Source organism: Nyctibius grandis, chromosome 1, assembly GCF_013368605.1.
Source record: "Nyctibius grandis isolate bNycGra1 chromosome 1, bNycGra1.pri, whole genome shotgun sequence".
In the NCBI taxonomy this organism is placed as follows: Eukaryota; Metazoa; Chordata; class Aves; order Nyctibiiformes; family Nyctibiidae; genus Nyctibius; species Nyctibius grandis.
The window spans coordinates 86,016,603-86,160,781 of NC_090658.1; the positions used below are offsets into that span (position 1 = coordinate 86,016,603).

At 38.8% G+C, this 144,179-nt stretch overlaps 1 protein-coding gene and 1 pseudogene across 7 annotated transcripts; one reads left to right on the forward strand and one right to left on the reverse strand.

Moving 5' to 3' along the window:
• Positions 1–1,913: 1,913 nt before the first annotated feature.
• Positions 1,914–99,448, reverse strand: KLHL32 (kelch like family member 32). Of its 7 annotated transcripts, XM_068406286.1 has the most exons (10): positions 99,426–99,448; positions 96,524–96,704; positions 75,288–75,395; positions 64,435–64,533; positions 40,576–40,791; positions 18,014–18,740; positions 9,153–9,211; positions 6,539–6,731; positions 3,715–3,809; positions 1,914–2,075 (listed from the first exon to the last, which is right to left on the reverse strand). In XM_068406286.1, exons 1-10 carry the CDS (start codon positions 99,446–99,448, stop codon positions 1,914–1,916), a joined length of 1,863 nt encoding a protein of 620 aa, XP_068262387.1. The 7 variants fall into 7 exon arrangements, with proteins under 7 accessions (XP_068262387.1, XP_068262401.1, XP_068262397.1 ...); XM_068406300.1 differs by lacking the exon at positions 75,288–75,395; XM_068406296.1 differs by lacking the exon at positions 64,435–64,533.
• Positions 99,449–134,186: 34,738 nt separating this feature from the next.
• LOC137661040 (kinesin-like protein KIF11) lies at positions 134,187–136,658 on the forward strand (annotated as a pseudogene).
• The last annotated feature ends 7,521 nt before the right edge of the window (positions 136,659–144,179 follow it).

Genomic DNA, 144,179 nt, shown 5'->3' on the forward strand with positions numbered 1-144,179 from the left:
TTTTGATTATTTAGTCACCCTCCTCTTGAAAACAAGACATGTAAGGTTTGTGTCCCTGCCAGTCACTCGTAAGTACAACTTCGAATAACTACCATGGTTGGGCCCTGCAGCCCACGCAGGGCAGCAGTCAGATTTTTAAAGTGTAAATGGCCTGTTAGGAGAGCTGGCCCTTGCATGCTGGTTTCCAGGAAACCAAAGGAATTAAAACAACAAAAAAAAAATTCCTGATGCACAGCCTATACAGTCCACATGCAGTTAGAGAAAAGTACTGCCTGGATGTGGGCTTGCTTTGTGTGCAGAGAGAGACTTTGTTAGCACACAAGTTAGCCTGCCAGGCGAAGGCTGTACAGCTGCAGCTCTGCTCTGTGCAACGAGACTGAGAAAGCTCAGTGAAAAAACCCACAAAACTTTCTAACCTGAAAATTACTGGAAAAGGAAAGGTGATGTTCTGTGAGTACACTGCCCAGCTGGAGAGGGAAATGGTGATGAAGTTCACCTGCCTGTATCACTAACCAGACCCTTAAAAGTTAAAAGATGATGCATTTGATTTGGAAACCCTGCTCACTGGACAAAGTCAAACCTGTTCCTGTCCAGCAAGTGCAGGCTATTGCTGCGGCATATTCTGCACATTGCATTTGCATGAGCATCAGTAAGAATTTCATAGGTCTGCTCAGATAGCACGGTGGCAGGGAACAGATCAGTAGGTAAAGCAGAGAAGGGCAGAGTACCCGTAAATCATAGAGAAAGATTTAATTACATGCTTGGTTAATATTTACAAACATCAAAGTTGTTGTTAGATATGTAAATAAAAGACAGAAATGAGAGACAGTGGCTGCAGTAGCCAAGCAAAGCCAAAATATAACAGGTTAGAGTATTTATTGTGAACTGGCCTATGCCGGGAGTAGGGAATGGAGACACACTATATAAACTGAAAGAATAAATAAATAAATATTGACATTGTTCTACACCTGTTTAGCCTCTGGAGACCAGTGATTTGTGGGACCATATGTTGGACAAAATGAGACTGTTCGTTGATAATTGTAAATGTGGTGACCCCTTGCAAACTGGATACTAAAAATATTAAGTAAATGGCACATTTTAATTATACAGTAAAGAGGCTGTTCTCCACCATTAAAAGACTGCAGCTGGCAGAAGGAATTGATCATATGACAGAAGGTAACATTTATTTGATAGTAGACCTTGGTAAAAGACATCCTGAATGATCTTTAGGTTCTCAGACAAACACATTCAGTTTAACCATGGGGCTTCAATGTCTTTAGTCTTTCAGCTAAGACAATTTTTATCTGTTCCTCATATACTATAGGGCTTGTTTGTTTTTTATTTTTGTTTTAATCTGCTTTGCAGTATTTAAATTTCAAATGAAGTACTATTAAATGAGAAACTGCAAACGATGGAGTTTGGAATTGGAAGTCAACACACTTGTTATTCTTTTTGCTAAAGGTATGAAGTAAGTTGCATAATTACCCTAGTATTATATCATCTTAGTCAACATAAACACAGCTTTCTGTCAGCTTTGAAAGTGCCATTGGTGAACAACTGAACGTGCAGGCTCCAAAGAGCAGCAGCCCCGAAGGAGCTGAGAGCATTCACAATGCATTACGAAGTTGCATAAGGAAATGAAGTAGAGACAGGTAGCAAGTAGTCACCAGCAGAAATGCCAAATGTTCTCATGTATATGCTTCTACATCTGAGGCAGAGGAGAGAAACTGCAGACAGTTTTTGTAGCTTCCTTCCTGCCTACTGTGATCCGACTTTAAGACAAATGTGTGAAGGTAAAGCAGCAGCCTGTGTGTATTGATTCTTTTCACTGATCCAGAGAAACCCTTCCATACACAGGGTTTGATTTTTTTTCTCCCTCCACTTCTGATTTTATGAAGTGCACGTTCCTTGTCTCACATCGTGCCGATCCTGTGGTGAGGCACTTGCAGAGTCTGAAGGTTGGGGCACGTGAAATAAGGAGCTGGAAGAAAACACGCTGCTATTCCGTTGGAAGCGAAGGGGAGCGTAGGCCCATAGAACACTTCTTCCTTCCCTTCTTTGCTAACATCCAGCACCTGCAGGTCAAAGCGTACAAATATTTCAGGGATCACAGAAGAAAGCTGAAACAAATTTGCTGGCACACACTGCATATATGTACTATTCATCCCAACAGAAAGGTAATTTCTGATCACTTTCAGATTGTACTTATGGATCTGGTGATTTATTGCTATCGTCATCACCCAAATCTTACACTCGCTCAGGCACTCCGTGGCAGCAGTGACACTGGATCCTGCTTGCTGGCAGCAGAACATGCAACCACACAAGTAGGGTACTCTGCACAGAAATGCTACTGTTACCACAAAGTGTGAATCATTTGTCAGCTTGGTATATAGGGAGCAAGGGAGCTCTATCGAAGTTGGAAAGGGCAAATAAAGGAACGACTTAAAGAAGATATATGGAAATAGTGGATTTTTTTCTTCCAAAGGAGAGAGAAGCCTCAAATTTGCCGAATTTGAAGATAAAAGGGCCAGTTTTACTAGCTAAAGCCAGGCACAATGCCAACAACTGAGAAGGGGCAGTATGCACAGCTCTTCCAAAGCACTCATACTACGTTTCCCTTTAACGCGGGGACTGTTGCGGGCAGGCTGCCAGCTCATGACCAGTTTGGGAATGTGGACAAATGCCCATTAGAGAAAGCAAGATCCCAGGACCACTTTCACTTGTCACTAAGCAGTATTTAAACCCAGCTGCAATACAGCAAGGTACCTGCTGGTTATAAACGAGTGTGTTGGTAGAGTACAGCCATCCCCTTGATGTTGTGCTATTACTCCATCTGAAGCGCTGTATTTCAGCTAGTGTTATCTAAGCCAGTCTGAATGAATTTTTCCAATAACAATTGTTAGGTACAGCATCCAACAATTTAGTAAACCACAATTATACTATGACCAGAATGTGGTTTTAACCGCTTATCTTACAGGATCTATTCTTTACAAACTCATGCTAGTAAGTGTTCATTATAAGATCAGCAGCTCAACATCTATTACATTCCCTTCTTATGATAAATCTAACTTCTAGTCTTATGGGACAGTTTGGAAGTTAAATCCTAAAAATCCCAAAGGTTGGAGGCTAATGAAAATGTTGTTTATCAGCAAAAGTGCAGAAACCGAGATGTGAACAGGAGTTTCTGTCCCTAACTGCCCAGCTGGTCACAAAGCGATGGCTGTGATGCAGATTTGCTTCACTCGGAGAAATGCAGAAAGATAAGAATTCCTGATTTTTATATGGGAATATCTGAAAGCCGTGGAACTGCAGGCAAGCTGCTCTTATATGAGATGAGAGAGCAGAAGAGTTTGTTGGACAACCTGTTGCCTACAGCAAGGATCAAAAAACTTCCATTCAAGCTTTGAAGCAGTAAGCTCTAGGGCAGGTTTCAGGCTGACTGAACTCTGTCAAAGAACAACTCGTTAACTCTGGCTGCTCTTCAGAAAGACAACTTGGAGGGAAAAAAAAAAATGAATCACAAGACGGGCTGATATTAATATTTTTAATATCCACAGTATTTCTTCTCTGTGTTTATGCAGGTTCAGTGGCTGCATAAGAAACATCCTTAATCTCTCCGCTTCACATGCATTTTCCTTTTTGTATAACCTCTGTGCAAAACGTATCCGTGCAAAATTATTGGAAAAGACTTTAAAAGAAACCTAAATCACTCACCTGGATACATGCCAAAGGCTCATTTGTCCAAATCGAATAGCCACCAACTAAATATATTCTACCATTGTGGACGGCGACTCCAGACTCATTTTGACCTAAAGCAAAAAAGGAAATAGAAACCACTTCCAGTGTTTAATTAACCCTTTTAACAGCAAATGTTGGAGTTCTGTAATGCAATGGAAATGTGCCTGGCAGTAACTTGACTGTTTCAGAATTCACAATGTGCGACAGTGAAGGTAAAGTGCGAGGGCTGTTCTTTGCTCTCCGCAGGAGCCCTGTATGGTGCTGTCCAGAGAGACACCCCGGATGAGCAATGAACTGAGGCTGTGCAGGGGACCATCTGCTACCTCCTCAATGGCACCGGTTTTTGTACGTGTATTTTTCACAGGTGATAGGCAAGCTCCCCATCTACCTCTTGTCTACTGTCACACATGCACATCCAGATAGACATGTAGGCCGAAAGCACCAAACGCCCCTCAAGCTCTGCCCACACCTGTTCACCCCCCCGTTCCTCCGGTTATGAGTATGGTGAACATTGCAGAAGTTGCTGTGTGAGCTCATTCCCATAGCAACGGTCTCCTGAACAAGTTTGGATGTTCTGAAGGATAAATACAGCCTTAAAGTCTGCACCACACAGAATCACAGAATCACAGAATGTTAGGGATTGGAAGGGACCTCGAAAGATCATCTAGTCCAATCCCCCTGCCGGGGCAGGATTGCCTAGACCATATCACACAGGAACGCGTCCAGGCGGGTTTTGAATGTCTCCAGAGAAGGAGACTCCACAACCTCTCTGGGCAGCCTGTTCCAGTGTTCGGTCACCCTCACCGTAAAGAAGTTTTTCCTCATATTTAAGTGGAACCTCCTGTGTTCCAGCTTGCACCCATTGCCCCTTGTCCTGTCAAGGGATGTCACTGAGAAGAGCCTGGCTCCATCCTCATGACACTGCCCTTTACATAGTTATAAACATTAATGAGGTCACCCCTCAGTCTCCTCTTCTCCAAGCTAAAGAGACCCAGCTCCCTCAGCCTCTCCTCATAAGGGAGATGTTCCACTCCCTTAATCATCTTCGTGGCTCTGCACTGGACTCTCTCTAGCAGTTCCCTGTCCTTCTTGAACTGAGGGGCCCAGAACTGGACACAATACTCCAGATGCGGCCTCACCAGGGCAGAGTAGAGGGGGAGGAGAACCTCTCTCGACCTGCTGACCACACCCCTTCTAATACACCCCAGGATGCCATTGGCCTTCTTGGCCACAAGGGCACACTGCTGGCTCATGGTCATCCTGCTGTCCACTAGGACCCCCAGGTCCCTTTCCCCTACGCTGGTCTCCAACAGGTCTGCCCCCAGTGCAATGGACACATTTACCGCCAGTTGCAGAGATGCAAAGAAAGGCTTAGACGGCTTCTCAAGGTGCAGGTTGTGGAAACAACCCACCAGGTAACATCTGAGGAGAGGCTACTATCTCACAGCATTTAGTGGTATGGGGTCAGCTCCAGAATGAGGGTGCCTGCAGTGCCAACACTTTTGCAGCTGCAAATCAGATGGTGTCCTTCTCAAAGGCTGTCAGTTCCTCCAGATTAGATAAAATAAATGGAGAGGAAAAGTGATACGAAAAATTAGTTCTGTTTGTCAATGTGTAACTCTTCCTTTTTAATCCGTGCCTCTCTCCTCTATGTCCATGAAGTACTCTGATGACCTGACTCAGAAACCAAGCAACCTTTCTCCAGATCCCAGAGATTAAGAAACCCAATGCAATGTCTTAAAGAACAAAGTTGCCACTAGAGCAGCTTTTAAACCTACCAGGAGGAAAATGACATAAGGTGACTGTCTTATTTATCAGACGTTCATTTCTCTGACATGGTGTTTCTAGCTATCCTGACCTTCTAGTTAAGCTCCTACATCCTTCGTGTCCTTTTCAGTGGTATCTTGGGGATACCCAAGACTTGGAAATTCGCTATACTAGGACTCCTGTAGCATTCTGCGCTGAAACTTTTTGGTAGCCAGTATGGTTACTAATTGAGCTCCCAGTCTGCTGCACAAGAGAATAGCCCCAACATTAATGCTGTCCTGGAAATGCATCCTCTTCTGCAAAGCTGCTGTTGGTGCTACTCTGAGAACGTGTCATGTGCCTGTCTCTCACAGGGATTCAAGGAGGTTGTACATCTGGGAATTGTGTTAAGTGGCAGTGAAATTTGGTGGACTGGGTGGCAGGGACAGTGAGCTGCAGTGGCTTTGCAAGTTGCTACTGTAACAGTTCCTCCTAAGCATGGTCAAGAGGAACTTTACAGATCCATAGCTACCGAGATACTCAAGTCATCCCCAACTTGACAGAATTCCAACAAAGACAACTCCTTTCAGGTAATTTATTAAGATGATACTGCTTAGAAATAAGTGCTGGTTAACGGAATTCAATGCTCTATAATGCCAGCAGGAAGCACTACAAAACAATACCGTGGTAGAGATGGACCTGCCTGTTAAACGCTCAAACAGGGAGCTAAATCTATCAGTGCAGGCAAGCTTTTGGAGAATCAAAAATAAATACTGGTAATACTATGACAAAGAATTTTTGATTGCTTAATTAAATTACATTTATGTGCACCTTCTTAAAAATTTATCCTACAGTGTCCTAAGACAAATGTTTTGTAGAACACTGAATGCCAGAACAGAAATCAAAAGCGTCTTGTTGGCCAACAATGGCCCCTAAATCAGAGGCAATTTAGGCGAAGTCGTAGAGTTCCACGTACTAAAGGCATCTAAAGGGAAAGGAATTGATGTTTTATTCTAATAGTAGCAGGTTCCCTCTTTTGGTGTACAATACTCGCCTGTCAACATGTTGAAGCTGCAACGTGTCCATTGGTCAGCATCTATGCTGTAGGAGTCTATGTGCCGAACCAGGATCCGATCGTTGTTGTAGTCCAGATCATTCCCACCTAACACGTACAGTTTCCTTTGGACAGCAGCCATGGAGTGATACACTCTCCTCTGCAACATTGGGCTACGGCTTAACCACTTATTCTGGAAAGGAAAAGAGAACTTGTCTCAGCACTGCTCAAAGATGTGCCTATATAAGTAGTACAATAATAGTAGCATGTTTGTGGTGTTCTCCTTACCCTTGGCCAGAAATCACAAGTGTATATACTTGTGTTGTTCATACATTAAACATGCCTGTCGGTTATAACACTGACAAGACATACTGGACTTTCAACACGTGGTTTACAGTTCTCACTTTTAAATTCATTAATTTAATAGTATTTCTTGCTCTGTATTTTTTCTGTTTAGCTTATGAGGTCTCAAAGCTTTTTTCTTCTTCAGAATTCAGAAGCAAATCCTCCTTAAGCAATTAGATTATTAGATGTTTCCTTTGTATACAGCGTTAAAATTATTTATTAGCTCTGTTATAAGAGAAGAGAGATTCTTCTACCTTTCGTTATTCAGAAGCTTACTTGATCTTATCCTTGGGGAATGAAGCAACAGGGAAAAATAATTTCCTAAAGAATCTTCTCAGATGATTCACATATTTGGTTTAATGCTAATCCTTTATTTGTGGGCACTTACAAAGTTATGTCCCTTTGCATATTTTTCTTCCTGGTTAACAACATTCAATAATTTTACCTTTTGAGGGGAGGGGGGAAAAGGACATGGAGGAAGAGGGATTAAGCACAGTATTTTAAACCTAAGAAAACAATTGCTCCTGCTACACTTACCAAAACAATGGCAATGGATGAGATTAATTTATTTAAGTGGAGGAAGTCAAAAATCTGTGAGGAAATTCTTTGCGTTACATGTGCTACAGCTTGTGGTAACTCCAGAGCCTCTAATGCTACTGCCTTTTAACCTCCGCAATATATAGCTATACATTTCAATGTGTAATAGTTGAATATTAGGCATTAATGTTTGCATTAGTAGTCCAGTCTCTTAACACCAGACTATAGACACCATCTGCTTTGCAAAGCCTGCCTGCATCCCCTGATTATATCTTTAGCTTCCTCCACTGCAATGCCTGCCAGGTGAGCTGCAAAGCACGGCAAAGGCAAAGAAACAGAGGGGCCTGGTGGGGTCATTTCTAATAAGGCGGCGTGTGAATACTAATCAGTGGTGGGGAAGCAGAGGTCACCCCAGCCGCCTTGTTGGCAGGTAGCTGTGTGCTCTGTGGCAGATGGCAGGCATTATCGCCTCGCCACAAAGGCCTCGCGCAGAAGCAAGCGCTGGTGCTGAATGATAGAGTTATTGAGATTCTGTGCGAGATGCGAGCAGATGTGATGGTTTCCAGTACCCACCGTAAACAATATGCCAGCAGAATTTTTAAAAAGAGCTTGTGTGTACAAACATGAAGCGGACCTCATTTGAAGAATGCGAGCGCACACGTCCTCTGTAACTCTTTACACACCGGGCTGGGTTTCTCGCCATCAGGCCGGCACGCTGAGGTAGCCCTGCCACTGGTATTTTGGGGTGCAACTTTCACGTCAGCAAGTAAAGAATCGAAGTGAAAGATACACAATAGAGACACGGTATCTAAATAAGAGTGTTCCCCTCACCAGCAAAATAAGGTTGCTGCCTGTAATCACTACTTGGATTTAGGACAGAATCAGCATTTGTAGAGTCGATACATAAAACTGCACCTCAAAAAGGATAAGGCAGGTGTGTCATTGCCTGCATTCTGCTTCAGGACCTGTATGTACTATGCTTTAAAAAGTCAGTGGGAACCACACAGAAATATCTCCTGGCACAATTTGGTTCCAAATACAGCAATCAAAGCCCCTATCCTACAATCAGAAAAGTCAATACTCTTCCACACGGGTGTAAATCAGGCTATGCAACTCTGATTGCAAGCTTAGGACTTTTAATTCCTAATACAAGCAAGAGGGCATAACCGTGCCCTAGCCCTCTGAAATGGTTACTGAGCCATGCTAACCTAATCAAAACACATACATAATGTATGAAATAATCCCTAAAAGATATTTTAGGTGCTTGGGTAATGAAATGATAGGCACCCTTGCAGCCAGCAGAATAAGTCACGGCCAGGTAGTATAGTTCTGAAAGTATGCAGAAAATAAAAAGCCTGTATATGCAATTCAAAGCAGAAATGCCAATGACAAGAAGCAGTTTTGTGACATTGACTTTGAGTATACGTTGCCCTGGGTTGCTGGATTACAAAAAAATGAACAAGCAAAATAAATAGGATAAATACAGGGGATTTAAAGCACATTTTTATATTTAATCTAGATGTTTCTAACACCTACAGGCTTAAAAAATATAAGGAGTAATCAGGGTCTCCATTACTCTGTTAAAACTCACACATCAGTACAAAGTGGATTTAAAACACTGCTAATTCAAATGGTTGGCATTTTTAGCCTTACAGAATTATTGTATGTATTTGCTAAGAGACCTGTCTGAAGCAAAGCATATGAGAAAAACACATACAACATAGATACTCACCTGCTTAGGATCATAGACCATGAGCCTGTTTTGATACTGTGCAGTATTTGTTACTCCTCCTATGAAAGAGTTTACACAAGTTACATCTTTTCACACAAGCAAAACCAGGACCAAGATCAGGTCTTGATATAATATAATATGGCAAAATAACCACTTCTAGGGTTCATTCGCTGACATAATTACATTGCATACCACCACTTACGCTTACATTCCACTGCAATTTTTAATCTGGTTACGAGGTAATAAGCAGCACATTTGTCAAACATCTAGAAACACAAAATAGCAACAAGAAACACACACACACACTTCCTTTGTAAAGCTAATTCTATAGGCTAAAAATTAGAGAAAAATTGATCCGTTTATAAATGACTGTGCCTTCAGCCGTTGTCAAAACATGAAGATAAAACCCGTCCCTGTTCCAAGGAGCGTGCAGTGTCTGACATGGTTTAAATGAAGCAGAGGTGGGTTTGCATCAGAGAGAAAGAAGATGTTGGAGAGGAGCTCTGCCTAACCACGAGTGGGACGTGGGACACCACTGCCAGCTGCAAAGCAGAGCACAACCCCGTGCAACTGCTCTCACCTATATATTTGAAGAAAATTCTGCATTTAGTCTGTATGATAGACAGAACATCTCCTGGGTTAGTTGTAGACTTATGCTGGGAGGTTCCACCATAGTGACCAGAAACAACGCTACCATTTAACATACGTACTTTTCAATAACGTTTAGAAAGCAAGGTATAAAGCACCTCAGAAAAGCCCGGAATAGAGTCTGACCCACGTAGATGCCACAAACCAACTATTTACCTCAACAGAGTATAGGTTTAATACTCGATCATCCTGTACTCTATTGGTTTTAAATGGCAAATATCACTGAGTAAACTAGTGGAAAAATTCTTCAGTCTCAAGTCTGTAATCTTACCTGCATAGACATGTTCTCGAGTGTGCTCAAGCCTCCCAGGGACATGGTGTCCCTGCAGCACTGCCACAGGTCCCAGTCCCCTCTCTGTCACCACCTTGGGCCATGGGAAGCTGGGTTCAGAAATAACACCTGCAAGCTGCACCTCACCTTTCATCCTACCAGAAGGTCTAGACATAACTAGGGCTCACCAGCGGCCACACACCAATGAAACTCATAGCAACAAACTTTTTACATTACAGTTTTAAGAGCATGTGCCAATGACGGACAAAATCCGCAGCAGTGAGAAGAGGGAATTTCATCTGTCATTACATTTGTTTATGCTTTGCTTTTTGCAGGACATCACCTGTTTTAGACAGAGCAGTGGCAGAGCTGCTTTCATTCCTGCTGGCTAAACTATGGCCCAGGCCTACTAAGGCCATAGGGTTTTTTCTTTTATCCCTAACCTGTCTTAAAATGGCTCCGTGCTGGGGAATCATCATTTTGCCAGCCTCCAACTGCACCTAGCGCAGCACTTTGGTTCAGAGCCATACTGTGATTTTGAAGTGACTCCCCCAACTCTCACACATCATTTCAGGTTGCAAGGTGGTACTGGTGTGCATTCAAGTTAAACCAGAATCCCCACTCCAGATGTGCTCCAGTTCCTAACAGAGGCATAAGGGTGTGAAATAATAACTGGTCTTTTGATGGTTTTGTACCAGCTGAGTGCTGGGAATGTTTGGTCCAGAGGCCCCGAATAAATTTAGACCAAAGCTAAAAATGTGAACTGTACATGGAGTAGATGCAGAGAACTGGGCACCAAGGTTTTGTCTGCAAACCTGCTCCTAGTTGGACTGAGCTACTTGCTAACACAGATGTACCCTCTGATCACTTCAAATAACTTGACTGAGGCCAGGAATCTGACCAATGGATAGCAGAAACTACAGACAAATCTATTCAAGAATCTTGTCTTCAACTGCAGTAGCAGGGAGGAATAACGCTGGTTATTTGTGCACATCCCTGCAAACACCAGCCTGTACTGAGGCCCCTACACATGGACGGTAACACAAGCTCCCAGCTCAGGGACGCTTACAGGCTATGAGACAGCCGAGATGAAATGTAGTCTTTCCAAACTGTTTCCATCACCCTACGCCATGCACTGCCCATCACAGCACCTGTGAAGTACACCTGCAGGAACACTCCTTGGAAAGCAACGACTGTTCCCATGTCTAATCTCACAATCTGTTATTTGTCTTTACACTGTTGTGCAGCCTTCGCAGTGTTAGTGCCAGTCAGCCACATGCACAAAACAATCTTTTCTAATATCTGTTTTGTAATTTGATTTTCTTTTACATAGTTATTTTCACTCCTAACGTAATGTTTAAAAATGAGATGTCAGATTAGTATTTTGAAAAATAAAAATCGTAGTTATTTGGATGATTACCTACAGAACGTTAAACTACGGGAGATGCATGGGAAACACAATGCTGGGTCACATATTCCCATTCAGAAAGGACCTTAATTTGGGGGGAAAAAATGTGGAGGAAGAAGAGAAAGAAGGGGGTTCCTTCCTCGTAAAATAATGAAATAATCAAATAAGCAAAATTATTTGCCTGTCTTCACAAAGAGCCCCTTATATCAAGTACACAGCTTACATTTTTTCCCCTGCAATATTGCTCATCTGTGGTGTTTTATCATTACATTCCCTTCACATACCGCTCTTCACTTTTAGATTAATCTGCCAAAATGAGATGCTAAGGATTTGCATACAGATTTGACTACACAAAAATAGATCTGGAATTAATAACAGTCTCTATATGTTTTAATTTCTTCTAGACTGGAGTACCCTTGCCTCCAGCAGTATTCTTGGCTTTGAAAGTCATCAAGCTGATTTGTCTGCTCTTAGGTTATGATGCCACATGCTGCTACACTGTCCCTTGCAATCAAAGTGCTCACAGAGATAGATTCCATGCCTTCCCCTAACAAGTATATTTTATAGATTGGCAGTTTTGATCTCCCCTCCCCAGGGGGATAATCTGCATCTTAACAGGTTTCTATAGATACATCTGTCATTAAATATGCCATCTTATATCTGCATCAATTTTCAAACTCAAGTTCCTCCTAACTTTGAAGTGCTATAGCAAAAGTTTAAATTTTTCTGCCAAAATTCAAATTTAACAAGTCTGTAATGTCCTCTTGAACTATTTTTAAAAAAATACTACAGGCAGCTGGGAAAGGGCAAAAGAAGAGCAATATGTCTCTTAAAAAAATAGGACAAGGAAAAAACAGATGAAATAGTTCTAAAAATAATACATACTTTCTCTCAGAAAAAAAAAAAAGAGGTAATTATGAGATGATTTCTTAAACTTCTTTGCAGTGCTTTCTATGAGGAAAGGAGGGGAAACGCATGGTAACGACACTTGAAAGAAGTATTTAAGAATACAATCCATGCTATTAAATTTTATGTCAAGCAACGGCAGCTAATGTGGTAGTAACCCACCAGTTAAGGAAAGAGAAAAAAATATCTGGCTGGGAAAATGATAGAAGATTTACAGTTTGGTCAGCACTCGCTGGGTTTTATAAATCAAGAGTGATGATTGCACCACTTTGACATGAGGAGCTTGCTTTGAGGACTAGAGTTTCTGAGAGGCAAGGAGCATCCTCAGGACAAACCTGTATCTTGCTCTTACAGATGTGAGAACACACTCACAGAAAGCCCAGCATCCAACCCATGGGTTTACAATGTTTTTACATTGCCACAGCCACTGTTGCTCCCTTGCAGGCCATAAACCCTGCTTTCTTTTTAAGCCCTCCAAGACCTGTAAGTTCCCAACTTACGCAACAGTGCCCCTTCACATGGAGAAGCTCCTGGAAGGAGTCAGAGATCCGCCTTGTCCAGCCCTTCCCCACACATGGGAAATATTTTGGGCTATTACAGCCCCCCAAACAGTCCACAAACTGCACTGAAAAGCACCTTCAATAAAGTCCCTCCAAAAGAGAAGGGTGGAAGGCAGTAGATACAACACCATTTCCCCAATAGAAAATTCGTAATCCATATTTATAATGTGTCCTAGTAAGACCTCCATCTGACTTGAGAAATCTGATCCAATCCAAATCCCCCAGAAAATCTCACAACTCTCTCCGAAGTCCCCAAGTGCTAGGCTGCACGCACGAATCTGAGCTTGCTGGGAGACGTGTAAAACTACATGTTGGCAAAGAGCTCCCACGTGTATTCCTTCCAGCAAATCCAGGGAATATATAGAAACTCATGACATGTGCCCCAAGGTGCTCTGCTATTTTAAAATAGAAATCTCTCCTCTCTTAACATGTCTGTGTGTTAAACACAAGACAATTCTCCCTCAGCATGCTAGCCTGCTGCCTTTTACTTCAGCCAGCCCAGGTGCAGTGAGGACAGCTGAGCTGGAGCATATTCTCCTACCCTAACAAGTGCCCTGGAAGACACCAACAACAGCTCTGATTAACTGTTCCAACCCTGGATGCAATCCAGCTGCAAACAAGAGGGGCACAAGCCCTAGTTTGTTTGTGGTTGGTTGGTTTGTTTTTTTTAAAATTATTAAAACCTGATGTTTACATTCAATCTAAGAAGAATCAACGTCATGAAACCTATAATGTCCACACTTGATAGGTGCAAGATCCATTACCTTTCAGAGATGTTGTTGATGATAATAATAATAATAGAAACACTGTTCCATATACAGACTAAGACTGTGTCACTGAGGCAATTTTTATGTACTTGTTAAGCTCCCACTACCGGTAATTTCTGTGCCAGCCACACCGCAAAACTTGATTTGGTTAGATACTGTAGATGCCTATTTATTCCAGATCTATTTTTCATAAAACAATGTTACAGGTATTTACAGAGAAAAAATTTTCTTCTCTTCAAAACAAACAGCATACTGACAGTAAGGTAACACTTGTTGCCCCAAACCACTTGCAAACTCAGAATAACTCTCCAAGATATGGGACCTCCATCATTTCCTTGGTCAAAATCTCCACCATTAGGGAAAAAAAAAAAAATAATAATAAAAAATGTTGAACTTTGAAGAAAAAGCTGTTAAGTACAAAGCAACTCTATGGGGTTGGCTTGTTTACTGCCCCCAAGCTGAGTTTCCATGTGTATGTCAAGATGTGATTTTAGCTGACACACTTAGGTCAGGCAACTCAGACGTCTGAGAAACAACAGCATAATACTTTCCTTTGGAGGCTTTTCACATGCTGATCTCTCGAGCACTTGAGGTGGAGGGGAAGCCTCCTTTTCCCCAGCTGCAGGTGCAGGAATGGCCCAGAGCTGAACCACCTGGCAGAGGTTCCCTGCCCCTCTCTGTCCCCACAGGCACTACACCTATACAGAAGGAGGAAGGTTAACGTGTATAGAAACGTAGGGTCTCCAGATTTGCATGTCTACTCCACAGGGGATGCAGGGAAACGGGCATAGTTCAAGTTCTCACTCTTACGGAAAATATTTTTCTGCTTTTATAGGGAATGATTGTTAGCAACGTTGAACTTCAAAGGGTTTGGTGTGTTTTGTCTCTCTTTCTCTCAAATACTTCACTTTTCGAGCATGTGGCATGCAATTCATTTGTGAAATGGGTCACGGTGTCAGATGTTAACTGGGGCCTGTAAGATTCATCTTTCTATAAAATTTCCAAACCATCTGCCCAATGCCATACTGTCAATACAGAGAACTTATTTTAATGAATTCTCATCTATTTTCGAAAATCAGAAAATAAAATAAAATGAGGGCTGTGAAAAAAAAAAAAAAAAAGATGAGAAAAAATAATGACACAAACATAAAAATATGTTCCACAATATACGGTGCTCAGAAAACTCGAGAGCTGAACCCACTTGTGCTGACCAGAGGGTCTGACTAGTTCCAGAGTGCAGAAGGCTCCCTCTGAGCCTTCTGGCAGGTTAAAAACCCCAAAGGGTTGATGGCAGCTTAGGAGTCCCTCTGTCACCTGAAACACCGGCCACCAATCTCCTACTGCCAATGTGTGCTTACACTTGTACAGCGTTTTGTTTAGCACACTTCTTCCCTGCTGCCTTTACCATGATTTTGTGCTCTGTTATTTTTGATTCCTTCTCATATTTGTCCCAAAGGAGCAGCAAAACAAAGCTGACAATGAATCCCCATAATAATAATAGAAATCCCTTAAGTCTAGTCAGCTTTTGATTAGCAAAGCCTTTAGAAGGCAAGGGGCGGTAGCAGAGGCACTGATGCTTTGGCTATCAAGTAAGTAAACGGTCTGTGTGCAGGTCATGTTTTGATGACTCTCTCCACAAATACAAGCGCTAGAAACTTATATTATCACTATTTAATTTATTCACTTACTAAGAAACCGGGCATATTTTCATGGTTACCTTGCCAGCTGGTAGTAGCAGACTGATTTTGAGAGCTCTTGCTGATGACCTGTATTTCCCAGAAAAAGCAGGAGGGATACAGCTCAGAAACATCCCTAACTCAAACTAATTTTTTAATTACTTAATTTTAGGCCACATACTTCAAAATAAGGTTCCCTCCTGCATCACTGATTACTCTTACGCTAACATGCTATATTTGATGACGAACAGTGGATTTTTTCAGCAGTGACTACTGATATTTTTTGAACAATAAAACATCGTGCTGTACTATTCCCCTGCCCCTGAATATACACATACAGTGAGCTACATTCTGGCCCTAAGCAATCAATAATTAATAGAAAGCTAGCTACAGTTATTGCATCTCCATCTACTTTTATTTATAAAATAACTCTATAAAATACACGGAATCCAGTTTTCAATCTGTGAGTACATAATTCAGATCAATACCCGACTGAAGTATGGCAGAGTATGCCCCCGTAATTCATAATAACCTGTCAGAATCTAGCAACTCAAAACTGCTAAGCATTTTCTCAAAAACTATACTTACTGTGACTTTACAACAGAAGCTGTGTTGGTAGCATTTTCAAATCTAAATGGAACAATACTGATAAAATATTTTGTTGGTTTTGCCAGTTTTAAAGACTTCATCTAACAGGCTTCCACTTACTTCTCCCCCTGATTCTACAGCTGTATTAGAGGCACATCCTTGAACACAATATCACACTGCTTCATTATATAAATGTAGATAGTATTTAAACGCACAGGCAGGCATACATTTCACTTACGTAATTAAGCATTAATTAATCCTCAGCATAATTTTGCCTTTACTAGCATATCTGGAGAGATTAAAAGCAATCTTCAACCACATTTGACTTAAAAATCTCTATCAAATACTTCCTTGGGTTGTTTTTTTTTTGTACAGAAAAAAAGAAATTAAGAAAGAAGTATTACTTTTTTCATGTACTGGAGCAAGGACCACTCTGATGGATGCTTCTAGTGCTCGTTCAATTATTTTATATTAATATGTTTAACACAATCTCCTAAAAAGTCCTGTTTTTCATAAACAGAGACTGACAAATGTAAACCACAAGAGGAGAGGGAAAAAAAAAATCAAGACACAGCAGTTGTAGCATCTGTGTATTTGAATTGCTCATCACAGGCACACATCTCTCTGCACTGATAAAACAGGAAAGGTAGCCAATAAACAGCGTAATGCTCTGAACACGCCCAGCTGATATCCTAAAGCAAAAACCCTGTTTCTGTACTGCGCCTGGGCCTCAAAGCCCACCGCACGCACACTTCAGGAGCAACATACAGCATGAGCTTTACAAGACTCCTTCAATGCCAGTTGTTGAAGAAAGCGACCCAAAGCACCTGCCAGGGATCTTGGTGATTTTCTGTGTTCTGTCATGCTTTTAATTCCAAAGTCATTATTCGTTATTTTAGCATATATGTATAAAAATAGACACCTGCTACCTCCCCCGCCAGTGCTTGGGAATCCATTCCCATAAGGCACTTAATCCACATGGGCAGAAAGATACATCTGCAAGGAGCTCCGCTAACCTAAATGACATACTTTGAGAAGCACAATGAAGGCCTAAGTAGCTAACTTAATCTTTCATTCATATACCATCTTTTCACCAGTGGGATCCCAGACCATATTAAAATCCCCAGAGGGTATCCACAATGAAGGTGGCAATCACTGAACATTTTCCTCAAGGGCTGGCCCCATGTTATTTACTCATTAACTTCCTTGATAAATATTACAACTTCATAAACTTCTGTGACACACTTCTTACTAAAAGATGGATATTTTTCTGTCAAATCTTCTGTGGACAGCATCGACCTTATTCCCAAGTAACTAATACCAGAAAAGTCACTACAAAGACTGATGACACAATGTTCTCAACTCCCATCAACGTGCACATGTGAAATAAAAAGTACATCAGACTGACTTGCAAATGATATGTACGAGGCCTATACTTTCATCTATCTGCCATGAAGCTATGATTACATCCAGGCAGTCCTGTGCACTTGTTATGGACAGTCAGAGCCATGCGTGATTTCTAATGAAGGTCATCATGGCCTGTTACGATATCCTGAAGAGCAAGTGGGAGCAGTTCATACACCTGCCTTCAAGCCCTGGATCTACACGAGCCAACAAGCACTAAATTCTCCATTTCATTATCAGGAATAAATGCTGTGGTACCAGATTGTACTACAGAAACTGGGTCTTGTTTTTAAGAAGCACACAGAATTTGTCATCTGAAATTTGTCCAAAAATGCATTATCATTTCAATTCACTGTGATTTATGAATGGCGACTGGAGGTAGCACATATGATACATGCATCTTTGAAACCCAGAGAGATATTTAGCAGACAAAAAATATTGTATAAGGTATGTTTTGCTCATATACTTCCAGTCAGGCTTGATTGTATGCTTGAAGGCTTAAATTCTTTGAAATACCCATCCCGTAAGACAAAAGTTATCCTGACATATAAACCAAAGAAGATTTATTAGTTTCATTCAAGTCAGTATTTTGGTATTTTGTTAGTAGCTCAAACTGTGTGAAACGTTTTCTACCTGATATCCAAAGAAGACCATCCACCACATATCCTGCATGGCATGAGAGCGATCGATCAAAGGACTGTACAAAGGTCCACTTGTTCTTCTTGGGGCAATAGCATTCCACTGTAGGTAACACTTGACGCAATTCATTTCTGCCCCCGACTGCATAGAGGTACTCGTCCACCGCTCCCAGCACAAAGTGTTCCCGACAGTTCTTCATTGGAGCTATCTCAGCCCAAGAGTCAGTGCGGGGGTCATATCGACAGGCAGTTCTCACTGCACAAGTGCGCCCTGTGGAGTGCTCTGCCTCTCCACCAGCTACAAAAAGAAAGTCTCCCATGACAGCGACACAGTGGTGGCTTCTCCCTACAGGCATAGGCGCTAGCTCACTCCAGTTTGCAATCCCTGCGATATGAACGTTCTCTTGATCTACAGGATTGAAGTATCGCAATTCCTTCACTTTACAGATTTCACGTTTTTTCCCACCGATAATGTAAAGAGTGTCTGACTGGAAGCGAGGTTTTGTCCTTCTGGTTTGCCAAACTGGCTGTGCATAGACGCTCTGGTGGTAAGCCAAGGCCTCATTAATAAGTGCTGTCGCAGTTTCACTAGCTTGGACAAGAGGATGAGAAAGAGCTACGGTATGCAGTGTATCCACATCCATAAGGCCAAAGCGGACATACTGGAGAAGTTCATCCATGTACTGGTAGTGGCAGTTGTGTTCCAACCACCTCACAGCCAGCTAAAAGTAGGGGGAAGGAAGGGAAGAACAAGACACCAATTATTTGTGTACAGTTCCGTCAAAATTTGGTCTTTTGAAAACTGCTTGTGTTCCAAGAGCATCTATATACTTGCCTCAGTAGCGCTATCAATCAATATAAAAAGCAGTTATGAATGCATGTGAGTACACATAAAAGATACCTACTAAAACTCCACCTATAATATACACAAAAGCATTGTATTGCACCAGTCCCCCTAAAGAATTTCCACAGCATTATCAGATTGCAATACTGCTATGCAATACTCTCACTGTGCAAACTGTTAGCGATGCTGTAGGAGACCACAATATGCCAGAATCAAGCTGCTGGAGCAATAATATAAACATAGGGACTATGGGATCACCGGAAATCACAGGTACACTAGAAAGAAAAGTAAGATTACAGCTAGACGGTTAGAAAGAAAAGCCCTTTTTCTCCTCCATCTTTTATTCTATTTATGATAAAATATTGAAGGAATATAACAAAATACATACTGAATCCTTCAATATTTTTTTTCCTTCTTCATTTATTTTATTCATAAAGTAGGGAGAGGTATAAAAGGACCAGAAATTAAGCCAGAGAAAAGCAGAGAAGAGGCTCTGCTGGTTTGGGACTGACAGAAAGCAACAAGGAAGACTCTAAAGCTGTTCAGCAATTGCAGGTAGTATAACATCCAAAATTAAACATAGCCTTTAAATTACATAAAGCATATTGAATCCAACCAGGCCTATAAAGAGGCTAGGAAAGGCCTAAACCATTTCAGGAACTGTTGCATAAGTTATTCTTGAAAACCTCCAGTGATGATGATACCTAAACTTCCTCAGGAAAACCATTCCCATGCTCAGCTATCCTCTCAGAGAGATTTTCCTTTTACTTGTGCAGGAGCTCTAAACCCTTCAACTCATTGCCCCATTTTCCACCTTTGGGTTTATATGCCAGAGCTCAGGAACCCCCAGACCAACCCTTGAAATTGATCCATCCATACAGGATGAAAAGCAGTTTGCTACCTTCCTTTTCTCCTCCAACTCCAATGCATTTTACTGTGTATGTTGCAGTTTCCTCTTCTCTAAATGAAAAAGTCTCTCAATCTATCTTGTGTTACATTTTCTAAACCTCTGTTGGTTGGCTCACAGTTCTCTGTTATTGAAAGCAAATGCCCCTCTTTCTTAATGTTTGCTGCTGAAAACTGGATATAATCTTCCTCTTAAGACTGTAGTAGTAGTGAATAGATTTGGAAGGATCTCTTCAATTGCAACAAACTATGCCGTTCTTGTTTGTACATCACTATGCAAGACCATCAGTGCACTATGATACTGCTGATTCATGTTTAAGCTTACGACTGACTACTATTCCCACCTCTTTTTTCTGCAGAACTTCCACAAAGTGTCATGCTTTCTCTGTCATAACTGAACTCTCGACTATTTACTTCAGGCCACTGCTCCAATCTGCCAAGACCATTTTCAATCCTAATTATATTTTCAAAAGTGCTTGAAGACCTTTCCACCTTCTGATTGTCTGAAAACCTAAAGCCCATGTTATTTCTTCATCCAAGTAATTAACAAAGACATTGACTATTTCTGTATGAGAGCAGACTCCTCTACTTGATACTAGATTTCATCCTGACAAAGAACTCATGGAGTTGGGAGTTTCTAACTAACCATGCGATAACAACAGTTTCAGTTAAAACTTACTGCCCTGTACTGCTCATGGGAATGTCACATGAAGGAGCTGAAAAGAAAGGCTTCTGTTACTCATGGATTTAATATACGCATGGTACATCAAATTTATTGCTGCTTCTGTGTTGTGTCAGAGAGGGAAGATGACAAACCAACCCCACCTTATTAAGATTAATTTGAAACACTTTTGCTCCACTGTGCTACTCAACCCCCGTGAAACAAAGAATCAATGAAGGGCATAAAAAATTGCAACAGTAGTTGTCAGTTAAATGCTTTATTGAGTTTCAAAATGTGCATTAGCTATATGTATTTAGACTTGTTAGTAAAAAGGGTGTTAATTAAGTACATTTGAAAGTGTTTATGGGCTTGAAATCACTGAGCACTATATTCACATGTTCTAAAACCACCAAATCCATGTGTCAAATGGCTCCTACCAAGTGGTTTTAGGCAACTCGCTACTCTATGTCTTAGACCATGTGAATCATTCCTCAAAGTCTTCAGAGGCACTTAGTTCTCATCATTGACTAGACACTTGAAGTTTTAAATAGGCTATCTTTATCATGATGAAGACACCAACTGAATTCATACCAACTGAATGATGTATGGGTTGCTATATTAAAAGAGAATATATTTACATATATATTTACAAAAACTGAGTTCTTTACTGTCATCAGTTGCATTCAACAGAGAGGTTTCTTTTGCTTATAGTTCATGCCTTCACTCACATCTAAAATGGCATCATGGAGGTATCGCCTGTGCTATAATGACAGACATTAGAGACTCTTAAAAAACATGCACTAATGTAAACTAGGTCTTGGCAACCACAAGGGTTTTAAAGAAAGTTTAATATTAATGCCTGTTAGTATCTTAGAATTTTACCCTTCCTCTTTCCTTCACCCCCCAATAAATACCATATAAATACACAAGCAACACTACATACATTCATACTTTTCAAAGACACAATACCTGCATTCATCATATGGGATGTGTGACGATCTGCAGCAGAAGGGATGGACATCTCCATTAAAATACATTTTCTCTGCTGCATGAAGTTTGGCAAAAGCAACTTGGTTCATACTGAGTTTGGTCTGTACTGAGAATATTCCTGGAGTTGCAAAAAATGTTTCACTGAAACCAGTAATGCTTAACATTTCTCTAAAATCACAGAATTTCTAAACCACCACAGCGATGGTGCAAAGTGATACAAAGATTCTGTTGGCACTCATAAGAGATATACAATCTATTCCCAATCTTGAACCAAAACTTTCTCCATCCTTTCCTACACTCTTTCATCCCCAATCATCTGTCCTGCATCTTTATTTATGAAAACTTTTGAATATTTCCAAATTAAATCTATTGCAGCCTCCTTGGGATCCTCTACACGCTGCACCTAAAGATATCTTTGGTCTACACTACTTCCACCTTTCCCCTCTGACAAGAAACTGCACAGCAACGGGGAGGGTGAGATGAATCCCAGGCTGTCTTTTCTGTAGATTGCTACTGGCTCTTACCAGACTCCATGTCTGAGGTCAGTTTTGCAGTGGAGTACTGCATTTTACTGCATCAATTTAGAAAGCAGGGCTGAGAACCCTGCACATCGCTTTATCACCTGGATGGCCTGTAGGCATTTGATAACCAGCAGACAAGCTCTACGGGGTCTTAGGGAGGCAACTGAGGTCTGGGCATCACAATGTGTTTAGAAGCTCCTGTCCAAATCAACTCATGCTACTGCTGGAACACAATTTGACTACAGTATCCTGTGTGACCTACACCTAACCTGTGGCACTCCAAGGCAGAGAAAAGGCCCTAAGAGCTAAAAGCTATCATGTGTTTATCTCTTTGTCTTGCTATTGATAACAATGACTTTTACTTGATTTTAAATGCTATAAATTCATTTTGGGACACTCCTTAAAAATAACTGCTAGGAATTTAAGCTACAAATGTAGGTATTTATATGTATATTCATAGAATACAGGACTAACTCCTAAACTGTGACACGAGACTATGGAACAGGTCATATGGTTTTAGGGACACTCAAAAACTGAGCCTTAGATTTCTACATTTGTTATGCAGCACACATTATTACAGTGCTCTCTAGCAGAACATGGTGTCTTACACTATGGAAGCATGGAAGAAAATCAACTTATCTGTGTGGGTGAACAGATATTCTAGTCACTGGATGGTTTGGCAGCTATTGGAAGCCTGGAGAAGTTCAACAGAAAGAAAATTAAGTTCCCAAATGACTCTTTTGCTTGTAGTAGAAATAGTCACTGATGGACTGTAACACAGTTCTAAATTTCCTTCAATGTAAAGGAGGCAAATATAACAGTCATGAACATACGGCTGAAGTGCAAAATTCCATGTAGCATTTCAGCAAACATCTGTATATTTATCAACGCAAGTTCCACCACCTTTACTCAGTTTTTGTTTAATCCAGACTTAGAAACCTGGTGCCTACATATCAACTCCAAAATTCACCCTGTCCATACTCTAATTATAGTGCATATTTTTTAGCCTCTCTGGCAGTAGTGATTAGCAACTATAATCAGTATTGGCAAAATAAACTCTAAGCCATTATACATGTCATGACACTGCAAAGAAAGACATTCAGACTTCTCTAAGGAGATACTAATAGCACTTGAAATTACAACTGTGTTTAAAACGTAAACAAGTAAGCAAGCTAAAACAAAAAGACCATCCACAATTTTGACTTTTAAAATATTTGTATCACTGCTAAATAATTTACAAAAGTAAGGAAAGAATCCTAACTTCGTGCCATATAGGCAAATTCTGTTTAAACTGCTAGAAGCTTCTTTTCTATTAATTTTAATGTATGAGTGTGTGAGAAAAGGAAGCTACAGCCTAGTGTCTATATCAACTTTAATAAATAATATATTTTGCCATATTCATCTTCTAAACTAAGTAAATCACAAAAGTAGACCCTCAGAAGGACAGGATTTTCAATCCAGATTAATTCTCTTATTCTAAAGCCTTAACCCAAAGCATTTTTCTTCTCCAAGGTTACATTACTCGATTTAGCAATGGAGTACATTCTCAAAACAGCAGAAAACAGATGGAAAAATATATTGTGCCACAGTTGGAGCATACATCTAAACACACCTGCATGTTGGATTGTGATTTCATTGCATTTCCAACGGCTGCTTCTGCTTCCCAGCACAGTGCTTCAACAGTCCCATTGACACAGCCTTGGAGTGCAGTCCTTCCCTCCCTGCTGTTAATGGGGTATGTATGACATACATACTACAGCCAGAGAGGGCCCAGAGGCAGTGGAGGTTAAAGCTGAATTAAGAGTTTCACTCCTGTGGAAGATAACCCTGCAATAAGTAGCTACCTTGGTCTTTTGGGCTGCCAGCTATCCCAGGAACCAAGAGAGCCCAGCACGCCCATTCAGCATCCCCCTGTAACCCTTCTCATGCTACTCTGCTAGGAAACATGCTAGAGCTTCACCTGACATCACAGCAGGTTTTGTAACCAGAAAAGCCAAGCTACTTCATGACTGCAAAAGCCTGACATGCTCATTAGACCCAGGTTCACTTGGAAACTACTTTAAGTCACAAAGTCAGTGTCAGGAAAAGTTTATGTCCACAGTGCTGCGAGAGAGAAAACGCTCCCCTAAGCCTGGGCTCTGTGAGAGGCAGGGGCCATGAGAACTCCATTAAAGTCATCTTGGTCTGATCTTTAGTTGACATATTCATGTTGCAGCTACACAGACTGCAAAGGAATTATGCTAGTTTATACCATCTAAGGTCTCTAATAACTGAGATGAAGCCAAAAGTGACAGTGGTGGAAAAAATGAGGTTTTTTGGAGGTTTTTTTAGCAACAAAAAATAAAAGGAAACATTAAATTTCATAAGGTTTCAAAACAATGAATTCACAGTGTATCATTAAAACAAATGAAAATGTTAAATACAATAAATGAACATTGAAAATGAGAAATGAACATTCTCATTTTAGGAGAAAGGACAATTTTAAATACGGAAAAGTGGAGGGCAGTATTTTCTGGACTGATATCAGGTATATTCAACACAAATTATCAGATTTCCGCATGACAATCTGATAATGATCTATACCAGGGAAAGAGAGAGAACCACAAATCTCTTCTTTTAACACAAATCTCACCTGACCAGTCCTTCTGTTGCTTAATTTAAGCAAAAATGTTAGGCCAGAAAAAAAAAATCAAATTAATATCTTTGTATCATTAGCATATTGGACAGTGCTATACATCTGCTCCTATTGAATGATAATCCAAGAAGAGTCATGAAAGCAACACAGTTACTACAGCAATCAATTTAAGGCACTGAGGGAACTTCAAAAATCAAAACTTGGATTTCACTAGTTCACTGTTTGAAAACACCAGAAATATCTATTTTGGCTATAAACTTGCACATGATTTGGCCTCTCCTTGGAGTTTACCTAACTCAGCAAGCCTTAGGTGTTCCAGACTGGAACCCCTTGCCTCAAAACCAGCCTGTCTTGGCTGGTTATCATCAGCACCACCTTGGCTCCTCAAATCTTAAGTCTAGGGGCAGAATCCATGGATAAACCAGGACATTTACTAAAGCTCTGAAACTGAAGTCCACTGAAGTCTATGAAGGAACTTCCACCTTTTAAAAATGAATGGGGACTTCCAAAGGGCCTGAATTTGGCTCTCTGAAGGGTCTTAGTCCTCCTCTCTCTCTCCAGAGACTACAAAGGACAAAATGCAGAGGGTTTAGGATATTCATTTAAGCATTTTATTTAAGTAAGGTGAACTAAATTGGTCATTATCACCCATTTAAGAATAAAACACATGGGTGAAGAATTGTTGCTGGGAAAAAAAAAAACAAACCACAATTTTTCAAACCCACAAGTTACATGTAAATATTTTTAGAAGTTAGTAAGGAACCACGCAGCACAGCCTCCAGACTCTCTTTGCAATTGAATCAAGCAGGTACTCCCTTACAGTTGTGGGCAGCATGGAAAATGAGTGGCTTAAGCCTAGATGCCGGAGAGCCTTAAAGATAGAAGTCTTTTTCTTCTTTTTATTTTGAATTAAAAATGTGCATAAAAATAAGACTGTAATGAGCTGCATGTAGAACAATCAAAATTATGAGGTATTTGCATTTCTTTTGCACCTTGAGCCAAACAACTACAAATTTATGCATAGGATTCTCTCAATCCGAACACAGTAAATATTAATAATCTCTGAATCAGCAATGAAATGCCTTTTGCCCTGAACCTTGAAGAGACACTTTCCAACTCAAAAAGTTGTAGTACAGTGACTGAGACTGTATTTACAAGGCACCAGGCTAAGTCATATCCATGTAGCCTGTGAAAATAAAGCTGTGCCATCCCCCACCCTCTTTACACAGAGACATTTTAAAATTACCTGTTTGTCAGTTTTACAAATGTGTGTCTCTGTAAGCAGCCCCGTGTGTGGCACTGCGTTAGCAAGCAGGCATGCTTTCATTTGCACATTCTGATTTTACAATCAGAATTAAAACATTTGCTGTTTGGGGTGAGTTGATAAACAGGGATTTTAAAATTTCCTCTTTTATTTTTTAATGTGAAAAATGAAAGAAAAATGTTCCTCTAAATGTATTATGCCTTTGGGCTCCATTTGAGGGAAGGGAAAAAAGACAGAGAAAGCTACTGTGAAGGTCACAGAGTGAAAGAACTTCCTCAGGGCACAGAATAAATTAAATCCCAAGGAAAAAATAAAATGTGATTTCCAGAGTGTGAGGCACAAACTCAAAATGACAATGATTGACAGCCAAACTATATCCGTGCAATATCGAAGACTGCACGTTCTCATTTACCTCAGTGTAGCCAGCAAGCGCCCATTAAACATCCGTCTGATGCCCAAATTAACCTTCTTGGCAAACTGAAAGAGGCACAAACTATCATAATCAACCTTTCATTATCACAGCAGCCTCTAGTTAAAGGGTCAGAATAATTGTGCCATCAGAGCCCTGATTGTTTTCAATCAACAGACGACTGGAGTGACAGCTCAGTGATGGAGTAGTTTGATGAAACCGCACCAGGCCTAATCAGAGCAGATGAAAGGAAGGCATGATTGGTGCAAATGAACAGTCGTGCCTCTCTTTTTCATTTACAATCTGAAATTACTCTTAAATTTACAGGGTTTTTTCTCCCTTATGAGTACCTCTGAAAGAATGTTTGACTTATTATGAGTTCTGACAGTGCAGAGTTATAAAACACAGGTACGGTTTTCAGCCCAGGCTTTAAGTGGGTATTCAGCATAATTTTAACAAATTCACTCTTGAAAAGCACAAAATGACTAAAGACTTCCAATGACCTAACCTTTCAGTGCTGTTTGATTAGCAGAACAATTTATCACTGCTCACATTCTTCACGATAAGAGAAGATTAAAAAAAAATGGGCAAGGATCTCTTGCAAATGTTTTCTCTTAGCCAATATATTTATTGCATTATTGCTCTCCTGTTCTCTCTCTCTCTCTCACACACATGAAAAAAATTAAACAACACTGCATTAATAACCCTTTTCCTCTTAGAATGAACAATGGACTCCAAGCAAAGGATTGTTTGGAGATGAAAGCAGAGACCAATTATCATGCCACTGACAGCATCAATATTTAGTTTTCTGGTGGGTTGTTCATTCCCACATTGTAAGGGACGGAAAATGAATCAATCACACTAGGTGTCTCCTTCCTTACTCACTGGCACAGAATCAGAGTGCCTTACCAATGAAAAGAAAAAAAAAAAGAAAAGAAAAATTGGGGGCTGCTTTGGCAAAATTTGGAGAGAATGGAAAATTCAAGTTTCCTGCACCTCCCTAGCTACAGTTCGCTTCCCCTCCCAGCCTCACTCAGCTCCAGCCACGTGGCTTCCCATCCTCACAACTGCGCTGTAAGGAGGTGCGGTAAATCAAAAGAACCTCTTTGTACCTCTGAAGGAAGCAAGTATTTCAAGTGACAACTGGTAAATCTTTTGTTCTGTGATCTTGGTCATCATCAGATGTTCTCTAGTCTGTCAAGCATCACAAAATGTGTACCAACATTCAGGTCAGCATGCCAAAACAAAAAAGCAGCTTAGAAGCAAAGATTAATATTTGCCTGAAGGGGGAGTGGATAGAGGAGACTGAACCAAACACCAAAGGCTTTTAAGAAATTTTGTTTCCTGTACCTTTTCGTCACACTACAGCATGGCAGTTTTAATTCCTTAAAAGTTTGGGGCTGTAAGCAGAACATTCATCTAAATGAAAAACACACAAGTGCCCTCAGCTGAAGAAGCTGTGAGCAGGCTTGCACATCCTTGCTGACACAGAGGATGCCATTTTCACTTGTTCCTGTTTCACTTTCATTTATTGAAGTCTACTGTTGATGTAAGTACGTTGAAAGGACAAGGCTCTCTGGTGCTTTTTCTTTGTATAGGGAGGAAAGTCTTGCTATCCTCAGATAGCATGAAGGCTCCAAGCCAGCGCAAATAAGAAAGACCTATTAGCTCCAAGTGCTAGATAAAAGCAGCATGACAAAAGTTGCCCAGTCTGCCAGTGATTTGGCAAGTACTTTCCCACAGTGCTTCCACTTGGCTGACAGCTGAATTTCACATTTCCTCCTGTTTTAATATACATGTGGGAATGACCCCAAAACAATCCTAACATGCTGATGAAGAAGGAAGTAACAGTTTGGGAAGCTGCCACCATGTGCTTTTTCTGTTGGATGGAGCAGAGAAAAGGCTCAGAAGCAAACATGCTTCTCTCTACACAAATAGTAAACAAATAAGAAAGTCTTACATTCACAGTGTCCCTACCACAAGGATCAAACCACATATTCAAAGATGTTGTCATTCTGCTATCTGTCCCCAGCTCCTACCCAGCCACCCCCACACTAGTGCCAGACCCCTGCTTCAGCAGTGACACTGGCTTTGTGTACAAGGGGGGCAGCTGAAGCACATTCCCAAACTGAAGTCAGGAAAGACAAAACGTGCATCCTACCAGACCCAACTGTAATCATTGCCATCCAGTCACAGACCCACAGCTTCACAGACTGACAGGGTTTGGAGGACTGAGGGACCGGACAGTAGGCTCAGGCAACAGAGAGGGAAGCCAAATATAAATGAGTTATGACTTCAGGAAACATGTGGTTAAAAAGGAAGATTAGAGAACCTCAAGGTTCATTAGATCTGGAGAGTGAAAGCACTTGTTAGTGTATGTCCGCCTGGCCTCTTACCAAGTCTGCAAAAGCTGTGGTGGATTTGTCGAGAGTACTACTTTAGGAAGCTCTTGATCTGCTAAATAAGAAATGCTATACTTCTTGGTTGGAGTTTTGCTGGTTTGGGATCTACGTGATGTCAAGATGAGAACCTGCAGCTTTCAGAACACCGGCCTGCAGTTTCTGAGCCACTTTCCAAGAGGCAGAAATTTGATTTTGATCTTTCAGCACTGAATAACATGCAGCAAGCAGAGTTTTTGGCCAAAGTATGTCTAGCAGCATGAATGATGCATTTCATGATATGATATCGTGATTAAGGTAGAGGTACACAATGCAGCTGCGTTAATAGCAAACATTTATCAAAATTAATAGCATTAAAGTGAATCACAATGTATTAAAAATATTTCTCAATTTTTCTGAAGTGCTGATAAGATCTATCTTCTTAAAGCATTTAAGCTGTAAAGCATCAATCACCAGTTGTCTGATTTCCTCATAGGGTTGTGAGACAAAAATACTGTCCTACACAGCCTTCAACAGGTACAAGGGCGATACATAACCTGCATGTCTTTGGCAGATTTCTTAGTCATAATTAAACAGCTCCATTAGTAACCATTTTAACAGCTGTATTTCTGTCTCAGAAATCTTTAATAAATATTTCCTCACAACATCCTGTGAGGAAGGGAAGAATTCTTCATTCCAAAGACAAACTCTCCACCAATCAAGCACAGTCCCCTGCATTCTCAGTCCAGTGCTTTACCATGAGCGTCCTTCCTCCCTGGTGCTACGTAATGATACTGGCCTTCCCAAAAGGGCAATTCTTTTATTAAAAAGGTTGTGAGAGAGACAGTGTTAGTTTCATTTTTTATGTATGTGTTTCCTATGAAACACATGGAAAAAAATGTCAGTTTTATAATAACAGTTAAGAATAGAATGTACACTTTTCAAAATTGTATTCACTTCTTTTACACACTTTATTCAATGCATTTATATTACTGTTTCTTATATTTACTGGAAATGAGACAAGACAGAAGCCTACCTAGAAGACACTGATTAATCTCAATAAAAATATTTCAGCTTTTTAGACTTGCAATAAAAAAAAAAAACAGCTTTACAAAAGGCTAGCTGAACTACATAAATTCATTCATTGTCATTATATATGGTAATGAATCATATTATAGTAAAGCAAAGAGTTGCTATAATGGAAAAACTAAACTTTTCATCTACTCGAGCTCGAAGTGAAGTAAGGTAGGAACAGAAGGTAAACTCTTAGCTGTTGTAAATTATCACAGCTCATGGAATTTTGCCATTTTACACCTTCTGGGGAATCTGAACTTCAAAATTATATAGCACTTTCCTTCCAAGTATCTCAAAGCAATTTATAAGCAGTAAAACTTGAGCTTCTCTGAGAGAAGTGTACATTTCAACCATATTCCCAACATGGGAACTAAGAGAGAGAAAAATTAAGTGATATGACAGAAGACAGCTCACACACAATCAAAATCTTCTGTCCCCTCAAGCTGTCCACAACTGAATCTCTTTACCCCACTACCAAAATCCTGTGGAGGTTTTTGTGCTCCACGTCCCAGAATGAAGCCTAGTGAGATGCGGGCATGTGAAATTGAGGACAAAACAGATCCCTAAATATCATCTGACAAAAGTATTTGAGATATTTTTGCAGCTGAAAAGTACATCTCCACACAGGCAATAAAACACTGCATTCTTAACCTTCTCAGAGGAGCAAAGACAAAACTATCCCATAGAGTGCTTCAAGAGAAGTGTGTTCTTGTGCAATCAAGTCCTCAAACTAAGCAATAGTTTCCTTTACAGTCATTTACAGCTTCTCCACAAAGGCAGATTACAAATGTACTTCTTGCACCTAACTCATTCTTCTGCTATGATGAAAGAACAAGCAAGGCCCAGTGCAAACCCAGCAATGACACAATTGTGCGTTTAAAACCTGTATGAGTTAGTGTGTAGTCCCTATTGCAACAAACTTTACAGCTACCCCACTACTGACCACTGTATTTTCCTGTGCACTGCAATGACTATCACACCTTGAAGTATACACAAATAAAATGAACTGGGATTGATCACACTGGAAAGGCTCTACTTACTCCTGCAATCAAAGTAAATTTTGTTTTAACAAGATCATCAGAAAGGAGTGTGGAGGGTGACAACTTATCCAGAGCAGAGCAAAGCAAAGCAATAAAATCAAACCCCAAAGATGGCATCTGGAGACAGAACCTCACTTTTTCCTTTCAAACAAGTCCAGCCATAAAAATTAGAAATGACAAGGAAGCCCCCCCGACCCCCAACCCCCGTCATAAACATTCCTAAAATGTAGCTTCATAGGTTCCTAAAACCTACGGACCCTAAGAAATCTATCTGCCTCTCTTTAATAACTGGATCAAATGGAAAGAAGCTCTGAGGTAACAACTTCTTGCCATCCATTTTCTAATGCATCACAAAATGCTCAAGTTTGGACCCTCCATAATTTGTCGTGATGGTAAAACCAACATTGCTAGGTGCTTTATCTCTGATAAGTTTTTTCTGAAGTTGCAATGAACAGAAGCTTATCTCTTCATAAACACAGCTGTCTAACTAGGACTCTTAACTGTAATTTGATTTCAGTTTAAGGAGATCAAAGTTTATGATAGCATTTCTCTCTTCTCGAAGAAGGTGAGGACAGAGTGCATGGGAGGCAGAAGAAGAGGACCTCCCCTGCCCCCCCCCCAGCAGCCATCATTTCAAAATCATCATTTAAAAATCTAGAACTGCTCATTTTTGTTTTTAGAGGAAACATTCAGGCTGACATCAAATGCACTGAAAGTTTACATAGCCACATTTAGCATTAAAATAAGTTGCTGGTACATAATTATAAGTGGAAATCACAATCTCTCACTATCCGATACACATTGTATTTATTGTTATTCCTCTCTTGTTATTTTTCCCCTGAAATATATTTCAGAAGTACAGTGGCTGTCTATGGAGACAGGAATCTACAAGCTTTCATCAGTAAAAATTGGTAGAGAATGAAATAGGCACAAAATCGACAAAATTCTATAAAAATGCAATTCAGCTCTGTGAAAATTAGTCTAAATGGTTCTTGAATGTAGAAAGATTCCTATTCTTTTCTTCCTTATTGTTAGGGTATAATTTTCTATGGATTTAATAGGCAAATCCAACAAATCACATAAAAATGTATCATTTTCTATAATAATCTTGACAACAGCTTTACGGGACTTGTATGTCATTAATATCTTAGGTCACACACAAAAATGTACATCAAAGTACATACTCGCCTTAGTTGGTTTATATATATGTATGCTCCCAACATGCCATGCTACTACAAAACCACCAAGGTCAATTTTTCCAAGTGAAATCACCAGGTGGTTTTTGGTTTTGGTTTTGGTTTTGTTTTTTTTAAACAAGTGATATCACCAGCACCTTCACTACAAGAACTTCATTTCTGTTTTGTTCTGCTTTACTATTTTAACAAACCAACTAAGCCCTCTGACAAGGACAGTGTCAGCTTACCCTTCTAGGTCTCAGACAAAAGCTGTCTGAGTGTCCCCTACTTTCTCCCAGCCACTTCACCCCCGCAGTTATCAAACATTAACCACTGAAGTCCATGTTACACATTAGTGAGCCTGATTCTTCCAGCGCTGCTGGAACCTCATTTTAACATGGATAGGCCCACTAATACTAACCGTGGGAACATTTAGGCCTTTTCCTCTCAGCAGACAATTTACTGCTGTCTTCCCAAATCCCATGAAGAATGTATCTCAGCACAACAACAACACACACAGACACACACACACACACACGTATTTTGGGAGTTGGTTTTTCTTTTGGCTGATTTTTCACACAGGGATTTTTTTTCCCCATTCTCTTTTTAAATACAAAAAGAAAAAGCAAGTACACTAACAGAAGCTCACTCAGCTTTTTTAAGACCAGAATAGTTTCTCTTTTAATCAAATCACATCTTCTTAATGATGTCAATTTTATTGACTCTGATTTAGTCTTTAATCCCCACGTGATGGGTTTCAGATTAACGCAGGACTCATATTATTTTTAAGCAATGAGTTAATTTTTCAAAATCAACTAATAGTCCTAAGAACGTTATTTCTTTTTAGAAGGGACTTAAACACTTAGAGCCACATTTGTAAATCCATTTAAGATCCCAAACGTATCTCATAAATTGGGAATGTCAGAGCTTCCCTGCTACAAGATTAAAACAAATGTAAATTTATTATTTAAACCGACTAAATCACATCTGAATCAAACAGACACCTGCAACTGCTAAAAGGTGAACCTCATAAAATTCAGACCTATACGGTTTCATACGAACATTAAAATAGGCTCCACCCCAAAGGAGCAGTTTGAAAGCTTTTCAGCACAGATTCTCACTTCAGAGACTGTGATCTTTCCATCTGTCATTACCACCCCACATAGACCTCTAGCTTGGAAGCCACTTCACAGTGAGGCTTCTTAAGAACTTTTTGACAAATGTATTTGTCATAATTCCTTCCATTTCTCCCCGGCACAACAGAGTCCAAGGTGATCAAAGGAGTATAAGGACCCCTTTGTTGTAAGGCAATGAAACCCCCAGCTCCGCAGCTCACTCACACATCTAGAAACTGCCAAGGCTCTCCCTGCTGGAGTAAGCACGGACGTGCAGGAGTGCCACTGCTTTTCCATCCCCTTGCCTCCTCACCCCTCCTGGAGCCACTAGTGTCCTGGTCCTGGGGCAGGAGTGATAGCAAGGGACAACAGCTGGTCAGATCTCAGGAGTCATGCTGAACTAACCCACTTAACAGCAGGTCTAGTCATATGGGTGCAAATTTACATCATCTAACTATACACACTTATTTTAGGTACTTAACCCCAAAACTAGCTATCTTAATATATTGATGACAATTTGATTGGTTTTGGACAACCTGGGATTCAGTTTTCTTTCTCCGTCTTCTTTTTAGTTACAAGTAGAGGTAATTCTTCTACAAGCTCCCAAAGGAAAACTTGTTGAAATGCAAAGCTGGGAATTCTCAAAAGAGCTTCTCATTTTCTAGCATTTTCCACAAGCTTAAATCCATCAGAAACAGTGTTAAACAGCTTTACTGGGATTTTGAAAGAGTAGAGATGACTAGCATTTGTATGTCTGAATGGAAGATATTAACTAAGATAGTAATAACAGACTGCCTCATTTGATCATCCATGCTATCTGTGGGTTTTAGACTATTTATGTTATTCTTTAACTTAAAAATGAAAGTAATGTATATTTCCAACCATGCCTGGCTTTCACAACAGCCTGAGCAACTTTTTTTTATGTAACCATATACCTGTGTATTAATACAATTATACTTCAGTTAATCTCCAATAGATCAGTGCCACAAAGAGCATAACTGTCAACACAAACCCCACCATAACAGACTAATTCGAATGCAGAAACCAATATCACAGAAATGGTCTTGCTGTGTGCACACCTTGGTGTCCTTTTTTTCCTTTCTAAATCAAAACACACACCCATCGCTTAGATGAAGAAGTGACTTAAATTCAAGAGCTGTGGGCACAGCAGCCTTCCTAAATACTGGTGTGATCCTCTGTGCAGTTCTGAAGTTAATCTGGGATAAATAAGGTGAGGCAATGCTACTGTAGGACACTGAGGCAAAAGTAATGTCCTCCAGCAATTTCTCTATTGCTCACAGCAATAGCAGCAAAATAATCAAGTTTTCTGATTGGAACTGACATGTATCAAAAAGAAAATTAGAAGAGCACACAGTTGCTCCTAACCTAAATCTAGTTTTAATATAGAAAATCCCTTTCTATACTGCTATACTTGATAAATAACAGGAAAAAGATTAGCTAACATTCAAGAAATAACCAGCAGAAACTTTCAAAAGTTCAGAACAAAAACATATATAAAGTTCACAATAGTAATGCCATCACTATTAGAAATGATGCAGAAATTTTATCAGGAAAAATGTGCGTGACCTGAGCACATCAGCAGAGCAGAGTGTGAGATTCAGCTGCCTACATCCACTGCCTCGATCCATGGTAGCCTGCATCTACCCTGCCTAGGCTCCAGCTCCAGAGGACACCAACTGCCTTGCAGATTCTGTGCCATAGCTGCCAGCTCAGCCTATGTATCATGGATATCCTACAAAAAATGCTGCACATGCTTATGTTTATAAAAATGAATCCCACACAAATAATCTGGAGAGACCGTAAGGAATATTACCATTGCACACAGTCAATTCAGGTAAGATACCTCTGATTATGAGGATTAGCCTTAAGAAAAGGAAACCTACATCCTATTATAGGTTATGTTTTCACTCTAGTTTTACTTGAGGATAACTACATATTCTGGCTTGCAGATAATCATGATACACAGTGCAACCATCACAGATATAGCACAGTGGATACTGGGATTCAAGGGTGGTTCTTTGGCACTTTTACACAGACTACTCAGGAAAAGGATACTAAAAAGGGGGTGAAAACACAGCAAGATACAATGTGCAATAAGCTAATTTTCCCATATAGCCTCACCAATTCACGTTGGCCTTGATATGCATCAAACTCCTTTTTTGTCTCCTATGCCTCTCTTGATAAGAGGCTGACAGCCACATTTTAGTGTGGTGGTTTTCTACTTAGGCTAAATACTCACTAGGAATGAGCATTAGACCACCAGACATGATTTCACTTATTGCCCAAGAGAGCAGTTAAGCTTATTTCTTGAAGAGTGAAAGGCTAATATACTGTTTAAACACAACGTTGATTATCGGGATTCTTTCCTTCACCTACTATTTTATGTTGTTACTTGTTTTGCAGTAAAACTTAAGTTCACATTTAGCAAGGCACTTAGTCCACATTTCATCAAAACATATGTATACCCCCGAGAAACATGAATTTTGCTCTCTCCATATTAAAAATTGCTCTGTAGAATCAAAAGACTGACAAGGGAAAAAAAAAAAAAATCAAGTACTGCACCGCAGGAATGGCAAGCTTGTATCGGAACATTGCAACCCACTTTAGAAACTGCTGTTCTGCATAGGAAAATGTGGGCATCACTGGAGATGTATGGAAGATGTCTGCGGGCCTGTCTTCAGCAGAGAACCATTCCATCGTAACAGCCTGCTATAATGTGTATACTGCAAAACTTCCTGTACTGAACGCAGTGGGATTTCTGCTGGAGTATACTTTTGGCCCTCCACAAATGCTACCAGGAGATTCAAAATGGAGGTCAAGTATAAGAAAAGGCAGTTGAAAACAGGCACTTTACTCTCCCTTAGAAAAGGATAAACAGGACTGTAATGAGAAAATTGTATTTATACATTTATTATTTTTATAAATAGACACTTAACACCTCATAATGACGTGTAACACTGTAGTCTTCCTGTCTTTTATTTTTCTATTTATTCAAGCAAAGACATTTCTCTAGTACAGAGACCAAAGACTGATTTTGCACATCACACCCACAGTAACAAAAGGAATAACTATTGCTACACTTCCATATGTGGAACATGGGCTTTAGGAACAGAAGTTCACAAGTTGCACATCAGGAAGTTAACGGGGCTGGAATATCTTGGGAGCCTAGCCCTCGAAAATGCTTTCTAGCTGAATAAACCACTTGCGCAGTTTTATCTATCAATTGTTCCTAAACTGCTTGCTTATCAGTTGATTACCAAGAAACTGAGTGGCATGGCAAAGTAAAAAACCAAGAAAAAACTCCTAACCTTAACTTCAGAACAAGTATTGGCAAATACTAAAATTGATCTATTTTTAATGTTAGCTGTTTAAAAAAAATATATATCCTTTAACAACCTATTTAACCAGTGGCAGAAAAGGAAGAAACTAATCTATACTGATCTCATGTTAAGATTTTTTGCCAAACATGATTCAAGAATTCACCTTGGATCAAGTGCAGTATTTAATACAGTATCATTTGATCAATGTACTGCTGGGAGACAGAATGATGCAGTAGCTATTTCTATCTGAAACTATTGGTATGATCCTTGAAATATGCACATTTAAGCCTCATGACATTGACATTTTTAATAATGAACATGATAACGCATAACTGTACTACAACTAAGGCTAATGTCAGTTTATTACTTAAATCTTTGGCTTGCTTTCTACTTACTTGCTAAGGTTCCAACATGAAGCCCTCTACTGCTAGATTTCTCTGAGAACATCTTCTGTCGCACAGGGTTGGTTAACTTTTCAATTATGAAGGGAAAGAATTCATCTGCTTCCTTAAAGTAGAGCCAATGAGCCTTTCTAGTAATGGCCAATTATGAAAAGATTCACTGTTCACTTCATGATAAACTAGACATTTATGTCCTCATCATGACTGTTTCCTGTGAAAAAAGTGTGCTGCACAGCTCATGACGAAGTGGTAAAATACCAAAGAATTTGCTTGCTTTCCTCCAGCTTCTTCAGGATTCTTCCTTGGTTTTATTCATTTTTGAATTTAATCCCTTCCTCATGTCACTGCTTTACGTTTATTCACATTCTAATGCAGCTGACAAATCATACATTTCATTTACACAAAATAATATTTCATAGTCTTGCATGCTGGTAAAATGTAAAAAATCAATATGAAAACAAATCCTATGTCACCTAATAATCATTGTTACTGGCTTAGCCTAGCTAAAAGAAACCCTAATGATGGAGGCTAGTAACTTGCTCAATTTTCACAGCCTACAGAGGTTTTCTGGTGGGTTTCTTTTTGTTGTTTATTTGTTTTAAGAAATACATCACTATATTCCTTGTCTATTATCTCCGCTAAAAATAGGACACCTACATTAGGCCAAAGAGTTTGAACAGAAAGAGGTAGAAAGAGGAATGAACTACTTAGTTTGTCTACTTCACCCTGTTTCGGAAGTCACATTTTTCTTTCTGAAAGAGTCAACAGGAATTACTACTATAGTACTCTATGCTAATCCATCCCCTAGTATACTGACATTAATATTACTGTTTAACTTTCTCAAACTTGATTTGTTCAAGGTTGTATTTCACCATATTCACTAAAATTGGCCAACCGCGAATTGGTAGTCTAACAAAAATCCAAAATGTGCCAGATATGAACTGCAGTCACTTCAGTTTATATCATATTCAAGCGTCACTCTGTGTATACATTTTGATCCATTAAAATAACTGCCTTAATCTTTATGTGCATTAGGATCGAATCACCCAGTGGACATTGGGAATTTAAACTAGTGAAAATAACTGTGCTCTGCAGACAGTGGCATCCTTTCCAGAGGTTCTCTTAGGGAAGCTTTAATTTGTGCTTAGGGCTTCGTGGGACCCCTACCAGTAAAGGTGCCTTAGGGACATGCTGAATTCGTATCACCATGACACGCATGCATGTGTGTGCGCAGGCCACACTAGTCACAGGTAAGACAGACAAATCAAAAGGTAGCATCGCCCATCAGCTTTTCTATTATCTGCCCACTTTGTGCCAATTTTCTCCAGCTTCTCCAACACCTCTTGCTTTGCTGTTCTTCCTTAAGACATGGGATGGGGATTTGTCAAAGTCAATGAGCACTTTATTACAGTGAGAGTGCTCAGTAATGAACAATTCAGCAATTTAATGAGATTCTGTAGATCTGTCTCGAGCCTGTCCATCAAGTTTCACTTCTATAAAGCACCCTGACACTAATCCTCTGGCATACCCAATCTTCACCCTGGGCTGAATATTAGATTCTTCCATGGTATATTGCATTACCACTATAACCTTAGCAAAAATGATGAACTTAACTACACTTGAGGCAATATAGCTGGTTTGATTTGATTTTCTTCTATTGGGTTGACTATGAGGGAATTACTTATTTACTAAGATAAAGCAAAAAAACAGTTTCTTATTGCCTTCTGAATGCCTAAATTGGTAAATATTTGTGTGTGTCTTTTAATTCATTTTGGGGACCTGGAATATTTATAAATATATATATTTATTCCTGGTTGTACAGCCTGAATTAAAAAGACACAGGCACGTTTTGCCTGTGGCAGAAAACTAATTTAAAAAAATTCTTTGGAACAGCATTAGTAACCTTTAGAGAGGCAATTATGATAATACTTAAATGGACAGCGTGGAGTTTGTTGTCACTCAAAAAGCAGCATATTACCTATAAGTATCTCTCCCCAGTATGACCCTGCAACAGAAACAGAAGCTTTGTCATATTTGCCTCATGAAGTGTTCATTGACTTGAGTGAACATAATGAAGAAAATTATTTCTGAGTTCTTCCTGCAGGACAGGACAATGACACAAGATTTAAAAGCTCCCACTTCCCAAACTTTGTTTCAGCAGGTTGTATAGGGCATATTACTCTGTATATGCTTGTTCATTACTGAGCTGGCATTAAATAATACTCGTGTGGCTTTCTGTAGCAACTTTTCTAGCAAAAGTATACCCAAGCATGTAGCTAGGAGATTTCACTAACCCTGTAGAGAAATTATGATAAAACCCAGTTGGCCTATCAGCCATGCCCCATATATGAACTTGTACATCAAAACGTTTTCTGATAAAGGGAATATGGGCTAGTACTCCAGAGTATCATGCCTAAAAAACCAAACCAAACCCAACCCACCATCACAGGTAGTGTGCTGCAGGTTATGTTGTACAAACATCCTCCAGAGACTAGGACAGGCAAGATTCTAACTTTATACTAATATTTGCAGGAAATATCATCTTTGTAAAATAATCCACAATCTAAATCCTCAAAGTTTTGGAAACAAATACGCCAGTTATCAGACTGAAGTGTTAAGTTACATCTGCATACTGCCTTTGTGGTTTGAAGAGCTTAACTAGACATTTTTATATTTTCAGAATAAATATTTTGTTCCTGGATGATGTTATTCATCTACAGAACATGAAGTGCCCCACAGATGAACACACATTTTACACTTTGAGAAAACAACAGCATATAGATGAAATGATTTGCTTAGAATAATCCAAAATATAAGGAGATAAATAACACGGACTGAAATATAAATCAATCTTCTGACTCTCAGGCTTCTCTGTTGGACCAAGATAACCCACCTGTTTGAAAGAAACCTGTGCTTTCTTTTTAGGAAGTTACGTTCTACCTTGAAATACCCTGAAATAATTTCCTTCTATAAAATATGACAGCAAAAAGGAAACAGAAAGAAGTGTTTGGGTAACCAGCGTTACAGAGATTTCCTTCTACTATATCATGAATTGAATTTTTACAGACATACGATAGGACTGTCTCCAAGGAGAGATTTTGTTTCAGTTTTTGTGTTTCTCTTTACAGGCTACGTGTTTTTATCATATTATGTTTCCCACCCCACCCCCTTCCACACTAAAGGTCATAACATGATGCTTTTTTCTTGTTAATATTCTCTGGCTAGCAACCTGGTCCTTTTCTACAGCCAGCTTTTTTAAAAGAAGTGATCACCACCTCCAGCTTCTCGACACAAACCTTCCACTGATGCTGCCACTCATCTCTGAGCAGAGCAGCCTGTGTGATGATTCGCTAATTTGCTTCAGGCAAAGTCAGTTGTGGTGGCCTAAACAATTTAAATAACTACTGAAGTCACACAGCTAAGTTTGTCTGAAGTGAATGAGAGAGACTGCAGAAGCAGGTCTGCTGCCAGATTTGCGGCACTAGCCTCACCAGAGGCAATGATAATTGAGTCGTGTGTATTGTCCATCTCTTCCCAACAAACTGGATCTGGAAGAAAATCTCTGGCCACATCTGAGTAACACAAATTAAGCAATAAGATAAATTTCTCTTTCAAACAAACTAATTTCATTAGCACAACACAACATTTTTTGAACTTCATTTAAAAGTTTCTCTCAGTTGTTATTCACAGTTTTTGCTCAAGTGCCTATTCTCCCTCGAGATTGCTCCAGGGTTTCAAAACAACAGATTACTGCTATGGTTTACAGAGTATCACACATTCTGCTTGTTCACCAATCTCCTTACCTGCCAGATTTGTTCTTCACTGAGTGAAGTGAGTCTATCACTTTTAAAAACCTCTCGAAGGAGACAGTACGGGAGTGCCAGAACTTCTTCAGGATGATTCTTCAATAGCTCAGAGAGATGTTTTACTAAGAAGTCAACCACTGCATTCTCCAACAAAGTGAGGTTGAAGAGGTCCGCAAGCTTATACAGGTCCAAGTAATTAAAACTATTTAATTCCTAAATGGGTGAAGCAAACAAAATACATCTCAGAAAAAACAAAAAACCCCACAGGTCTCAGATAATGAAAAAAGGTTGTTCTTTTGGAGCTGTGGAGAAGGAAGGTAATATAACTTGAAATTAATTAACACAGCCTCATTCAAAATGTATGTGTAAATGTTACCAGTGCATATGCAAATAAACATGATAGTACTAATTTATATTGCAACTGCTAAGGTTATATATGCATACAGCATCTGTAAGAAGTATGGATTAGTACATAAAATAATAAACCAGCATGATTTACACTGCATGACAAGAGCTTGCAGGAGTTAACAAGTGGATTAAAAAAATGTATTTGTTAACTACAGTGGTTCATTACAAAGCAATTGTTTGTTCATTATTTACTGTTTTGATTGAGCTAGAGCACCTGTGTAGTACGACTTTTAGTTCCATGAAACCTCACAAAATATGAGATGCTGAGCTACATTTTATTATGTACAAATTTATCTTCAATGAACAAATAGACCCTTTTTTTTCAACTACTGACATCAGCCTATAGAGGATGTTATCCTTATACTCTTTCTCCCCCTCCTTTTAGCAGAAGAAAAACTGCAGAGACAAAAGCTACAGTAACTCAGTGCAGGAAGCTTTTTCCATCCTGGTAACAGATAACCTATATTTGCAGGCTAACGTTTTCAGCTTGGCATCCCTTGTAAATTAGCATCTGGACAGCTAACTACTGCTGCTCTAGACCATACGCTCTTCAGGGGAGAGGCCAAGAATTCATCCGTATTAGAGAAGAGCACCCAGGACGTCTGGGAAATAAGCACGTCTACCCCGCTTTCTCTGTTTGTGCTGTAGGCTCACACTTCTCTTCCTCTCCTCTCTGAAATCCAGGTTTTCATCTTCCAATTTACCGCCTTGCTCCCTATCAGCCGCCTTCTCCTTGACCAAGCTCCGTGCCGAGGAAGCGCCAAGACGACCTGTCAGATTCACTTTGCCGGTTAGTTACTGCAGGGGCTGGGGCATGCAAGAGAAACACATGAAATTAAGTCAATTTCCCTCGTGCTGCTCGGCTGGATGGCGGGCAGCACCTAGCGAAACTGACAAGAAATCTTGTAAATGTCAAACGAGCTGCACGGCTGGCAGAGAGAGCAGAGCAACAGGGAAGATGGGAAAGTGCGAAGAGAGGGTTTATTTTTTTTTTTTTTGGAATGTTTTATGGACTACATCTTGAACGTGTGAATTGGGTGGCTGTCCCAATGACTGTGGAGCTGTTTATGCATATGCAACGGAGGGTGGAGAAAGAATTTTTTTCCCCTGCTTAGAGGAGTCGTACTGGAGGAAACTGAATCAAATTCCTGTGGAGGCTTCTGCTTGTTACACCATCTCCCAGTCTGAACAGTGCACCTTCCTTGGCAGGCTTGTACATTACAGATAAACCCGATTCATTATCTACTTAAACTGCTGCATAGGAGTTTCACATTACTTTCTTGGAAGAACAAAGAAAACTTCTTTACATTGTCAGAACAAGCACTAACAGGCATCATCCCAAAAGCCACAGATACACTAGTGTCAGTTCCTCTTCCCACTAACATAGAGGAGGTAAGGATAAATCTTCCCCAATTACAGAAAGAAAGAGAAAGGAATGAATTTTACATGAGAAGTATCTGGTCTGTGCGCTTGCTCGGTGATTTAATATCTGCAGATCACAGATGGTACCTCACACCACCACTTCTGGGATGGCCATGCAATGGTGGCAACAATGTGTAGGAGCATAATCATAGTAAACATCACAGCATTTGACATGCAACAACCATGGTTTATCGTCCCTGGTTTGGAAGACTATCTTTTCAAAGAACTCCCTGACTGAATGAATGCCAAACATCCAGAAAGAAATTTAGAAGATCGCAGTGTATATTTATTGAGTTCTTTTGTAGTAAACAGCTATATCTGGGAAGGATTAAAATGCACAAATAAATAATTGTGATCTGAGGATCAACAGCCCAACTAAAATACAGGCCTGATCAAGCCCCACTAAGTGCCAATGGAGAAGGACAGATGGCTTTTGGTGGACTTCAGAAGAGGACAATACTGGAGATACCGTAACAAAATCTTTCCTCATTAGAGAGAAACAGTACTATGACACAAAAACGCAGTCTTCCCCTGAAAAATCTTCACATTTTCAGTGAAAACTGAAAGACACTGGCAAGCCTTCATTTTTGGTTTGGGTATTTTTGATGATCCCCCAAACTCCCCTATCCCCTCAAATCAAGAGCAACTGAAGTTTTTTATGAAAGCTGTCATGCAGTTGAAGAGGCCAAACATACTTACAGATGGATAAATAAACTCTCACCAGTTGTTTATTTACAATATTATTTATTTTTATTTGTATGTGTTCACTTATTTCAGATGCTTATTTATTTATGTGTCTATTTTCTCTGGTAAGCTTCAGGGGATTTTTGATGCTTTGCTTAACATAATGTGTTAGTGACCTTCTGGACTTATGGTTTACTGCTTGATTAATACTGCAAGTATATTTTGTTAAAACTGGTCTTGGTCTGTAATCTGAAACATTCGTTTCTGTTTTTGTAAGGTTGGAGTCGATCTACAGGTTTGTATTTCAGAGCCAGAGAAGCAAGTAAGTGCATTAGCTTTTACAAATGAAAATTATCAGACTCTCACACCAATATTCAAATCAAACTTATACAGTACTATACATTACTATACATTAGAGTCTCTGTGATGATACTAGAGGGCAAAAATGTCACACTGATATTGCAAGATGTATACCACAGATCGGATAACCTACCTCTTCATATGTGCTAAGACTTTCAGAAATATCAGACGAAAAAGCAGTATGTAAGTGAGTTGGAAAAAAAAATAAAATAAAAAGCACCTTCTAGCTTTAAAAAAATCCAACAGGAAGTATCACTGTCAACTCAGGCTGATTTGAATAGATTTTCAAACTAAACTCTTAACTGAATTAAAAACTTTGTTAAAAAATGAAATAGGTTACTACGAAATTAAATTGAGGCATGGCCATGAATAAGAGTTCTGTCAGTGTCTTGTTTACCACAAATTCTATTATATTGTGTTAAAAGAGCAGCTACAAAATTTAGTCTTGTGCAACTTTCTTCCAGTACTGTATCGCAGTATATGTTATTTAAAAACATGCAATACAAAACAGGCTTATGTAAATTATTGAAACTTTTAATCTTGTTTTTATAAACTTTTAAATATATGTCGCTTATCTTTTTTGAACTGAAGGATGAAATATGAACACAAGCAGAACCGTCACCTAGAGCTGAAGAGAATTAGGGAAAGGTAGTGATCCTATCTCTTCTAACATGATGTATGTTACACTGCTGAAACACATTCAGACTAAGAAAATATATGTAAGATTATATATATAGATCTTACAACCAACAGTTGAAATAGTTCTAAAACCTCACAGTAAACTCTAACCGATTTAATAAACTGGCCAAATTATTTATCAGTGTCTACTTCTAAAACAAGAAACTATCTTTGATCCTATGCATTCTACTTACTATGCATCACTCTGCTTCCCCCCTCTCTGAAGTAAGAGAATCCATTGTTTTACACTCCTGGTCTTCTGATTCAGTAGTATCAACCTTCAGATGCCAAACCAATTTAACAATGAGCTGACATTTAAAACCCTCATAAAATAAAATCAGTTTTCTGAACAAACATAATCTGAAAGACGACAATACTAAATATTCAAAATAAATGATGTGACTTTGTCCATGTTTTAATACGGAGGTGTATCTTAATAGAGAGATATGATAAATTGTCAAACAGGAATAATAGATATAAACATTGTATTTAAATTACTTCCAAATCCATCTTCATTTGTTTGTACTTTAAGGAATAATTACCTTGCAAAAGCCACAGAAAAGGATGTAAGTAACAGATTGATAAATTAGAGTTAATCATAACCAAGTACACAGCACACTACAATATACTACTATTCCTCTGCTCCGAGTTATAAATAGCAGAAAAAGCACAAGGAGAACTAAGGGGAAAGAATGCATTTCTTTATGACCTTATTTGAAAGATAAACTCCTTGGGGAAATACAATTTATTCAGATTATCAAGACCCCGCTGTGCAAATCTACAGTCTGGGAGCACACTACAGAGATCAAACAATATTTACTTTATTCTGTTGGGTATAAAAGCTTTTAATGAATGCATAATTAAGACAGAAAAAGTATATACAGCTTTAGAATTCCACTGCCAAGCCAAGCCATTAATATCCAAAGTATCATACCCAGTTGTAACTTCACCTGCTTCCTATTTAGATTACAACACTGTCATAAATCAAAGTATTAAATGACTAGCCCTGCTGCTGTAACAGAGAAGAGTTGCATGGTGACACTATTTCCTCTTTTCCTAAAAGTTCAGCCTCTTTAAAGCAAAAAAGGAAGTGTGAGGTCTCTGGACCAGGGACATGGTTATTCAAAATCCTTAAGCAGCACCTAGCACAACAGGGTCTTGACCCCAAGACCTCCAGGTTCTCTGCTATGTTAAATACTATGAACCAGCTGCACCATTCAGAAGAGAACCTTGACATAAATCATAGCAAAGACAGACTCTAAATGAATAAGGGATAGTAAAAAAATAAGAAATACACTTATCTGACAACAAAGGGAATCAACACAACTTTAAGAGAAAAGAAATCTGGTTCTGGTGGTTCTAGCTCTTCCTTTCTATATCAAAGGTTCTAGTTCTGCAAAACCTCACACATTTATCAAAGAACTAACAGGTCATGCACTTACTCAACAGCACAGCAGCCGACACACCTATTTCATACTAAGCATAAGCACAAATCCTTCAAGAACTACATTTTAGATCTTATTTGAAATTTTCCTCCACTAAACACCAAAGCCATCCAGTTGAACCATGAAAGACATTTTGCTGAAGCCTGGTCACAGTGGATCAGCTGGGTCAGAATTTTGCAATATATAAAACTGTGTTTACATTTACAAGATCAGTGCAGACTGGAGATGTATTTATAGGCACAGTAAAGGATGAGTTTTTAAATGACTCATTTTATAAAACTATTTTTTCTGGTAGATCACTGTCTTCTAAACACTTTCTGTAATTCTTACTTTTGTTTTCTCTTTTAAGCATGAAAAGTTATTTTGCATCCTTGCTGTTATTTCAAAGTAGGTCTGGGGCTAAGTACAAGAGCAACGATATCAAAACACTTCAGCCCTATTGTTTTCCCTCTTCCCTATGAGAACTCCTTTCCCTTCTCACTTAAGTGTTTCCCTGTATCTGCTTAGTTTTCAGTTTCAGTCCTGCTGGCTGGTGCTAGTGAGCACCCTCTTCGAAGGCATGGAGGAGGCTTGTGACCTTCACAAGCACCATGGAAAGACATTACATTCTCAGATTGCTCATGTGATGAGAAAAAGAAAGTGAAACATGCCACATGCAGATGGCTCAAAAGGAAAACCAAAAAAGCAAACATTTTCTAGAATCTCACATCATCTAAGTTATTAAATAGTACAAATATTTTCAAATGGCAATCCAATTAAATATTTTAAGTGACCCTGATTATACATACTTTGCATATATTGCATACATAATTATGTGTATCATGGGAAGAATCACAGAATCACAGAAGAAATATAATAACGAAATATTTAAGACTACACAGTTAGAGTTTCATGGTACCATTGGAACAACCACAGGTAAAGTTCTGCGGAGATTTCAATAGTTGCTTTTCCTTGCTAAACAGATGCTGCTGTGCGAATTTTTTTGTTTGGTTTTGTTTTGGTTTTTTTTTTTTCAGTTGCAGCTGGCAGAGAAACTTCCCAAATGAAAAGCTTCACATTTTACCTGGCTTCACATCTTGACAGGTATTCCTGGCAAGATAACTGTAGCAATCACTATTATTTAATAAGTGAAAATACAGGGATGAAATGAAACATGGAGATAATCTATATCCTTCACCTGGCCCTTTTATACCATTTGAGACAGCAGAAACCCAAAGGGAGGATTTCATCAGATTTATCAAAGTTCACAGTTTTTGCCAACTATGGGAGCCTGTCTTTTCTTCAAATATGTTACAAGTAATGACATAATCCTGCATTCTTTACTCCAGCAGAAATCACAGAATATTGGTACTTAGTCTTTACAGTTGTTTCATTTCTTTATATTTTTGCTAACTCTTCAGAGTTACTACAGTGCTCGAGGAAAGCTGAAAACTACTTGGCTAATCCATCAACCATAAGCAGTCTTTTACAGTTAAAGTTCACTTTTTTTTTTTGTTGCTAATATTGTCAAATCCAGAAAGAGCAAGTTTTGTCCTTTAGAAACCCAAAATCCACAGGAGTAGCAGTTACAAAAATAATTACCATCAACAAGAAGAATAAAAAAAAATAGGATTGTACAACACTATTGCTTCCAATTCTTTTGCAGACTGTAATAACAGTTTAAGGCCATGAGAATACATGAGAGGAAGCCTATTCCCCTACTATACTGGACAAGCTCATCAAATCATCTTTGTCATAAATTAAGAAAGATCCATCTTGAAACTCACTCTGTTCCTGCTCCCAACTACTATTACAAGAAGGCTCAGCTGATTCTGAGACTTTGCCTCCTAATTTCCAGCTTAATTTACTCAGATAGTTTATATGCATTTGTTCCTGTGCCAACATTACCTTTTCGTTTCAACAGCACTATCTCTCTCCCTGCTCTCCCCTCCCCCAATATTTATTCCCTTGATATATTTACAGAAAGCAATCATATTCCTCCTCAGCCCTCATTTTGCTAGACTAAACAAGCCAAGCTCTTTTAATCTCCTCACGTAAAACAGGCCTTCCTGATCATCTTAGCTGCCCTTTTCTACACCTCTCCCAGTTTGACTTCATTTATTCTTCCGCATGGGCAAACTCTTCACAGTACTCATGATTTTTCAGCAGTACCTTGTACACCAGCATTAATATTTCCTTAGCTTTACAAATTACCTTGCATGAAACATCCTAGACACAAGCTGCCTTTTTCTTGATGGTATCACATTAGTAGCTCAAAGCCGTTCTATGATTTAATACACAAAAATTCTCTGTAAACTTGGTCCCCAAGCGAGACACAGTAACAGCCCTTCTATCTGCCAGGCAGGAGAGAAATAATATGACATGTTACAAATGAGAACTGAGTACAACCCACTGAGATGCAGCAGATTCTACTGAGGATGCTCAGAAATTATTTTCCAATTGCTTATTTAATTTCTTTCTATATTTGAGTAACGAATCTTGTAATCGTCCTCGTACATACCAGTTACTTATTGCAGGAAAAATTATTTAAATAATTTTCTTAAGATTGATTTCAAAAATAGGCAAGGAAATCCCTTTCATATTCTGAAAAACAAAGTCAGTCTCAAATTAGTATATATAAAGTAAAAAAAACTTTCAAACAGTTAAAATACAAGTAGAAAATATGTTTCTAATACACGGTAAGTTAAAGTGTGATTTTTGTTCTTAATTCCCATCTCCATTACCAACATGAAGGGGAGGGGGGAGTTAAAAAAAAAATTATCAAATTACCAATAGATCTGTTAGTAGAGGTATTAAGGAGGTACCTGGCAGTTCCCCTTTCCAATGCCTTTTTTCAATAACTTACTATTTTTCCAACATTTAATACTTCAAAGCTGAAGTTTTCTAGCCCCAAGATGAATCTTTTTAAAATCTCTTGAAAACATCTCAGTAATGTGTAATACGCTTTTTAAGAACGAGACTGAAAGGAAAAGACCATTGTTCTTACACATTAAAAATATTCAGAATGGAAATAGCTCATAGGAGTTGCCGCCACTGTAAAAACTTCCGTTGACCCCCCTCATCAGCCTCTAGAAAAAGAAATAGTTTGGATATGCTCAGTAATGACTTCTTTGAACTTTGTAGCTAAAATTTCATCCCATTCTAGCTACACTGCCCATAATCTATTCCACAGCTAAGCAAGATCCTGTCTGCATCATTGTCCACTGTGGGCCAAATCACAATGACAAAACCTGAAGGCTGAAAGTCCGTTTCTATTGTGCTGCTTAGGATTCACTTTGGAGCCCCGGCAGGTCAGAGAAAGACAGTATCACTTTCAAATGCAGAAGCACAAAAAAACAAACAAACAAACAAACAGACCAAAGAACAGGAGAACAGATCCAGATAAGAAGCCCAGAGATAACAAGTGGCAAACAGTACTGGAATCTAGCAGGAGAGTTCAAATCATAATCCAGAGAAGATATGGCTTCTCAAGGAGGCTGGGTAATAGATCCTCCAACTGCTCTGCATAAATGTAAATGAATAATGATGAAGATGGATAATAGCTTGATAGTCACTAACTAAAAAAGGAAGTCAATGCTCATGATGTTGCACTAAAGAACAAACATGGAACACATTCCAAAACTATCAATATACTAATGTTAACACTCTAGGTATAAATAAGAACAGGGGAAGTGTTCATGTGCAAAGAATACATAATTGATTCAAACAATTCTGTTTCAGAATCTTTTTATGACATTTTATTTCTGGAACATTTCAATGATGTATACATCTGCTCTGTAATAAACCTAGTGAGGCACCACTTTTCCTAAAAACCTCTCTCTGCTTCAGAATCCCAGGCAACAGCCTGTCATCAAATGCTTAAGGATTACAAAGCTAATGAACACATCTGAAAATAGAGAACTGGAAAAGGGTAACTGTAGTGAGCTGGACATCTACTATCACCAGAGAATGAAACAAACTGTACAAATGTGTGGAATGATGGGTTAATTAACACAGACAAATTCAAATCTCAGAAATATTTGCTAAACAACCCAAAGCAACAAAACTTTCACAGAATTTCAAGGCAGTATGGGATGGTCTGTCTACAGAAAGGCTGAATCCAGTGTAGGATAACTCAATACCAAGTATAATTTTGATAGACAAAGCAGAATCAGTCATCAATTTGAAATCAGTAGTTCCTAATGCATTGTAAGAATCACATCACTCCAGCTATCTACTAATATTTGACTTGTATGAAAGGAATCAGGAAGGGAACTTATTTTTTGGAAACCTCAAAAGAGCTCATCTTCCCAAGTTTACAAAAAATATTCACAGAATCACAGAATGTTAGGGATTGGAAGGGACCTCGAAAGATCATCTAGTCCAATCCCCCTGACGGAGCAGGATTGCCTAGACCATGTCACACAGGAACGCGTCCAGGCGGGTTTTGAATGTCTCCAGAGAAGGAGACTCCACAACCTCTCTGGGCAGCCTGTTCCAGTGTTCGGTCACCCTCACCGTAAAGAAGTTTTTCCTCATATTTAAGTGGAACCTCCTCTGTTCCAGCTTGCACCTGTTGCCCCTGGTCCTGTCAAGGGATGTCACTGAGAAGAGCCCGGCTCCATCCTCATGACACTTGCCCTTTACATATTTATAAACATTAATGAGGTCACCCCTCAGTCTCCTCTTCTCCAAGCTAAAGAGACCCAGCTCCCTCAGCCTCTCCTCATAAGGGAGATGTTCCACTCCCTTAATCATCTTCGTGGCTCTGCGCTGGACTCTCTCTAGCAGTTCCCTGTCCTTCTTGAACTGAGGGGCCCAGAACTGGACACAATATTCCAGAGGCGGACAAATTTAACACAAGGAGTATTAGAGAAACTTGAGTGTTACAATATTTCATAAATTTCATTTATTACACACTTTGTATAATAATAATGCATAAGGATGCATCTTAGATGGATCAAAGTTTTGTTCAATGACAATCTCAAAATAAAGTTATTAATGGTATGTTATAAAGCAGTGTAACTTTTTACAGGAAAATCCTCAAGGAATTGATTCTTGGTCCAATACTGTCAACAGTTTAATTGAACTACAGAATGGTAAATTTTGTCCGCAGAGTTTGCAGAAGACTCTGCAAAAGTAGTGGGGTAACAAATCATGAGAATGACAGAATATGAGTATTGTCTGGCTTTCCTGGCAAAGTGATCACATTAAAAAAAAAAAAAAAAAAAAAAAAGAGAAGCAGTAACATAGCTGATACAGAAAATATACCAGGCTCTATCTGGAACAACATTTACAGGACATGAGGAGGCACTAAGAGGCAGTCATAAATAGCAACATCAGTTCTCTGAACAGTGCTAGGGCAAAAAAAAAAGGCTCATGTCATAAAATACACACCGAGTACTGCCCAATAAAAGAAAAACTCTCTTGCTGCTTCAACATTGCATTTTTAAGGCTACTGCTGAAATATTGGTCCCAGTTCTGAAGTCCACACTTTAAGGGTATGAAAATACTACAAGGTTTGAAAAGCAGCCTTGCAAGATTTAAGGTGCTCAACTTAGTTTTTAAAGAAAGACTCCTGGAGGATTTGATCTTGAACACAGATATTTATAAAATGGAGAGAACATATGAAAACAAAAAGTTCTGACCAAATTTTCAGAAAATAGTTTCTGGCTCCTGAATGTAGGATCAAAGTTACCCTGGATACCCTGAATGTAGGATCAAAGTTACCACAGGATTAGGAAGTACAGGACTGTTTGCGTTTCCTTCGTGTGATTACGAACATTTTGCAACTCTGCATTAAAAAAATGAATGCAATAAACCAAGTTTTTTGCCAATTGTCTGTACAGGTAAAGAAGGAAACACTTGCACAATTTGATCTCTGAAGGTATATAGTTTCACATTCCTCTGAAGAGCAAGAAATTTGTTGCAGCTGCAGGAAGATACAAGGGTACTCAGCAGTTAAAAGAACCTGATTATAAATATGTGAATGATAAAAAGACATCATTTCAGTTTGATTTGAAAAACTGTTATTTGTTCAGGTATCTCTATGCTCCTGCAGTATCTGACCTCACCTCAAAAATCACTAAGAAATTTTCTTCTCACAGCACTGAACCAAGGCAAATTCTCATTTTACAGAGAAAAAAGGAGGAGCAGAAGAAGAATTTAAAAGATTTCCCATGATGCAGAAGATACAAAAACCAGAATCTCAAAAGCCTGGAACCCACTCCAGTGCTCTAGTAGTTAGATAATTCTTTTCTTTCCCACTCCACCCCCAACTTTAACACAATTTAAAGTTATTTATACAGCTCAATATATCAGCAAAATGTCTGTAACATGTTTTATGTAAGCATTACATCTCAGTAAAATAAAACCCTCTACAACACTCTGTCCCTAAATTTATGCAGTGAAAAGAACGTCTCTCTTTCCCATGACTAGGAGCTGTGCTGATTAGCAGGTTTACTACATAATAATCAGAACAGATTTCAGGAGGTAAACAGGATAAAAAGGGATAGTAGTAGTCCACATATGGGAAGAAAAGTAAAAGAATTAAAAAAATTCTGGAAGCACCACTGAATTAAAAAAAAGAATTCAGTATGTGTGAGGATCAAGGGGGATTTGCTTGTATTTTAAGCATTATTGACTAGGGATTCAGCTATCACTCGGTCAGAAATTATTAGAAATCTGACTCTCAAAACCAGAAAAGCTTAGATGGGGGAAAACCCAAATGTAAAAAATGGACCTTGACTCAATGTCCAGTTTGACATTTCCTACACGTGACCTTCAGTAGTGCCAAACAAGTCACAAGTCCTCCCAAAACTAATACATGTTCACACTGCTGAAGGCGCTAAGCATCAAGAAGGCATGAACCTTCGAAGATCACGATGACTTTTGTTCATTTCATTTCTAGCAGTTCTTACGAAGAATAAAAAAAAAAAATTCTTTCCTCCCCGTCAAATCTCAAACAGCTAATGGTCAGAATTCCATGCTTTACCACCAAGGCTTTTTTTCTACGGAAATATAGAAGAGAAAAATATTTAATCAATGCATCATATAGGTAATACACGTAACCAAACGACGACATTCTCACTGGCTTAAGATTTCACCTTGAAGACACCACCTTTAAAAGCAGAATAGATCACTGTGGGCCTAATTTCTAAGTGTTCACAACTACAGATGCTTGCCAGTATCTTAAAATCCTGAAGTATATGAAGGGCCCCTCTTCTGTATCCTGCTTTAAACACAATCAGAATGAAGTGAAGCCAGACACCCTTTAACAGAAAATTGGAAGGGTCTTTAGAGGAGGGACATGGATTAGCTGCAGAAATACATTCTTTTTTGAAGCAACTGAGCTAACAAGAACAGTCACTGTTTTTAAAAATGAACTAGAGCTTACTGAAGAAGTTTTTAGTCAATGATTCTTCCATGCAATGTTATAAAAATTAGTCCTTTTCAAATACAAATTTTAATAAGAAATGTTGCTAAAACATCCAAATTTCAAAGATTTCAACCCCACCTAAAAGCAAAACACTAAGAACAGCTTATCAAAGGTCACATATACCTAATGTTGTTTGTTTTCCCCCACCCTGAAATATTCACCACACGCATTGATCATTATTCTCTACTTGTTTCAAGAAGTTCCATTACTCTGTTCAACTTTTGGTTCAGGGCTGAATGGTGCTATATGAGTCTAGAACTTGATTAGGACTTTTTACCCATGATGTATAATACATATGCAAGTTAAGACTCACAACAGTATATAGGTAGTCAAATATTTTCAAGTATTTAGTTACAGTAAACATTCAATATCAGTCTCTGGTAATCCTTGACATCACCATTGCATACATATACTCCCTGCACACTTCAGTTCCCTGTGAAGATAGTAATGCTGCAAATACGAGTAAAACTATTGTGAGGCAGGCAAAAACAAAATACAAGCACATATAAACACTGATTTTGGGCCTGGCAGAGAACATTGGGCCTGTCCTCCTAGCTTTCTCCATGTTCTCAACATGTCATTTCAAGTCAGTGGGAATTCCAATCCCAATGTGTTTCGGGGGCTGAATCTACCTGAGGTTACTACAATACTTTCCAGATGATAAACAGGTGTGCTTAGATGCTACAGAAAGTCAAGGCCTTTTGCATATATCATTAGAACAGGTGTGGCTTATGGTAAACAAGCACGAAACACTGAAATGGAATTTAGAAAAAAACTCCTTTGAGTAGCTTTGGAAACTTTCACAACAAAAGTCAAAGTGTTTATGAGGCAAGTACAGCCAATATGTTAATACCCCTCTCATCCAGAGGACATAACAGCTCCTATAAAAATTACTGTAGAGACAACTCCGCGCATTACCAGCTCAATTCCCGCTGAACCGCAAATAAAAGTCCCAGTTTAAGTCATTCAAGATCCAATGCTACCTATGCAGTTAGACACACTCTGTGGCAGAAATCACAAATTCTCTAAGAGTCTGTTGAAACAGATGGGAAATTTAGCAGTAAATTCCTCCAAATTATTAAACAGATGTTTAGAATAGATTACACAGGAAAACAAATGAATAAAGTTACAAACATTTTTCAGTTTGGAGTAGCACACTTGCAGGACATTTTTGATGGTTAATAAAGTTGTTGATACCACTAATCTTTAGGCTTGTATCTTTAATTTTTAGAATTAGTGAGAAGAGTGAGGACAATTTATAACTTTCAAAGCTCTGATTACATATTGGGTGAAGATTCAGTAGGACAGCATGTATACATTTATATTCAGTTCAAGGCCTATTCAATACTCTGTACAGAAATGGAGTTTTTGTTTCAAATAGAATTAGACCACATCACAATTCTGTCACAAGACACTGGTTCCCTGGCAAATTCTACTCCTATGCATTTGTGCAAAGAAAACACTATAAATGATGGAACTTGCTAAAATGCTGATAAGAGATCTACTGGAAAATATTAACAGCCTTACATGGAACTGTTTCCTTCTTTGTGCTCCCCTACAAACTGAAATGGTTCAGCAAAATATGTTTCTCTGTTAAGTACTGAAATAGTATTTAACAGTAGTTAAAACTAGATGATAATTTGGGGTACTTCCATTTCTGATACTGCTTCTGTATACTTTGGGCTTAGGTTATTTTCATTACAAATCTTTCTTCTTAACTAGCACAACACACTAGTTGAGTGTGGTGTGAGCAGTTCAGATAGATGGATCAAATAGTAATGATTAAGCCATCAGAAAAACATAACATATAACAGGGAGGGGGGATAGGGGCGGGAATCAACTACATGGATTCGTATGAAGTTCAGACTTTTTGCCTTTAACAAGAGATGGTCCAAAGAAAATCTAAAATGCAAATACCGCAAACTGGAGGATGTATCGACTTGGATCCTTATTACTTCAGTCCACACCCACCATTAAGTAAACAAGGTTTTGAAAAGATAGTGTTTTCTATTAAACTGACTGCAAAATGAAAATAAAATTTACAAGGTCTTTTTAATATCTTTTAAAGACAGAGCAGATTGAGTCATTCACTATTTTCATCAGTTTAATACTTCAAGTGCCAAGCTGCCTCTCAAATTCCATCAAATAATATAATTCCTCATTCATTTTCTTAAGAAAGATTCAGATCCTGCTTAACATTTCAAACTTGAAATTGATCCCTGTGAAAATAATAATAGTGTGTTCAAAAATACAAAGTGTAGAGGAGGTAAAAAATACTTACTTCATAATTAAGAAGGAAAAAAATCCGTTCTATTTTAGCTAAGCCAGTACAGAAGAAAGAAAAGATGGACAATTAACTCTCTGCCACAGTGATACTTCTGAGATAAAATCAGAATGTAACTCACTTCAGGCCCAATGTTCTCTTCAGGTTCATAGGTTACAAGTGATTTATAGTCATCATTTTGTACTTAGCATTCTGGCTTTTCCCATATCAGTAAATACTTTATAACCAAAGCGTTTTCATGTTTCAGAAATACCTTTGCTAAAATGGCTTAACAGAACTCAAATTGCTTTAGATCAAAGGAAATTTAAATAAAATGTCCCTCTGCTTCTTTACAGGAGGTAAAAAAAAAAAAGCTCTGTATATCTGCTGCCTGTATTCCTGTTCTTTCACATTAGAGCTGTAAGTCTCCTCTTTCAGGTCACGTCTTCCACATAAAAGTGCTAAACTAATGCCGCTTAATGACAAATTAATGTCCATGAATAAAAAATACACCTCTAATAGCATAGAGTAATTTGCCATTACAATATCATCATTGGACATGCCCCTGGTTTAATACGATGTATTTAATTCATAACTTAATGAGTGATATATAAAAAGAGAGAGATGAACCCTGCAATTACATTTATGTGAGTCTGTCACCTTATTTGTAAAACCTTAGAGTCATTTACATTCAAATTAGAACAAATGAGAGATTTCACAAAGTGCAGTGATAAATGACCATTGCTGCACAAGACAGAACTGTATTTCCTGTGAAAACATTAACAGTTTCCTATTATTTGTTAAAAATTACAATGCATATTGCCCAGTGTTGTGTGAATAATGACTTTTTTACTGATTAGGTCAGAAGACTAATACGGAGTAAAAATAAATAATTTTTCTTTTCATTTTTTCTGATTTTTAGCTTGAATTTATCTGCTCAAGCCGTTACGGACTCACAGTGCCACCTGCTGCCCACGCCCGGGGACAAAGGGCCCGGCTGCGTCAGCTCAACTCCAGCTCGGCCATTCGGCCTTTCGGGTTTCATCTCTTGCAATCAAAGAAATTTTCCTGCGAGACTGCTAACCGGGCATGTCACCGAGGACACCAGCAGATAAGGATAGCTGCGTTACCCAATGACAAATACTGCCATTTTTGGGGTTCATGCATCTAAACTGCCTCAATTGGTAAGGACAATGAAAAGCTTAAGACATTGGGGAGTGGGAGAGACAGAGGGGACATAAAACATTAGTATTGACCAGATGGTAATAAAACCAAAGAAAAATTTTGTACACTAAGCATTCTGGGATTCATCAGCCTCTGTTTACAGCTTTATAAAAATCCTAGAAAGATTCTAGAAGCTTCAGGGGCGAAAGGAGAGAAAGTTCAGGTAAGGAGGCCACTTTGGCTAGAAAGACAACATGAGAAGGGCAGGGAAGGAAGCAGTGAAGCAATACAGTTTCTTTGTGCATATTTAAAACACGCACCAAAGCTGCTCTCCCTTCCTGACAGAAATTGCAAAGAGAAGGAAGACACAGCATTATCTGCCTCTTCCCAACTTGCGACCTCTCCTGCGACTCTGATGCAGAAGACCAGCAATGTGTATCCATACAACTAGCTAGACACCTCAGGAGCTTTAATCTTGCCAGCAATAGCAAACCTAGACACTCCAGCATCATTTTTTACACATCCATCAGCAGTTCCAATTCAGCTTTGCCTACTATTACTTCATTAGGAAAAGCAGAACACATGCACACAAAGCCATCAAGTTCCTGACCATAGCTACACCACTTTCCCTAACAGTTAACACTCCAGGAGCAGAATATCCACTATCACATGGCACCTAAATAGCAGCAAGTGGATTACAGTAAGAATGGGATTCAAAGTGACTGGGTATACCATTTTTACTTTCCTCACTGACACTAACTGAAAAATGGAGAAAACCACCACCATTTTTTTTTCCTGAGACCCATTCTAAGTTGGAATCCTCAGTAGTGCATTCACGTTTCATATATATAAATCTGTATCTCTGAAATGTGTCTATATGTTAAAGGGAGAGAGGAGAAAAATTCCACAAGTTGTTTTTGAGCTTTGTACAAGAACTTTCCTAATGACTGTCAATAGCTCAGTGACTCAACAGCTGACAAAATACACACCTTCAAAAAACAGCAGACTAGCACAGCAACCACTGGTCGCATAACACTGAAAACCAGCGAAATGCAAGACATTATTTCTGTCTACTTTATATTCTTAATATGGGAAGGTCACTCATTCCAACATGGGATGAAGTTGGTGGACTCAAGTTTGATGGTGGTGGCCTTATAAAACACCACTCTCATTCTGGGCGGGGGTGGAGGTACAAAGTGGAGAGTGTGCGTGTGTGTACTTAAATTAAAAACTCAGTTTAAAAAAGGTGAGCCTTGGTTGCTAGATGACCTTTAGATTTTTTCCAGCAGTTTAATTTGCTCTATGTGAAAAACCCAGCAGCTAAAATCCCAACTGAGCTGGGGCTTCTAGCAATACAAAGGTGATGCTCTCAATCTCTGGCGTAAGATTTAATTAATCTCTGAAAGAGTGTATCTTAGTGAAAGCTGGGATTGTGTTGTTGGCACAGTACCAAATGGACAAGTTGGGTTTAAGAAAAATAAATAGCTTTGAAGCTCTGTCCCCACCACATATGTAACCATGCACACTCCATTTCACTTTTTCATTTGTAGCTTCTTCCTTTTAAAAACAGTAACATATTTCGATCTATAAACACATTCAAATACTTTAAAATTAGTAGAAGATCCAGATCATTAGGTGCTCATACACTATGAAAAAATTTTGGTTTATAAGCCTAGGTTGTCCATTAGGGTAGAAGGTTAAAAATCAAATGCCCCACCCAAGACAATTTGCCTACTTCAATTATTACCAAGAATTATTCCAGGAGGTCTTATTTCATCATTTGCGAGTTGATCAAATTAATCTAATTTTTTCATTCCAGGCCTGATCCTGCTCACTGTCTGCTTTTGTATACAAGAATCCAGAGCATACAGTACAGAGGAGGCTCCAAGAAAATCACAATTGACTGCTGCTGTACAGTGCTGTGTTTTTTCAGGCTCGTTTTAATCACTCACCTAAAATGTTCTTTTCAGCTTAAATTAGCCCTCTTTAAAGATATTATGATTGACATCAGTACCAAGAGAGCAGATATACCTGTGGCAAAATTCTATCCACTGTAATGAAGTTTCTAAAAGGTAACCTAGTACATTTATCATTTAGCAGTGAACTTAATGCAGTTAAAACTAATGGGAAAATTGGCATCAAACTTTTAACATTCCTTGACACACAGAATCACAGAATCAACCAGGTTGGAAGAGACCTCAGGGATCATCGAGTCCAACCGTTGCCCTTGCACCACCCTGTCAACTAGACCATGGCACTAAGTGCCATGTCCAGTCTTTTCTTAAACACATCCAGAGATGGTGACTCCACCACCTCCCTGGGCAGCCCATTCCAATGTCTAATGACCCTTTCTGTAAAGAAATTCTTCCTAATGTCCAACCTGAACCTCCCCTGGCGAAGCTTGAGGCTGTGTCCTCTTGTCCTATCGCTAGTTGTCCGGGAGAAGAGGCCAACTCCCACTTCACTACAACCTCCCTTAAGGTAGTTGTAGACTGCAATAAGGTCACCTCGGAGTCTCCTCTTCTCCAGGCTAAACAACCCCAGCTCCCTCAGCCGTTCCTCATAGGTCAGACCCTCCAGACCCTTCACCAGCTTGGTCGCCCTCCTCTGGACTCGCTCCAACACCCCAACATCTTTCTTGAAGCGCGGGGCCCAGAACTGAACACAGTACTCAAGATGTGGCCTCACCAGTGCCGAGTACAGAGGGACGATCACTTCCCTAGACCGGCTGGCTACACTATTCCTAATAGAGGCCAGGATGCCATTGGCCTTCTTGGCCACCTGGGCACACTGCTGGCTCATGTTTAGCCGGCTGTCGATCAGCACCCCCAGGTCTCTTTCCACCGGGCCGCTTTCTAACCACTCTTCCCCAGCCTGTAGAGCTGCATGGGGTTGTTGTGGCCGAAGTGTAAGACACAAAAACATTTATGATCCCAAGAACAATTTTTAACAGTGAGGGCAACTTTAATGGCAATCAGGATCAACTGCTCATATCTACTATACTTGCTGCTCCTAGCTATTGAGAGAATAGGAAATTATTTCCAGCAGCACTGAATACAGGGACAGTCAGCAAACACTACTTCTAAAACGGCTGTATTGAAAATATGCAACTGTCCAAACAATAAACATGGCATAAATGATATCCCAGACTCTGTCCAATATGTAAACTTAACTTGTTCTTCAAAATATGTGTCTGACCTGGTAGCAGAAAGTTAAAGGAGTAAATGCTAACAATCATGCCATGTCCTGCCTCTCAGAAACAAGTGGGTTGCTTTGGACAGTTCTGCAACTTCTAAACCCCCTACTCCACCTATCACCCTATTTTCTTAAATGTAATTCAGAAGGTATATAGAACTCCACTGAAAACAATAATACTGGACTAGAGAAAATATGGAAAAATCACTTAGCTTTAACATGCGGACAATCTTATGTCCCAGGTCTCCAAATGCCAGCGGAAATCAACCTCTGGTTTAAAAAATTATTACTAAAGCTATACCCACACAATATTGAGTTGATGTTGATCAGCAGAAGGAAATTCCATTAAAAACTCTTATTCTCCATAGCATTCCCTCCTTATTAAGACTCTTTGATTGTTGAAATAATTTGCAGTTTGTGGCTCTCTTTGGTACTGAATACACAAATTTCTGAGGAAAAAGGCAAAACTTCTTACATCTACAATCAGTTATATAACTCAGACTGATTTATGAAACAAACATTTCTACGTTCTGAATAAGTCTTTTAACTCATTTATTCTCTTGCATAAGAATAAAGTCATCATGTACCCTTCAGAAAAAACATTTACAAGCTTTAAAATGCAAAACAGGTCATCACAAACACACTACTTAATACCATGCTCTGTATGCTCCATTTAAGAAGTCCATTCTCAGATCTCCATCATATTCAAAGCCTTTTGCTAGCTTTCTCTTGCCTTCTCCGATGTCATAGTAGGACAGTTACAGTCCACTGGAACTCTAAAGGCCAAAACTTTTAAATGGGAAACAAGACACCCAGATAACTCATTCTCATTACATTTCAACAAAGTCTACCTGTTGGTTGCAGCTCTCTGCCTTAGCCTCCTTCGAAAAACCTCAGCCAAAACTGACAATCAATCTGAGCTGGAAGAGGAGCTCAGAAAACAAGTCTCTTAGAGAATTGGATGAGCACTCTGCAAGCAAACGCTGTGTGCGTGGTCATGGACCTTAGCACAATTCAAGGTACACAAAGCTCAAGTCTTCAACTTAGCTTTCCCACACCTATGTAGAAGCGATACAGCTAAGAACAATCACATTGCCTTACCGTTTATTTAGGCTGAGATGGATGTGTGAGATTTCAAGCCTTGTGTCAATGTTTAAAGTACCCGAGAATTACGCAGACATTACGATCAAAGAGATTCATTAATATGTATATATCTCCAACAAAATACATCAGTATGCTTCAAAAAAGTCCCCCTCTACAAATGAAGCTAAAAACAAAACCCCCAAACAGCAAAGGCTGGGGAGTAATCATAATACAAGACATGACACTGCTGAGGCAGGGGGAGAAGTCTGCACAACACAAAGCTGGAATTAAGACCTACAGTAAGGAATGCTTGGGCATTTCTCTTGTTTGCAAGTAGAGAAAATACGATCCACAATTCTTTTAAAATAAAAATTAGTAAATTGTCAATCCAAAATGAGAATGAGTTTTCCAACATTAGATGCTACAGAACATTTGATAATGTGAAGTTTATAGATGATAAAATGCATTTAGTAAACTAGCAGTGTTGTCAGAAACCTCCACTGTGTCATGCTATCATAAATGTCATAGAGATGGATATTACCTAATTGGGGGTGGGAGGAAAGAATGCTCCTCTCCTTTCTTCTGTCTTTCCTTTGATCAAAAACTCTTCATAAAAATGCCATAATCATGATTCAAATGATTTGTTACTGAAATCTTTGAGATTTATCAACAAATTATAGTGCTCTAAGATGGCTGGTCTATAAGAAAGAGGATCTGTCTTATAGTCAAAATAATATCTTGTTTATTCTGAGACAACTGAGAAGAAATTCCCTAAAGATCAGTGAATATAAAAGTCAGCATTGGCTGGAAACAAATCTGCCCCAGTGCACTGCAAATCATCTTTGACAACATAAATTAGGTAAATTACATCAGTACAGTCTTCTTTGGAACCTCACAGACTACAAATATGTTTATGGGCCATGCCCACTGCATTTGTAGCAAAAAAAAAAAAAATCCCTATTAAAATCCATGGAATAATTACAGGCCCCAGATAAAAGTATAAAGAAAAGATGAAACTGTCTTGAGCTCCAAAAAAACTGACAAGTTGGAACTTGTCTAGCTAGACAGCTAGATCCCACATACTATATTTCCCGAATTTGTGCTAAACTAAGATAAGTTCATGATATCTGAACAACTCAAAACAGCAAGAAAGAAATTCACTAGTACAGTAAATGAAGAACTCTGCAGTACCCAGACTCATCAGAAAGAAGAGAAAGGGCAAGCATTATTCTCTTCCCATCATCTGTTTCATAGCATGTGGTGTGACAAGACACCCCAGTTACCAACTGCATCAAGGATAAGTGGCTTTAAGGAAGCCTTCTTTAACTACTTTGATTTTATTTTTAGATAGTACTAAACTAAAGCAATAGATATTTTAAAAATCACCCAAGAGTATGTAGAACATAAACAGATATTTGATATAATTAATTCGGACCCTGAAAGATACCACAGTCTTTATGCACAGCATCTTGTTGACCTCTGCTAAAAAGGCTTACACAACTACTCAAGGTCGATTCCTTGCATGGACTGCAACTCTGCAGAACAAAACGAGACAAGTTCTTACTGTGATCTATTCAGACTGCAAATCTGTCAATAGATATGCCCTGGTGGGGTGAACCTAGTAAAAAAATTACTGTGAAAAGAGCAAAATACAATCTAGAGCCTGATATGATGTAAGCTACAGTCATCCCACAGATGTTCATGCAGATTCAAGACCTTACAATAAGATCCTGGCTCAAAAATACTTTACAGAACTACCACTGCTCTCCGTCTTCCAACACATTTTCTCCTCGTTATTCCCTACCCTTCATCTCCTGCCTTATTCCCTACCTCCATCATTGTAAATCTGGACACTGTCTCCCACTTCCTCTTCATTTTTACACCAGTGTAGCTCCAGTTACCCTACCTTGGCACGCTACTCAGAGTACAACAGAGCCCTTTCACATCATTTGAGTAACTGCATATTGACCATCACCTCCCACAGAATTTTTACTGGTCTGTTAATTACAGAGTAATTTGGCAGCAATGTTTGCTCACTCCAGGGTTTTTTAGGGGTGGTGTGGTTGGTTTTGTTTGGTTGGTTTTTTTTTAATTCATTAGCAGCGTGTTCCTAAATATTTGACTGTGGCTTGCACATCAAGGACCAGATCCAAAGCAACGTTAATTCTACAGTTGTCTTTCCACTGTAGTGACCTCAGGATCAAAAAGTATTAAGATGGTGCCGAGGGAAGAGCTACAAATATCAGAAGCTACTCAACACAGGTCATGGAAGAAGTTAGTACAAGGAGTTACATTGGGCATGTACGTGGTCCTTTCCTACAGTCCTCTCATGTCCCTACCTCACTAGTACTACAATACTCAGCATCTTCCCTACTCTTTAAAATTTCCCCTAGCTTCTTTGCTGCCATGGTCTCTTTGGTTCAATTTCTGACAAAGAGCACGTAAGCAGCAGAGACATGCTCACACTGACTGATTTGTTAGGGGGGCATTAAACACACTGTATACCTATCAATGTTAGACTTCTATGTTCTTTCTCATTACAGTAACTCCTTCCCATGCCTGCCTGACAACTGGTAGGCCAAATGCCTTTGTGGCTTATTTGGCATCTCACATTTCTCAAACCGACCATCTTTCCCATTACATTCCACATCTATTTTCTCAGAAAAATTAAATCCCTCCTTACATTCCTGAAAACAAAATTGATACAAATTGCAGTACTCTACCAGCTCCTTTAACTTTCTAATCAATTTATAATGCACAAATTAATACCACCTTATTGTCTGAACATACATTTTGAAGGCTTCCCTAAGGCTAATACTCAAAGAACAGACTCTTTCTCCGTAAGACACAGAGCCTTCAAGTACATCCTGAGGCTCTTAACACAAGATCCTGCCTGCCTACAGTACTCAGTAGCTCAATGTACTGCCAAGCACACTCAGACTGTTCAAAGGCAGCTATGCTGTTGGAAGGCAAGTGCACAGGGAGAGGACTGTGCTGACATGCATTTCCATGCCCAACTGTTGCACAGATACAGCCAATGCACCCTATTTCAGAAACAATACTGAAAAATTACAAAGAAAAGGAAACAGTTCTGTAGAACTGCTATGGCCAATTTTTTTTTCATAAGGCTTTTCATAGATATACAAAGCTATGTTCTTGCTACAATCATGAGCCATCTCCTACACAACCAAAGCACAAAAAAATATTTTACTGGGTTCAGATTTTTTGCTTCATAATGACAGTCCTAATGTTGATACTATTGTTGGCATTATGAGCATGAGGCCAGTTGATAATAAGGTGCCATTGTAATAAGCCCTACTCCTTCAGTGAGAGGTAGTAGTGCCCTGGAATATGCATCAATATTCTGTTGTGAACACTTATGTATCTGAATGCTTCACAATACTTATGACTGCAACAGGGAAATATTTAACATTTGGTAAACTGAGGCAGAAGCAAGCAAATTCCCTGGTAAAGGAGGGAATGAAACTCCTATGTGCTGATACTAATAAATGGACCATCCTTGTTTTCAGGACTGAAATGGACAAGATGGATGGGAGGAGAAAGCATCTACCACAAATGGATATTCAAATTACACTCAAAATTCAGGACTCCTGAGATCCAGTTTATTGCCATTTAGGTTACACCAGCTATTATACTAGTACTCTCCTACCGAAATTAGGCTTGAAACAAAACTCTACCAAACAGAAACGTCTGATAATCAGGCAGAGAAACCTCACCTGAATGAGATAGTGAGAACATAAACTGAGAAGCTCCAGCAGCTGCAAATGACTCCCAGCTGCTAGGACATCCTGTATCACCCCTGGTTCCAAGAGGATCTGTAAAGAAGAAAATGGAAGGTTTGTCATGTAGAACTTGGAGTACTTGTAGAAAATACTACAGGCCTTCATTTTTTCAGACATTTAAGTCAACATAAAGAATACAAAGAGTAAAATTAAGCATATAGAGAAGTCTTTTCAGGGTGGGGACAGAGTTTTTAAAGTTCACCTGAATTACCCAAAGGATTTTAAAGCAGATTTTCCTGTGAGAGTCCATAAGCCACATTATTCCCTAGATCCTTTAAAACAAAATGCATGTTATTTATTTAAAAAGGAGACTTTTCAAAATAACAGAACCTCCTTTTGTTATCCGTATACCTAGATGTTTCCATATACACTGATGAATCAGGCCAACAGAACTGATTCAGAAGTCTCGAGAATTAATACTATCTGTGCTTGTAAAAAATACACAGGAACACCCTTCGCATTCTGCGTGGTACCACTTCATAATTTTCCTAACCACTGTCTTCATTTTACAGAGCAAGGCTGTGAAGGCACAGAGTGTGTATGCTGCTGGGGAAGTGCCAGAAAGGGCTTAGAAACCAAGACTGATTATCCTGTCACTTGCTCACATTAAACTCATACTCATTTCAATTAAAATCGCACACAGGCAGCAGCCAGGAAATTGGGCCTCAGCTCCTAGCCTGCTGTCTTGGGGTCAGCTTGTTAAGAGTATCCCTTTCAGGACACAAAAAAGTCTTTGGGAATACAGACATTGGTCAACTTTGTATCAGCAATCACATTACGAACTATCCAAACCACTATTATTTAAATCTAAGTGGTGCAGTATCCAACAAAAACCAGAAATGCATGATAAAAATTAATTTTTCAAAGATACTCAGTTTATTCATGATTTTATCCTTGTTGTATTTCCCTTGGCAACTTTGTTTTCACACCACATGAGGTCAGTCTCTCACTGCTCCACAGGGAAGTGAAGCTTTTTCTTCCAGATCCTTTTTCTTCTGCCCACACAATTTAGTTTTATCTCACAGCAGCATTTATGTCTCAAATGCAGTGGAATAAGGATGATGGCATACAAAAGGAAAGACACTCATCTGCATCTTTTGCAGTTAAACTATACATTTTTCAAGCAAAACCACAAATTATCACCAACATAATGGATATATTAGGAACAGGAGAGAAGGGAATTGATTCTTGGTTATATCAAGAACTCATTTACATTGAGTTCTGTCAGTGTATGACATGCTTAAAGTTTGTGTAAATCTCTATATACCTCATAAGAGGTTTTAAGCAACCATATATGTAACTTACATACTGTATAAAAGTTCTTTATCTAGACAGAAAAACATGTAAGGATCTTAATGCAAGATTCAGGCCTAGCACAATCCAGGTTTTTGGCTAATGAGGTTGCTATGCACGATGAGAGGTAGTTCAATGGAAAGCTAGAAAGGATTTCAGTTACAAAAATATCTCCAATAGGTACATTCAAAAAAAATGAGCAGCACTGTCAAATATTTTCAAGTGAGAACTCAAGGTCAGACTGACAAAACAAGCTGGTTTAGACCTTGCAGTGTTTGTTACTCAGACATCATTCACGCTGAGGAAGTTGTCATCTGAACTGATGTCGTATTACTTACTAAATGCCAGACACCAGCTTAGCATTGTTAAAGACACAATATGAAGAGAACCAGAACCTTAAGCTGATTACTACCTTGTAGGCATAGACAACCTATATTTAACTGTGACAATGTTGATGTATTTTAATGCTACAGCAATCCATTTACAAATAATACTAGTAGCATTATGAGATGAGAAGTAGGACAAGAGGCAAGGAGGCTGACTGGCTACTGCCTAGAGGTGATTTGCAAAAAGTCATCAACAAAAGTTCATTTCAAGGTGGCAGACTTAATATTTCTTACACACTCTTCCATTTCTTACAGCTTTGCTATACCATGCAAAATTTACTCTGCTGAGATAACATATCCACCTTTGTGTTTCCCAAGATAACTGAGGAAAGCCTATTTTGTCTCTTCCCAAGATTTTGCCTTAAATGGTGCTATCTGAACTTTTATTCAATACACATTTGGATATAGGCAAAAATACTAATTCATGTATGCTAAATGTTCACCATCAGCAAACTGCATGCTGAGGAAATCCACAAGAAAAAGAGAACAATAAGTAAAGAAGGAAGAAAATATTGCAAGCCTTCCTTCTATTGAATCTGGGGTAATCTACAATTATTCCACACCTCTTAGCTTCTACACATTAATACAATTACTTGATTTCTATTAATTACCAGCATTGCTGTTTCTATACTATATAGGCCATCCAGCTGAATCTTAACAGTAAATGCATATAAATACCACCATATCCACACCACAAGTACATGCAGTGACTGACTCTCCTCTGTCTAGCCCTCAAAACAATAGCTCTGAGGTTTTCAGAGTTATGATTATTGAAAATTAAGGAGAGGGAAACTATGATCTACTTTGGATTCACACCTTCAAAATTAATCACAAATTATTAGTGTGAAAACTAAAGAGAAGCTTAACCATTTTCCCTACTCCATCCTCAACCCAAGGGTTACAAGGCATAATTATCAGGGCAGAAACTCAGAGTAATTTGGAATCATCAACTTCAGACAAACTTTGCAATCTTGACCAGTAAAGGATGTGCCTTTGTATGACACATGCCATCTTAAGACTGTTTCTGTGCTATTTTTATATTAAGATTAATTAGATGCAACTCAGGTATTGCACTTGGCTGCACCTTACAATCAATCCTCTGTTCAACCCTTATTTCTGAAGGTTAATTTTCATTATGCTCTCAACTTTTCTCTGGCCCATGATGCTACCCAAGAAAATATCAGCTTAACCACCTTCTCCCTGTATACAATGGGCAGATCTTGCAGACAGCCTGAGCAACTTACTTTCCCAAGCCACCAGGTCTGACATACTGCTCGTTTTCAAACTGATCTCCTTTGTCAAGTTCTTTTTCTCCTCCCACACAATGACTGTGTTTTCATACAGGAATCCTGTTCTTCAAGGCAGCAGTTCTACCCTCTATCATCCCACAAACCCTTGAGAGAGCACACACTAAATCCAGCTCTCTTCCTCTTGTGGTCAGATCTGTAGGCCAAGGGATAGAAAGGATGCAAAAATTTGGTGTTTCTTTGCAACAGAATGCTGAGCTCACAAGATCCAGAAAGGCAGATTACACAATTTCTTAGATCCACATTTCTTAGACATACAATTTAAATCTATATGGAAATGCATCCATTGATGTTTTGTTGATATGTCGAGGAAAGCTGCTCTGCAAATGCAAGAATTAGAAACTTTTGTAAATTAAGCCTGAGCTGCTGAAACACAATTTTGAGACAGAAAAGGGAATTCTATAATCAGCCCCATGGTCACAGATACACATGGCCCTGAACATCTCCCTGTACATCTACCCTCTGGGCAACAATCTGAAACTGGGATTCATTCCCCTTTCCCCCAAGATTTCGATCTTCCTTTCCCAACTCACCCTGCATCCCCTCCAACCCAGTACATCTTAGGGCTCTGAGTAAGCGTGAAAAAGATTAACTGGGATCACACATCTTGCCTCTCTCCAATTGGTTTTTTTTGGGGAGACTTCTTGACAACACAGAGCAACTAGCAGCTACGACTTCTTGGGCTAGGAGCAGTATATGAACCACCACTCTTTCTCAACGAAAACTATTCATGCCCCATCTCCACACTGCCCAGACTGAGAACATCCTCCTACTCTTTTAATGCTTCCTGACCCCTACAACCAACAAACAAGTATAGGCCACCAAAAAAAATTGTTTGGTCATAGCAAAGAGAGCAGTAATGGACAAAAGAGAGTGAAGAGGAAACTCCTTAAACTGTTCTTCCCAACAAAGAAGCTTACAGCCTAAGGGAGAAGGTAAGGTCCAGATTAACTATCACCTCTATGGAGTCTCATGAGGTTTATATCTAGAAAGAAGAATTAGAGCATTCAATCTATTCCCTGTATATTGCAGGCCATTATATTTCACCCAGGTACTTTTGAAGACACTAAACTAAGGCTACTTTAGGCCCAAGGAGGCTAAACTGTGTGCCCATACAAAGATGGAGAGATTAAGGATGCATTTCTATCACCTTCATTTCAGCTGCTCATTTACACCCCTATATTTGCTTCTCATTTCCATACAGCTGTTTGTGGGGACATGGAATAAGTGAGGTGGTGGCATGATTCACATTAAAAATAAACCAGCATTATGCTATAACAGTAAGGAAAAAAGTAATGTCATGTCAGAAAATTCTAGAAAGTGAACCATACGGAATTTAACACAGAAAACGAGAAAAAAAAAATCCTAAGATTCGTGCCAGTCTGATACAAATGAAAATTCCTTCTTGACTCCACTTCTAGCGATCAGCATTTCAAATGAGGCAGGCATCTAACAAAAGTACCACTTGTTTTTCTCCTCTGGAGACCATTCTGTGTGCTTCAGAGCAGTGAAAAAAAGTAACTTTTCTTTTAGAGCAATTTAGACTGCATTTCACTCACAACCAGTTAGCACTTCTGCCTGTCTCCCTGTTCATTCATGCTTCAGTTGAATCCTGAGCTCCTGAGTACTGCTTCAAAAAAGTGTGAGCAGAGGAAGAATGTTCTAGTCCCCTGCAGGCAACTGCCCAAAGTCCAGGCACGCAATGTTTGATAGTACTCTTTACAAAACCCAGATGTCTCATTAGCCAGGGCCAGAGGAATCATGACCAGCATTTCTCTGATATATGTCATAATGTTTTTCCAGAAAACTAAACGAAAATCTGCTAAATGCACAGCATAAATCATAGAATCACAGAATATCTCCAGCTGGAAAGCACCCATAAGGATTATTTAGTCTAATTCCCTGCTCCTCGCAGGACTACCTAAAACTAAACCATATGACCAACAGCATCATCCAGACACTCCTTGAACTCTGACAGGCTTGGTGCCGCGATTGCTTCCCTGGGGAGCCTGTTCCAGTGACCAACCACTCTCTCAGTGAAGAATCTTTTCCTAATGTTCAGTCTGAACTTCCCCTGATGCAGCTTCATACACCATTATGAAGTAAGTACCATTATTTTAGGTAAATAAGTAAATATCATTATTATAAGTAAGACTCCAAGCAAATTCAATATTTTTTGGGAAGACGATTCGTTACTTTGAGCTGTCTTGTCCATAGCTTGATATCTATCAAGAGCAAATAACATGAAAGATTTAACTTTCTGTGCAATAAACTGCATAAACTGAGTTAATTAAGCTCTGCATTACTCTAAACCTTCTGGATAATCTGTAGCTGAATTGTGAGTCTAACACCCAGTAGCTGTAATCTAGTGCTAGGCACAGAAACAAGATTATCCTCCTGATAGAAGTGAAAAAGAAAGTGTATCAAATTTATATTTTTGGCTTTGAAACTGCATTGAAAAATGATGTTAAGTATTTACAGTAAGACATAATCCTGCAGTAATCAGTTTTCCAGGACCTTGGCATGTTGTCCCCGGTAGAAAAGAACGAGGATATTTGAAGTCACTTTTGTTAGGGACACTAGGCAGTTTAACCGAACCCTATGATTCATTCTAATCAGAAGGCAACCAGTGGAACTGCCATGCACAGGATGCAGGAGGTCACTTACCCAAGAAAATCAAACATCCCAATACAGTTTTGCAATACAGCTCATCTGCAAGTGAGCTAGAAAGGTTAAAGAATAAGAGGTGCCAAAATAGAGAGCTGTCTCCCCCCCGTCTTAACTGAAAATGGAAGATGAAATCCTGGTTCATCACCAGAAAAACTGTCACCATCAAACAAGGGGGGAGAGGGGTTCATGAGAGATGAAAACCAAGATTCTATAAAGAAATCAAAGCAATTATCAGGAAAAATAGTTGTACTTACAAATATTTATTTCTATTATTTCTTTACTGTCCGAGAAGATCTTTCACTCTTTCACGTTTTTTGTTAAAGAAACAACTAAGCTGAAGTATTTGACCAAAAAAGAAAAAGAAAAATTTCACAAAGGAGCTGTTAGATAATACCTTAACTAACCATAGGTTTGTGTGCATGAATTTGAAAAATCACCACATGGTTCTCCTATCAGTTCATGAAACCTGTTTGGTAAAGTGATATTAGCTGTTGCAGGATGACAGTTTTTTAATTAACTGAATACAAGATGAAGTTAGCAAATAAAGGCAGTAGTTAAATAGGACTCACATTAATAATGCATTAAAGTAATATGGAACCCAAGCACATGAAGTAACAATATATCTGAAAATACCATGAAGTTCTAGATTTGTAACTAGAATAATATACTGATATCACCTTTATTAAAGACTGCTGTTATGTTAGCATTTTGTGAGTAAAAAAAAAATCTATTAAATACACTAAGAAACAGAAAAAGTTTAAAGCCTATTTTTGAATCATTGTAAATGCAATTTCATACGTGGCTTTCAAGAAAAGGAAACATTTCAACATTCTTTCTATAGGCAGGGTGCAAGGCGTGTTACTCTTGGGCTAAGAAGGTACCACAGGATGACTTACCGCAAAATTTGCTTTTGGAGAAAGAGCTGAACATAAAACATATATTAGGGCTGCCTCACTGATTCATTCTTTTCAGCTTTGGTAATTTAGAATAGTGTTATAACTTCAAGAAGACAACTTGATTTCTATTAATACAGAAAAAAAATATTATGGTTTAGATAAAGAAAAAAGACACCAGCCAGTTAGGAAAACAGGACTGGGTCTGGAAAACTTGGTATTAAGCCCTATTAGAGGTGCTGGTTTGCTGTATGGTCTTTGGAAAGTTATTTTCTCCCAAAATAATTTCCTGTCTATGATGCAACAAAGTAAGGACGGCGATTACTTGCTTTTGTAATGTGTTTTGAGGTCCTCAAACAAAATTCTATCTAAACGCAAAATATTTCTATTACCATAGACTGATAGAACATAATTACCAAAAAAAAGATCCAAATCAGAGAAGCATTTTGGCATACATAGGACTCCAACTGTGTATTTGTATTTTTGTTGAATTAGGATCACAATCATCTACTGCAAATTAAACCCATTGTTCTTGCACAATCCTTCTTTCCTGAAACTGTACCACAGTGCCTGTCAGCTGATTCAAATTATGCTATCACTTAGATTTTATATATGTATATAAGATCAACACAAAGGATGTAGTTTGCTGGACCTAAATTTGAGGAGGAACTCAAGAGCCTCATCTAAAATGAGGAGCCTCAAAATTTCTGTTCAAATCACTTATTCAGTCCCATGACACTTATGAGCGCCTGGTTTCAGCACTGAAACTTTTCAAATGCCAAAAGGTTTTCTTCTGATCAAAAGCACCTTTTCTTGCAATGATGAGTGACCCAACTACACTGGCCTATTTAGGGGTTATCCCATTCCTCCAAATGAGATTGTGTCTCTTGGTAACAGAACAGTTAAAAACAAACAAAGAAAAAGTCAAAAAGAGCAGGTAACAGTGCCCGTAACTCTCTAACACAGTGGTTAAGACTCTTACTTAGAAGGAATTGTGAGCTCCAAACCCTGCACCAAGAACCGTTTCTCTGTATTAATACCTAAAATATGTAATTCCTGCACTGATTCTACTTCATCACTTCCCTTCCAATGTACATCTGACATCATTTGCAAAATGACCCTGTGAGGAGGAAGGGTGAGTAACCTAGTCATTGAGACCCTGGCCTGGCCTTATTGCTGCCAGCTGTGAAGTAAAAGAGAGAATGACCTTAAAGCCCTTTTATGAAGAAAGGATACATCAACTACAAGAAACAGAGTTGTATCTCTGAATTCTGAATATGGAGAGTACATGGTAAAATGCCTAAGGCCAAGATGGCAGGTATTTAAGACTCTTTTTTGCCAAAGATTTCATTAGAGGATTACTGAGAGCCATAGAACAAAACCAAATTCTGCTGCTGTTCCTTTTGTTAGTTTTTATTTATTTCTATACCAACATTTCTTTCTTTGTGATGATTAGGGACCGTAGTAATGGATTGATTCAGCTGAAATTATGATATTATTTATATTTAACTTGAGTTTTACTACAATCTTTTCTTCTGTTGAACAATCAATTTTCCCTTAAAAGCAAAATATTTCCAGCACTAATTATGATAAGGCACTGTCTGCCTAAGTAGACAGGAAGACAAAGTTGGTATTTTAAGTCCACAGGCATATTTCAAATTAAAAAAAAAAAAAAAATGCAAGGATGATAGAGTTTCATTTCAGATTGCAATGTCATGCTAAAAATTAAATTTCTTAATTTTGATGACTTCCAAAAACTCCAGGCATCAAATACTGCCATCATGCAATATTAAATATTTCCACCAGATGTCTCCAATATATTATTTTACACAGAAAGTTACATTTGAGTTACTACATAAAGAGAAGAAAGCTGAAACTAAATATTTATCTGTTTAGACATGGATACCTTAGGACTGTCCCTAAATTGTTGTCAGTCCCACAGTGTTACCTAAAGAAACTTCAATTTTTTGCACTAACATTTTGGCCAAACATGTTAAAAAAAAACAAACGAAAATAAGAAAAAAAAAAAAGAGTTCATGGTTTTCACTTTTAAAAGGCACATCAGATCATGTCTTGATACCTACATTTTCAGAGCTATATAAGGTTGCAATTGGCATGAATGAGTTTTGCATTACTAAGAAACATTTTGTTTGTTTTTGTTTTTGTTTTTTTTAAAAAAAACAGAGAGTTCACAGACCCAAACTAAAGACAATTCTATTTTCAGAACTCTCTCTGATGTGTGCATGCAGCAATCCAGTTATTTATTAATAGCCTTTGTGGATTACTCCCACTCATTACCTTGAAATGTTCACCCAGATTCTGTCAGCCTGAGTCAGTAAATAAGCAATACTCAATACACATAAATGCAGTGCCAGAAGAGAATTTCAAGAACAAAAGGGAAAATTTGACATTGCTAATTCTCAGACCCACATATCACTGAGTTATGCTTCAAAGGCATCTTTATAAGAGAACTCCTAGAGAATCCTTGTCATTTCTCTGTGCTTCGAAGTAGCACTTGGTGTATCTGATAGACACGACAGAGTGCAAATTTTGCCCTATAATTACTTATATATGAGCAACTGTGCATACATGCACACGTATATTTAACGTGAAGCCCACTGATTTATTCAAAGTAGATTATACCCGAAAATGAAAGACTCAAAAGTCTCTAAAGGATCAAGGATAGAAGGCACATATTTACTAGGGAGCTGAGGATACTATCCTGGAAGCAAGGTGGGGTGGGTTGTTGGCTTACAAAAACCACAAATCCATCCTTTCAGGGTTCTCAACATATTTTACACAGGTTTATTAGACTTTGAATTTTACTGAAAGACAGGGAACCGTGCTTCTATTCACAGTAGGCAGGATGGGTCAGATAGAAATCAGTTACAACCCATCTTCTCAAAATTGGCTTTGGAAAGTATTTTTTGGATACTTCTATTTAGCAATAAGAGTTCTATTTTTAGAATAATCAATTTATAGTCTCAAATGACTTTAAGATGATACAGGTGCTCCACAGCACAGGAAACACTCGATTTTGTATGTCAAAACTTTCAGTTGACAGAACAAAAAGCATACTGAGGACAAGCCATATACTGAGATCTTCAGCCAATTCAGTAATATAGCATGGCATCTCTGTCTCTTGTTTATATGAAAGAAATCTTTGAATAAGTTATGTTTTCCACAATAGCAGAAACACAGAAATTTCAAGTGCTAATCTCTAAGGCCAATGCTAAAGTATAACTGTTGTGTGGGCTGGTGATAAAAATAGTTCCTTCAAAACAGGTTAAAAAAAAATTCTTTCCTTATTTCTACTTAATTCCCTTTGAAAAAATTAAGGCCATATACTCAATCCACAGTATGGAAACAGATGCCTTAAATTTGTACAACCCAACAGCTCTTCCAGAATAATGTAATATGGATTTAAGCTTTCCTCTTCAAAATTAATTAATAAACAAATATACATCAATAAATTAAATTGTTTTAGCAGTATTTCCAAAAATAGTTTGGTTATCTATAATTTTAGAGTCCAAAGCAAAAATAGCTGGATGTTAAGAAGTTCAGAGCTTACTATCCATGGACTCTGAACTGAGATGAAGTCATAGAGCAACACTGTCCAAGCATGGAGTGTACAGATATGTCATTTTTTTTTTTTGGGGGGGGGGGGGGGGGAAGGGGGGAGGAGCAGGAAGACAAGCACCACTCTACATTTTCTGAAGTAACATAATGTGACACATAACCTGCAATCATAAAAAGTGTTACAGTAAAGATGTAGAGTACCTATAGGCATTTACAAAGATGGTTGGACTGCATCTGTCCAAAGAGTAAGAGAATAGTTTTCCCCTCAATTACATAATTCGTCAAACACAGCAGAGTTTATAAATATTTATTATTAGGAAAACACCTAGGGTAATCTTTCCTTTCTATACATTTATTTAGCATGCAGAATCAACTCACATTAAGTTCTCATGAATAGTCAGGCCACCATAAAAGAGGCATACAAGTCCTACATGGTTCACTACCTGGTAACAATGCACATAAACAGTGTTTTTATTAGACAGTCCCTCTATAGAGAAAAAAAACCCAGTATATCTAAAGTAAGATCTGTTAAATCAAAAGACCTTTTACAGGGCAGTGCACAAGAAAAATAATTTCTAGTACCTTTGTAAAGGTCATCTTCAGTTTTTATTGCAGTTTGCTTTCATTTGTGTCTCTTAATTTGAAGGACTGTACAGTACCTGTCCAGTATATGCAAAGTCCAGTGCTTGTTTTAAACCAAGGCTTGTGACACCATGCAAATGCACCTCATCAGCTTCGCTTTCAACCATGCAGAGACTGAACATTGCCTAAGGAAAGAAAAGAAATGTTATTAACCATTAAAAACAACCCCCACAGTTAAGGTCCAGGAAGAACAGGACTGACTTTTACACCTTCACTAACCTTTGTTTTTCCTTGGATAAGAATTCTAAATAGCAACAGACTTGCAAGTTAGAATGAAATCTATACCAAGTTTTCAATACTAAGACCATAGCAATCAATCTTGCTACTGAGTCCTGTTATCAATAAAGAAATACAAAATCTTATACTGGAAAAACTGAAACAAATCCCTTTCGTCCATGTATATATACTTCCTAATTAAATAATTCAGGTGCAATTAATGGAAACAGTCACACAATAATGTATCATTAAATAAAAAGATAAAGACTCCAGAAGGAAAAAAAAATTCTGCACAAGCACCACTAGAAATCATACTTATGTATAGTATCATTATATACAGGAAGGAACAATAAGCTATACACAGTTACTTGTAGAAGAAGAAGGGGCAGTTAGCACACCATCTTTTATAAACAATCGTTTCCAAATAAGCACCTCAGACTGAAATGTGAACAGTGTAATACTCAAGTCACTGAATGAGGAGCAAGGATGGAGATGCAGTCACCTAAACTTACAACTTCCCCTTACTTGTTATTGCCCCATAAAACCTAAACTGAGATTGTCCAGGTGCTGTGGAACTTCCCTGAAAACAACATTGAGGAGAGCAAGTGTCCCTTTCAGCCAGTCTTACTTTCCAGATCATCATTCAGTGCTTCCCTGGACTGAAGCAACCCTACTTGGACTTTGGATCCTTGTAGGAATCTTTTTCTTCCCACCCCTGTTAAACTTAGACTCTTGTCTTTGCGCCTCACTCTTCCCTCCCAAATTGCACTCCCGCTGCAGTATCCCAACTTACCACTCCTTCCCTCCTCTTATCAGTCCCATTCTCCAGTTCAATACCTTTCCAGAAAAGCAATCTTTGTCACTCTCCCACACATTTTTTAACAAAATATAACACTCACAGTCTTTAGGCAGCAAACTGCGAACAAATAAACTGAACAGTTCTACCATCTGTCATTGCTAAAGAGAGTCTAAACTTATTCCCAGTAGGTTTTGTGCCAAACTTGTTAATGCCTCTACGGAGACTACCAAACTTCACCTTGGAGAACTCCAGTAAAGGAGCACTTCTTATGAATACACCCTCTTCTACTTCTGTCTCATCTCTGGCTGATACCCTCAGAAGCTGATGCAGTCAACAAGAACGCTGGTTTTCATACATGCAAGCTGTCCACCATGCAATGCCGAGTTTAAAGGAAAAAATAAGCCCTACCCCCTCTAACAGTTTAGCACATAACGTTCACCTAGACCCAAGTGGCTTCTTTCAAGAACTGAGTGTTTCCTGCAAATAAGTAATTTCTTCTGAAAATGTTAGCATTTTCATCATTAAAATGCCATAATTTGACATAAATCTGTTGCCTAGAAATCATCCAGTATAAGCAAGAGCGATATTTATCATGCAGTCACTCCTTGTATTTTTGCAATTTCTGTTTCAATAAAGTGGTATCAGGGCTTCTTCCAAACTGGCAACAGAAAAGAAGCATCAAAAAGTTTAAAAGGTTTATCAAACAAATGTAGTAAGACACAGCCATGAAATATATCTAGACAGAAAAAAAAATTTCTAACAAGTTCAGACACTTTTCTAATTCCATTAAAAATGTAATCAGAGTTGGACATTTCATTGTCATTGAGATGTATCAAATGAGCTCTAACAGCTATTGTGAAGCTTCAGGGCTTGCCAGGAGCTGCAAGGTATCCATCAGCCACCTGCTCCTTGCAAAAGCAGGTCTGCAGTTTGTGTCTGGAAGAGAGAAGCTTCTCTTCTCAGAAATTCACTACTAAACAAACTTGTTGGACAATATTCTGTTCTCCACATCAATTCCTGAATAAAGAGTCAAGTCTCAAAGCAACACCTACCTACATAGCTCTTACAGGGAAAGGTTTGCACACATTCTGTTCACTCAGTTCCATCACAGAGTACCTACAGAAAGGCTGGAAATGCTCAGTGACAGAAGATCCTGCAGGCTCTGCATTCTCTGACTGTTCTACGCAGCTATCTGTACACTGCCTACCTGTACATAGGAACCACTAAAAAACAGTGTGGCTACTAATAAGGTTCCTATTCTGATCAAGGGCTGGATGTCCTACACAATGGGTTACACTTACAGATACAAAGAAACACTTAACTAAATCTCATCTGTAGACCATGAATCACTTTATAAAGAACTGGGAGAGTTTTTCTGTGTAGACTTACTAAATTTACTTTTAGGAAACTGTTCTGTTGTATCACAGAAATTTCAACACGGTCCTTACACAGTGTTTATTACTACACCTATCTTAGTACACTCAGCAGGATCAGACCGCTAACTCAGTCACTGTCCGTAATCATCCACGGCATTTAACGAACACAGAGTCCAGGACAGCTTTGACCCCCTGCTAACTGGCACTCTCCCAGGCAATGCCCAGACTATGGTTCAGGGGATAACCCAAGCAGTGGCTGTTCCAAATAGACAGCATGGATAAAGCCAATCTGTTTGCAGAGGGAAGAAGGTTTAGCCATATGGACACAAGCCATGCTATGCCAGTTGCTTTTAGGGCCAGAAAACAAGCCCTTAGGCATCTTATTTACTAGCACAGGCATAGTCTAATAGTGCAATGAGCTATCAGAACTGTAGCTGCCAGTAAGCCACAGGACTATGGCTTTGCGTGCCATCTGCCATATGGAGTTGATTTTCTCTCATGCTATCCTCCGAGTATTCTGTGGAAGTTTTTGATACTAAGCATGAACTACATTTGTTTTTCAGGGGCAAGGCCAAAGAATGTAATGGAAAGATAAGGTCTGCAATGGTCCTCAGACAGTTCACATTCAGCTGAACCGGATTAGCCTCCAGTAAAGTAGTCTCCCACACAGAAGAACCTAGTACTGCTTAGTGATCCACACTGCCTTCACCGGTAGGCAAATTTCCTTCTCAGCCTGATAGTTTAAAGGTTTAATCTGGCATGAAAAAAATCTGTTCAATCATAGGCAGAAATAGAGCTCAAACTCAGTCTTTAATTTGCACTGCTGTACTTGAATATTATAGTTTTAACTGTAGAAAGACATGGATCATTAAATTCTGGCTTGAGACTTCACTGATACCTGGAGAAGGAGTTACAGGTGGGCTGTCAGCTCTGACTTCAGATGCATCTCTGAAAACGCTCTGAGGTTTTGTGAGCTTAAATAGATCCATCAGTCATGCTTTTAATGCAAGGCTAGTAGCCTACTTTATTTTCCCCTGGGGTACGTTAAAAACAACGCAATAAGATAAACATCTCAGGTCGATGTACAAGTGACAGACAAGAAAAACAATGAAATATAAAATATTTGGACAAGTGCATAATTCAAAGTCAAACTTACCAGAAAAGTTATCAAATTTGGCTAAGCATGAAATGTTAATAATTTTTAGTTACTAATTTTCTTCAACAATGCTAATGCTTTATTTTAAAATACTTCTGCTTGGACAAAATAAAATCTTCTTTGAAAATGCCTAATTTCTCATCCAAGACCTTCATGAGAGTGGGCAGTACAAGTTGTCAATGTGTTAAACAAAGATCCCTTTTATAATAAAATCCACTGGTGAGAGGACTCATCCTTTCTTCCAGTTCCTTTAAATATCCAGGTCTTGCTCTGTCATCCAATCAGCCAACGAGCCAACATTGTGGGAAATAAAGTGATTGTTTAAATTCTGCTGTTTTAGTCAACATTTTAATTAAGTAAATCAATTCCCCAAAAGAAAAGTAAGCACAATCCACTTGCCATTCTGTGACAACTGTTCCAAAATTCGGAGATCAACATCCTGCCACAAGTGGATATATTCCATTTGTGGAATTCCACCTGAGCTCACACTTGTTTAAGAAGCTACAAATTAGGATGGCCTCATGTTTGTTGGGCAGGCAGACACTTTACCAGCTGTAAAAAGAGGAGGAATGGAGGAATCAACCCTCCATTCTTCTTCTAATCTTGGCCTGAAACAGAAACAGAGCTAGAGAACTATTCCCAAAGGAAAAAGCAAACAAAGTACATGATCCTTGGATAAAAATAATCAAACTGTAAAACAACTCTCAGATTCTCGAAAATTTTACTTCAAAGAAATGTGGCAAGTTGGTAGGCATTTAATACACTGTACACTTGCAGTTTCACTACTTTGCCCTCAGCAGCAAAAGGTACCTTTCTAAATGGTTTCTTCTGCAAACATAGAACACAAAACACGACAAGGGCTCAAAACTGAATGGCACACAACAACAGGGTGACTAGGCTCAGATGTGATCAGATCTCATGTAACCGGGCAGAACAGCCTGAGTAAAGGATGCTTAACACAGTCATTGGCTTTAACTTTCCACGTTCAGCTTTTGCTGCTGCTTAGCTTTCAAAAGCAAAATGCAAGATGGGTGTAAAACACCACCAAATCAGAATAATGTATTATTGTTAAAATAAGTATAAATGAGATAAAAAAAAAAAGTCAAGATGCAGCACTGCAGCAACATGTAGCGTCCTTCACAACATACAACTTTAAGAACAGACACCGGGGTCACAGAAACACAAGATGATATTCAAAATCCCCCAAATACAAATTGCTCACTGTTGCAATGGTGAGGTACAAAATTGCTCCTTGCCTTTGAGTCATTTTCTTACTCAGATGATCCATATCCATGAGAGTAATGAGCTTGTCCTCATTTGTACACATCAATCTTACAGCCATGTCAGGCATAGTAAGTAGTAAATCATCACAAAACAACTTCACCAAGTTGTACGATATTTTACACAAGTAAACTCTTTCAGTGAATTCCACGCAACTTAATGGCCTTTTAAAGGCGAGAAACAGATCATAAAACATACGCAGCCTCAGGAGACAGGTAAATGAATATAAAAAGAACAAATGGTTATGCTATTAAAAAAAATACAGTGACCAAAATTATAAGTAATTTACTGCTACGACCTGGGGAAACAAACTGGAATTCTTATTATTGAGCTTTTATAAGCTTCCTGTTTGGAGTTAAAAAAAAATAAAAATAAAAAAAAATATTTTAACCCTGAGGTAACCACTGGGTTCTAATTTAAATCTGCATAAAACCTGTTTAACGTTTAAGAGATGTTTAAAGGAAATTAATAAAGTCATTAAATGAGCAATAATATGATACATTGGCTAAATACTGGACAGAAGGAAAATTGATAAAATACCTGGAAACTTGAGAGAAAAGGAGAGGAAATTGTCATCAGGGCCTGTAATAACGGTATCTGAAGTTAGGCAGCTGTATAACAAAAGTAAGTGAAAGTGTTTTCTGGGTAATCAATAGATAGAAATAGGCATGTTTAGATACCAATTTACAGAACTTATTGGGATGAAATACCTTTTCTACTCTGTAACTGTAGATGAAGTCTAAACACTTAGCTTAGCCTAGATGCCTAAAATAGACGAAAACTTTAATCCTAAGAGTACTGGGTTCAGTGAACTAAACTCAAGAATGAGAACTGAAAAGATAAGATTAATTGTGTCCTTTTAGCGTATTCATTTTAGGAGAACAGAAGAACTTCCACAGATGGGTATTTCTGGAATAAAAGCTACGAACAAAGACAGCAATAATAAACTGAGAAATCTTTGCACCTGTAAGTTTTTTTTCCTGTGTCAGATTACTATATATAAGAAGCAGAGTTTTCTTTCACTTCTCTGAATTGCACATAGTCATTTCTAGTTTAAAAGCCTTAGATGAATGGGCCTTTAAGTTACAGACCGCCGATTATGAGAGGCTGAATCCACACAAAATGCCTTCAGTTTGCCTATCTTGACCTGGACGCATTCCTGTGTGACATGATCTAGGTAATCCTGCTCCGGCAGGGGGATTGGACTAGACGATCTTTCGAGGTCCCTTTCAATCCCTAACATTCTGTGATTCTGTGACCTTCTTAGGGTCATCTCTTAGGAGCTACATCAGCCCCTAGCTGACTTTTCTGGTATGTTCCAAATGGGAGGTGAGCAAACGGCTATTTAAATTACTGCCTTCCAGAAATAGCCTGGCTCTCCTAAGAATAAAGTACATGGTTCCACTGCATAGCAATCACCTCTAAGTTCCCTCAGCAAGAATGTGAAGAGACATTCATCATTATCCATTTTTCTTTGATTCAACTCTAAATGCAACTTCCAAAATAAATCTAAGCTTTCAAAAAACAGAAAGTAAACTGAGCTTACTACAGCAATCTACAGTAACCCAAAGAGCAACATTTCCAAATTTCCTCCCTCTGTTTTCTCAAATATTGTTTTGGTAACTACCAGCAGGTCTAGTTCCAAGTCTGCTACAATACAAAACAAACACTTGGACCTCCCCACCAATGCATAGCTCTGAACTACACAAATTTTTGTTCAACCACAGACTTTGCGGTAGATCAGCAAGCACAAGAATAAAGTCCTGGGATACTTTAGAATCACCTCCATTAAAAGCTGTATTCACATGATGTTCATCGGGTTTCAGCAAACTTGTTTTGCACAACACAATGCAAACATCTCAACTCATTCCATCTCCCACTCAGCCTACCCTGTCACTTTTCATCCTTGACTCTAACTGGCAGTTGAAAGCTTTTGCAACTAAGGTACAAGAGCCTGCCTTTACCTTCAGCTGTTGCTCTTGTGTGGCTGTCCAGAAATCTGACACATTCTCTACCATAAAGTGTGTAAGCATTTGCTGCACTTCCTCACAATCACCACCAGAGAGGGAGAGTAGAAAGTCGGCACAGAGTGAACTAGCATTCTTGTAGTGCTGTTCATTGCACCACACACAAAAAGATGAACACCCAGGAAGTCAAGACGAACTAAGAGTGAGTTAAGCTCAATGCACATGAGCTTTCTTATCTCTATGTCAGTATAGAGCTCTGTGTTAAAAACTCACTCCTACTTTTCCTGCTGCTTATTAACTATATTGTAAGCACTCTGGTCAAATGTTATGGGAAAAAATTTTTATCAGTCTTACCATAAATTAAACCTTAAGTATACCATCCCACCCAGCCTCTTATTACCGAGGCTGAGCTCTGTAGGAAAAACTTAAAATGCACCAGACAACTTGTATTGTAGTCATGTTAACTATTTAACTTATTTCCACCCAATCCGAAAACATGTCTGAAGAAAACAAATATATATATACTTACAGCTGAAAAAAACCCACAATAATTTTGAATGTGAGAAAACATCTATTCTGTCTATCTAGCAAACTAATTGGTAAAGAACTTATCAATGTAATCGCCAAGGTTTTCCTTAGCTATTTATCTTCTTGCACTGAATTTTTAAGGTAAATGATACCATCTAGCATTGTTTTAGAAGAGCAGAATTGTTATCTCAAATTTCTGCCTACACAGTTTCACAATGATATTGCTTGAGTTCTTTTAAAAATTATTATAAAATAGATAGGCATCTTCATTAAGTGCAGTGTTTAATTCAAATTAACTTCCCACAGTATATGCACTTCTATATTCACCCATTTCACATCTTTTTCTTTACAAGAAATTGATCGTACTTCTCATCTCATGCATGAGAAAAGCTGTGAAGAAAGTAAACTAACACTTCAGAGATCTTGGATCAATTTCCTACACTGCTCAGGGAACTCAGGTATGATGTGATACCTCAAGATTTTTTTTATTGCATGTGTAATTTTAAGCCTGTGAGAAATCTTACTGGCATCAATGGAACAGCTCAGTCATGCACTCTTTCTGATTTAGGACCTAAGCCTATCTGTATATAGGTCACTCAAACTTGAAATTATCCAGTCCTGAGACTATCTTATCTGTTTGGACTATAAACTCTTTCAGGCCAAAACATTCTCCTTTGCAGTTTGTGTAACAGTAATATTAAATAAATAAATTATAATCTATTTAATCCCCTTACTACTCCTGAATTAACCTTTAGGTGTTCTTAACTTCCATGTTCTCATCCTTCATTACATAAGCAACATTACTTCTTCTTTGCTATGTTCACCTATCACAACAACAAAAAATTATTCAGAATGTATTAACAGGAGCCAAAACACTACTTTGACAGATGACAATATCCACATCAAATACCAACTGTGTTCTAGATATTTAACATATACTTATCCAAATAACCAGTTTAATATGTGAATGTTTCCTTACTGCATGTAAAAACGTGGCTTGTTCTTCTCATAACTAGCATGTTATATTTTGCTTTGTTTTCCTGCCAATTCAAGCCTGTCTATCCTAAATCAATCATCAGCCATGTCCTCTACAGTCTTTCACACACTGAAAAACATATCCATCAATATCAACTGCATGAAATATGATTAAGAGGCTCATTAAATGATACTTCTGAAAAAGTTCCATATAAATTCCCAGAGAAAATGTCACATAATGTCAATCACTGATAACTGAGCCTGCAGTAATTCATCTGCTCAAAGAAATCTACCTAAATATTGTTTTTTAGGCGTTTGCCATGCAACTAAAATGAATCCTGTAAAATGAAAAGGTCAGCTATCACTCATAGTTTAAGGGAATATATAGTTAAAGAAATAAGAAGACATACAAGAAAAAACTAGCAGCAAAATAGGTAACTTTATGTACAGTACTGAAGTCTCACATATTACTGTTAGCTAGGCAAAACCTTTGGTGTTTCTTTTAGTACATCACTGTGTCAGTGATACATGATTACATTAAGAGCTTACCAAATCGATGATATATGCAATGCTCTTGTTGCATTGCACTGTTAATACAAAAAGATCCCAGATTTTTTAAATGCACAAAACAGTTCGTAAATGTTATTCTCCCCAAAAAGGAGTTAAAAAAAAAAATACGCTTGCCGTGAAAATCAGAAGGAGCTTTAAACACTTCTAAAAAGCTGCATTTGCTGATAAATCTCTCACAAGTAGGAAAACGTAGATATCACTTTCTTACCATCTTTATAAATATGTAATGAAAATTGAAGTAAAGAGCTACTCTACTGTTTAGAGGACCTAAGGATGCAATAGTTTTTCCTGTTTGCATACTGCACATTTTTTCGGGAGTAACCCGGCTGTGAGAGACTGAAACGTAAAGTGATTGACTGTCTCAAAGTTTTGCTTGTGGCGCCAGTTTGACTGGTGAGGTAACGGGGGCTGTGGAGTTCACAAGCTTGTTGATGCTGCATACACCTCTTCTGCTTATCAATCGCCGATCATTTGTCCAGGCTGAGCTAGCAGCCTACCAAGAACATCCAGTTTACTCTGAGTGATAAGCGAGGCCTAAGGCATGTTAACAGAGCGTGAGACGTATGCGCATACACAAAACTAGAGCCACACCACTGTCAAGACACCTGTTGTCAAGATGACGAAACCCACTCCCTTGCCTGCAAGGTATAAAGGAAGACCAACCCTGACACATGGAGCTGGACCACCACCAGAAGACTGAACACCGAAGACAAACAGAGGACCTGCGGGACGCCGCTGGATCCTGGGTGGTGACTATCCTATCCTTGCTATACTGTCCGTAATCTCAGCCTATTTTTTCCTACTGTCTCTTCGTTTCTTTTCCGTGTCTTTCCTCCTCTTTCCCAAAATATCGTTATCCACTTATCATTTCTCCAAGTAAACTTAGTCCATTGTGAATCAATACGGTGCCTCATTTGTGCTTTATCTTCATCTCAAGGATCAACTAAAAACCCTTTCAAAGGGAAGGGGAATCCTTTGCTGCTCCCGCATGCACCAGGAGAAAAAGGGGGGGGAAATTGTTTTTAAGGGGGCTCTTACCCATACAGGTGGGGCTGACCGTGGAGTTTTTCGGGGGCTCCGACCCGCAGGCAGGTGGGGGCTGACCATCGAGTTTTTAGGGGGCTCTGACCCGTGCCAGCTGGGCAGGGCTGACCGAGGAGGGCTGCGATCTGATCAGTCGTAGCTGGTGAACGCCCCCCTCTAGTGGAACCTTATCGGTTCTTGATACGGGCAAGAACAAAGTAATTTTCTTGGTTGTAAGAAGGCACAGGGTCTTCACTCCCAGTCAAAATAAAAAAAGATATAGATGTTTGTTACTAACAAGTTAAACTCTTGGCTGAACCTGCATCCAACCTAATTCACATTTTGATAGTCAGAGTTTAATAATCAGTATAATGCATCTTCCCCAAATTTCTGCGTAGATGCATGACCATAATTTAAGACACCAGGAGAAAGAACAGTTTGTAGCATAATACTCCTAATGAGTTGCTGCATCATCACTAAAAAGACCTATATTCAAAAGTAGCCTAAGTTGTGCTGTAGAAACAAAATAATTCTACAATTTTCATGTGCAACCCTGTATCAGAATTAAAAAAAAAAATTAAGTGAACTACTACAGCTACAGTAACCTTATTAGTTCCAACATTTCAAAATAAATGAGTCATCATAGATGGTCCTGAATACCAAAATTATTGTTTTCATTGTGGCAGAAAGCAAGAAAACTGAATTGTAAGGACAGAAATCTGCAGTAATGTACAGTCTGTCCTAACAATAGTCACTCTTAAGCAGGCCTGCCTTTTGGAATATAAAGGGAGCAGCATTAGTAAAATGAGATTTTTTTCCAGCATCTCCAGTCAAGCACAGAAAAGTATGAGTCACATTTGCAAATTTTGGCTTAAATTGGTTTAATGCTTCCCAGTGAATGCATAAGCCTATTATTCATGTCCTTTGATGATTTTAGCAAGTGATACCAAAAGCAAGCCCAAAATAAAACTGGAATAAAAGTCAGTTAGCTCTTGAACTAGCACTTTAACTACCACAATACATTTCATTCAGGGAGGTAAAGCTTCTCGTGATTTCTTTTCGCAGGCAAACCATGATCAAAATTTTGACACCTTTAAGGGGCTTACTTTTAAAAGCGTACTTCATATAGTACCATCAAGACAAGTTTCCCACCTCAGTGCATACGAGCTGTAACTAAACACTTGTACAGCAAGGCTTAATCTAACAGAACAGGAGTAACATAATCTTAGTTATTATTATAATTAGCTTCTTAAGAAGCCATTTATAATGTGACATAAATGTCATTAAACACTGACATCCAAATGTTCCAACCAGCTATGACAATTATCTTCTATTCTGCAGCATAACTGCAAAAGCATACTTGTGTGAGAAGCCTAATGTTGAAATTTGACATGGTTCATTTTAGGAAAGTTTGTACTAGATACCTTTCATATCTGGCCCATTTTATGAGAATTTGAACTAGATACCCTTCATATCTTTGAAAACAGTCCTATTTTCCATTATAATTATAAAACCTGCTTTCCATTATGATTATAGCATAGGTTTGCTAAAGAAGTACCCTTCCCACTAACATATTTATTAAACTATTTTAGACAAAGGCCAAAGAATAAAACCAGCTCAATGACCATTTTTCTTTGGTTTTCCTTTTACTGATAAAACCTACAAAAGTAATTAAACACTAAAAATTTGCTAAATAAAAGACAAATGACTTGACTAACCAAGCTTGTATTAATATTGCAGTCATTTGTCACAGTAGCTTTCATCATCTGCTGAGCTCTGCCCTCCATCAGCTATCTCCTCTGAAACAAATACCTCTATAAAATAATCTCTTAATTTTATTTTTAGTAGTCTACATTTGACTGTGCTCATTTATCCTTTGGCTCTTCCTTCATCTGCAACAAGCAAATCATTTTACAAAGCTGTTCAGGACAGTCAAATGTAGAGGGTTCCCCTGCTTAAATCCAGCCTTTTACTAGATGAAGGCCTACACTGACATGAATTCAACTAGCCTGTATCACATTTCAGTCTACTAAAACGAAGTTGTTAACAGGGTGTAAAAAAGTGGCACTGTTCATGATGAAGCAATTGAAGAATTTTTTTAAAGAAATGTATTTCCTCTAAAACTTCCAACAAGTACGATGTGCAACATAGAAGGCAAAAGTATGTGCATCGTGATGGGCTTCTCCTTATATGAAGAGGAATGGAAGAAATATCGAGGGAGTACCCAAAAGAAAAACAGTTATTTCAGTAGTTGTCCTGGTTTGGCCCAAACCAGGCCAATTAGTCTTAGAGAAACCAAGGTCACTGCTAAATTCCTCACTGCTTATAAGTGAAGAGCCAAAGGGGAGTCGCACCTGCAGGGAGGAGCAGACAGGGCAGGCGACCCAAGATTGACCAACAAGGTATTCCATCCCACACACGTCATTCTCACTTTCCTATTTATCACTAACCCACTGCCTCCTGGAGGTGGGGCCCAGGAGGGAGGGGCCCTCCTGTCTCCCACTGATTGGTACCAGCTTTGCCAATTCTCCAGTTAAAAGCCTGCAGGTGTGATGGCAGGGGGAGCTACTGCATTTTCCCCTCTGGCTGTGCTGGGGGAAGCAACTCTGCCTGAGGAGGATTTCCAAGCTCTCGATCTTGGTTTTGTATATATTTGTATATATTTGATTATTTCTATTATTATTATTATTATACTCTTTTTCATTACTATAGTTTATTAAAACTGTTTTAACTTTCCAACCCATAAGTCTCTCTCCCTTTTCCCTTTCCCTTTCCCTTAGGGTGGCAGGGGGGAGAGGGTTAACAGAGAGCATCTGCCACCGGGTTAATAGCCGGCCCAGCTTTAAACCGTGACAGTAGTGTTAAAACATCCTAACAGCAGCTAATGTACAAGTGCAACATATGGATTGTGTTTTTAGCTCTTCAGCAGTCTTGCCTCTTTCTTCGGCTACTTCTCATATTATTAAAATGGTATGTGGGTCCTACTCACTGAACCTGAAAGTGACACACTGCCCCAATAATTCACTCAGGTGGTTGGAGCAGAAGGTGTTTTCAGCTTCACTACACCCACAGAATAATTGCTTTAATTTCTCCTGAGGTTGTGTAGGAAGATACTGATAGAGACTGCAAAATATAGAAGTGTCTACTGCATCCAACAGTGTTCTAAAATATAAGACTTCTTCACCAGACTATAGGGTCTGAGAACAAAACGGGTATGAAACACCTCTCTACCACAGGCCTGACCCAATAAATTGGCTTTCCACAGGCAGATGCTTAGCAACACAGAAACTGCTGCTGAGTCCAGCCCAGCTTAAGAACACTTCCTATGGCAGCACTGCAAAATTGTACTGAGGTAGCCTGGAGCAAGCAAAGAAGACGGTAAAGAAAATTGGCAGTTACAGCACCACAGCCGCAATGACTCCTTTCTGTCCTGCTTTTAAACTGAGAAAATGCATCAGTTGCATAGTGACCAAACACCACATGTTGTTAAAACACTAATTTAATTAGAGACAATGGACCACAGTCTCCTATGGCCTACCTAACTGCAGAGTTGATTCTGCCATACTTACTCATGGTGCACTTACTTACCATATGGGGACTTCAAAAAGGAAAAAGAAAAAAAATAATGAAGAGGATAACTCAAAGAATAAGACACCATATTGTCTACTGTACAGCAGTGGCAGAATTGCAATTAATTCATTTACATACCATGAGAATTGTAACAGAAACATATTTACTCTGACAGCATAACAACTGTTGGGAATTTGAAAATAGAATTCAGAAAAGAGAAGATTCTTGTAAATGTTTTTGGTAGCACTCACATTGCTGAGCTGTGGGAATTCTGTCTGCAGCAAAGGAAAACTGGTTGAGAGCCTCACAGAATAAAAACCCATTAATTGCAAAGATATGGAAGAACGAAGTAAAATAACCCAGATACACTCCCTTACTTTGTCCAGTTTGAAAGAATATTAAAATATTTATTTAGAAAGCTTTAAAACATTTGCAAACCATTTTTGTGTATACTTATTTGTTCAGATAAATATTACACAATAAACCACCTCAAACCTGCCCATGCTACATTACTTCCAATGATTTGATTAAGCTTCGTAAAACTATTGACAATGCCTATATCAAACAATATTTTAAGGAAGGAAGGTGCTGTTTTCTTGACATTAAACTGTAACTGGATTACTGAGAAATTAGTAACAAAACTCTAATTCGCATTTAAACATTTATATTATGCTAGGAGTACAACTCTTCCAAAAAAACTTATTTTTTCCAGGTCTCCTGTTATTTTAGAGAAGCTGTTTTTCTAATGAGAAGCAAGCAGCATTGAGTTCTCATTTCTCAACAGGCAGTGTATAAGTAACATGTTCACAACACCAGACATTACTATGAATCTTCAAATATCTTCTGCATTGTTGACAGCACTCAGAACCACGTGTACCATTTGGCTGATTTCATATGTAGAAGAATTAAAATATAGTGCTAAAAAGCTAGACAGCATGCTGAATAGTCCTTAGATTTCTTACAGCATCACTGTATGGTAGTGAACATTATGAGGTCAGTAATCACAAAGCTGGAACCACTACCAAGACTATATTCCTTTCCAAGTGTGCAGTTAGTATTCTTACATAGAAAGAATGCATAAAAAAAAAAAAAAACCAAGAGAAATTAAAAATACAGTTAAGAAGGGTGGAAATAGTTTTATCTCAGTATTAAACATATTTAAAAGAGACATCTTTATCAAAGTTCTTAGACAAGAAAACTGCTGGTGTTACAGTAAATGAAAATACTACATCCTGTTCTAAAGTTTTGTAGGGCGATTGGGAACCGCTTCTGAGTTAGGGCATTGATAATGGAGAATGGCATGGGACAACATGAATTAATACGGCAAAGACAAGAAATGAATTGGTCAAAAGTCTTGAGGCTTCTCAGACTGTGGGGAAGAATGTTAAGAGTAAGAAGATGGCAAGGATGTATAAGTAAATAGCTGTGATATTACTAGTTGTGCATAAATCATGATGGCAGCAGAAAAACTGCTTGGTATTTAATGGAAAATGTTTCAATTTTCATATAAGTTATCATCAGTGAGAATAAAGATAAGAAGGAAAGGATGCAAGGAGTCATAACAGGGTGCATGGTTTGCCACCTCTAGGATGTTCACCTGACATCTCTACAATTGTACATCTGCATTCTGTTGTTGATCCGTTAGTGCATCATGGATGTGCCAGATTTCCAGACGAACAGCAGTTCTACCTACAGTCCTTCTCTAGCCCCAAGCCATATATGGATAGGCATGACTGCTTCAGAACTAACAGACTAGCTTTCTAGCTTGAGCACTAGAGGATGATTTTTGTACTAAGAGTCAGGCTCACAAATAGGCTTGTTTTTCTTGGCCCTCTTTCTTGAATCCTTACAAGCAGTACACAGATTTTCCCAAACCCATTATGATAGTCTGCATAGTTTGGATACAATACATACTATTCCTATGTTATTATCCTACTACATTTAAAAGAATGTTGGATTTCAGCCTGCACTGTCCCAAACAAGTCAGTACTAGATATGTGTTCAGGAGTTGGTGAAAAATAGCATTGGCTCAGAATCTACCAGATTTGTACACTTCCTGAGTCCTTGGTCAATCCTAAAACAGTACATTTCACAAAAAGAATATGGATGGGGAAAGGGGAGACATGGTCATTTCAGCTACAGGTCACATCCATAATACATCAGTTACACCTACATCTTTAGTTCCTTAACAAAAAAGTAGAACTTCAGTTTACCTAAAATGTTGTAGGAATACTGTTTTTATTGTTTTAGTTCCACTGTGAATCATAGAACAGTTGAGGTTGGAAGGGACCTATGGAGGTCATCTTGTCCAACCGACTTGCTCAAGCAGAGTCAGTTGCCCAAGACCATGTCTAGATGGCTTCTGAATATCTCCATGGATGCACACTCCACAACCTCCCTGGGCAACCTGTGCCAGTGCTCAGTTACCCTCACAGGGAAAAAAAGTGTTTCCTGATGTTCAGAGGGAACCTCCTGTGTTTCAGTTTGTGCCCATTGCCTCTGGTCCTGTCACTGGACATCACTGAAAAGAGCCTGGCTCTGTCCTCTTTGCACTCTCCCTACAGGTATTTATATACATTGATAAGATCCCCCTGAGCCTTCTCTGCTCCAGGCTGAACAGTCCCCACTTTCTCAGCCTTTCCTCACAGGAAAGAAGCTCCAAGTCCCTTAATCATCTTCGTGGCCCTTTGCTGGGCTCTCTCCAGTATGTTCATGTCTCTCTTGTACTGAGGAGTCCAATAAAGGACAACTGTGGGTTATTAACATATTCTAGTGGTGATCAACTATACGTATTACATAATGAAAAAATATAAACAAATGTTTCAGTAGTGTTAATTAGGATAACATTGTTTGATTTACCGTAATTATTTTCATTTGGAGGCTTTTCCTCCACAGTAGACTTCTGTTGCCTTTACAAATTGTTTAAGAGTGCATTTGGCACTGCCTTACTTGCCTGAGTTGCTCAGAACTCAACAAAACCAAAATCCATTCCAAACACTGATCTCCATTTGTGAATTCTACTTACAACAGCTCACATACAAAAAGGAGATGCAATTGAACAACAGAGCCAAGCGGTTCCATCAATCGAAGCAGAATCTGTTGTTAATTGTATTTCCTTCTTTTTGTTATCTTGTTCACAACGATTGGTCTAACTTAGAACTTCAGGTTTCCAATTCATTAAAACACTGCTTTTGGGTGCAAGTTGCAGGTAGACAACAGGGATATGGAAATTCACTTCAAGTTACCTGCTAGGTAATTATTACAAGCAGGGAACATCCTTATGAAAGATACACTTTGAATGATTTGAGTTGAAGAACCTGCCATAATTGGTTTTTTTTTTTAAAAAAAAAAAAGCAGCTATTGACAACATTTAACAAAAGCGATGATCCTATATGCTTGGGAAAAATGAAAAAAAGCATTAGTTTAGAAACAATGTTAGATGATACAGTTAAACTACGTGACTAAGATCTACCAAAGCTGTGTCAGGCAATTAATACAGATGAAATAGTTTAGTTACTCAAACATATCATAATTTCCAACTGAGAAAATAAAATTAAAATGATCCCAGGAAAAGTTTAGACATGTAAGAAGAGGAAGTATTTCTCAGCCTACACAGGAAGCTAAAGTGAGGGTAAAAGCCTCTTTTCACACAAAAGTCTCAGTAATGACTATATGTTTCTAGAAGAATAGAGTTTATTTGGCCCAATGGAAAGAGCTAACATTTTTAAATGTTATCTGGAAAGACAATTTCTAAGTAGCATCACTTCCAGGGTGCAATAGCAAGGAAAATACCATTCATTTGGCACATGCACATCATAGTAAAATAGTGAAAAACATAATCACATTATATTGCAAAAGCAGCAGGTAATGCTGATTTCTCAGAACTAGGTCCTTAGATCTATCCCTAAGACCTGTTAGGGAGAGTTTTTTCCTCTTTATGATTCATGTAACAAGACCCCAAAAGCTATTTGCATCATACAGTCTTTCACATCTCAGGGATTTGTTTCTAAAAATTAATTCTCTAACCTTATTAAGAAACAATGCAATATATTGCAAAATACGAACAATCAGCAATGTTGTGTACACAGAAAAGAATTATCTGTTGACATGGAGGAATGATGGCACAGAAAACCCCTGAAAATAAACTGCTTAAGAATCAACTGTGACAGTTATAAGTACAAAGTCTGTATGCAAAATTAACATCTACTCATTCATTTCAGAGAAGAAAGATTCTTCTAAGAATTGGGCATGCTCACTTTGGAAGAAATTAGAATATTATTGACATTTTGAAATCTATTCTAGTTAATGGATGTAATTTTGCTCATCCAGATTACATGGAAAATCTGCATCTTTTTGAGAAAGATCAAAGTCCTGTGACTATAAACCCACTCATCAAATGAAAAATAAGGAAGAAGAAAGGAGTTGTTCTGGCTGGAAAACCAATGTATTTTGTACAAGAAAATCTTGAGGTTATATAATCACCTGCCAACACTGTAAATGCCTACTAATGAAGTCATGCAGTAACATTTCATTTTGGTCCCAGAGGGGAAAAAAGAAAAAGAATCTTTTAATTGGAAGTCACTTAGCTTGCTAGAGCTATTACAATGCACATATACTCACTAACTCAAGGGACTTGTCTCACTGCAATAGACTGAGACAAACAGCAAGTAACAGCATGTCATACGGAAAATTTTGCCTAAAATGCTGTTTGTTGCTTTAAAAAGAATGCATAAAACCACATATGTTTACTAATCTTTATATTAGTCTTTTAGGGTATGGAGCTGACTATTCTATTCCTTAACTCATTTTGAAAGAAGAGGTCCTTCAGGAGATACTGAATAGAAAACAAATTGAAAACCCTAATTTTCAAGTGTCTAATCTTGCAATTTAAGTCTGTATTTTAAATGCAGTCTTCCTATGTGATTTCCTAAAGGATTTTTTTCTTAAAGAAAAAAACACAACATTTTGGTGTACAAATGTAGCACCTGAATTTGGGAATTTGTTATGCTTCAGATTAAACTCCAATGTTTCAGCACAGCTGGAACTACAAGACTAACTACACCAGCTGGAAGAAGGGATGGTAGGCTGTTACTCTAGAAGGCTGGCCCTCAGGTATTTTGCTGAAGCTCAGGTTTTTGGCTTGTCTTAGAAAAGCAAATGAAGATTTTTACTCCAGACTACAACCTCAAAGAAAAATTGATAAGGCAACCTCTGTTTGACCTTCTCCACTCTTCCATATACAATGGTTCCGATTCCCTCAGTCTGTAACATGACACACATTTAGTTATGAAGAAGAAATAAGTGGCAATTTGAAAAAAATACGCTGCTCAGCTGGCTTGTTATTCTTGTCAATAAAACATCACAATTTCAGAAGTAGCTCCATCTAAATCAAAGTAGACACAGAACATGTAGAACACCATAAAAGGGCTCTGTAGAAAGCAAATACCCAGTCTCTTGTACAAGCTGTTCTACAAGAGTGGCAAAACAGAGAAAACAAACAAAAAAAATCACGCTGATTCATTCTGATAGAGCCCTGTGTGGAACTGAACATATTTCCTGAGTGATCTGTGAGATCGTAAGAATTGCATGACAGCCTCTCCAGACAGAGCTGAGGGTAGGCTGGTATATTTATCAAATCTATGAGCCACAGAAACCAAAGCTACGGTAGGCAAGTTCTTTGTATCACACTGATGTATAGCATTGCCATCTCAGTTTTATTCAAGGCAACACCAACATCTGATGTTCCTAGAATCCCATCCACTGCAGACCTGCGCTTACATGGGAAAAAATCTCACAAAAATTAGTGAAAGATAAGTTTCCCATGGCAATGACTTCTTCAGGGTTAGAACATTTGCAAGGTTCTTCCAAGAATTCCTCCAAGAAAATCCAGGAAAAACTAAAGGTAGAAATCAACTTATGTAATATTAACAGCTAAGTTTGAAGCATGTGAGTTTTCTAGTCTTTATGACCAGTGGAGAGAGATATGGCACTTCCAGATGGTGATTCATTTCATTCTAAATAAATCTTCTATCCCTATTCATCACCCTCTGGAAATGCCGGTTTCTCTTCACTGACTCTGAATGAAGCTTGGTGTCATTCTCCTATATCTTAGAAAATGAATACTCGGGTAGCTCAAATTAGGCAAAATCCCCCTAGATATAAAACATTAATAATCTCAGTTAAATACAAAACATTATTACTTTTTAATCAACTCTTGATTTTTCTAAATTATTAGAATCAGGAATATAGTATACAGTAACTTTCTTGCCATCTTCCTACAGAACATAAATCTCATTTCACAATTTTCTAACAAAGCTTTTTGTCCATTAATGATAGAAACTGTTTGGCTGATTTCAGAAAGCACGAGTTGCATATTTATAGCTAATACCTAAAGTCTGAAGAACATGTCCTACCAAATTATAACAATTTTGAGGCAGATCAAGTTACTAAATGCTGCATAGGCCATTCTTCTCAGTATTTTTTTAAATAGGAAAGATTTACATAGCAAAGAGTACCCTATATCTCAACATCAATAAATAAGTGAGTGACCAAGATAAAAGGCGTTCCTACCACACTGCTTGAACACTGGGTACAGCTGCCCAGTCTACGATGTTTCTATGCACAGGGTACAATAAGGTCTGGAAGGAAGTATGTCACAGGTGTGGAGGAATGATGTGCACCCTTATTAAAATATTTCAACCAAACCAGAACAGCAGCCCTGTAGTGTATCTATCATCAACAAGTATATATAGCACTTGCTAGAGCTAGAGATCTCCAAAATCCCTCTCTATGGGCTGGGGTAAAAGGAAAAAAAAGGGTAAGCAATCTGTGTTACAGCAGGCCGGGGCACCATGACAAAGCAACATTAGCAGCTATGGTAGTACAAAGCCTGCAGGAGCAGAACACATAAGCATGCAGACAAGCTCAAAAAAAAAAAAAAAAAAAAAATCAATTGGCTCAACATCATCACAGTGAAAGTAATGTCAACGTTAACAATATTTCTTAAATACACAGAACAAATTAAGTCTCAATTCAACCAAAAGAGAGAGACAGAGTTGACACAAAGATAAAAATTCTGCTCAGGTAATTAAGCACATAGAACAGTTGTCATACACTGTATTACTATTGTAACAAAACAAAAAGGTCACCATAAAGAAGTTCGTAGCACTACAATTGCAGTGTAGGCAAAATATTAAATAAACTTACTTTGTTAGAGAAAATAGACCTTTAAACTCATTTCAGCTTTAGTCTCTGAATAACAACAGGATGACTCACACTTAGAAACACCAGTCAACTAAAGAGCTATAGACAGTCCAACATTTTGAACAGGTACATTATAATGAAGGTTAGTAGAATTGCTTCATATGAAGAATGCTCCTCCTATTAGAAAACTCAATTTTTCAGTTACTCAAATTTTAGTACTTGGGTTCAATTTTCCCCATCCTTCCATGCTGTGTTCTACAAAAAAAATCTTCCACTTTCTGACTTTACTGGGGCATAAGATTCACAGAAAAATATGTACTACCTATCTCTATTGCGGGGGGGGAGGGGGGGGGGGAGGAAAACTAATCATAAATAATGATAAAAAACTTAATTATGTTTTTAACATTTCTTTCCTATGACATGTATGTGGATATTTAAAGTTGTATACTCTACTGAATGTGTAATAATCCTGAATTTTCTATAGGCTCAAATTTAAAGCTTGTTCAGTATGATACCTATAACCATCCCTGTCTCCCCAAGGGTAATTTTTAATATTATTGTAAGAAAAGAAAAAAATCTTTGGACTTACTCGGAAGTAGTCACTGCAAGCTGCCAGGACTGCTTTATGTGCGTGGAATTTCTGCTCTTCAGCAATAAGGGTGATATCGCAAAGCATGCCATCACTTCTCTGTTGGTTCAGGGCTGCCAGGACAGCATCGTTATGGGAGCTGGACTGACAAAGCCTCTGACCTGTCAGCATTTCCTGAACGCTAAGAGGGGAAAGGGGAAAGATTTCGTCAAAAAAAATGTAGGAAACAAGCAGATTCTGTCAGAAACATGAAATAACTTTTTCTAAGACAAGATTGTTTGATAATTCTTTGAAAGAAAAAAAAAAGTCATGAACCCTGTCAGGCAAAAATCTTTATATGGTATAGATATCACAAAGAAAATCTCAGTATAGCAAAGTACTATGAAACCTGACTATATAAACGAATTTAAAAACCTCAGCTGTTCAGATTTTCATTTGCTGCACTGGAAGTCAGCTGGAGTTGGAGGATTAATTCAGAATCATTTTAGAATTAAATGAGAAGAATAAAGGGCTTAGGTCAATGGAGCGACAGAAAAATTTAAGTGGCTCAAACTGATGCATTAGTGAAAAGGAGTATGTATGTATGTATGTAACTAGTCCTACTATAAAGAATGAAGACTCGTGGTCTCAGGTGTCTGTTTAAGTCTGATACTGCATTACGGAATGTTTTCAGACCATTTCAGGTCATTCACAGTGATGAAGTGTTGCGGGGTTTTTTATTTGTTTGTTTGTTTTGTATTGGGGCGGAGGGGATGTTTGCTTGTTTTTAAAATGCTGAGGCCTTCCACCACTTCTGAATATCTCCTTGTATGAATACAAGACTTCCATGTCATCCAGCCTAGGATTGTCTGATTGCAGCCTCCTTTTCTACAGCACAAGGAAGAGACAAGGTAACTGTTGATGCAAACTGAAACAAATCAAACAAATCTCCAAATCCTCTTTGGCACAAAACAACGCAGTTCATCTGAAATTTGTGAGACTATACCAATTTATATTGCCCAAGAATCTAGGTCCTTATAGAAGGTGAATTTACAGAGAGTCATTCCTGAGTAATTCAAAGTGAAGGTATAAATTTCTCTTTTATTAAGGGGTAATAAGCTATCGTCTTTCCAGTACAATCATGTAATTCACTCCATACACATGCTACGCAGCAGCTGCGTGGCTGCTATATTCTCCTTTCCCATCAACACTCTCTGTACTGCTTATCCCACTCCAGCACCTTGGGTATCTGTAAACTAATGCAGACCTGCCTTGCAGACCATTTGCTCTAATCTAACCTAGTCTTTTAAAGAACTAAGAACTAAGACTAAAGAACAAGAACTAAGACATCACTTCTAGAAGAAGGATGGTCAAAGTGGAATTACACAGGAATAACCTGTATCTGAATTTCACACCCTCTCTAATAGTCTAGGTTCTACACATGGACATATCCTACCTACATTTCAAAATGATTCATTCAAATGATTCTTTTTTCTTCAGCTGGTTCTGTTTGTGGAATCCCACTGATATTCCAAATTACAATTATCAAGAAACGTAACTTGTTAAAATACAAGGGAGTTATTTCTAACAATTATTTCCCTTCTGTACTTTCTATAGCAAAGTGACTAAATCAAACTAGTGCAAGTATAATAAGCTAATTATACCTAGAGATGGTTTCTCTTTATTTCTGTTTTTATTAGCCTCTCTCCCCATGTTGTGAACCAAGGCCTTCATTCTTCTTTCTTTTTTCACCATCATCCAGAGGTGAATTTCACTCAATAGAAAACAGATCGGAGGGACAGGACACAAGGGTAATTTTTGCAGGGAAAATTTTTGTATATATTTATGTGTGTATATATATATTATAAACATATACACAAAATCAGGCATCTGTGGTTTTAAATGGAGCTCTATCATAATCCTTTTTTCAATTCAATGACCAAAGTGAAAAATCAATTGCCTGTAACCCTTGTGTTAACAACGTATGAAGAATGCATACAAGTGCAAGGCAATTTAACTGTAATTTATGAATGAAAAAGCACTGATTCATTAAACATAACATGGACACTTTGTAGTGATATTGTCAGTCAACAAACTCAACAGCTATAAAATGCAAGGAATTCCTGATTCTCTTCTGCTGCAGAAGCATGGCAGGGAAAGGGGAACAGAATTGGAATTATATGATATCTCAGTAATATCAGATAGATCTCTGAGCTCCCAGATCAGTCCATGAGTGTTAACTACTCTGTAAAACAGAACAACTACCAGCATATCAGACAAGTGCAAGGTTCTGCAGAAAAGCAACTAGATTAATAAATTCTGCTGAGTGTTCTGCCTGAAAGTGCTCCCAGAAACTAATTAAATCATAAATATCAAATTCTCTGATGAGACAATGGGCAACAAAAATAAATGAGAAAGGCTAGACTGGCAAATACATATAGATGATTAAGACCCTATAAGAGGGAAAGAGAGAGAAATGGAGATTCTGGAAGGCAGGAAAATGAGTTTGAAGATAATGCTTGAAGCCATTTCAAAGAACTGAAAGAGTAATATATGTCCTCAATAGTGGAACACTACACACACCAAAAATGATCACCAGCCACCAATTCAGATGCATGAATGTAAAATGATAGTTGCTTCCACAACCAAAAATTTCAAGTATAGACAAAGGCATAAACAAGATAGCATATGAAGAGACTGTGGGTTCCAAATCAATCCCAGGCATGCTTCTCTTTGCTAGAGAGAAGTGGCAACAAGAAAGTAATATTTTGCAGATTATAACGTGGATATGCATTTAATAATGTCAATTCCTGTCTAATGAACAAAAATATTAGTTTCTAGTTTTCTACTCTCTGTTAACTGATGCTTTGGTAAACATCATCCTAAATGTGAAAGACTTCCTACACGCTACCAAGTACTATACCTCAGGCACCTCTCAGATGGCATCTTTCAGTTTTGCTCTTCTGAATATCAAAGCTTATAATCCTGCAGGGAAAGCAGCAAGCATTCCAACTAGAAAGAGAGAAAGGAGAGGAACATGAAAATTCAAAGCATACACAGCCTCAGCCTTAAAGATCAATACTTCCAGGATGTGTAATTCAAAAGTAACTTTCTTCAATTCTTCTATTGCAGAAAGACATACCATACAGATTAGGTACATGTGAAATTTTATTGGCTAGATTGAGTACAGACTGAAAGTGGCCTTTCCTCTAGTCTTTTCGAGAAATTCACACCCTACCATCTGAACTTCCTGCATCTACTGCCCTTGAGGCATGTCTCCTTTCTGCAAACTCAGGAACACATATTATTTCAAAAAAGTGGAAGAGTGGTGAGAACAGAAATATCTTCCCCAAAAATCCTCGATTTGAAGAGTAGGGTAGAAGCATCTATTGGTGTTTGCTTACTTCCCTGAAAAACATACACCTACAAAAATCTTATATCTCTCACAGCGTAATCTCACAGGCCTGTCTAGGGTCCAAGACGTTCGCCATACACCTAAACTCATACTTTGACTATATTATTTTTTCCTAAAGACACAATTTGGGAGGGGAGAGGGGATAGGTTTACCATATACTCCAAAAGGCAGCTGCTACTTCCCCCAGAGCAACATTCTTGACTGACTAATCAGTGCTATGACCAAGTACCACTGTCAACCTGGATGAAGGTCAACAAAGCTGGTGAATGGTCTAGAGCACAAGTCTTATGAGGAGCAGCTGAGGGAACTGGGGCTGTTTAGTCTGGAGAAAAGGAGGCTGAGGGGAGACCTTATCGGTCTCTACAACTACCTGAAAGGAGGTTGCAGCAAGGTGGGTGTCGGTCTCTTCTCCCAGGTAACAAGTGATAGGATGAGAGAAAATGGCCTCAAGTTGCTCCAGGGGAGGTTTAGATTAGATATCAGGAAAAATTTATTCATTGAAAGGGATGTCAAGCATTGGAACAGGCTGCCCAGGGAAGTGGTGGAGTCACCATCCCTGGAGGTATTTAAAAGATATATATAGATGTGGTGCTTAGGGACATTGTTTAGTGGTGGACTTGGCAGTGCTGGGTTAATGGTTGGACTTGATGATCTTAAAGGTCTTTTCCAACCAAAATGATTCTATGATTCTATAAACAAACTTTCTGGCAAATACAAACAGTATAGTACATAGAAGCAGTATGATCAGATTTATAAACTCTATAGCTTTTTTAAAAGGCAAAATATTAAAGTGACCATATAAATTAACCTATGCTGCTTAATGACTACTGAAAGTTGCTTTTGTAACAAAGAGGATAAAGGATGTTGTAACAGATAATTATTCCCCAAAATTGTCAAACCATTACAGATCTCACACTGATCTCCTAATATCTGAATAAGGTGACAGAACTGTTCCATCTCTGCTGGTTGCCAGTGTGCCCCTGTAAAAGTAGTCATCTTTAATAAAAGGTTGTTTTTCTGCTTTGCGATTAAAATGATGCCCTGTTCCAGGTGCTATCAGAGGCTTCCATTGAGTTCAATACTGAAATACCACAAACACCCTTTTGTAGTGTTACTAATTAAACAAACAAAACTACAAATAATCCAGTTCTTTGCTTATATTAATTTGTTCTTAATTTTGCCCCCTACTCTTACACTGACTGTTAGTTTTACTTTGAAAGCCACTACACTAATCTCAGGGAGTCTCTGCAATGGATATGTGAAGGCAGAATTAAGCCCTTAGTCACTCCCCAGCTAACAAAAAAAGAAGCAACCTGCAAGAAAGGACTATTAATCCTTTCCCTGTTCTCCTGATATACAATTCTTCATTCTACAGACAAAACTACAGTTCCTACTGGCCAGAGAGGCACAGTGACATCTACCTTTCTGCACATGCTGTCACCTGCACCACAGCAGTGGAAGGACCAAGCAGAACCATCCAAGAGTTTTGAATTTTGGAGGCTGATACCTTTGTTTAGCTGGATTGGCCTGTATACAACATAAAGACCACAACATAAGGAATTCCTAGTAGATCTCAAGTCCTTACTCCAAACCACAGAAGGAGTAACAGCCACTCAGTTCAGATACAATTGTGTTTAGCTAGGTGAAATGTAGTCTTCCTCCACCTCATTCTCAAAACCAGCAACTTCTAAAACTTCAGCCTGGGACAGGCACCTGACATAGAAAACTACATCCTGAACATCTGAAGCATTCAAAGAAGTAAGTTATTGAAAACAGGGTTGTATGGCAAATTGTTAACTGGTATAACAGCCAGCACAGCCTACATTTCAACTTCATGTATCAGGTCTAAAGGAAAAAATTGATTTTAATAGAATAGTCAAAAGAAAGGTACACTACTTTGGCTGCTTATTTAAACCATACGTGGATCGTTTAATGTAACTCAGTGACAATGAAGTATTACAATTCAGCAAAATTTGAAGAATGGAAATGTTTTCATATTTTTCTGCCTTTTCCCAAAAGGCTATAATGCTGAGCAAGGGGCTGAGTGCAGTGCTTCCCAATGACGGTTTCAGAACACTTCACTCTCACCATCAACTTGGTTTCTAGTTATATTAAGACAATTCACTTTATCCTTCAAAAGACAAAAAAAAACCCCACAGCATATTAAGTTAGTGGTCCAGGTGCTGTCAACTAATGAAGCAAATACATTTCCTGATCAATGTACTGCTGTTGTATACGCTCACATGTGACCTATGCAACATTTCAGAGGTCAGAACAAGCTTCCAAGTTCAAACCTTGCATTCATCAGTAACAAAAGGAGAGACTCAACAGTTAACTTGACTGATATACACAAAAGTTTTAACTAGGTCCTCTCCTATGCCAGAACTGTTAATACATAACTAATATCCATAACTATTACACCACTGCAACATCCATATAAATGCCAGCACTACCCATAGTGGCACAAAGAATTCTAGAGAAAAAAATCCTTACTCCCCCATAGTTGTGAATATGAACATCCAAATCAAAGATCTGAACTCTGCTGTTGGGAGAAACACTGGCCAGAAGCTACTCACCTCAGATACACAGAATTCCTTGTATCATAAACCAATGCATTACAAACAGAAAAATACTTAAGGAGGTGCCTGAGTATTTAGCTAAAACAAACTTTTACAATAATCAAGTCTATGCAGATATACTTATCAGATATTCTGATGAAATATATAATATATAAAATATATACTATATATATAAACATTTTTAAAAGCGCCTGCAGTAAGAATAAAGAACATAGCTTATTGGTTTTCTAGCCACTGTCCAAGTCCAAAGCAATCCACCCTGATGTCACATCTGAATAAAGTTACTTTTTTCAGTCTCAAGGGATCAGAACTTAACACTTTCTGAAGAATGAAGAAAAAAAGCCATTTTTCTCCTAGGAATTCAAGTTTCAGAATAGGAAAAATCTCTCAGATGTCTTCAAACAGCTTGACAGCATTTTCAAGGGGGCTTTCTGCAAGGTTTGCAATAGAGTCTAGGGTACACCGCCTTGTTTTTTTTCCACATAGTTGCACCTGTTTTCGTGTGACTCTGTAATCATGTCTGGAGGCACCTCAAAACATGGGCCTAACTGGGCCCTTCAGTACACACGGGCTACTAAGGACTTTCTCTCTATTTCTGTCCCTCTCATGATCCAGAGTCAGCACTACCAGAAGTATAGCTCAATAAACTGTTAAGCTTCTCAATAAAATCACCCCAAATTTCATCAGGCCATCCTCCTTCCTACTGATCACGGCACTGCAGAAACTGTAGAAACAAGCATTCTTGTAATGATAAACTCCCCTGAAAACAGTAGAGCCCAATTCACATTTTTATAAACATGAGTAGGAAACTTCAATCAGTTTTTCTTCCTAATCTTCTCCAATCTGCCATTTTTTTAAGTCAAGAAATGTCCAACAGTCCTGATATTGCTGGCTGTAGTTAGGAAATCCTACACCAGCCAGAGACTGGTAGGGAAGAAATGCAAGCCTCCTCTGACCTTTTCAAGAGGTCCAAAGTCTCAAAACACTCAAGCAGCAGTGAAAGCAAATAGGAGAAGGGCCAAGACCTGGAGGAAAAAGTGTTCCTTCTAAAATAACTAAGGCATATGCTTCAAAGAATTAATAAAACATGCAAACAGTCCCATATTGAGTTCAATTATAGAACTGGTTTTGGTTAGAAAAGACCTTTAAGACCATCACGTCCAACCATTAACCTAGCACTGCCAAGTCCACCACTAAACCATGCCCCTAAGCACCACATCTACATGTCCTTTAAATACATCCAGGGATGGTGACTTCACCACTTCCCTGGGCAGCTTGTTCCAATGCTTGATAACTCTTTTGGTGAAGAAATTTTTCCTGATATCTAATCTAAACCTCCCCTGGCACAACCTGAGGCCATTTCCTCTCATTCTATCACTTGTTACTTGTGAGAAGAGACTGACACCCACCTCGCTACAACTTCCTTTCAGGTAGTTGTAGAGAGCAATAAGGTCTCCCCTCAGCCTCCTTTTCTCCAGACTAAACAACCCCAGGTCCCTCAGCTGCTCCTCATAAGACTTGTGCTCTAGACCCTTCACCAGCTTCGTTGCCCTTCTTTGGACTAGCTCCACCACCTCAATGTCTTTCTTGTAGTGAGGGGCCCAAAACTGAACACAGGATTCGAGGTGTGGCCTCACCAGTGCCAAGTACAGGGGAATGATCACTTCCCTAGTCCTGCTGGCCACACTCTCTCTGATACAAGCCAGGATGCTGTTGGCCTTCTTAGCCACCTGGGCACACTGCTGGCTCATATTCAGCCAGCTATCAATCAACATCCCCAGGTCCTTTTCCACCAGGCAGCTTTCTAGCCACTCTTCCCCAAGCCTGTAGAGGTGCATGGGGTTGTTGTGACCCAAATGCAGGAGCTGACACTTAGCCTTTCCTCATACAGTGGCCTCGGCCCATCAATCCAGCCTGTCCAGATCCCTCTGCAGAGCCTTCCTACCCTCAAGCAGAGCAATGCTCTCCCCCAACTTGGTGTCATCTGCAAACTTACTGAGGGTGCACTCGATCCCCTCGTCCAGATCACTGATAAATATTAAAGAGAATTTGTCCCAATACTGAGCCCTGGGGAACACCACTTGTGACCGGCCGCCAACTGGATTTAACTCCATTCACCACAGCCCTCTGGGCCTGGCCATCCAGCCAGATTTTACCCAGTGAAGCATACACCCATCCAAGCCATGAGCAGCCAGTTTCTCCAGGAGAATGCTGTGGGAAACAGTGTCAAAGACTTTACTGAAGTCAGGGTAGACAACATCCACAGCCTTTCCCTCATCCAGTAAGCGTGTCACCTTGTCATAGAAGGTGATCAGGTTAGTCAAGCAGGACCTGCCTTTCATAAACCCATGCTGACTAGGCCTGATCACCTGGTTGTCCTGTACATGCCCCATGATAGCACTCAAGATGATCTGCTCCATAACCTTTCCCAGCACCAAGGTCAGACTGACAGGCCTGTAGTTCCCCAGATCCTTCTTCTGGCCCTCCTTGTAGATGTGCATCACATTTGCTAACTTCCAGTCGACGGGGACCTCCCCAATTAGCCAGGACTGCTGATAAATGATGGAAAGTGGCTTGCTAAGCACTTCCACCAGCTCCCTCAGTACCCTTGGGTGGATACTGTCCAGCCCCATAGACTTGTGTGTGTCTAAGCAGCACAGCAGGTCACTAACCATTTCCCCTTGGATTATGGGGGCTTCATTCTGCTCCCCATCCCTGTCTTCCAGCTCAGGAGGCTGGGTACCCAGAGAACAACTGGTCTTACTACTAAAGACTGAGGCAAAGAAGGCATTAAACATCTCAGCCTTTTCCTCATCCTTTGTCACTATGTTTCCTCCTGCATCCAATAAAGGATGGAGATTTTCCGTAGTCCTCCTTTTGTTGCTAATGTATTTATAGAAACATTTTTAATTGCCTTTTACAGTACTAGCCAGATTAAGCTCTAGTTGGGCTTTGGCGCTTCTAATTTTCTCCCTGCATCCATGTTTTACCCAGACAAATCAATCTTCCCTAAATTTTGCCATACATCCTTTCTCCTCCCAAGTGCCAGTGCAGCATGTGTCTCTTTTTATTAAATCTACATCACGTATACAAGAGTACTATAACAGTGTGTAAATCATTTAATCAATACTGAACTGATTTTGCTTAGCAACACAGAATTACTTAATGCAGCTCAAAATTTTTAAAAATTGGAAATTCTAATGTATTTATTTATCCTTTTGGAAAAAAACAAAGGCACTTCCACATGTTGCATGGATGTGCTGTGCCAGGACAGTTCCAAAATCCTTTGTATCAAGACCTTTTTTCTGTTTCAGATAGCTGGATCCATCTTCTTTACATAAACTGTCACTGGTACATAAAGAAACTCCTTGCGTTAGAATGTTTAAGACATACTATTGTCTTCCTATTTAACTACTTTAAGTAATTAAATCAGTTTAAAAGATTAGTTTATAAATTTAAGGATAAGACTTTTGGTTTAAATGGAAAACTTTAATTCTACCTCAATTCTTCTGTTCTAGTGAAACACTCCATTAAGCTCGAGATTAACAGGAAAAAATATAGGCCAAACAAAAAATACTAGATCTTTGGTTTGAGATACACACTAAATTTGCCATAAAACTTTTTTTTGCATATTATTTCTGAGACATTCACTTCTTACAAGTTTACGATGAAGATGACTAACCACTGATCCTATTATGTCTTACAATTAACTTTTATTTTCTTATTGCTTCATTAGTTTGTTCACATCCTAGAAAAGTGCAAAAATTAAAAATTTGCAAACAAAAAAATAGTAATGATCCAGTTAGTGCTGAAAGAATAACAATAATTTGGTGAGCGATGGGGGAAGGCCAGTAGTTTTCCATGAAAACACCATATACCTAGGGATTTCAAAGACAAGCAATTCAAAAGAAATCACACTGTCCATGCAAATGATTATGTCCAACTAATGTATCAAAACAATGTTTGTTCTGTGGCAGGCTCATGAAATGTCAGTCTTTCTATACATTTTTTTTCGTCTTAGTCTTATGATGCAGCAGAGTAAAAAGTAGTTTTTTTACACTCTCAGGAAATCTCCATCACATACTGCCAGGTTATGCTGCTTCTCTGATCTAAATAACCAGAGTAGTTCAATGATTATTTGCTCAAAGAAAATTATATTTAAGCAAGCACTATTTCTTTCTCTAATTTAAATTATTATAATATTGTTTTGGAAATACTAGACAAAGCAGTTTATTTCCGAAAAGTATTTACTGGCAGAATGCATGTGTCCTGTTTCAGAAAAAGCTCTCATTCATTTAAGTTATTTTTAGTTTAATCTTGAGGATCCAATATCACTTTCTAGGTTTATACAGAATGCATGTGAGGCATTGAGAGAATTTCATTTACACCTTTTCTCATAATTTTGGGGTTTTTTTGTTTGTTTGTTTGTTTTTTCTTGTATCATTTAGACATGAATTGCAGACAAGAAATTATTTCTGATTAAATCTTGAAACTACATGCCAACAGAATATGCATTAAATGAAAGGGGGGAGTGGTGCTGGAAATCAAAACAAAACTCACATTTAGTCTAGGTTACTACTGAAGATAACTTGAATGCCACAAAATTCACCATTTTTCGCCCCAAGTAATAAGCTTTTTTTTTTATAGCTCACATATCCAATTTTACAGAGGGGCTTAAGACAGTCCAGATCATCACAGAACTAATTCTGTGCATAAACAGGCTCTCTATTTTAGATTTGGTGCCCAAGAAACATTTTTTCCCCTCTAATCCTTGCTTTGTCTTGCAAACCAGTGAAAATATATATTCATAATGGAAACTCAAGTCTATTAAAATGCCTGAAAATATGCGGCTTTTCTACATAATTCAAGCTTATATAAAATAAATATCACTTTAGCAGTTTCATCAGTAATTTTCGTATTTGCTTTATGTAAATAAGAACTGAATTACAATCAACCTCAACGTGAACTCACCTACAGAATACGACATAAGCATTATTTTTGTAATAAGTCAGAAATGAAGCTATTTGAAAATCCTGGTTTTAGATGTGTTCTTATTACAAAAATAAAATAGAGTTTGACAAGAACCGAGTTCTCTCTTCTTTACTAAGGCAATTACATCTTAGGCAGCAGTTACTAAACTATCCCTTTCCCCACAAGACGCTCACTCTTCTCCCATTCCCTGATCCCCAGTCTGGGTTTAGGGGAAAGCAAGGGGTCTATTGCCTATCTAGAAGTCAGAAATCACCATTTCAATGGAGCTGTACAGACCAGTTAATCATTGGTCATTGGCTTTAGCAGTTTATGGAGGAGGATCCTCTTCCACCTGGGCTGGGCTGCTCTTTCCATCCATCCGCTGCCCTCTCGGCTGCCCCCACAGTTTTAGGTAACACACTCTGCTGCTGTGGGAGAAGTGAGACTCTGGCCTTCCCAGAAGTTTGGCAAGACTGACAAATTGTGATTTGAGAAAAATCAAAGTGAAACCCAGGTAGCTACCACTTCATAGAGTTCAGCTTAATACAATATTCAAGAGATACTGAAAGATGCTTTTGTAGAGAGGAGAGATCCTCTCTTGCAAACACAGTCAGTATCAGAACTCTTTTAAAAGGTAGAAAATTACACAGCAACTAATGCCTTTTTACCCTGCTAAAGAAAAGAGTGTAACTGAGAAAAGCTGCAACAGAAAATTTGAGTCAAATGTCTTTCAAACAGCTCACTGAGATCCACACAGCTACCATACACAAATCTTCACTGCAACCAGATGCGACATCCTTGCTCCTTTGATGATCCACTTTTGGAGTGAAGTAGGCTGCTGAGAACCCCTGGGGATGTCTTCAAGCAGAATGAAGCAGCTACTGCTTCGCTCCTCACAGCTGCCCCTGCTGTTTCAGAGCCACTCACAGAGTGACAGAGAGACTGGCTTGCCTTTCTGGGAAGATCTATGTTCTTCGTCTCCTAATACAGGATGCGGTGAGAAAGCTTGGGAACTGTGGAGTCCTTTACACTAGTATCACTTAAGGCTTTCACCTTGTTAATCACAAATAAGGTTGTTGATCTTCTGTTTACCACTAAACTTCACAGAATGGCACTACATTAGTTAAGGATTACTCTGCCTATAGACTTCTCTAGTGTGTGAAAAACCCTCTAATTTCTCCTTTAATTTTTTACTTTGAATTGGGAAAGCCACTCATTTATCCACTTCCACATTATCTAGAAGAATACTGCCTATCAAAAAACTATTTTAAATAATCAATTTTTACACTCATTCAAACCAGCTGGCCAAACCCTGAGGATTTAAGTAAAGATTTTTATCTCATTTCACGTATGCAGCTTTTAGTTATCGTCCTAAACAGAGGTTGTGTCACTTATCAGTAACCATTAAAACCTGTTGATTTGTAAAACTTCCCACTAAATTTGTTTTTGTCTATGAGTACAGATAATGTATCTTTCCAGTTAGCAATATTTTATTTAGATATATTTATTAATATTCTTAATCCTGACTCTTAAATTATGTTAGAAAATGGTGAATCAACATTACTTTCATTAAATTTGCAGCGTGCCAAACTAGATTAGATAGAAACTTAGGAAATTCACATACACAAAAATTAGTTAAAAAGACTAGAAATACTCAAATATATAAAGAATTCAAGAGATTTTGCATTTTCAAACAGTTATCTTCAATTAGTTATCTTCCTTTCCTCAAGTCACTCCTTTTCAAAATGTGTATTTTAAGTATTGAAAACCAATTTCACTTAAAACCACACTTCTTCACTTTAAGTTAGAAGAAATAACAACATACACCAGGTATAAAACAAACCAAAGGGTCATAACCATCATACTACTCTTTCCCGTAGAAAAGCAAAATTTTGAACCACGTAGATATGTCACGAAGATAATGCATTTGGACTTCGTGAAATGCTATTTTCCCTTTGACAACTTCAAATATCTGGTTTAAATTTGGTCTTTATTTAAAAAGAAAATGCAACATTTAAAAACCATCAGAAGTACATTACATTCATTCCCTTCCAGAATGACTTCATAGCACGTTCTGAAGGAGGCTGTCACGGGTGCAGAATAAGGTCATTAAGATTTACCCATGGCATTTTTCTGTCCCAGTTTAGATCCTTATGCATAGGACCTTCTGGTTTTGTCCTTAAAGCACTCTGGTTTTAGTAAGTCAGATTAAATCATTCTTTCAAGCTGCACTTCACCTTCTCTCAGAATAAGAGTCTCTTCAGAAACAAGACTATACAAGTTTAATACTCTCAGAATATAAAGGACAGCATTATCTTCTATTTTTTATCAGAGCTCTGTCAAATTAATTTGTCAAAAGGGAAACACTTGGAAACAGCTAAAAAAAAGTTTGATTGCACACTTGCTCTTCTGACAGTATTATACACTTCCCCCACTTGCCTGGGAGACACTACATTTTCCCTTTTTTGTTAAGATCTTTGAGAACTGAAAGATTTTTCACATTCCATACAAAAATGTTCAAGAATGTCACAACTATGAGGAAAATTCTGCCACTGCCCGGCACTGTCAGTGAAACCATAATTCAGCTCAACTGCAAGTTTCTCATCTAATTTAGTGCCTGAATATAGTGACTTTCAAGAGAAAGCATTCATAGCACAAAAAAAAAAAAAAAATTACAATACCAAGCGAGTAAAAAATTGAAAACCTGGATTTGTTCGGAAAAATAGGAGTCAGTCAAAACAATACAAGAAAACATTCAGCAAAATCGGTAATAACATAAAAACACAGTAAGAAAAAATCAAACTCTTACACTCTTCTGATTAGTTACAAACTATTTTCTTGTGAGACTGGAAAGGTCATTAATATCTTCAGGCCATCAGCTACAGTCAATTAGAATAATGAAGTTTATTGTCTATCACTACCAAATTACCATCTGACTTCACAAATCATTAAGATCTTAAACCGCAGAAATAGAAAATGAAACCACAGGGGTAAAGGATGTACGAACAGAACAACATGTTTATGTCTTTATATCCTTTTCATGGCTTTATATCTTCTATGTATCTGAATATATCAGTATTCAGAACATTTTTTCTAAGAGGCATCCAGATAAAACAAAATGCCAGCTTTATGGTCGCCTGTGTAACTTAAGGCATATTTTACCTCCACTGCCACTTCAGACGTTGTTGCATTCTACTGATAAAACATATGCAATCATATAACTCAACACAGCAGCACACCACCCCTGAAAGGAAAAATTCTGCGGTTCTACTGGAAACCACTCATTTGAAGTCTGATGACTTTCATGAACACATTTGTTTCAAGGATAGGTGCATACTATTTAAAATCTTTCATTGGAAAAAAGATCAGTTTCATATAACTATAATAACGTACCACAGTGCTATAAGCTATCAGCTTAGCTTTTCAGAGCCACTCACTGTTGCTGTCATTTAAGCTAGGATACTAATTACTCACGTGACAAAAGGAGGAGGTCATTCCTTACATGACCCATGTGTCATTGTTACGCAATGGTTGGGAGAACAGCATTACAACGTGTTTTCTCATATCTCTGAAACTTGGACAACAAATATGCAAAGCACACTCAGAATGAAGTATCTAAACCATACATTGAGTCCACAGTCATCAGGGTGGGTGACAGGGGTAAAAGCTCTCTGGCATTTTAGTTCTAACGCATACTGCTGCTGGCATAGAATCGTTTTGGTTGGGAAGGACCTTTAAGATCAAGTCCAACCATTAACCTAGCACTGCAAAGTCCACCACTAAACCATGTCCCTAAGTACCACATCTACATGTCTTTTAAATACCTCCAGGGATGGTGACTCCACCGCTTCCCTGGGCAGCCTGTTCCAATGCTTGATAACCCTTTCAGTGAAGAAATTTTTCCTGATTCCAATCTAAGCCTCTCCTGGAGCAACTTGAGGCTGTTTCCTCTCATCCTATTATTTGTTACTTGGGAGAAGAGAATGCTTTATAGTGGAGAGCAACAGAAATTTAACTAGAGAGATCATAGTTATTTTTCCTTATGTAGGTACGTCTAGAAACCAACACTCAAATGGACACACAAGAGTGAAGTGTACTCTGAAATGCTGTCAACTTCATCAGGGCCTCCTCAGATAAGCCTTGGATTTTTAACTGTCACAACCGTCAAGGAGCTTTTATTGAAAAGAGCAATCATTCTTTTCTAGGGTAGTCAAAAATACATGGGTATGTTTTTGAAACCACTTCAAATCTGCATATGGTGTATTTACGCCAAACAAGAGTATACAGTACTGTAGATAGTCTACAATCTTGGCAATTAGTATACATGAACTTCTATATTTTATACCTGTCTGAAACAAAAATACATTTTCTGCTTAAAAACACATAAAAAATACCAATAAAAGCGTAAGTGATTACTGGATAGTGGACGGTCTTGCATAACTGTGGTGACCAGTTATGTGTCTACATACTACACCATCATGAGATCTATTAACTAATGGCATTGCCAGTGAATGAGTATTTCTATCTTTCAATAAAAGCATAGAGAGTTTATACATCTCTATGGGACCTACCACAGTCCTTCAACTTTCTCCACAAAACAGCACTCATGAAGTTTAAAATAAAAAGGCTGTGAGTACCAGTAGCTCAGCAAACAAGTACCTTCTAAGAATGACCTTCAGTAGCCACAGGGTGGCAGAACTATACTTCATTATAACCTATACCTCCGGGACAGTGATCAGACTATTTCAAGGAGTCTTTTTTCCCCCCCTCACGGCATAATTACAATAGCATAAAATATTTTCCGTGTGTTCTGTGGGTGCTTTCAACACCAGGAATCAGAAAAAGAAAAAAAAAAAGAAAAAAGCCTGTACATAACAGTATGACTGACTGGCGGTTCTCTGAACATCAGAGTATTGCAACAGGTCAGTAACATGCCCCCATGTTTCTATCTTGACAATTTATTCATGTCATACAGTAACTGATCACAAAAATCACTATCAATTTTACCTCATATCATTAAATTAGCACGCAATTTTTAATATACATTAGCAGGCCAAAAGACACCCTAGACACGCCTTCATTGGAAGTGAAGACAATTTCACCCACATGCATCCTCCAAAGGGAGGGAAAGTTACAATGTTACTACACAAACAAGGCTTTTAAATCCCTGCACCAAACTCAAGTGCTGTGCAAGAACATTCAAAGTTCTAGCAAACTCCTAACATAGGAACCATCTTAGGCAATTTTATAAATGTGGTTTTCTCTATTTATTATGTTGTGTCTTTCATAAATACATGGAAGTGGGTGGAGGGGTAAAAGAGATGTGGACCAGTTATTAATGAATATTTTAAAAACCAATAAAAATTTCAAATATGTAATTGGAGATCCTTTGTTAATGGATACAGTGCTAATTTAAAACATGCTTTGTACAAAGTTAAAATTTCCAATCAAGTCAAGGACAGAACAGGGCATTCAGAATCTTCCTTTACTACAGAGCTTCTGGATTCTCAACTTTTTTTTTTTTTTTTTTTGAGAAAAAATTATCTGCTGTTTAAATCAAACACTGAAGTACAGAATTCTGCTCTGGAGGAATAGGAGTTGCCTTCTAGCCTGTTGCAACATAACTGGCTTACCAACTATTCCTCTACTCTTCAATGTAAGAGAACAAGGATATTTACAAATACCTTTCTGCAAAGAGAGCATCAAAAGATTTCTGTCAGCGTTAAGCAAATTGGGCAGAGCGCCATTCATCTTGATGATCAAACAGGTTTGGATGAGGCCAAGAGGAAGATTAAGAGTGGGAAAGAAGATGGAAAAGGAAACTAAAGACAATAAGAAGCAAGCTGGTGATGAAGACCAGGTGAGACAGCTGCAGTTGTTTCTTGGTTTTTCTCTTTTGCAAAAGGGGAGTGGAAACAGTGGAATTGTGCGCAATACTAAAATCAGATAAGTATCTGGGCAAAATAAGGAGAAAGGATGGATTTTTCTACAGCATGATCACAGGAAGAGAAGCCAGAGGTCAGCTGGGAATAATTCTAATTACTGGTCAAGAAGGCTGAATGCTTGGTTCAGGAGTGAAGACTGGGAAGGCACAGAGAAGAAAGACAAAGAGACATGGACAGGGAAGATCATGGCTTAAAACCTGCATGTGACACAAAACCATCAGATTTGGAAGAAAGCAACCAAAAGAATCAATGTCTGTTGAAACCCATTCCATGTAGATTTTAGACTAGAAATCAAGATCACCAAGTTCCACATTTTTTTTTTTGTGCAGAATTATCTGCAGAACACTTGCCTTCACTTTCTGCTCCTTGTGCTGGATTATAAAAAATAATATCTGACAGTTTACTCAGCCAGCAGAGCTCAGTGCTAATGATTCCAATTATGCTGCTGTTCCATGCAGCCAGTACAGCTCTTCCAGATTTTTTTCCTTAGTTTACCTTTTAAAAAGTGTGAAAAAGTTACATGTCCATGAAGCTAAGAATACTAGAAAAGGAAAGAAGCTAGGTGCTCCAATGCCCAAATTGAAGTCACCTATGATCATCTCGCTACAAGAAAAGGCATAGGTATTTCTAATTCCAATAGTTCCTAATACGTGAATGTTTGATTTAAAAAAAAAAAAAAGCAAAGTGAAATTCTTCTCATATGACTTATGTTTGTGTTAAAAATAAAGTCAGTGAGGGGTAACAATATTAGGAAGACACATACACACTCCCCTAGGCCCCTTTTTCCACAAGTTGTTTATATCAAGACTTCTATAAGCCTGGTTAATGCCATTCCAGCATAAACTCTAATACAAGAGTGATGCCTCTATTACTGTTGAGCTGCAAGCTGCTTTAAGTACAAAAGGAATTTTCACATGTAGCTTTTCATACTATTCACTTCTAATTGATTTACAAGTTTAAGTGTGGGTGACAGGACCTGAAGTTAGCTAGAGCTTTGAAGTAGGTCCATGTAATCTAGACCTTTTCCTCACAATGAACTTGGAGTGATTAAAACACTTCTATACTGAAAAGCCAGATTTAATTATAACATTAAGGAATTCTAGTTTGAAAGAGAAAATCCAAACTAATTGGATGACCAGAATAAGTAAGACTTACAGACAAATGTATTTCTGGATGCTGTTTGTGGGTGAGAAGTAGGGGAAGAAAATGGAGAGGGCTGCCCATCTCCAAGTTTTGTTACACACTGCAAGCAAGACAGCCAGATGCAGTAAAGTCTGCACAATCATCTCTGCTTTTTGGGAATATCCTCTTTCAGTCACATAAAGCCTGACAGGCATCTGCTCCCTTCTCCTCTCAACAGTCTCTTACTGTCTTGTCCCTTGCACTGAAAGTTCACAGCTCCTTGATGCACTTATCTTTTCCTGCCAGACTCATCTTCCACGTGGAAGTTCTCCTTCCACGATGATCAGCTGCATAGGGAAGGGTTGATCACTTCTGCCACCTTCCATCTGCCCCACACACTAATCACATACCATCTCTTCTGTGATGGGAAGTTATTTAATTACCCTCCAACAGCAAGTGGCAGAAAGAGTTTCCCTCCAAAAGTTTTTCTCCCTCCAACTTGTAGTAGCCTATTGAAATTATTACTACTTACTATTGGTACTACATTTTTGAAACTTGATATATTTCAGAAAGACATAATCTGACAGGACATACAGGACAGACTGACACTTGACTTTGTTTCTTTCTAGAAGAAAGAGAGAACTGCAAGATTTTGTAGAGGACTCTTCCAGTATGAGTTATATATACCTTAATATACTGATACTGTCACAGTTAAACATGCAGCAGTAACTGTAAAAATCATAGAATCATAGAATGATTTGGGTTGGAAGGAACCTTAAAGATCACCTAGTTCCAACCCCCCTGCCATGGACAGGGACACCTTCCACTAGACCAGGTTGCTCAAAGCCCCATCCAACCTGGCCTTGAACACTTCCAAGGAGGGGGCATCCACAGCTTCTCTGGGCAACCTGTTCCATTCAATAATTTCTTCCTAATAGATGCTCCTGTATGTTGTAATTCTATGCTTTTCCTTAAAAAAGCTGTAAGGTCTTATCAGAGGGAAGACAAGATAGAAGAGGTATATATAAGTCATCTTCAATACTGCTTGCTGCATAGCAGTTCCTGTCTCACAAAATTGTGATCTGGGGCACGCAAAATCTGAGCTTTAGAACTTGCACCACTATATCTGCAGTGGTAAATTATTTTGGCCCTTTTTCTTTAGGGCTCTCAGCATACCTGAACTATATTTTTTTTACTTAAAGCTTTCATTAAACCATCCAAAAATTTCATTCAGAAGCACTGTACGCACCATGGTTACAGATTAACAAAGCACTAAGTCTATGTCATTCTGGAAGGACAAAGGTTTCTCTAGCTACAATCCTTCATTTGCTATCCTCAAGAAGGATGGTTTCTTCCAGCCCTTCACCCTGTTTTACACTGCCTTCTGCAGACCAAAAAAGCATCTGCTGTTTAGAAAAAATAGAATTTCCATCATGTACACTATTTTGTTATCGTAGACCACTTTATTTCTTTCATTCACTACCTGTAACATGTTCACAGTCACTGCTACCTCTATAACCTTAATTAGCTAAGCTAGAAAAGAACACACATAAACCTGATCTGGGATGGGGAAAGTAGCATGGAAGAAGCCAGAGGGATTTTTTGCACCCCACAGCCAAAAACCTGCAGGAGCTTCACTATATACGCAGGGCTGTACGAAGTTGTAATTGGACAAAGGAAGCAAAACCGATTTTACCAAGACAGAAAACTCTTACCATACCAACAGAAGGAAAATTGCTCGCTCTTAACTCAGGACAGGTATCAAGGGACAGATTTACTAGGTGAACTAACTGTGGCCTTCTCCCTACTCCCTGGGAGTACAAGCTGCTATAGTGTGCAAGCATCTGAAGCAATAAGACAGCTGGAAATTATGCACTTCCCATCCCCTGCCAGGGGAAGCTGTGGTTCACAGATCTGCTCGGAACACAAAAGAAGACATCAGGACACCTGATTTCTTATGTAGGAAAACAGCTGAATGCCCTGCTCAAGTTGATGGTCGAGTTAGTGCATTCTTTTCCTCCAGGGATTCATTTGCACAAGACATCTAGACTTCATACTAGCATATTTTATTGAAACAGGAAATTTCATGTTTTCTCTTGTCCTCTGCTCAACATATGCTCCATTTCTAACACAGACTTTATTCTGTGTTCCAGACCAGCTACCTAGAAAATGTTCTGATACTGGCCACTGTCGTTAATACCTAGTGTCAATCCAGCAAATAAAAATTCCTCTCAGAGCAGAAAGGACATACCAGGTAGGGAGGGGAGGTGACAGAAAATATAGTCTAAAAAGACTCATTTTGAGGATGCATATGATGCATTTTATAGTGCAAGTCATGCCTTCAAAAACATGCTTTAAGAAACTGACTTTAAGATAACACCTTGTACTAAAGTAAAAGATCACTAATTAGAGCTTAATTAGAAGCTCTATCAATTAGGTTACTAGAGAGACACTTGAATTCTTGTTTGCAAACATCAAATTTCAATGTGCTCTACCGTTTTTCAGAGACAATCCCAGAATTAATACTGAAAATCCTTTGGATACATACAGATTTCCAGACAGACTGGATGGTTCAATGGATTTTTTGTAAAACTTGTATAAATTCACAAGTCCGATCTGACTAGCATTAGCTATTGACACATTTGGCAGTCAAAAGACAGACCAGTTATGATGACAGCTCTAGAAACTGCATCATCTGTCACTTCTCAGCAATAACCTCATCTCAGTAATGGAAATGTGTAGCAGTACTTGGTGAGTGCAGACATACTCCGACTGGAAAACCTTGAAGAGCTATATTTTGCATCAGCTCTGCTTTTAAGCCGATCAAACAAACAAAAAAAAAGTACACTCAAATCTCCCATTTCCTTAATACTTGTGCGCCAGCCTGTATATGAAACTTGTATTACAGCCCTATTTTCAAAATACTAATTCAACATTCTCGTCCCAGCTCCCAGGACAGAACCAGGTCTCCCTATCCCCAGGACACCACCTTCACCACTGGATTATGGATACCTATTCTTACGCACTCTCCCTCTGACTCAAAGTGGGCATTCTTAGTGGGACGATAAACCACAACAGCAGGAGGGAATTGAGAATAACCCCATGCGTATCTAGTTCTGCCTCTAGTCTATTATTTTACTCTCCATGGGAGGTGAAAGGAACAGTTTTCACTGCCCCTCACAGCAAGGACAACTGAACTCAGATCCATTATTAGGCAAGTGCTGCATCAACAGTTCTTACATTATTTAAATAAAAAACAGGAGAAACTACATATCAAAAGAAAGAAGTAAAATTCTTCTTTTGTGAAACAACTTGCTGCTTAAATTCGTAAGGGCATTGTGAATGTAGGCACCTATGAAAGGCTTTGCAAGGCTACAGTTGAGTTCTTACTTCCAGAAGAGTGAGGAATTTTAAACACATATACCTCTGATTTTTTGTGTCAGCTACATTGACATCCTGTTCTTTCCTTCATATACATGTAAACGACTCGTGGCTTGTTGAGAATCCTTATTCTTAAGTATCTATCATTACCCAGACATTAAACAGGGAACCTCTGCAAGTTTCTATGGTTTGTGAATACTGCTCCAAGAACTAAGCATAAGATGATTTGTGGAGACAGTCCTAAATGCCTCACTGAAGTTTGTGAATCACATGCCAGTCACTAGAAGCCCACTACATTTAGGAAAGCTAAACAGTACCAAGCACAATTGCTTGTACACAGTCTGAACTCAGCTTTTGCCAAGATAACATCTGTATACGTGACAAAAAATAATCATTTAAGAGGCTCTAGGAGCACATGTTTATAAAATAATATATATATTTTTTAAATTATAAGGGGAATAATTATCTTGCTAAAAATCACTAAACGCTACAAATAGGTACTCACAATTCAATTTAAAACACTGCTGCTTCTATAACTTAATGGGCACAAATTAACACACGTGAAATTCCATCTGAACACAAGAAAACACTTTTTACTGTCAGGATGGTTGAACACCAGAACAGATTGTCCAGAGAGGCTGCGGAGTCTCCATTCTTGGATATATTCAAAACAACCCTGGACACAGTCCTGGACAACCTGCTCTAGCTGACCCTGCTTGAATATCATGATCTCAAGAGGTCCCTTCCAACCAGACGATTCTCTGCTTTGTGTGATTCTCTACGGTACAGCTGAAAAGATCATGAATATACTGCACACGTGCAAGAGCGTATTAGCCCCGTATGTCCTATTTATTCCACATTGCAACCTTCTTGAAGAGATTTTCTCTCTTAAAAGGAAACAGAAGGGACAAAAAGGGGAAATTTATCAAAACCATAGTGAATGTACATGCCTCCACATCTCTCTTCAAGTGTCCTGGTGCAGCACATTTATGAGTTGCAGTCTTTCCATCTATTACAACAGCCTAAGAATCCTTTGAACTCCTGGCTAGAATTAATACCAATCCAAAGGAAATGTACTGTAACACTAAAAAAATTATTTTGTCTTAAGTACTTTTTTAAGGATAGGAAAATTCAGTAGCAATTCTAGTGCAACTGCCATTTAAATTAAGTTTGATGATTTTTTCACTAGATAAATAAAATAATACTTTGTAAGCAGTACATGCAAGCACTTATTTATTTCCAATTAAGCTCAATTAAGACTTAAATTCAGTTGATAATGTAGAGACACTTACTGTCATTTCAGACCCTCTACAGTAACTAAGACATCTCCCTAGGGAGATGAGAGATATGACATAGGACACACAGGACATCCAGTCTCTTCTGGATCAGTATCTCAAATGGCAGTGGACATCCATGTTTATGGGAGTAAATTAAACCCCGAATGACTCCTGACAAAAAGCAAGAGAACTTATTTTATATAACTTAAGTTTCATTGAGGGTATTTTCAAGAAGTTCTCTGATAGATGTTCATCACTCAAAGGAACTCCAAATAAAAGCACCTTGCATAAATGCCCAACAATCACAAAGATTTTTGCTTTTAAATACAATGCTGCCAAGAGTCAAAAGTAAAGGGAACAAATAAGAATATTTCAGAATTAAGCCACACTAGAAAGCCTTCTTGAAAGAGAATTCTGCTAAGTATGATATCTGGGAAAGCATAGCAAATACTGAGTATCTGGAATTAAAAAAAAAAAAAATCTGAGTATCCACTAACTTCCACAAAATATATCACATCCTACTATTTATTTCAGGTCAAACCTTGCTATTTTCAAATTCATCAATAGTTTGGTCGAGGTCTTCAGTGAGAATTAGACTAAATTCATAGTTTAACAGCTTACATTTCTGTGAATCTTTTTATTGTAATGTTTCATAGCTGGCTAGTAGAAATGCTGCTGCATGTTTGAAAAAAAAAATAAATAGTGAAATATGAATGCTACTAGCTACTGGCAAGTAGTTCTCCAAGGGTACGTAAGTGTAAAGCACTCCCACTAGTGAAGAAAGAAATTAAATCTTGAAACAACCAACCGCTCATATTTTAATGATCATCTTGCAATAAAAGGAGTGGAACTCCTTAGGCAGTGGGAGGTAGCTTATTTAACTTCTCCCTGATATCTAGGATTTCAGCATGGAACAGGCCTTTGAGTTTGGATAGGAAGAATTGGAAAATACAAGCAACAAGCAAGCCACAGCTGGACAAAGTGGGGATAGGTGCAGTCCCTGGAGAGGATGCACTTCACTCAGCACTAAATCAATGGTGTTGAACATAAACCCAACTTCACTAGCAGTTTCATTTTCCTGTGGGTATGCTCTAAGAGAGGATTCTGGATTCCTAGAGGCCATGGTGGACACCTCTATCAAAACCACACTGCCAGGCAGAGAAGGAATTCAAAAACAAAGGAAACCATGAATTACAAACAGGATAACAGTGGCCTATTAGTGTTATTGTAGGCAGTTCATAACCGAGAAAACAGTGAAGATTTTCCTGGATATGGCAACACCAAAACTCTACGAGAGAGCCCTGAAGAGAATTCTTCCCCCAAGTCTTTTCTCCATAGACACATTTAAGGACAAAACAGTTCCTTTGTCCCTAAAAATTTTATTGAAGCCCTTGGAGAAGCCAAAGCTCTGACTAAATTTGAGAGACACACAATCCTCTCGGCAGTTCAGAGCATATAGCTGGCAGATTTGCATTACACAGTCTTTTTTCATATATATGTTGGTTGGGGTGTTTTTTTGGCAGTGGAAAAGAATTTACACCGAACAACTCATTTGATTAGATCTTATGCTGTTAATTGCCTTAACTGTGCACTTTATTTTTATCTACAAGATCTCACATTAGCATTTTTAATTATTTAAAACACATTAAATATTGCTGGTAACAGCATGATCAGAGATGACCTTCTTAATAATCACTCTTGTTTGAGTGTAAAGCATTTGATTCCAGATGTTCATAGCAGCTACACAAGCAAAAGCAACATTTGCTGACATAAAAGGGACAATCACTTTATAAAGGAATAATGACCAAATAAAACTGAATATACCCAACAAAACAATACTATTTTTACATAGCTTTTTTTTAATATGCTAGACATTTCATAAGCTTTAATAAAGTTAAATAGCTTGGGAGGAATTACTGTATTTTGCTATATTATTCTGACCTCTACACTGTATCACAACACTAAGATTTTCTTTGACTTTTTCATTAGTTTAGATTCCCAGCCTCTAATCCACATGGAAGGTACCTATGTCACCTCTACATTTGGTCCACAGCAAATTAAATTTAAATATATAAGTGCTAGTACATCTCTTGAGGAATCAACAGGACAGCATCACCACTAAAAGCAATCAACCTTCTGAATTAAAGCTTGACACAGACTGATTTAGGAAGGAAAATGCTAACTCAGAGTCTCTACCACTAGAGAAAAGTTTTCTTGCAATCAAAGGTAAGCAGTGAACAGAAAATAAACACATTTTACTGTAAGGAAAAGCCAAAATAAAGCAGTCATGATGGTTTCCTTCCCCGTCACCAAATGTATCTCCTGGAATCAAACTGCACCTGAAGCTTTCATTTCAAACAAAGAATAAAGTTTTCAGGTCTCAAGATTACTGAGAGAAGCTTGAAAACATAATCTAACACCAGACATAACTTCTAATGGAAAGTGTCTGAATTTATTTAACTACTGATGTCTGGGAACTGACTTTCAGCGCTTGAATGCTTGAGGCTGGCAATGATAAAATTAAAAGCCATTGAATGATATAACAAATGGAAGCTATTCATCAATGTCTCCAGCTGGGAACAGAGACACACTGGCCCAAAAGGTACTGACTGGCATAAAGATGGCCAGAAGCGCTCAGCCATCCCCTCCAATGACTAAGCCCAAGGATACTGCAAACAGATCCAAGAACTAAGAGGATAATTAAATGGTGTTTGATTTCTCTCTTTACCAAATGGCACACACAAAACCCTGGATTTGAATCAGAGGATTTGCAGGGGACAGACTGCTCCTCACCTTGCCAACGAACTGAGCAGTTGCATTGCACATGATCCAGCACTCTATGCACAGACTCACTGCTTTTTTTCCGTCTTTGGACAGTAACATACTGAATGCAGCCAAGAAGTACAGGACTGCATCCAGATGAGCTGAGTCACTATAACCAAACAAAGGGTTGACTTCTAGCTTTGGTCAGGTTCATTCATTTACCTGGCAACACTACAGTCACCTCTCCCTAATCAGATGCTTGTTCTCTAAGAAAGAAATAAATAAATAATGCAAAAATACGTTTGAAAGATCTCTCTCTACCTTGCAGCGCTTTAACAGTTAGATCTGACAGTGTTGTCGGTCTGTGAGCAGACAGAAGCTGTTGCATCACCACTATGACTAGCCTGGCAGCATGCTCTCATGCAACTCTGGGCTATATTGGGAAAAAAAATGCAAGCTTTTACCTCTGTAGTTATATTGATTCTGAAATAACCAAATAAAGGCTCTTCCCACCCACTTCCAGTAAAGAAAGAGCACAAACTACAGACTAGCTAAAACTAAAAGCTATTTGATCTTAAGTATTTAAGAAATTCCTTCAGTAAGCACTACTGGCAATACAAAGCTCCTCAGAGATGACTCGAAATCCAATGCAGCAATACTGCTGGGACTCAAGTATTTCCCCAATTTACCATTACATAAGTGTGGTCTTCAAAGTCCATTTCTCACAGAGAATAAAATTTCTGAATCTGGATTGGAATTTACCAATCTGCAATTCCTAAAGGATCATCACGTCACCCGCATTCAACACAGCCCAATGCAGAGGCTTGCAGAGACATCCGAGTATTTTCTCAACATGTTACCTACACAAAACACTGCACTAACAATACTGCTCCCATAGGCTTTGCTACTTTGTTCAGAGCTAAGTGGGTATTTCTACACAGCACAGTCAACTTGTATGTCCTAATGACATGTTTATATGGAAGGTTTCATCCCTTCTGTAAAACATTATATTTATTTTGCCTACCATCACAGTCACAAAAACATTTGATCTATTGTTCCAATTTTCCAGCCTACTTGTTCCTTCTGGTTCCAGTGGAACTATACAACCAAGAGATTCTCTGTGAAGATCCCAAGATTGCTTAAGACAGGTTTCTGCTCCACATAGGAAATAACTAAGAAAAAGGTGCAGCTTCAGGCATGATTTTTATTACCACTTCATCAGTTCCATTTGTAGTCTGTGTCTACCCTTATCTTTTAAGGCTAGAGACTTCATGCAACCACATCTGTGCCCCAAAGACTAACAGACAATGTGAGTTATTAGCTATTAAGCTACTCAGACATTACTCAGTCACAAAAACTAAGTATGAGCATAAAGTAAAAATGGAATATTGATTTTGGGATTTGGTGTCATTTAACAACTCCTGCTTAAAAATTCCCCTCACAAATACATACATACACCCTTCAGCTGCACAACTGGAAATACTCTGCTCTTCTTAGCATTGCCTACCTATCACTTTGTACAGTAATGTTATACTGAAAAATGCCAAGAACACAAAATAATAAGGAAATAATTTCAATGTAGTAGGTAATAATCTCATTAAGTACTAAAAGAAGAGATTTCCTTGTATGAAAAGTTTTGTTAGGGGAAAGGATTGTTTGGTTTAGCTAACTGCAACATTGTAAGCGACTGCAAGATTGTAACACAGAAACAGGTAGGAAATGGTCTTGGAAATACCTTGGGGAGATTAAAGACTTCTAGCAATATTGAACACAGTAGTTAGAGACAATTTTCACCCTCCTCTAAGGCCAGAGTTGGTTAAAATCATTGCCTTTGGTTTCCTGAAATCTAAAGACTAAAAACAGGAGAACATGAAATGTTACTGAAATTTTTCCCAGGTTTGCAAACAATGGTTTTCAGTATTTGAAAATAACTTGCTTCTTTTTGTGCGCAATCTCTTCTGCTTTTGTAAACCATGAATAACAGCTCATCTTTTATTTGTTTTCAGTTTCTCACAGAACCAGTTTGTTATGATTGCGCTCTCCTACACAAAAGCTGGTCAGGATTTCCAGACACCCTTCTGTTTATTTATGGCAAGCTGCAGTAAAAACATTTGCTTACTCCAATTCAGTGAAAGAATTTGGTAAATAAAAACACTAATTTAACACCTTTTACCCCCTACTGTATGAAAGAAAACTAAGCACTTACAGTCAACATGTCTTTCTCTAGTCTTCATGTATTTATCACAGGGCAAAGCAACTGGTTCCTCTTCTTCCAAGACAGAATGGATACAAGTTCAGCAGCAACACTGGCTTTTGTATTGTTTTTTTTCCCTTAAAGCTTTAAGAGGCATGCTGGTGATCCACTCCACAGTATACCTCCACAAACAGTGATGCCAGCAAAACACAGGAGCAATAAGCTGCAGCAGGAGGGCAGAGGGATCACGAGTACCTCAAGCCAATATTGCTGCAGAACATCTTATATCAAACCATGATAGAAAGGCAAGGAGAGATTGATCCACAACTTCAACTCGGTTGTCATCCATCTATCCAATAAGGTGCATAAGGGATCATAAACCCATTACATTGACTGTTGTGATAAAGTCTGTTTAACTTCTTACAGTTTTCAAACGTGTATCATACAGATAAATAGATGTAGAATAATCTTAACTGAGAACGGACAGAGGGGCTTTTTTTTTTTTTTTTCTGTCTTTCAAACAGAAGGTTCTGAATTTACAGCTCAAGATTTTCTTCAATCTTTCCCAACCCTCCTTAGTCTGAGACACAACTTTTCCTTTTTTGGAGAAAAGCCTCTGTTTCAAGGAAAAACACCTGAAAAGAGGATCTTAAACTATTTTTAAACTTTGATCTTTAATTAGGATCAGAAATAGAATTAGAAAAGAAACAGACAAATGTTTAGACTTCTGTGCCCTCTTCAGCTCTAAGCAAAACAAATGCTTCTGTTTGGAAGCCTTGTCCTTGTTTCCTCCCTCACACAGACTATATCAACTGGCTCAGAAAAAAAACAAAACAGAAAACCCCAGACAATCAACCAACAAAACCCCACCCTTCACCTCTCTCACATCTTTAGATCACCACAGCTATACTACAACTTTTTTCGTTTTTTTGTTTTGTTTTTCTCCTTTTAATTGTTCAGGGCTTAGTGTGGTTTGCTGTGGGCTACTTGGTAATCACATTGTCATCTCTCTCACTACCTGGGCCAAAGAGTAAATAAGCCAGAAACCAAAGATGCACCCTATGAAAATTCATTCCTTGGGTTTCCAACAACAATTTTCAATATTCACAGAACACAGACCAGTGACACGATAAAAATGTAGAAACATAACGTTTCATAACATTGTATAGAAACAACACTGAAGCAATATATGCCATTGAAGATGCTTCCACTCCCCTTACCCTGTATGCCCCATGCTCTGCCACAAATTATTACCCCAAAGCACAGGCAACACTCGCATTGCCACCATCCCCTTGGCGTTACAGTACAAACCCATACTGACATCCCATGACAGTGCCTCCAACCAGCTGAGATGCAGGCACATGCTCTACTACACCAGCTCTGCTACATGAGCAAAAGGAGGTGGAAAGCTGGAGGTATTTTTATCTTAAACTGCTACAAATTACAACTGACAAGGCTCAGCTATTAAAGTCTTAATTCTCTTCACCTATCCAGCAACACCACTAAAAATCAATCAAGTCCACAGTGCAAGAGTTACTTCTAATTAGTAAATACAGTAAATTCAAATGGCCTGTCTAGCAGTTTTTCTCCCTTTAAGGTAGTTTAGAGTCACACTATGCCAGATGTGGAACTCTGCGGAAATGTGAACAGCTGCAAGAAGCAGAAGCTACACTAGTTTTGTGCATGACTTGTTCTCATCTTCAGTAAGTCTCTTCTGTCATTTGCATTCAAAGATCTAAAGCATAGAATTGGACTCCATAAAGCATCTAACACAATGGACTTGATTAAAAGGTCTTAAAGAAACTGAACAATCCTAATAAAATAAAATAATAAAAAACAAATGGCATGCTTCAAACTGAGTATATACTTGAGGGTCCAGTCACATTGGTACAAGAGAACTTCACATACTAGAAGGCCAGCCCTGGCTCCAGAAAAGTTTTGGAGTTTGACTTGCCCTCTGTAAAGCTGAATTCCTATTTCTGTTCCACCTTCATTCATAGTTATTCTCCCTAAATAAGCAAGCAAAGCACATCCAGTCCTCTTATTTACATTTTAGCAACTCCTATGTTTTTGCACTTCTGTGATTCTGTTTGGAGGATGGAGCACATACATGAAAAGCGAACACATGAGATCTCAAAGTTGTATTGCATCATTCAATTTCCTATGCACGTTCCCAACAGGCAAATACAGCAGTTGCATTTGTATGCGAAAGTCACCACAGACCATAAGAGATGCGGAGTGTATGTTAATGTAATCTCACTGAGGATGAGAAGCTCAGCGCAGCAGGGGTATGGCACATTCTCCTGGGCACTCTGCAGTCCTGATGCACTAAGATCCTGACAGAAAGGAGTTCTGTTCCCTTCCTGTTTATTTGCCTGGGTTCTCTACTAAAGGAGAAAGAGAAAAAAAGAAAAGAAAGGAAAGGGGAAAAAAAAAGAAAGGTCAGCTAAGAAATATACCAAACCCACAAAACAGGTACTGTTATCCCTACTAAAGAAGTTCCACACTTCAGTTCAGCCTTTAGGTCTTGGGATGTCTATTTTGATCTCCACAGTTAGCTGAAGTCAAAGTCCCAGTTCTGTTCTGAAACCATCACCTCAGTTCTTTTTTTTTTTGTTTTATGCAACTAAAATAAAGGTCACTGCCCAAAAGGAGGCTTTCAAAGTAAGTGTAACACAGAAAAGAGAAAAAACATGCAAAACATGTTTCTCTCTCCTCAAAGGGAGAACCTTTTGACAGTCGCTTTAAAGACATCATTTTAAAATCTGTATTAGATCAGGAAAAATTATTATTCAAAGCCACTCTCTTATATATGCAGCTATTGGAAAAAATGTTAATACCAATTATATATACCAAGTAAACCTGGCAAGAATATGTTCTACATATCCTGATGACATTTCTTCAATCACAGGCTTTTATCTGTTTTGTCTTGATAAGCCAGGTAGAGTCCCAGTTTAGCTTACAAAGGGCAGTAGCCCTTTTACTTTATTTAACCTGAAGTGAAACCTGATGGAAAATGTTTCAGACATAATAAGGCCATAAGCTTGCTCATGTCTACTTCAAAATTTCTTATTCATCTAAGGTTGTTTTCACTTAACCAATCATGTAAAAAAAAACAAACAAACAAACAAAAAAAACCCCACAACAACATACAGGACAGAAATCAAGTCTTATCAACACTGCAGAAATGGACCTCAATCACTCTTACATACAATACCTTCACAACAAAAGCCCCTTGTTATCCAAACTAGTGATGCTGAGAATTTTTTTCAAGTGTATTCTTACTGAGAAGTAGAATGAAAGGCTATTCTGGAGGCACAAGGGGTTAGAAAACTGAAGATGTTGAAGTTTAGACTACCAGGGGGAAAAAATACACATACACATTTTTAAGACACATCCTAAGTAATCGCAGCATTTGGAAAAAACACAACAGTAAATTAGGCTGCAACACCACATCTTCTATACTGTCAAAAACCACCACTATACATATCATTCCTGTCAGGAAAAATAGACAGATGGTTGCAGAAAAAGACACTCTTCAGAACGTTTATAACCTTTAAGTACTGATGAATCAAAATATTTACAATATTTATCCCCCTATAAAGCTCATTCTCTACAGTTAAAGTTCTTCTAAATTGCTGCAGCATATTGCTACAGAAATTTTGGCAGAACACATTCTGAATTTACATAATTGTTCAGAGTAGTCACCTAACTTAGAGAAAAATCATACATTCTCAAGTATTATTGATGTTCTGAAGTCTCCAATTTATTTTACTCATAACTGTTTACATATTTGGTTGCTTTCTCATCACATAGAAATCTCCGACTGCTGATATCAAAGTCAATAGCTTCAAACTGGCATGAAGGTGAATGGAATTTGCACAACATTCACTACTGGAACATTATCTTTTGAAACGATACTGTTCATTTCTCAAGTCAATGGAGAGACCTGTTTTGAAGGGTTAGTAATGTATGTAGGTGTATAAATACCCACCAGTACTACCCTAGTTCCCCCAGAGCATCTACCCTTGGAGTGACTTAGCTGTCCACTGACAGCATGGAGCACAAAAGGTATTCTAGTTCAACTACCTTGTGTTTGCAAAAAGTCTTCCCAAAAAAGGAAGCCAAATGTTGCTGGTCCACAAAAAGTTTGGTAAGGGACTTCAGTGTCAAAGCTTAGCTACGTCCAAGTTTTTCCATAGCTAGAAGGGCAGCTAAAATACAAGTCTGATAAAATCTTGACAAAACTTTTTTCCAGTTCCACTCTTGGCCAGGTAACTCAGCAGTCAATAGCGCAAAGTTCCTCCATGCATGCTGGAAACCACAAAGACCGTGGCCTAGGACGTAGACTAGCACCTGCCTGGAACATGTTGCAGCTCCTTTCTGGCCTACATTAGCTATTTCCCTTCCTATAAAGGCCAGTCAGATTCAGGGTGGTTGGTCCATGTGGGAACACCCAGAACCAGGAGTTTAAAAGCTCTCCTGGTCTCCCAGTTTAAACTGCCAAGCTTCACCATCATTACTTCGTTTCTTCTCTTGAAACTACCTCCCACAGTTGCCTCTTGTCCCTGGAATTTCTTCACAGACTCAGCAGGAATATCCCCCAACAAATTCTCTCCTAAGCACATTTCTTCTCAAATTGAAGACTCTGTTTAAAGCCCAAAACTGAATGAGACGCAAATCCCACCCATGTGCCAACACACAAAAAAATAACATTGTCAAAAAAAAAAACCCAAACTGTGAAAAGTATTCATTCTTTACTCTTCTTCAGAGATCAGAATTTGATAGTAAAATTTCAAAAATCCCTCTGAAATCAAGTCAGTAAAAGCCTGTAAAATAAAAGCATCCCAGCTACAATCACATACCCTTTCAAATGGGTAAGCACATAGAATGACAGAAGTAGCATCAGACTTCGCTTGATCTCATAAGTTGTCAAAAGGCCATCAAAATCAGAACACAAAAAAGTGGAGATTTAGAAATTGCTTTGTCAAGGATCCTACAAGTGATCGGCTATTACGTAGTTCTCAGATAATTCAAGAAATTGGGGGATACACCACCATAATCAGTTAGTAATTTTTGTGGGGAATAAAGAAATAGATTTTTTAAAATCAGACTTCTAAAAAGATGTTAGGAAAACCTCTGTAATTTTCAGCCTTTTGGCACTGTTTCTCTATCTCCAAAGAAGGTACAAAAACTCAAACATGAGATTTTAGGTTTTTTTTCTTTCCCAAACAGTTCTGGAGTAATTGAAGTCCTCAGAGCACAGAACACACTGACAAGTGCCATACGGAAGTCCTAGATGGATGAGAAATATGAAGGATAATTTCTTACACTGAAAAGAATTAAAACGAGACAACTACGCGGTTACTGTAGGCGAGCATAATTACAGTGGATGACATTTATGTTTGGCCAGTTTCTCCTGATAACACTGTCAACTGTTCTCGCTCAAGTGTTTAAATTAATTTCATTTTTCACTTCATCCAATTCCCATTTCTAGTCCAATTTATAATCACCACTTCCCCACAATAGCATGGTATTAAATTACTGTCATTCTTGGCCATTAAGTCAATCATATTCTAGTCAGCAGAGTCGATCAAAAACACCATGGCAGTGCCATGAATTTCATATTGAATACATTCCTTCTTGCTATGTTGTAAAAGCTGATCATCAGTGTCAGAACCTACATTATATAAATTTCTAATTTTTCAGGCAGAAGTAACACATTCCTGTATTTTCTCTGGTCAAATCCTGCTCACTTTACTTTGCAAGTACCCAGTGAAGAAAAGGCCCATGCAAGCCTAAACTTCCATCTGCTACCAATGCTTCAACCATACTTCTCCTTACTGTAAACTGCAAATTTATTGCTCCCCTTAATACAAAGAGAATGATCAGAGAGGGAAAAAACAAAACAAAAACACCTTCCCTGATGTTACTCAAATTTCTTTGTGTGTTCAAATTTAAATCCTGAGCCAAATTCACTTATACACTTAGCAATACACAGACTTTTCAACAGGAGTTGCCATCTCAAACACAGCTGTTCATGTCCTTCTTACAGAGAAGATGGACTCAAATAAGATCACAGCTCAACTAGAAGATCCTAGGGAATTTTGAGTTTGTTGTCCGAGGCATGATTCTACTCTTTCTGTTCAGGGCCAATTTGAAGTTCAGTCACTTCCAAGCTTGCTTTCAAAAAAAAAAAAATCTCCAGAAATTTAATTTCTGCATAGTCATTTTTATTTTTAGAATATCACATGGTTTTCTAACAGTAAAGACAATGCTTAATCTCATATTCTGTGTGGTTCATATAACATGGTTTTCTATAAAGTGTTAAATAAACAACATCTCAATTTCCATACTAAAATTCCCTTCTCTAAAAGCACTTGCTCTCACTTTAATTGAATGCAAGATATACCTGCAAATCTAACTGGATTGTTTTTGAAGAAACCCTGATGTGACTTCTTCTGCCCTTTAAATATAAGTACTATTTTCCCCACATCTGCCAGCTCAATAGCTGCTCAAATGCACATTTTCTTCATGCGTGCTTATACAGCAAGGAACAGGGACTTTTGTTGCTCGTATGCACAATAAATCACAATGATATTTTTTATAAACACTGTAAGCACCTAAAAAAAAAGATCTTATGCTTAAGAAGCATTAATTGGTATGACTGCATTATTTTTAGTGTCCTACTAAAGCAAGAGCTTATTATTCCCTAACAGTTTCTCAGACTACCCATACCTAGCTTAGTACTTCATACATAATAACTGCAAAGTGCTTTACAGATACTGTCAAATTATTCACAATCTGAAAAACAGACAAAAGATGAAAGAGTTTTTCTGGAATACCTTCAAAGTTAAGCAAAAATTTCTCTCTAATCATTTGTAAACTTGAACAGAACAGAGAGATCTGACTGAGTTGCTATATATTGGTAGATTTTTAAGCATCTGTGGTAACTATATTATTTGTTCAGCACATCACTGATTTCTGTAGACTCTGGTTAAATAGTAAACTTGGTATTTGGATAAAAACTCTATAAACAATTGTTGAATACCCCTCAGAAGCCTTACCCCTGCCAACTGCTTCATGCAGATCCCAGAATCAACAGGAACTGGCAAGGCTACAGTAATTCTTTGCCCTATGTGCTACAGTTAACAGGATTGTGGCCTCTGGATCTACTCCTGATATTTTCATGATAGAACAAATGCTGCCATTAACAATTACGCAAGTAAGACTAACACCAACTTGCTTCCAAAACATTTGTAAGATATATCCTCCTACCCCTACAAAACCAGACAAATTTATAACAAGCTCTAAAAAAAAAATGTATTCCCGCTATTTGCTAAGATCAATGTCTGCAGTTTATCTCACCGTGCTAAGTTTTAAAATGCAGCTCCATTTCTTTCACATTGTATTATAGCATATGGTGCCAAGTACGTTGTTCCCCAGTGTTTGCGTGTGACAGTTACGTACATCAACTGTCTGCCGGGCTCTGCCAGAGGCCATACAGACAAGCTGGCTTCGCTCCGCAGGCTGAATTCACCCTCGCCATCGATGCCCAGGCAGACTGGCAGCAACGAGTCATCTCCAACCTCGCAGCATCGCGGGAACCCGTGATTTTTTTTTTGGTAGAATTTCTCCAGACTGACCAAATCGGAAATTTAACGCAGAGAACCAAATCCTTCCCCACCCTGAGTTAGGTATTCAACCCCCTGAGCAGCACTTCTTAAATTCCTAGGGCTGAAGATTTAATCTTCCACTAACCAAGGTGCCTAGCTCCTTTCCAGCATATTTAAACACCCGAGAGGAGCAAAAGCTTGTTTTTGTCACTCAAACGAGTAGCTTCAAGTCCGGATACGCGAAGAGAACCGTTCCTACGAAGTCAGGAGTCGGCACTTCCACGCCCGTTCCGGGGCAGCAGAGCCATGTTTTAATAAACCGCCACAAACCGAGCACCTGCAGCACGTCCCCGCACAACCCCGGAGGGAGCGGGACCCACCGCGCCCCAGAGCCACCCCCCTCCCCGGGCTCCGGTTCGTTCTATCTCCCCCCTCCTCCGTCGCCTCCTACGCCGAGCCGAGGGCCGGCGGGACCACTGAGGCGGGCGCCCGCCGTTACCGCGGGACGCCCCAACGGTCGGAGCTGCCGTTTAGAGCCGTCTCCCTGGCAACAAGGTCACTCGCCCCTCAACCTTCTCCAGGCGGCGGCGGGGCACCGCCGGCCGCCCCCCGCCGCCCCGGTCCCGGTTAGGTAACGGCGGTGGCGAAGCACCGCCTCAGGCCCGGCCGCTCCCTCACCTCGCGGCAGGTGGCGGGGGATGAGCCCCAGGGAAGAAGCTCCCGCGCCGCAGACCCGCCAGCCCGGCTGTGCTGCTCTCCGGTGCCTGAGCAGGAGGAGCTTCCCCGCCCCGCCCAGTGCGCAGCGGCGGCCCGGCGCGGTAGGGCCGCACCTGCCGGAGGAGGGGCCGCGCCTGGGCTGCGGGATCCTGTCACCGGTTCTCGGTCACTCCCGAGGCGTTTCAGGGGCTCCAGAGTCCGCCGTGCCCCGCGGGAGGCGGTGGCCGCTGGTAACGCCACAGGCTTCCCGCCCGCCGGGGTCGCGGCCCTGCAGGAGGGCTGCAGGGAGAAGGCCTGGCCAAGCCCTTGAAGCAGCGATGAATTTGTGGGCAGAGCACCTGAGAGGCGAGATCGCCACAGGGACAGCGGGGTGGGGAGGGCTGTCAGCCGGGAGGAGTCGGGACGGAGGATTTTAGGACAAGAAAAATGTCTGGAAAGGGGGAGATCTGCAGAAGGACAGGCCCACGGCAGGGTCATGGCCGGAGCGCTACATCTACGATATTAAAGCATCAGTGTGTTATTATCCTATTAAGGATTTTGATGTGGCTTTTTAAAAGCCTTATTGCAAGAGTGAGGAGGGACACCTCTCTGAGATAAAGCTGCTGCACACAGGCACGCTGCAGTCGTGTGTTTTTCCAGATGCTGTCTTTGCAGGGACACAGTACCCGGGTCATGGAACTGTGAGGTGGTGGGAGCTTTCCTTCCCCCACCCTCTAACTGATCTCATGATTGTGAAGAATGTTCAGGAGAACTAAAAAATAAATCTAATTAGTGAGCCACTCATATAATTTAGCAAGACTGGACAGTGCTTTAATATATAGGAGGGAATACTATTTTGAGAATTGTTTGGAGCAACACTAGTTTTGAGCACAGTCCATATCTGGCTACTGGATTTTTTTAAGAGTCACTTCCTATTTTCTGATCTGTACAGTTAATACAAAAACAGTAGCTCTCGAAAATCTCTGCCTCCACCTCCGATATACTTCCATATTAAATTTTACCTATGTGTCACATCAGAGTTCAAGCCTTTTTCAGATGACAATTCAGAACATTTTTCAGAGAATGTGAGCCTTTAGTTAAGCCTACTGACAGATGAGTTGTTTTGCTTTAAGGTGTCCACGAAAGGCATATAGAAATACCACAGTTCCTCATCTGCAGAGCAGACAGTAAAAACTAGAAAGTCAGTTCAGAGTGTGCACAGCACCGAATGCAGTATATGGTGCCTTTTGTGTAGTAATACAAAGCTTCTCCAAGTCAAGTTTCAAGCAGGTGTACTGCACAGCCGATGCAGTGCAATACTAGGCAGAGGCCCACTTCTGTTTCAAAACAGAGGCATAAAGACAGGGCCACTGCTTCGTATCAGGGTCCGTTAACTCATGTGCAATACAAAAGTGTTGTGGTTACGTTACCTTTTATACAAGGGCTGTTTTGAACAGTGTTAGCTTAAACACGTCCACACCTTGCTGAATGGCACACTGTGGACATGACAAGGTAACTGATGAGCAGAGTCTCCCTATACTTGGACACTTCTGAGCCACTGTAACTAGAAACTTAGCAGGAACCAGAGCACAGAGTCGCAGGAGGCACACCACCAGCGGCTGACATGAGCAGAATGTGAGCCGCAAGCAGTTGGCTGGAGCTCGAGGGGCTGCAAAAGCATTGAGGGACACTCAGTGCTTTGCCTCTTTCCCTGGCAGATTGGCCCTGAGGCTCAGCATGGCTTCCTTGAGCTTCCAGAGAAGTAGCTACATGAAGAATGCAAAGGGCAGGAACATCCAGGTGGTAGTGTGGTGCAGGTCTTTTCATGCCTCAGGATGTAAAGCAAGTGCCCACACTTTTGTAGACCGTGATCAAGCAAGAAAAGAAGTTAGGTTCTGCACTGGAGGTGTCACAGACTACTGATACTTCCAGGAGTGTTGTCACATTTTGGATGAAGTTATTATGAGTACAACTGTACAGGGATCATTTATGGCCAAACTGGTATTGGAAAGACCTTCACAATTTAAGGGCAGCCCCAAGGAAGAACATACTTGGGAAGGGGATTTGCTATCAGATATAATACATTGTATCAAATATTAGAAAAACGCAGAGAGATGGGTACTGAATTTTTTTGTAAAAGCCTCTCTTCTGGAAATCTATAATGAAGAGCTTTTTGATCTGAATCCTATTCACAATGTTGGAGAACGACTGCAGACATTTGATGATCCCATAAACAAGACAAGTGTGTATTTGAAAGGTTTGGAAGAAATACCTGTACACAACAAAAATGACGCTTAACAAATCTTGGAAAGAGGTGCAGCAAAAAGAACTACTGCAGCCATTTACATGAATGCATATTCCAGTTGATCCTACTGTGTTTTCAGTTAGCGTCCATATGAAAGAAACCAGAGCAGATGGACAAAAGCTTGTTAGAACTGGGAAGATAAACTTGGTTGATCTTGCAGGAATTGAAAACATTTCGGTTTGGGGCAGTTGATAAAAGAGCTTGTGATGCTAGAAATACCAAGTACTCTGTTCTGACTGGAGAAAGAGTTATTGCTGTTCCTGTGGAAGGAAACGCAGAGAATCTTAACTTGAAAGAATCCTTCAAGACTCTCTTGAAGAACAATGAAGAACATCAATAATTGCCACAGTTTCTCCCACACCTATAAATCCTGAGGAAACATTGAGTACACTGGCATAAGCTCACAGAGCAAAGAACATAATGAAGCCTGAAGTTAACCAGCAGCTGCCAAAAGGAGCTATTATTAAGGAAGATACTAAAGAGACTGAGCACCTAAAAGGAGACTTTGCTGCTGCATGAGAGTAAAATGGAGCCTATATTTTCACTGAAAATTCGTGAAGCCCTTAAAGGAAAGCTCACAGTTCAGGAAGAACACGTTGCAGAGTATACTGGCATAATCAGCGCCATAGAAGAAGTAGTGAAAACAACCACTAAACCATTCAAAATTAATAAAAGCGAACCTTAACAACAAAAAGATCTGCAAATCAAGAAGAACGAACTGAAAGAAGCACAGACAGCTCTGCAAAAAACCAAGGTTCCTCTGGCTGAGAAAGGATATGTGGTTTCAGTTTTGGAAAACACCAGAGAAAAGCTTCATGGCACAGCCACACACTGTTTGGTTAGTGCTGTTAATACAAAAGATGTATCTGTGCAAAAATGCATCATAAGCAGGCTGTTGATCAACACAATGCTATCGTCCAAATACATTTGCAGGAGAAATGAATGTTCTGTTCAACAAAACACAAGATTCAGATTAGAACAGTCTGAAGCAGATGTTGACATCTTATGCATATTTTATAGGTGGCCTCCTATCTACCAGTTGTTCAGCAGCTAATGTATTTGCATTAGTTGTATCAGTGTCTTTTGCCTCTGTTAAAAAATTGCTGCCCACTGAACTTTCTTACATGTCTGAAAAAATATTACAAAATAAAACTCTGCCATTTGCTAGTAAAGCTGAGCTGTTGAGGTTGACTGAGGAGCATGTATGTGAATCAGGAACAGCATTAAATATCTTGACATCAATGGTAGAAATTGTCCTGGAACTAAACTGTCAGTTTCAGAATAACATGAGGAAATTTTCTGCTGTGGCTAATGAGATGGAGGACCATAAAAAGAAATTAATAACTTCTTTGGAGATCTCTGTCTCACTCTGAAAAAATTACGGGAAGAAACCGGCAGTGTTTTTTTTCAGCTGCAAAATACTGTGAGAATTTAAAAGAAGAAGTGGAAATGGCAAGGCTTGTATATACAAAGAACACAAATGAATTAGTGTCCTCACTGCAAAGCCAGCTGGACCTGCTGGCACAGGAGATACAGAAGAAACTTAGCTGATATACTGTCAAAAAATGGAAGTTTCAAGACTACCATCACTGCCTCGCAAGAAAATGTTTACCTGGAAACTATGGACCTAGTCAGCAGTAAAACTTCTGCTTCAAAACAAATTTATTTCATCTCTGGATAATTTTTTTCAAGAGCTCAAGGACATAAATGGTGAAAACAAGAAGATGCTGGTGGAATCCATTGTCTGTTCTCAGCAGCTTCTTAGCAATCTCACAAATGTGTCTCAGGATACTGGTAAATGGAGTGAATTTAAAACTGCTCAGATAGTGAGCTTTATGGATCAGTAGCAGTCCTTCAGCAATGAGAAACAGCAGCTTCTGTGTTTACAATAGAAAACAGAAGGTTTATTATTGAGATCAGTATTTTGTATTGGATATTTTGTCTGCATTAAGTAGCAGTAGATGTGGTTTGGGACTACCACATTGTACGAATAGATCCTACGATAGATTTTATTATATGCATATCAAGAATACGAATAGTCTTTTGTGTTCAAAGATCCTTGACGTACTGCTGGTACTAAAACAAACTAATTGATGATTTTAAAAGCATTGGAAGTCACCCATGAGAACTACAAACCAACGGACTATGCTGGCTTTAAAAAAAGAAAGAGTACGTCATGTTGCAGCCAGCCACGTTCAGGGTCTCCACATCTGTGCTCTCATTTAGAGGCCTGACTGAATGACTGCTAAAAAAAGAATCTTCTTATCGATTTCCAGTATGTGCTCACTAAAAGCCAGTCAATAAGTAAGAACTTATTCAAAGAATGGAACTGTCCTATGGCTATTGGAAGCTGGGAGCTAGACAGCAAGCACTTCTGTGTAACGGGGAAATGCAATGGATTTATGTATTATATACAACTTCTCTCAAGAACAATAGTGAATTGTGGCTTGCAGCATTTACAAAGTGCCTGACTGTTAAAGAGACAGAAAAACTATACTTAAATATAGACTTGTCAGGCTCTTTTATTCTATATGTATATAAAAGCTTATATTGCTACAAATATACTCGCTTAGATATTTTTTGTAAGTCTGACTTTAGAGATTGGCATCAGTATAATTTCTTTATCCCTGCAACATATGGCACTCTTCCCCGCTGCCAAAACATGGCCATGTTTCAGCCTCAGGGTACAGCTGGGTTGAACTTAAAACTGTGACTGTTTTCAAACATAGATACAGAATTTTATGTTACTCCTTCTGACACCATAAAGGAAAAGTAAATTCAAAATTCCTGTCACTGGAACATCTGTGAACACTACATTGCGTAGTGGTTCCAGCCACGGTAGGATGTGTTTTTTCCTTCTACTTTTTGGATAACATCTAAAATGATAACCAGTCACTACTGTGGATCAGGATCATGTATCGTTCAGCTATCCACACTGAAAACTTCTTCAGTTCAGATCCCAGCATGGATTTGCAAGATTCTGAATCTTAGGGTGATTTATGGTGAGTTTCCCACATAACCACAAGTTATAGCAATCTCTGTGTGCAATCAATGATACTGTAAACCTTCTGTTCTCAGAGGCTCTTTACAACTCATCCGTACTTAAACCATCATTTCCTCTTACAGTGCTCTTCCTGATTTGCAAAGCTGAATGTAAACCTGCTGTACTGGTGCATGTTATCTGTGTTCTGAAAATTAGCCAGATAAACACGGCCAAAACCTAATTACATTTGAAAGTATACCAAGCACCACTATTTTGATTAAAACCATAAAAATATTAAATACTACACTAAGTTCTGAGCAGTTTGCTCAGCTGAGCATTTTCCAGATTACATGGCAGTACCACAAGCATCTAAAGCAAACAAACAGAAAAAAGGTCCAATATTAAAAAAAGGAAGAAAAAATAATATCTTCAAGCCCATTCTCTAACCTTGCAACTGGAGCTAGAAGAAAACCTGTGAATGCCTCCATTTTTCTGCTTATTGGTGGAGCTGACAAAACACCAACTGCATGACAGCACCTGCTTAAAAGAAGCCCAGTGTGCAAAAGAAAATTAAAACGGGTAAGGGAGTAACTATTCTGTTCTCAGTAGTAGATATATAAATAGTAGTGTTAGCTGTAACATTGGAGTTGTCTAGGTTACTGCTTTGACCTGGTTCTTTCATTTGGAACAGGTTTAGTCAGATGAGGTGACATTCCCTACAGGAGGAAGGAAGCTTCTTGATGGGTAGCAGGGTATGTAATGTCCTGTTTTGAACCTTGCAATGCTTCCTCTGCTACGCATGTTCTGAATATACAGGTCTGGATGCAGCCCTTAACATATACAGAAAGGAAAAAAGGAAGTGGAGGTTAGACAAGAAACTAACAAAACAGTTCTCTAAGCAAGCTGTATAGTACTGTGGGCAGGGTAAATTGCTGGCCACTGAAAGTTAACAATTTTTTTATTCCTCCGTCTCCCTTTTCTACTCCCAAAGAACAGTTGAGCATGGCTCAGCCTGAAGCTGCTTTAAACAAAATCATTTTCCACTTCTGAACTGTTGAAATCAAAATAGTCTGGCACGTTAGATGTGACAATCCACAGCTTTTATTTCTGTGAAGTAGGAGGTGTATTTCTAACATCAAGCAAGCATATTTTACTGCCAGTACTCTGAAAATGTAGTTGCTCCATTTAGCATGTGGCTGCTGCAAGAGGGGCTGTGGGCTCCGATGTACGAGAAGTTCCATGGCCAGATGAAAGGGGTCACGGTATGGCTGGCAAAGGAAGAGCAGGGGTAGAGCCTTGGGGAAAAAGGTCAGGAAGAGGGAGAGAGACCATGCTCTCCTGCAGTGCTTTTTCCACTGTGACAGATGAGCTTGTATATATAATGCTTTATTGAGCTTGGTGCAAGCCTTGGCACCGTCACTCTGCTAACGAAAGCGTAGGCCTCAGTGTAGAGCACTTTGCATGCCTTTGTTTTTAAACCCAGTGTACCAAAGGAACCACAGCCTCTTCAGATTACTCTTCCTTCAGCTTTTTCTTACGTGCAGGTCCTTCCTACAATGGAAAGTAGCATGCAGATAGTGAAGATCTGAAAGAATGACTGACTGACTGCTGCACTTTTAATTCTGGGACAATTAGACAACCAATCCTCTCCCTAATAAGAATAAGAGGGAGGATGCAGGTGTTCAAAACCGAGGGAGAGCTCACATAAGTAACTTATTGAGTTTAGTCTGTCTGCAGAACCAAAGGAGTTTCTATCATCCCTTCCATGATTAAAGTTGGCAGAGCTGACCTCACTGTGCTGCCTTCAAAAGCCTGAATGATGAGTAACTTAAAGTTTTGTTTGAGCCACTTGCTGTTGGTCCCCTCTCATGAGGAAAGAAGCAATAGCTATGCAAAGGACCTTACTGCAGGCAAGCTCTGGAGCCTGAAATGTCATCCAAATGACCTGAAGATGAATATCTAATTCAGCAGAAAATTTGCCACAATCTAGAATGTTCACTAAGAACAAAATAACTGTGCACACCAGCAATTCCTTCCTCATGGAGTTTTAAAAAAAATGATTTTTAATTCTTTAATCATAAAGCCCTGTAATTTAGAACAACATCTGAAGACGAGCAGAATAAGAGGAGGTAGCAGGTACACATTAGAAACTCAGCATGTGACAGAAATAACGAGCACATGTAGCACATTGTCCTTGGTCTTCCTCAACCTGGGACTACTCACTTTCCAGGCACCACCTTGAGAATAGTTGATTCCATAACTGGTCAAGTTCCACCTATGCTGTTATATTTTCAGCAGTTTTTAGGCTAACCTGGCCAAACTTGTACTGAAACACAGGAGTGCTTACACAGGTTACTAACATCATCTGAATGTGACTGCAGTAACTATCAGCTCTGGAACAGTATGTCACACTATGGACAAAAAGGGGTAATAAAGATTTATTCGTATTGATGTGGACTTTGTGTGCTAACCGACCTGAGGGCCAAAAAATGCTCCGTGACCTGTTTTATTTGGTAGTATATATAACCAATTTATAAGCAGCTTTGTATTTTCAGATAGAAAAATTTGAGTAAAAAAAAAATAGTGAATGATTTTCTGCACAGGCAGTGAGTTGAGCAGCCAGAGGAGCCCTTCTTGCAAGGGGGCTGAGGGGTGGCTACTAGCAGAAGAAGGATTCTCCTTTAGAGACAATGCACTATTAGATTGCAGCCTTAAATTGCTCCTGTTAAGCACACAGAAGATACTTGAAAGTAGTTTCAGGATGATGGATTCCGCTCTGGGAACCAGGCACCTTGTGCACGTTGTCTGCTCAGATAGATAGCAACTCATAACAGCACAAGAGACACTAAAAGGCAGACTGCATCTAACTTTCAAGAGATGTACCTCTGATTTGTGAAAAAGTCGAAATCCTATTTAAGGTTAGTAGGAGTGATAACGTACTTCCATTCCAGCTGCAGTTAAATACCATTTTTTTTTAAATCTGAAACCACAGAAGTCATTGCTCAAATCATTCACCAGAATGACAAGCCTGAAGTGGAAATTGAACAATCTGGTCTGAAGCCAGGAGGGTTGGCACTTGTCTAGGGGGTAGCCCGTACATCTAAGAGGAAGAGACAAAAAGCAGCAGGGAGGGAGACAGATTATGGAAGTTATTAAATGAAACATTTGGCTTGTGACAGCAGGGCCTATAGATGACAACAGACCCTCGTGTCCATAAAAGCAACAAAAGCTTACGATTGTGTATGTGTGTATGTGTGTGCGTGAACGTTGGGGGCCTGAAACTCTGAGCTTAAACTATCTCCTGTTTTCTGCTGTGTTCAGAAAAAAAAAAAGGGTATTATTTATATTGATTGAAAGGAACAGGACTTAAATAAGCAAGATTCCTTCAGAAAAGTCATTGAAGCCATCATCTGGTTCTCTCACTGGAAACAAGCAGCAAAATCAGAAACACTGGCTAAAACTCTAGCATTAAAACAAATACTGTTGCCATTCAACTCCCAGTCTACAGGAGCAATAAAGAAAAAAAATGTTCTGTGTAAACAGGCTGTAGCTCTGCTTCTCTCCCCCATGCCAAAAGACAGAGTATGGTACATCCACAGGGGTGTAAGAAAAAGAAGAAAACACCACATCATTGTAGCAATTAACCATTATAAGATCACCCACATTTTCCAAACAGATTAAGATATTAAAGAATAACAAATAACTTCTCATGCTCCCTCTGATGTCTGAACAAAAAATAAAAAGAGTGCAGGAGCAGCTTGCAGAAATCTAAAAATCTCAGTTCTTGGTGAGATTTCCTTGTGTTGCAGAGAGAGATGCCCTGCAGCGATCTTAGGAGAGATTTTACGCCAGAGCAAAGCTGGCCCATGTCACAAACTGTTGAAGAGAGTCTGGCAGTACTTCTGGCAGGAGAAGCCTGGCTGCCGTAATTCAGACAGGCCATCAACAGACATTTCCTCTGGAGTAACTCAGCGTATGGAGTTATTTAAAGTCTCTGTCATCCTGCTACTTATTGGTACAGCAGAGAACCTCATCTCAAGGCAGCTGGTAGATGCTGAGGCCTGGTCCCACAGAAAAGTGCTCACGGGGATTTTTGTCAGTAACTTACTGGAAACAGGTTCTGGCAGTTTTGTGCATGTGAAATTTATCATTTGTTATCACTCATCATTATAGCCTTCTGTGCAGAATTACATTTCTTAATCCATATTAGAAAAACATGAGTCATCCTGACAAACTTTATCAACTAAAGAAATCTTGACCATTTTCAGCATTAATTTTCTAGTCAAAAAGTGTGTTAATCCCTATAGAATTCCTGATCTGATGCTCGAGAACACTATTATTGCATTATATTATGTATATAGGAAAGTGTGGTAGCTTCATCTTGATCCTGAAGACATCTTACACAAAGAATGAACTCTTCCTTCAAGGAGTCTCAGTAAGTCTGCGTTATAACGCTGGAGCTTTGAAGCTTAATCATGTCCTTATTAAACAATCTAAAAATGAACTTTTAGTACATGCAGGTAGTACTTCTTTATTTTGGGCCCTCTTTGGGACCTCTTTAATGGTCTATTTTAGTAGCCCCCAGAGCAACTTGACACACATTTAGACACTGTTTCTCTATATATAATTAGTAAATGTGATTGTTCAAAATTCATCTGTGTCCCACATGCTGCCCCCAGATTTTTGATGCTATGGAAAGAAGAGAAACCCAAAAGGCCTCTCTATCTTCAGTAATGATTTCCAGTTGAACTCTCATACTGGTAGTCACGTGTTGGTATCATTGAAACATTTTCTTGTTTCTCTAATGCATTCTTGACCAGCACAATTTGTATATATAAGCTCCCAGGGAAATGGTGATACCTACAAATGAAAATGAAAAGGCTCAAAAGACCTGTATTAAGAGTGTAATTCATTTTCTATATTACTGTACATGAAGTATACTATTTAGGAATAATGCCAAATTAACTAAAATAATACAGCATTATTTGTCTTAACTATATCCTCCTCTGTGAACTAATCCATGCCCAGACACTCTTTACATACATTAATGGGTACTACTGCGTTAGGTGTAGACCAAATCCTTTGTAGTGGACATTACTCCTGTTACAACTGGCATTCTTCTGCAATGTGTTGCAATAATCCATACTGTTTTATTCCTAAATCAAATAAAACATCATCTTTTATGGTAAATGAAGCAAGCAGAGAATAAATCTCTTTTCCCCTGATCAGCAATATGAATATGTGTCGTCTAAAACAGTGTCTCTAATAATGGCTTCCACAAGATATTTCAGAGTAGGATGCAGAACAAACAAACAATGTAGTAGATAACAGTAGATAGTTATGAAAATTTTCCCGCAGGGATTTCCTTCCTGACCCTCTCTGGATCACACTCCAAGCCTGAGAATTTTTGACCCATTTCAGATGCAGATTTTTGTCTAGAGCCTTGGATTCTTTCCTATTATTTTCATTCCTAATTATCCTGTTCTGTATAAATGTTACTGAAGTCAATGGGACTTTATATGTTTTATATGTTTTAAGGTCAGCCCCTAAACAGTTACTACTTAAAATATGGGAAAAAAATGACTGCAATAACAAATTTAAGAAAAGTTTGGGTTTGAATCATCAAGACTTAACTATTGTAACTCTACTGGTGACTGCATCATACCTTAGAAAAGTTAGATGATGGTTTGTCATTTGTTTCTTGGACAAATTGCTAAATTAACACAATGTATTTCTCAAATCATACTCTGTAGTTTATCTTTTGGTAATACAATGTTACACATTCTGCCTTACTTCAAGGCTTTTACATAAAGGTTGTAGGTTGTAACCCTATGGTCACATTCTCTTTGCTCTGCAGTCTGGTAGCTTCCCCTAATAGAAGCCTCTTCTACCATTAGTGCAGATGCGTTTGCTTCTTGGAAAGGAGAGGACTTGAAATCCGTAGAAATTACACTGTAGAAAGCAGGGATTTCCACATGCAACCCTTTTTTTTGCTACACTGGAAAGAAGGTGGTCTTAGTGATCTCAGATAGGCAAGTCACCTGATGCACTTCAGCCATCTCAGTCCCTTAGGTCAGGCTTACTGGTCATTCAGTCGAATAATTTACCTCAGTCCCATCAGTGCACACTTTGGTCACCTCCTCAGATGATAGTAAAGTGCAGGGTAAGCTCCATGGAACTGGTGGAAGTTGTACTAAACCTGCTGTTTACAAAGAAATGCTTTGGTCTGTGGACATCTTTATTTGTCTTTGTGAGAATAAATTAATCCTTTAAATTCAGTCAACGCTTTTAAAACCAGAATCAGTATTCACTGAAATTGTTTTGTAGGTACTGATTTACAACAGACACAAATGCAAAAAGAAGACAGTATTATTTGATACACTATAAATCCAAATCAACTCACCATGTGGATGGGAAGCTTCAAGCAAAA

Bases quoted from the DNA above. Each gene is read 5' to 3' on its own strand.
- KLHL32 (XM_068406286.1), bottom strand. From the start codon at position 99,448: ATGCCATCTGAGAGGTGCCTGAG. The intron at 96,705-99,425 runs GTATAGTACTTG...TTCCCCTCTTAG, and splicing joins CCATCTGAGAGGTGCCTGAG to CGTTCAGGAAATGCTGACAG. The intron at 3,810-6,538 runs GCGAGTATTGTA...TTTTTGCTTTAG, and splicing joins CAGCTTCAACATGTTGACAG to GTCAAAATGAGTCTGGAGTC.